Below are 144,179 nucleotides of genomic sequence, written 5' to 3' on the forward strand. Positions count from 1 at the left end.
TCCCTACATATTGAGCATGTGATTAATAGCAAGCAGCATAAAATGAAAAGATCAGTGCCTGGAAGTCAGAATTCAAGTTGTGGGGTTGGCTTTGCCACTAAAGCCTTGTGTGATTTAGATATTAGATTTGTTATATTTCCTATCTGATAACTCCACTCAATATTTGGCATATCCCAAATTTGACCTTCATAAGATAACTCACATTGTTCATCAAAATTGAGAGATCACACTCTCCAGGAAGTGTTCCCTCCTCTTCAACTAATGAAGAAGTCCCTGTCCCTGTTCTGAGCTCTTGTGTGTGCCTATATCCTATGTGGTACCTTTTATACAGTATCATAATAGTTGGTTTGACCATATGTTTTCACTAATATTCTGTAAATGGCAGGTGCATTGCATGCTCAGTTATGTCTGACTCTTTGCAACCCTATGGCCTGTAGCCTACCAGGCTTCTCTGTCTATGGGATTCTCCAGGCAAGAATACTGGAGTGGATTGTCATTTCCTTCTCCACGGGATCTTCCCCACCCAGGGATTGAACCCGGATCTCCTGCATCTCCTTGCATTGGCAGGCCACCACTGTACCTGGCACCTGCCTGCTTTAAAACTCTCATTACAATATACAGGACTAATTTACATGCTCCTGAATGATCATCTTTTGAAGGTCAGAGGAGTCTTACTCTTTTTATCAGGGTTGGTGCAAAGTAGTGAATAAATGCAAGCATTTTGGGGGGTACAAAGTACTAGAAGAGCTCGTGGTAGAGGGAGAGGTTACTGAGTTAAAACAAGAAAGAGTTTCTGGAGACAGAGGAGATGGGATAGACGCTCTTCCAGGAAACATCTGTCACCTTGGACAGCTCAACTTTTCTCTAAATCGACTTCTTTGAAATCATGTTAACAAGCGAGATTGCACATGGATAAATCCTCTTGAACATTGACTTTTTAAGACTGACCTATATCTTGTTACCCCAAACCAAATAGTTTAACAGAATTTCTAATGTGTGACATTTTAAAATGTGTCAGCATAAATGTCCTGAGTTCTGAAAAGAATAAGTGACAAGAGACTATCATTTCATTGTTATTTCACTTCCCCTAAATCCAATTTTACCAAAAAACAAAATTTGCTTTCCAAAAAGAGGTAGCTGGATCTAACAGATGACGTGTGTGTATACAGAGAAGCCATCAGCACAATCAAGACTATGAACATCCTGTACCCACTTCCTCATGCCCATACATAATCCTCCTGTCCAGCTCTTTCCTAGAGCCCACTCCCTGGCAGCCGCTGACTTGCTTTGTCTAGATTAGTCTGCAGTTTCTAACATTATGTGTAAGTGTGTGCTTTTGGTCAGCTTTTTCATTCAGAAATTCATCTATATTGTATCAATAGACCATCCCTTTTTATTGCAGAGTATTCCATTAACACAATTTATCCCTTGGTTGATGGGCATTTGGGTTCTCTGTAACTTTTGGCTTTTACAAATAGAGCTGCTATGAACATTCGTGTAGACATCTTTGTGTGGATATAGGTATGCATTTCTTCTGGGTAAATACCTCAGAAAAGAATGGCTGGGTCAGATGGTAGGTGTATGTTTATCTTTAAACTGCTCAACTGTTTTCTAAAGTGGCACAACTCCTAGCAGCTATATTTTCCATTCCTACCAGCAGTGAGTTCAGTTGCTCCACACCTGGTATGATCAGTCTCCTTAATTTTAACCATTCTGATAGATGTGCAGTGATTTCTTGCTGTGGTTTTTATTTGCGCTTCCCTAATGACTACCGATTTTGAGCATCTTTTCACATGCGTATCTGCCATTCTCATATCCCCTTTTCAGTGAAGTACCTGTTAAAAATCTTTTGCTTTTTAAAAATTTGGTTATCTTATTAGTATGAGCTCTTTACCTATTCTAGATATAAGTTCTTTGTTGTGTATATGTTTTGCAAAGTTTCCCCCAACCTGTGGCTGTATTTTCACTATCTTGTGTTTTTTTTCAATTAAAGGATAATTACTTTGCAGTATTGCATTAGTTTCTACTAAACATCAACATGACAGGTTCACATCAACAGCCACAGGTTCACTCATGTCGCCTCCCGCCTGAACATCCCTCCCACACCTCTCTAGCGGTCACTGAGCCCCGGCTTGAGTTCTGCGTCACACAGCAAGTTCCCATTGGCTGTCTATTTTACATAAGGTAATGTATGTTTCCATGTTACTATCTCCATACCTCCCTTCTCCCCCTAAGTGTCTTTTTAAAAAAAATTATTTAAAAAAAATTTTGCCACACTGCATGGCATGTGGGGTCCTAGTTCCGACTAGGTATTGAACCCATGTCTCCTGCATTTGAATCACAGAATCTTAACCACTGAACTGCTAGGAAAGTCCCTGAATAGTGTCTTTTAAAGAGCAAAAGTTTTCAATTTTGATAAAGTATGTCTTGGTTTTAAAAACTGGCTCATGCTTTAGATATATTTAAGAAATCTTTGCTAACCCCAAGGTCACTAATATTTTTGCTTATTGATTTTTAGCAAATAAAATCCTACCATCTTTTTAGAGATCCTCTGAAGCACAAGGTTTGAAAAAATTTCTGAAACGTTGGGCTATGATTAGGTGACTATTTTTTAATCACTATGTCTGTTATTGAAATAGGAGAGATTATTTCAGCACACAAAGGAGCACACTTTAAATTCTTCAGATTAAATAATGAGTGTTTTTATTTCTCTTATAATTTAAAAAATGTGAACATTCTGTAATTCAGCTGTAGCCATTATTTCCAGGTGACTTCTTCATTAGGTTTCAATTCCCTGCAAAGAAAGAAAAAAAAAGAAGCAAAAGTGTAAAGAAAACTTTTATGAAAGAATAAAAGGGAATGTCAGGAGAATATGAATTTGGTGTTTTATACTGTATTAAACTGACCCATTCAAAAATTTTTATTAGATTGAGAATATTCATTCTATTGTGATTTTAAACCTTTTACCACCTCTTCAATTTCATTTTTCCAGATTAAACAACTGTAATTTTTTTTTTAACAACTGTAATTTCTCATTAGTCTATATGAAAGCAATTATCCTCTCCGTGAGTCCATTTAATGTTTTAGACTCTTTCTAGCTCATTTTATCTTTCTCGAAATCCCCAACTATGAACCTCCTCTACACACCTCCTGTGGCTGCTGCTCGATTCTCTTGTCTGTGAGCTTCCTCCTTCCCAGCATCACCGCCAGTGGCAGATAACCTGCCATGCTAACTCTATCTCTGCTGCCAAATAAGCCACCTCCAGAGACACAATGGGACAAGGTGGCTGCCAGTTGCTATTTGATCACCCAACCATCCTGCCTAAAGCTCTTGAGGAGTGTTGGTTGAGACCAGCGCCTCAAGCCATTAGTGCTGTTGGTTTCAGCTACATCATGTACTAAGTAAGACAGTATATGATAATATATTTTAAAGCTGCATACAGAATAGGCTTTGATCAGATGGCATAAAACTGTTTCTACATTAAAATGTACCTTGAAATAAAAGACTTTCAAAGATCTGAAATAGCCTGTTCAGAAACTAAAGACTTGTTTACACTGCAAAAGTAATCATACTGCTTTATGTAAGGGCTGAACAACAAACAAGACTACAAAATAGTATCACTAAATCCTTGGAGGAGTGGGAATTACCCCTTCTCTTTATTTTTGGCACAAATGATATTAAGAACACTTCCAAAAGCTGACTGTTGGTTTAAAAAAATAAAAAAACCAACCTTTTATATAACAGACTCTTGTTCCGGAAGGCAGTTAGCTTTTCATCATTCTTCCTGTCTAGATAATATCCAAAGACAAATCCCATAGGGACAAGTACATGTACCCAGTGGTCACGCACAACCTGAAGTAAGTTCATCATGAATGCTATATAAAAAACAAAAACAAAAACAAAAAAACCCTGAAATATAGCCACTTTTGAAATATCTTTCAAATCACACCTGAAACAGGAAGATAGCTCTAAATATAGGAGATAGATCTTAAAAGCATAATAAGCCTCTTTAAAATTTGTCATCAGAATGTAGTATATTACTTAAAATCTACTTAATGAAGATTACATAGATGACAATGATGAGTATGAAAATTACACTGCACTAAAGTCAATTTATTAATTTTACTTCAAGTTCCACCAGTGATCTGATATATCACAGGAATGGACAGAGTATTAATTCTACCTGCAAAAGCTGAGCATTTTCACCCTCCTAGTATTGATTTAGAACTTTTTACACATGTAAAATATTTTTAGATTTAGCACAGCTCACAATGTTAAAACTAATATAACAATAATATTGTCAGAAGCAGAATTCTTTAAAGCTATAATTATTGAAAACTATTTTTTAAAACTAATTTAGAAAGGAAATGAAAACATGAGAAATTTTTTAAGAACCATACTGAATAATGTCACAGTAGATCTGTCTATCAATTAAATGACTCTACAAAAGATATGGAGAGAAGGGAACTTACTCTTGTAGAATGACTGCTAGGTACCAGAGTCATCACAGAGTCCAATATATAACATGAAAAATTATTACTCTTATTTTACAGATAAGAAAACAGTTTAAACCAAATAGGTATTACATATAAAGCTGGAATTCAAACACAGGTTCATACCAAAGGCCCAGATCTTTCTATTATATTGAAATGCCTCTCATAGAGACCCTTCCCCAAATTGACATTGACATTTATGGTACTTAAGACTTATTAAGTTTTTAAGTTTCCAGGGCTTCCCTGGTGGTCTAGTAGTTAAGAATCTGCTTGCCAATGCAGGGTACACGGGTTCGATCTCTGATTTGGGAAAATCCCACATGCTGCAGATCGACTAAGTCTGTGTGCCTAACTACTGAGCCCATGTGTTGCAACTACTGAAGCCTGTGTGCCAAGAGCCTGTGCTCTGTAACGAGAAGCCACCACAAGGAGCAGCCTGTATACCGCAATGAAGAGTAGCCTCTGCTTGCACAACTAGAGAAGGCCCACATGCACAACAAAGACCCAGTTTAAAAAATAGTGTTTAAAGAGTTTCCAAAAGGCAGAAAAGGATGACGTCTTTATAGAACTAGAAGTCATCACATGGAAAATGAATCTGCACTAATTCAATGGAAACACAGCTGAATCATCAATTTTCTGTAAAAATTTGGATCTAAAGATGAAATACGTATGTATGCACATGAATCTATAATGAATAAATTCTATATAATATCTGAGAAGACATGGGAACATCCCAGAAAGAGAATACATTACTGCTAATAAAAGGGCTTAGCTGTGTTTGGGAAGAAGCTGTTTCTAATCTTAGCACTCAACTGTGCAAGGACTATGTAGACTGGATTCCTGCCTCTCCTAAGAAACTGGTTATCACACACATTCTAATTATTTCTCAAAGTTTACTCACTAGAGGCACTGGGTTAGGAAACAGACACAAAGTTAAAAGTCACACAACTATTATACACTGCTTTCATAGAGTATAATATTACACACAGCAGATTCCAGTCTGAATATCAGAGATCTAGAAAACTATGATGTAAATAAATGAGATGTTTGAAATAAATTCCCCAGGTGGTTTGCTGCAAATCGTTCTTAGACATATAAATGTAAGCAACATTACCTTATTCCTAGAAGGCGGTGGTTTTCGTAGCATTGTATCTCCCCTAAGTAACATTATTTGCATTCAGATCTTTAAGACCTATTTAATAAAACACTCAGGAACCTTTTGTGATTCTGATCAAGTTAGCCGCTTGTTTTTTATAAAGTTGAGCCAGTCAAGTATGGGAATAACAATGTGTGCCTTAACCAAATTATGTAACCTGGAAAGCACTAACCTACAAAATACTAGACAATATAGATCTCTAGAGAAGTCCAGGGGTCATCTATTCTCCCACCAGTCGTAAGTTTCTTAAGAGGTGTCAATTTTAACCCTCAGCACAGCTGACTGTTATTTAACCATACCATCACTGACTGGACAGATACGAATTTGAGCAAACTCCAGGAGTTAGTGGCTTCCCTTGTGGCTCAGATGGTAAAGAATCTGCCTACAGCGTGACAGACCTGGGTTTGACCCCTGGGTTGGGAAGATCTCCTGGAGAAGGTAAAGTGAAGAGGAGCTAAAGAGCCTCTTAATGAAAGTCAAAGAGGAGAGTGAAAAAGTTGGCTTAAAACTCAGCATTCAAAAAACTTAGATCATGGCACCTGGTCTCATCACTTCATGGCAGATAGATGGGGAAACAATGGCAACAGTGACAGACTTTATTTTTGGGGGCTCCAAAATCACCGCAAATGGTGACTGCAGCCATGAAATTAAAAGATGCTTGCTCCTTGGAAGAAAAGCTATGACAAACCTAGAGAGCATATTAAAAGGCAGAGACATTACTTTGCTGACAAAAGTCTAACAAAGCTATGATTTTCCAGCAGTCATGTATGGCTGTGAGAGTTGGACCATAAAGAAGGCTGAACACCTAAGAATTGATACTTTTGAACTGTGGTGTTGGAGAGGACTCTTGAGAGTCCCTTGGACAGCAAGAAGATCCAACCAGTCAATCCTAAAGGAAATCAGTCCTGAATATTCAATGGAAGGACTCCTGCTGAAGCTGAAACTCTAATACTTTCGCCACCTGATGTGAAGAACTGACTAATTGGAAAAGACCCTGATGCTGGGAAAGATTGAGGTGGGAGAAGGGGACAACAGAGGATCAGATGGTTGGATGGCATCACCGACTCAATGGACGTGGGTTTGAGCAAGCTCCGGGAGTTGGTAATGGACAGGGAAGCCTGGTGGGTTGCAGGCCCTGGCGTCACAAAGAGTCAGACAACGACTGAGTAACTCAACAACCAGGAGATAGTGAAGGACAGGGAACCCTTGTGTGCTGCAGCCCAGGGGGTTGAAAGAGTCAGATACGACTTAGCGACTGAAGAACAACACAACACAACACTGAACCAATAAAAAAAAGTAATTGCTGACTCTCGGTCCAAGACGTTAGCCCGTGGCCAGCTGTGGGCTAATAAGCCATTACTGTTTGAACTCCCCTAACAGGGCCAGCAGGCATTTCTGTCTGTCTTTACTCTGACCAGAAAAGATGAACCTCGCCTCATGGGCTCTTGCTTAATACAAGTTCTCAAAGAGACTCTACAGATAAGGCAGTGGGAGTGACAGATAAAAGGATTCTGTACATTTAGAACCCAGAGTGGGAGTCAATCACCATGATGGACTTCCCTGATAGCTCAGTTGGTAAAGAATCCGCCTGCAATGTAGGAGACCCCGGTTTGATTCCTGGCTTGGGAAGATCCACTGGAGCAGGGATAGGCTACCCACTCTAGTATTCTTGGACTTCCCTTGTGGCTCAGCTGGTAAGAATCCATCTCCAATGCGGGAGACCTGAGTTTGATCCCTGGGTTGGGAAGATCCCCTGGAGAAGGGAAAGGCTACCCACTCCAGTATTCTGGAGAATTCCATGGACTGTAAAGTCCCTGGGGATGAAGAGTCGGACATGACTGAGAGACTTTTACTTTCAACATGATGGAAGCGATTTCCATCCCCGAGAGATAAATGGCAAATCTTAGTCCCAGAGGCATTTCATATTACTATTGCATGGTCTACTACTTAATGGGCTTTGGGACCAGTGACACTGAACATAAAATTTGTCCTGCATATGCCACTGCAAGTGGATGACCTGGAAAGACAAAGATTGATGAACATAAAAAGTGAGCTAGATGTTTGCTAGAAACCAACATAATTCTGTAAAGTAATTATCCTTCGTTAAAAAATAAACATTTTTTTAAAGAAAGTGAGCTAGAATGATCCCCTTGAGAAGGGATAGGAGGAGAAGTGTAGACAGGTTCATGGTCATAGGCCCAAGACCATAAGATGGCTCTATTTGATGGACGGAGGGCAGCGAGCATCTGGGACATTCTCTAATGAGACAAGTCTAGGTTTGGATGAAGAGTAACATCCACATGGGTGCCCTCAAGGGCACTGTACATATTATTAGTGTCTTCTTTATATGAAGACTCTCAAGAAAAATTTTGCTTCTACTTCAGAACTGAGAATAGCTATGGTATTCCTGAAAAAAAAAAATAAATAAATAAATAAATAAATGGTTTTTATCTTCTGAACTCAGGGAATTGAGTAACTGATCATGTATCCTCTGATACCAAAATGATCCAAAATTTTCTCCCTACTTTCAGAAAGACATGACTCTTAGAGCACTCTCTGTCAGGCATGGTTCTTAACTGCTTTCCATAATTTCCAGTTCATGTAATCCTTACATTACTATACATGTATTAACTAATGCCATGACCCCAGTGAAGCCAGTATACTTTTTTCAGAGGAGGAAATCCAGGGACAATCAAGTTGTCTAAGGTCACAGAAGCAGTAAGTGCCAGAACTGGGATTAATACCCGGGCAGTCTGGCTCCTTGGTCCATGCTCTTTATTCATGCTTTTCTGTCTTTTACAGTAAGTATAAAGGTTAGCATGTATATTAATCTTACTCTTAGCTTTACCTCATATTTCCTACTGAAAGCATAACTTGAGATATTACAAGTTTCATCCCAGACCACTGCAATAAAGCGAATATAGAGATAAAGTGAGTCACGAGAATTTTTTGGTTTCCCAGTGCATATAAAAGGTTGCCACCCACCTTCAGTTCGTAAAAAGTGCATTATCTGTGCAGCATGATAGAACATTTGCCTTATTACCTTTCCTTCAACCCAGTTTTTCCCGCTTAACATCTATAAAGAAAATTGTATATGGTGTGACTTTTTGTTGAGTCCTCCTAAATTCACACCGGAAAAACATAGATGGTTAGACATTAGTCCTTACAGCAATTTATGTGTATTGATCCAAAGTGTCGACTTAACATATAAAAAAATCAGTTCTGGATGCAAGGAGAAACTGAACTCTTTGAGGACCGGAACCTCGATTGAATGACATGTACACTCTAGAAATCAAAACAAATATTACTTAGTGTGTATTTTGGGGCTTGGCGGCTCAGGAGGGTTTAAGACTTTAAAGAGAGTAAGGTTAGTTTCCAATCCTGAAGAACGAGGAAGACAGAACTCTGAAACTTGGGCGAATCGGAAATGCTCGCGGAGAGGCTGCCCCTTCCAGGCTGTCTATATAGCCAGAAAGCTGTGATCCCTCAGTCTGGGAGCTTTGATTCCGGCCGGTTTCCCCTCCGGTCCCATAACATCTAAAGATGTTTTCCAGTTAGGACAACCTCAGAATACCCTTTCCCAAAAGCGCCAGGCGGGAAGCATGAGCGCAGCCGCCCACCAGAGGGTCGGCTCGTTTCCTCTCTCGGTCTCCTTCGCCCAGAAACCTCAGGAAGCCGTTCCAGCCCCGAGGAGGCCCAGACCAGCCCAACGCCGGTGCACACGCCGCCGCCGCGCGCCTTCCTAGAGGTGCCCCCTCCCCGCCTGCACAACGGCGAGTCTCCCCGCTTCGACCGCCCTGGACCCCTAACCCACCTGCGGCCTCGGAGCCAACAACGACCCCACGACAAAGGACAGCGGCGAGCGCAGTCACTCGCGCCGGCGGAAGCTGCGGCCTCGGGACCCACCATTAGCCGCGTCCGGTCCATGAGAGGGGTGGCTCCGGGAAATCATACCTCTTCTTCCTTTGACTGCTCGACTCTTCTCATATTTAATTTTAGCTTCAACACGTTAGAAATCCTTGAGAAATGAAACTTCGGCCCCAGGTGATGAGACTCGGTGTAAGCGCCACCCCCTTCTTCCAGTTTCCACCCCCACCCCCGACCCCCGAAGATGGTATCACCCTGTGTCTCCCCGCCTCCGCGGGGTCGCCTTCAGTTTCAAAATGGCGGCGGCCATTGAGGGGCTTCTCCTGGCTGATCGTCACCGGCGCTGCTGAACCAACGTCAGCTTTTCTCGCTCTTGAACGTGGATTCGATTAGGGGGTTGGGAAGGGCAGTGGACCGCGTTGGGGGAGGACTGAGAGGCAAGTGGGGGCGGAAGAAAGCTGTGCGCCTTTGGATGGGGGAGGGGGCGTCTCGGCCCTCGGGGAGAGCCGGGCTCCGACTCCGCCCGGGTCTCAGCGTGGGGACGTGCCCCCCAGGGCTTCGGGTGCGACTGTCCCGGTTGTCCCTGGCGGAAGTACTCAGAGAGGGAAAGACAGTGACTTCTCCATGGATCCAAAGCTCCCGGTCTTTCGTGGCAGTTCCTACGATTCACTCCCAAGCTCTCTTTCTCTCCTTTCTGCCGCTTTCCGCCTCCCTTTCAGTCTCTCGATGCTGGAGGAGTTAATCCGACGCCAGCTTCGGTTCCTTAGCCTTTTGGTTAACTTGTTCTCGGCCCCCTTCCTCTGGGTCTTCCCGTCATCTCGTACTGAAAGACCACGAGGCTGCTGGGCACAAAACAGGCGTTCTTTTTAGTTAATCGACTCCAGAAACCTTGAAGACGTTACCATGCTTTTGAAAACAGTCTCCGCAACCCCCCTCCCGGACCCTCCCCCGACCCCCGCATCGCCTTTGCGCGCTTCCAGCATCAGTACTCTATATACATGCTCAACGGTAAACAGGAGGTCAGAATAATTTTAACTCCGGCGGGTCAGGCTTCCTGTGACCAGGCGAATGAGCGTTATCAATTGCCCGTGCTCTGATTTTTTTTTTTTTTTTTTTTAGAACCTTAGAGCCTTTTATGAAACTAGTGCTCTCCCGGACCTGATCAAGAGGAGACTTTTCTCACTGGAGCTCCAGAGCTAACCCAGACTCTTTGGTTTTCCCTTAGATTTTGCATGGTTCCCCTTAGTTGTCATCAGCATATGCAGCCCTGATTGAGAACGAGTGGCTGTGACAGATAATTGAGGTGAAATGGTCAGCATTCCCCCCTCAGAAGGAATTTATATGGTGAGGATTCATTCCGTTCAGTACATATTTGTGTTGCTTTGAGCCCTGTGCTTGGCACTGGAGATAAAAAAGATTCATTTTACTCTTCCCCCATTCATTTAACATCCATTCAACATATATTCTTTGTGCCCACTTGTGTTAACTAAAAATGAAAAACATCGCCTGGAGACACCAAAATAGCTTTATAAAGGAGTAAATATTTGAACTGGGTCATTAAGAGTCAAAAGGAAAGTACTAAGATAAGGAAAAGGTCATCTCTGGATACAGTACAGAGATGCAAAGACTGGAGAAGTTTTGACTGACTTAAGGAGAGCAGGAGAAAGCAGGCTTGAGCATGCAGTGCAAGGGTGGTTGGTGAAGCAAGAGGGAGATTAAGGTAAACTTGTGAAGGACCTTGCTTTCCAAGGAAGGTGTTCAGACCTAGTAGTTAGCTGGAAATCACAAGAAAGGGGCGCGAGGATATTTGTTTTTTAGGATGGTCTGTCTGTCTGCTTTGTGGAGAATCAACTTGGAACAGAAAAACTAGATGAGAGGAAATTAGTCATTCAGGTAAGGTAATGGGGTGCCTCCACTGAGGCAGGAGAGTAAAGGATGTCAGAGAGACTTCTGAAATGTCAAATAGGGTTTGACTGATGGCAGCCAATTTGGTGGTCAGAGGGTGACTTAATTTTTAGTCTGGGAGATTAAGTGGTTGGTGATGCCATTAAAATCAAGTCTAAGGCGTGAACGTGAAAATAGTATGATGCTAGCTTGCACTTTAGGAGTGGCAAAGCGCAGTCCAAAGCATTGATTTTAGAGTCTAGACTTGGGCTATTACAGTAGCCACTAGCTACCTGTAGCTGTTGTGCGCTTGAAATTGTGGTTGGTTTGAATTGAGATGTGTTGTAATCATAAAATACAATGATTTAGTACCAAAACTCATTAATGTCTTAATAGTGATTACATGTTGAAATGATAATATTTTGGAAATATTGGGTTAAGTAAAATAAAATTAATTTCACATGTAAAACTTCAGTGTGACTGAAAAAATTTTAATTACGTTTGTGGCTTGCGTGATATTTTTGTTGGACAGAGCTGTTCGAGTCTAGACTAGTGATACGGGGATTAGTGAGGATGTTAGATTTGAGCTGGGCCTTAAGATGATGGTAGTGGTGATCTCAGGGCAGCTTGCTGGCGCCCTCCGTTGCCTGCTAAGGCATTAAGGTTTTGTTTTTTTAAATAGAAGCCTTCAGAGATTTTTCAGTCAGGGATCATATTCAGAGGTGTTTTGGAAGATTAATCCCGCAGCAAGGTTTGTGTTGAGGTGAAGGAAGAAAAGGCTGCAGGCCAAGAGAAACTCTGAGGTAGTGAGACCCTGTGTAAGGTAAGGGTGCTTGCAATATGAATGGAAAGAGAGTAATAAATGTACAAAAGCATTCTAAGCGGGAAATAATCAGGAGTTGCTAACAGTCTAATAGCCCAAGAAGTAAAGGAAGGAGTCCAACATGTCGAGTTTCAAGTCTTGGTTACTTAAATAACAACTAGTGAATTCTATGTCAGAGTTATAAGGTACATGTGGGGCTAAAGAAAGTTAGTCTCAAAATAGAACCAGTAAGTTTGAAAGGAGGAAGTGGGCTGCTAAATACTCTTTTTTTAATCTCCCTGTATTCTCTTATCTTCTTTATCTAATCAGTCATGTATACCAGCTAGTTTTTTAAAATACACAGAACTACCTGTATCATGACATCTTACTTGATAATTGACCTTAAAATGTCTCTGTTGCCTCTTCTCTGTTTAGCAATTATAATTAGGTCCAAAGTTTCTAAGGCCTTTCATTAGCTGACCTTTTTCTGTTCATTAAGACGTTTTCATTTTTTTGCTTCCATGAAATTGTACCAGGGTAGTATTGTTACTGGTACTCTAATAAGTTTTTATTTTGGCTTTTAATCATGTTTTTCTCTTGTTTTGAATACCTTTTCTCTTTATCTCTTTTTCCCCATGGCCTACCAGTCCTTAATGAATAATTTAAGATCCCACCTCTTTTATGATTCTCAATAACATAAATTAATGTCAGTTTTAAAAATCTTATTTCCAAGATTTTTTTTTTATAGGACCATATAGTATTCTACTTGCTGCTGTTCACTATCTTTACCTTAGGATAAGACACAGAAGTTAAACACCAAAATTAAAAACAGATGTAAATCATTATACCACATTCATGAGACTCTTATTTCTTTATTTTTTAGATATGTAAAGAAGTCTTCCTTTGAATTCATGGTGTTTCATCCCAAATACAACTGAGATACCAGTAAGTAAAGAGTGTCTAATAAAGATACAGCTTTATTATATTATAAGCAATTATAATAAAAACATCTTTTCATCTGTTGCAATCTGAGTTTGCAAAAGTTATAAATGAGCTCATTCGGTTCTATCTGTAAGATGCTTTGTATTTTCGTGTCATAATCTAAATAAAGAAAGTGGGAGAGTAAAGTAGATTTAAGTTGGAAAAGAATTTCTCTTAGGCCACTATTATAATTGTGGTACATGGAGCTTTTTGACAGGGAGATCCAAGTCCTATTTTAAACTGTATAAACACGTTTCTTCAAATAGAGAATTAGTATCTGTGTATTTCTCATCCCTTAAAAATAGGAACACACTAAGTCAATGTATTTTTAATTTCAGTTTATTTGTTTTAGCAACAGTGATTATTAAACATCCACTGTATAAGACGTGCTCATATAGTAAGGATACGAACATAGATCAGACCTGGTCCTGCATTCAGAGAGCTCTCCCAAACCAAAGGAAGTGCGTATAAATAGGTAGCTGTTCAGTGCAGTTCAGTTCAGTTGCTCAGTCGTGTCCGACTCTTGGCAGTCCCATGGATTCCAGTACGCCTGGCTTCCCTATCCATCACCAACTCCCAGAGCTTACTCAAACTCATGTCCACTGAGTCAGTGATAACATCCAACCATCTCATCCTCTGTTACCCCCAGTTTCCCCCTCAGTCAGTCTCTCCCACCAGGAAGCTTCCATAAGCCTCTTTTCCTTTTCCATCAGTGGGTAGAGAGAATGAAAACCACAATCACAGACAACTAACCAATCTGATCACATGGACCACAGCCTTTTCTAACTCAATGAAACTATGAGCCATGCCGTGTAGGGCCACCCAAGATGGACGGGTCACGGTGGAGAGTTCTGACAAAACATGGTCTGCTGGAGAAGGGAATAGCAAACCACTTCAGTATTCTTGCCTTGAGAACCCCGTGAACAGTATGAAAAGGTAGCTGTTAATGGTTTGGAAATAGCACTAAGCTCATTTAAGACTAGCCATCTTCATTTATTCATTTAAGAAGCACTTATTGACCACCAATGTGTTAGGCACTGTAGGGGTGCTAGAATATAATCAGAAGAGACAAAAGTCTCTACTTTCATGGAGTCCTTATTCTGGTGTAGGGGTTAAAAGGAGATAAGGGGTTGGGCAAAGTGATCAAATAAGCAGCAAGTACAGGTGGATACTATGTATTTTGAAGAAAATAGAAGGAAAATACACGTTATAGGATGTAACTGAGGTGGGGTGGACCTTAGGGTGGTTAGAAAATGTCTCTGAAAGAATGAATTTGAGGTAGGGAAAACAATAACTCACACTAGTTAGAGATCTTGGTGACAGTGGAGATAGAAGGAAATATATGACAAATTATTATAATTGAGAAATAGAATAGAGGTAAAAAGGAAGGATTTACTGACGGGTTAGATGTGAAAAACAAGTAAAAGATCAAGGATGATGCAGTCAGAGACCAGATGATCTTAAAGCTGAAGGACTGTAAGATTACCTCGAGAGAAAAGAGAAAGTCCTGCAGAAAAGCACTGCCTCATATAGAGGTTGGGGGAGAAGAAGGAATTAATTGAGGAGAGTGAGGAATGGCCAGTTAGATATAAGGAAAATCAGGAGATGGTTGACCCAGAGGATCAGAGGAAGGTGTTTCTGGGAGGATGGAGCTATTAATTTCATTGAATGCTGCTACGATTTCCAGTAAGTTGGGACCACAGAAATGTCCACTGGCTTCAGTTGTATAGAGGTTTGTCAGTGACCTTCATGAAAACTCTTCTGGTGATATGGTGGAGAAAGACAGATTCAGTGGTTTGAATGGGAGATGAGAAAGTAGAGACACATCTGTGGACAAATAATTCTGAGAAATTTTGCTGTGAAAGGAGAGCGTGGAAGTGATAAAGCAGTTGCAGGGGACTGTAGGATTGAGAGAGGGTTCTTTTAAGATGGGAAATTCTAGAGTATCTTTGTGTGCTAACGGGAATGGTACATCGGTGATCCATTGATGACGCAGGAGAAAGAGGGGATGACTGGAGAAGTTGTGTAGAAGATAAGCAGGAGTGGAATTCAGAGCGCACACACAGGCTTGGCCTTGAATGAGAGCTGCACTACTTGTTCTGTGTGATGGGAGACACAACAGCGTTCGTACAGATAGGTTAACGTAATAGCTATGGTATTTGGAAAATGTGGAGTTACTGTCTGATTACTTTTGTCTTCTGATTGAGGAATGAGGTGAGATTATCAACAGAGTAGGGTGGAGGGAAGGGTGTGTGATGCTTGAGCAGAGAAGAGATGTGAAATGGTGGTCTCAGATGGAAAGTCAACCTGCTAAGAAAAATCAGATTGGTAGGTAGGACATAGTGCCTGTTTGAGATCTTTGACCATGAATTTAAAGAGCAAATAGCATAGTTGTACGATTGGTTTTTTGCCCCGCTCTGGCAGCATTGAGCTGCTTGAAGAGACAAGGTGCATGATTGGAGTTAGTGAAGGTTAGGATTTTGCCAGACTTGTACAGAGAAGGACTAGAGCTGCAAAACACTTGAGTATTTGCAAAATAATCATGATGGCTTGTGGATGCATATAACATGAGTGGAGACAGGAGGTGGTCAGGGACAGTGAAAAAGTAGTCAGTGAATTAGAGATGATACAGTGAGGCCAAGGGGTTTTTGCAGTGGGAATTCTAGAGTAGTGAAGGTGGGAGTGAGACGGGGAGATAGTTGAAGGTGAAATTTTGAAAGTGCTGCAGCTTATTGGTTGTGATAAGGTCATGGTTGTGACTGTGGTGCCCGGTGGCTGAAGTGAAAGGAAGATTATTGGAGTTGAGAAAGTCAAGGGGAGAAGAGGTCAGTAATGAAGCTACTCAGAGGAAGACTGTCAGGAACTAAAGTCCTCCATTAATGAGGAAGGACAGGAAAGGCTCACAGCGAGCTGGCTGGGCAGCATGAGTTCAGCGGGACTAGAGTGTTTCCAGGAGGAAGGAGAAGACGTGGGCTGGAGGCTGCAGTGACGAATAGGGAGCACATGCTTCCTGCGTTTGAGGTCAGGGAATACAGGAGAAAAAAGGCCTTTTGAGAAGGCTGGAGGAGAAACGGTATCATTTGAGAAGAGCTAGGTTTCTGTGAAGATTTGCAGATGAGGAAAACCTTCAGAGAAAAGGGTGAAATTCTCAGTGAGTGTAATGGTTCCAGAGGGAATACCGAAAAGATTTGGAAGGCAGAAGAGGTAGTGAATTGGTCCCACTAGGTGGACTGCAGTGGTGATGGACAACCTCAGAGTCTTGGGTCTTTGGCTGTGACTGAAGTAAACAGGGATGGGAGATGTGGTGACAGTCTGTTAAGAAAGCTGGGCAGTTTACCTTAGTTTGTTGTTGTGACCTTGGGCAGATGTTGAAGGATCATCAGATGTGCAATGACCTTCTCTCTCTTTTTTTCACATAATAATAATTTTAACAATAGATGCTATAGAGTAACATTAACAGTAATGAAAAGGCGCATTAATTAGAGGGAGGTCTAAAAACTTAGAAAACTTTTGAATTTTCCAGTGTCCCCTTTTCTTCTAAGCACTCTAAGGATAAATAACTGTGAATGAATAATTCTCTTACTTGCATAGTTAACCAGAAATGGCAGATTTATTTTAAGAACCTAAGACCTGAAATCTTGCTGTGGAGTTGTGCTTTGCTAATGAATGTTTTTAATATCTATATAGTTTTTAACATTTATATAGTAGCACACAATTCTAGGTCCTAAATCCCAATAGATGTTTTCATGTTGTATCTTTTTGAAATACGTAGTAGGTATCCCAACTGTATTCCATCAGATACGTTTTGAACACCTACTATGTGTCAGATTCTCTTCAGGAAGTGCAAACTATAAGGCACTATAATTGTTTTCAGTTGCTCACATTCTGGTGCAAGGCTTCTTAACAAAATTCCCTGAAAAATATGTGAATTGCTACATGTATATGGACCTTTTTGTTTTTTTAAGGACTGAGGGGAGCAGGAAAGATCCATAGCTTTTTATCACATTGTCAAGTGGTCCTTTATTTAAGGACCACTGGTTTAGTAGTAGAAAAAGACACATAAGCTAATAACAGTGTAATGCAATGAAATCACTGCTGTCTCAGAACAAAATAAATGAGGAACAGATTCACCTTGAAGAATAAGTTCACTAGTACACTACATTTATTTATTGAGAAACTTGGTAGTCTCCATTCTAGGTAATTTATACATTATTTGAAATCTTCCAACATCCTTTTAATGTGTATGTTAATATTCATATTTTATAGGATACATAAGTGAGGGGAAATGTAACTAACCTGCTCAGAACCATATAAGCATAGATTCAAATACAGGTCAGTCTGATTCCAAAATCTACTGCTTTTCATCAAACCACATTGGGGGGCCACTGAAGAACTCGATAAACAGGAGGGTGTAAGATTATGTTTGTACCTTCACACTTAGCAGTGATGGAAATAGGTCTTTAAAATGACTGTGCTTTTATGTTTAACTATGTTTTTATTTCTGTTGAAAGAACCTTTTGGATTGTTGTTGTTGGACTGAAAAAATGACATCTATTATCAAATTAACCACCCTTTCTGGGGTCCAAGAAGAATCTGCTCTTTGCTATCTTCTCCAAGTTGACGAGTTTAGATTTTTATTGGACTGTGGCTGGGATGAGCACTTTTCTATGGATATTATAGATTCCCTGAGGAAGTAAGTTACTGTTAATATTTCTACACTTTTAGGAAATCAACTTTTCTTTTCTATGTTTTAATGCTATTTTGATGTTACACAGTGTTTGCTGTTTTGCTCTAATTTAGTTGATAGTAAAACAATTTTATTTAAATTGAAGAACTAAATAATGACTTTTTATTTGCGTAGTTTTGATCGACTTGTAAGCTGTGTTTATTGAAAGTCAGCAAAATCTTAAGTTAATTGTTACTTGGTCGATGGATCTCAGTAGAAATTTTTGCACCCTAATTTTAGAAAAGAGCAAAATTAAGTTTATAAGAATTTGAAGAGAGGAAAACTGTCCTTGTAAAAGTTCTGCAGTCAGATCAAATTAGCTTATTTTCTTTTAATCTTTTGAGGCTTAGACATTTGAGAATTGGTGCTTAGAATAAAGACCATGAGATTCAAAAGGATCTAATCCATCAAAGAAAAATTTAGTTGTGTTAGCAGTATTGTACTAATTATGGAATGAACAAGAACTTAAATAAAACTTAGAACTTATAGCAAAAAATTTTTTTCTTATTTCTTTTGTTAATTAGAATATATTATTCATTGACTCAAGTTACACTATCATGAATATGCTGTCAGTCATTATGCTAAAAAGCTGAGACAAAAATCCATAATAAATATGTGGCCTTTTAAATGTCCTTTTCTTAACAATTTCTTAAATCCTGAGTTCTTGAACTTTAATAGTATATAAGATAGACTCTTGAATCAGTTTACGTGTGGTGTCTACTGTTTTCCTTCCTTTTTTTAAAAAAATGTGTCTAGACACTATGTATTTATGTGCAACTCATACCACAGTTTTGATCTCTATGTAGGATGGGGTAGTAGTAATTGAAATTCATAGGTAATGTAATTTTAGCTCTCAGTTGCACATGGGGTCACAAAGAGTCAGACATGACTGAGCAATTTCACTTTCACTTTCTCTCTTTTAGCCCATCGTCTTCAGCTCAGAATACTGAGACAAATCAGAACTGGCAAATTAATTTTGAGTATAGTGCCTTTTCGTTTAGGAACAAGACTCAGTAATAGTCATCTTGCTTGTGTTCTAGGCATGTTCACCAGATCGACGCGGTCTTGTTGTCTCATCCCGACCCCCTCCATCTTGGCGCCCTCCCCTATGCTGTTGGAAAGTTGGGTCTGAACTGCGCCATCTATGCAACCATTCCTGTTTATAAAATGGGACAGATGTTCATGTATGACCTTTATCAGGTAATTTAAACAATTAAAGAAAAAACTGTTTTAACACCCTGGCAGTGATAATTTTTAACCTTTTATTTGTGTTTTTTTTTAAAGTCCCGACACAATACAGAAGATTTTACACTCTTTACCCTAGATGATGTGGATGCAGCCTTTGATAAGATACAACAGTTAAAATTCTCTCAGATTGTGAATTTGAAAGGTAAAACATGTTTCCAGTAGCAAATAATTGGACTAATGGTGTTTGAACTACTGAAAAGTACAAGGGAAATTTGTAGTAAAAATTCTAGGTACTATTGTCTGAAGAATAAAACATTAGCATTATTCCATAGGGAACCATGAACTTCCCCCAAATCATCTGAATTTTAAAATATTGCAGGCTAAATTCTAATAAAATGTAACAACTCAGGCCTCCTTTTCAGGTTTAATTTAGGAACACTTACTTAGTGTTTACTATATATAATGCACAAAGGTAACATAGTCAGATTCTCTTCTAAAGAGCTCACAGTGAGGTTGAGGAGGAAAAGTAGCTCAGATGGCTAAACAGAGTGATGGAAGTAAATGAAGTGCTATGGCCGCACAGAGTAGAACATGACTGAATTCTAGAATTGAACATGAAAAAAATTTGTCATTTAATTAGGACAGGAAGTCATATATATATATATATTTGTCGCTAAGTATATATTTATCTTCTGTAGAGAGGACCATTTACATATTTTCATAAATATGATACCATAAATATGAAAAAATGGTGCACAGATGGACTCTGAAGTTTAGCCAGGAAGTAACAATGGTCTCAGCAGTTTGGTACTTAGTTTTTTAAAGGATACATTCTTTACTATAATGAGATTTGAATTGTCAATTTAGAGGTTAGTGAAGATGGAAACACTTCATAATTTATGTGCACAATATGAACAATAAAGTTTATTAGTTCATACTAAGTTATTGAATAGTAGTGGCAAGCTCTAGCCTTTTATTTTTCAAGCACAAATATTATGCACAGATGCATAATAAAATTATAAGAGTGCCTCCATGAAGGTATGAGGTAGCTGGGGGACTGGAGGGTAAGACTTGCTTTTCACCGTATGCCTTTTTAGTTTTGAATTTTGTATCATTGCACATGTTACTTATTAAAGAATAGCTAATAATAAATAACCTTTCTTTAGACTTGTAATAAGAAATCTGATTATTGTCATTATCTTGTTGACCTAGGTAAAGGACATGGCTTGTCTATCACACCTCTGCCAGCTGGTCATATGATAGGTGGAACAATATGGAAAATAGTCAAAGATGGAGAAGAAGAAATTGTTTATGCAGTTGACTTCAACCACAAGAGGGAGATGTAGGTATATCAAGATAAAAGCTAATGGAAATGTAGCTGGTCTTGCTTCATTGTTTGGAGGGAAATTTAAAAACAAAGTTTTCTTTAAACTAGAAATCTAGAGCAATTTAAAAGTACCAAATAGTGAATGTTTTCAAAGTTACTTAAATTATTTGCATTGTAAGGAAAAAGGTTAAATATGAGATAAAAGATATTGTTTTGAAATTTACATGCAGATATCTACTCTATAAAATAAGTATCTCTCTGGAGATGTTGCATAGGAGATTAATTTTTATACAACAAATTATATTTTATATTTTCTTGACTTGCTATTTAGAGGAACTTTGCAGGTGGTTTTTTTTTTATTTTTGATAAAATTCATTAATACTATCTAATATAATGATTTAAAGTCAACCTCCTAAAAAAAATAAAAAAATAAAAAAATAAATAAAGTCAACCTCCTTTAGAAGAGTCGGTAGCGTATACCTTCTCCAGCAGATCTTCCTGACCCAGGAATCGAACTGGAGTCTCCTGCATTGCAGGCAGATTCTTTACCAACTAAGCTATCAGGGAAGTCAACTGAAAAGGGGACACAATAGTTTCATTTTAAAACTTCATTTTGTACTTACAGCATTTCTATAAGATTGTTTTGGTTTCTTTTGTAATTTTTTTACATTAAGTACATAACTATTTTATATTAGATTATAGTATCCTTAAGATCTTTTGTATCATATTAAGAAACATTTAAGACTAATATGTTGAATTTTAGGCTCTTGTAATTACAGGTTAATGAGAAAAAAATGGGTATTTGAGTGAATGATATTTGAATATTTTTGGAAAAACCTCAGTTTATGTCTTTTTTTTATCACTTATCACTTAATAAGATAAATTTCAGGTGGATTAGAATGAAATAGAAAAGGAAATAATACTGGTGAGTCTGATCTCTTGATTTGGAAAAGACTTTGGTAAGCAGAAAGGAAATGGACCAAATTATAAAGGAAGACTCTGCTACATTTGATTACATATATGTTCAAAATGTCTGAAACAATAAACTAAGTCAGGGCTTCCCTGGTGGCCCAGTGTAAAGAATCCGCTTGCCAGTTAGGAGACATGGGTTCAATCCCTGATGTGGGAAGATTCCACAGGCCACAGAGCAGCTAAGCCCGTGCACCATAACTATTGAGCCTGTGCTCTAGAGCCCAGGAGCTGCAACTACTGAGCCCATTTCTCGCAACTACTGAGCTTATGTGCCGTAGAGCCGTAGAGCTTATGTGCTGCTCCGCAGCAGAGAGAAGTCATAGCAATGAGAAGCCTGTGTACCACAATTAGAGAGTAACCCCCACTCCCCGCAACTAGAGGAAGAAAGCCCGTGCAACAATAAAGACCCAGCAGAGCCAAAAATAAATAAATAAAAAATTAAAAAAAGAAGTAAAAGACTATAAACTGGGGAAAATATTTCCATAAAGTTGATCAAAGACTTATTTATAAGACAAGGTATTAATCAATCAGAAAGATACCAGTTGCAAAATGGACATAAGTTATAAAGTCAAAAAAGAGAAAATTTAAATGATAATGATTTTTTAAAATTAAATACCATTAAAATTGCTTTTAAATGGTAGTGTTCTTCTGGGAATTATTTAGTGAGTTGGTCATTGTTTCTGGTTGAACCTTTCTGGAAAAGGGAGAGCTTTCTCAAAAGGGTCAAACCTTTCTGGAAAGCCATTTAGCAATATTGTATATTTTAGTAAAAACATTTCTAGGAATGTGTCCTAAAGAAACAATTAGAAATGCAACAGAAGCTTTTTGCAAAAGTTTTCTTTGAAAGATTATTTATAATGACAAAAAAAAGTAACCTAAATATCAATAAAGGGAAATGACCAAATATTTATTGTACAAATACACAGAAAGCTTTTATAATTGTTAAAAATTAGATTTGGAAAATGATTTTAATGTCATGGGAGAAAACTAGGGTATAAACTGAGTATATAATCATCTACATGAGATACCACTTTAATAAAATACATACACAGATATATGCATAGAGAAATATGTACTTAGAAGGATATACAACAAAATACTATGGTGATTATCTTTGGGTGATGGTACTTTGGAAGAGCTTAGCTTTCCTTTTTTGAATTTACTAGATTTTCTCATCAGTGAGCGTGTATACTGTTATAGTTAGAAGAGGAAAAAAGCCTTATAAAAAGAAGGGTTTTGTGTTTGGTGTTTTTTTGGTAAGAAAAGCTGTTGTTTATTTGAAGTGATACAAAGTATTCCTGTTCTTCAACTTCCTTATAGCCACTTAAATGGATGTTCCCTGGAAATGCTAAGCAGACCCTCCTTACTTATCACAGACTCATTTAATGCTACCTATGTGCAGCCCAGGAGAAAACAAAGAGACGAGCAGCTTCTGAGTATGTATTGCTTATGGTCCTTTCTACAGAGCTGTGGAGGTGCATGGTTGTATGAACGACGGCTTGACATTTTTCTTGTCATAAGAGATTGGCTAACTCTAGTGTTTTTAAAAGAATATTATGTAACCGTATCAATATTTTTACAAAAAGATGCTTTTGTTGGTTTGAATTTAACTTTTGTGGAATAGGTATAAAAGTTGGTTTCTTCCTGTTATTCAGCACATAGCTAGCTTTCCTTGGCCTCATTGAACATCAGACAACATATTTTGATGTCTAGCGAACATCACAGCATATAAAGATCTCATATAAATACTAGAAAAACATTTATACTCAGAAAAATGAAGGAGGTAAATGAGGGTGTGCCTAGTCTGCTGACTTTGGTGTTTGGGTGTTTTATACTCTAATACAGTAGTCTTGGTTCTAAAGAGATGCATCCAGGCCATCCCTGGTTGCTTCTCCTCTGGCTTGAGCCCTTTTATCTTTTATTCTGTTTTTGTAAGCTGCATTGGAATTCAACAGGGTAAATCGGATTCCAATTTCAACATGATTGAAGCTACCACCTTCATTTATGTACTTAAAAAGTATGACATATATACTATGTTACTCTAAGACGATTTTCAATTCTTGGATTTTTGTTGTTGTTTATTTTTGCTAGAGTTTGATTTGACTAAATATTTCCAAGCAGATTTTCATCTAGAAAGTCTTTTATATAAGAAGGAATGTTAATTTATTTATCTTTTATTCTATAGGCATACGTACATATAAAGCATGTATGTATTAAAGTATAAGTGTGTGTGTATAAATTTGGGAATTATGTTTTGTAATGAAATTCATGGAGTGAGAGGTGAGGTGAGGCAGGTGAGACCAGAGTGACCTGGAAATACAAAGCTGATTGTGTTTGGCTTGTTAGCCCAATTTTCCCAATATATTATACAAATGTCATTTTCTGTGTGTACTATGGGTGGAAAGGGTTAGAAGCCATGATTTATAATTTTTCAATTAAAAAAAATAGTTAATGGCATTGTTATAAACCATAGTCTTAATAGTGAAAACATGAAGATAAAAGTTATCTTTAATCTTATAGCAAGATATTGTTATGTTCTATTGGGATTTTACATTCTTATTTTCTAGCAAATGTCCTGGAAACACTTCGAGGTGATGGAAACGTATTAATAGCAGTGGACACTGCAGGCAGAGTTCTGGAGCTTGCTCAACTCCTTGATCAGATTTGGAGAACTAAAGATGCTGGACTGGGTGTTTACTCATTGGCACTCCTCAATAATGTCAGTTATAATGTGGTGGAGTTTTCTAAGTCCCAGGTTTGTTTTCATGTTATGTGTAATAAAGAAGTTTGCTACAGAAATTGGACTTATGGAAAACAGTATCTTAAATGCTCTTTGAATTTTCTTTTTCTGTCGAGGTTGATGATAATAATAATGATGATATAAACTAAAAATCAACCACTTACTGTTATGTATTCTTTACATGTATTATTTCACTTACTTCCTAAATATCCTATGAAGTAGGTTCTGTTTTTGTTCCCCTTTTACAGATTGGGTAGGTTGCTTCTCTAATGCTTAGTATCACAATCTGTAAAATAGGGATAGAAATAGAACCCACCTCTTAGGATATAAATGTTAGAATTCATTTTTCTCTTCCTTTTGAATAAGCTCATTTTCTTGAAATAGCCATGTCTGGGGTAAGATATTCATTTAGGACTTATATGCTACCTTCTGAATAAGATTTAAGGTGACATAACTGAAACGTGATGTAAAATTACAGATTTTTAGGGATGAACATTTGACTGAGAAGATTTGTTGGGGAATAGAAACAGAAAATAAGCTACTTGTCAGCATGGTACAAATTTAAGCAACCATTGGTGGAAAAAAGACTTAAGTTGGAGCTTGAACTCCTGAACTATTGTAGAATACATTCAAGTTATAATGCAGTATTTTCTAATTATTGCCATCTTTTCCTCCCATTATTAGGTAGAATGGATGAGTGATAAGTTGATGAGGTGTTTTGAAGACAAAAGAAATAATCCATTTCAGTTTCGTCATCTCTCTCTATGTCATGGTCTTTCTGACTTGGCTCGAGTACCTAGCCCTAAAGTTGTACTTGCCAGCCAACCTGACCTGGAATGTGGATTTTCAAGGGATCTCTTTATTCAGTGGTGCCAGGACCCTAAAAACTCGATCATTCTAACTTACAGAACTACTCCTGGGACTTTAGCACGTTTCCTAATTGATAATCCTTCTGAAAAAGTTACAGAAATAGAGGTAAGTGCTTGTGTGTGAACCTTATCTTGAAATTGTTTGGGGGATATGTTATGCATGATGTTTATAACAGTCAGTGACCAAAAATAAAACTTCAAGTTGTTTCAGGATTTTTATCAGGCTGATAGTAGAGGGGCTTTAACAGCACACGTTTCAGAGCTCCTTAGTTGGAAGTTCTCAGTATCGAACCCTTCCATGGTACCCTCTGGAACCATACACAGAGAGTGTGCATATATACTGTATTCTCATTCACTCTTTGAAAAATTCCTTTCACATTTTCCCCATGATTGAAATCTGGCTATTTCCTAAGATTTCTTTTTCCAGTAGCCTTCTCTTTCATGCTTTGTGTATTTGAGTGGCATAGGTGTCCTTGTTCTGCATTGTAGCTTTCAAGCTATTTCTCTTCCCTCTGTAGTTCATGCCATCAGACTTGAAAATAAGCCGACCTCGTCTTGTTTCAGACACTTACTATTCTCTTAGTCATTCTCTGTCGTTCATTGGTGACTTTAGACCCTGGTTCACAGCCTTCCTGTCCACTTATACTCAGGACTTCATTCGTGATGACTTTAGCATCCATATGTATGATTTACCCAGTTCCTTGGCCCTCTCAGTTCCTTGACATTTTATTTCTTTTCTTTTTAAAATTAGTAACAGTTTAGGGATTGGGGGCAGGAGGAGAAGGGGATGACAGAGGATGAGATGGTTGGATGGCATCACTGACTCGATGGACATGAGTTTGAGTAAACTCTGGGAGTTGGTAATGGACAGGGGGGCCTGGTGTGCTGTGATTCATGGGGTCACAAAGGGTCGGACATGACTGAGCGACTGAACTGAACTGAGCAGTTTATTATTTATATCTTTGTGATCCTATGGACTAGCCCGCCAGGCTCCTCTCTCTATGGGATTTCCCAGGCAAGAACACTAGAGTGGATTGCTGTTTCCTCCTCCAGGGGATCTTCCTGACCCAGGGATTGAACCCACATCTCCTCTGTCTCCTACATTAGTGGACGGATTCTTTACCACTGAGCCACCTGGGAAGCCCCAACACTTTATTTCTTAATTTTTTTTCTTCTACTCCATGTCAGCCATCCCTTCCCACGATCGTGCTGTCCACTCCCATGGGCATACCTTTAACCTTGTTACGATCTTCAGATCTCTCCGTCAAGCAGACCACTCTGGTTTCATAGCCGATTTTCTCTGCTACTCCCATGCCAACAATGCTTTGGTCCTGCAGGGACTTTGAATTCATGAACCTCATCACTTCTACTTAATCATCACTGCTGTATCTTCTGGTCAATGGTCCAGCATTATTTTGCAGACACCTTTCTTTTTATTTATTTATTTGAAGTATAGTGTGATTTACAATGAATGATTCAAAGTGATTCAGTTTTACATATGTATACGTATATTTTTTTCTCAGATTGTTTTCCGTTATAGATTGTTATAAGATGTTCAGACAGATATTGTTACAAGATATTTAACTCTTTTACCCTTCTTTCTGTTTATTGTACTTGCCTAGCAGACTCTAGTTAAACCATTTCCTTAGTTCGTGCCTGTACACAAGCAGTCTGATATTACTTGAGTTAAATACACTGTGTGGACAGATTTCCCTTCGCATTATTGACCTCACATCTCAGACAGGCACCCAACACCAGCACTCCACATTCTGTGGGATAGTGTTTTTCCCATTCTTCAGGAAGACGGTACCTGCTTTCTCCACAAATATCTTACAGCCCATCTCAGCCCTCACTTGTAGCACGTGACCTTGTTTCAAACTTAACTGAGAAGTAGAAGCAGTCAGGGAGGAATTCTCTTACCTTCTGATCACTAAATAGCCTAATCTGTCTTGCATCCACACTGCGGCCTTATCTCCTGGTACAGGAGCAACATTTAGCCAGATGATCCAGAAGCCGAGAGATCATTTTGCTTAGTAACCAACACATCAAATCTGCCAATTTTTCAAAACTAGTATCATTTGTTAGGCTTCCCACGTAGCTCTAGTGGTAAAGAATCCACTTACCAATGCAGGAGATGCAAGAGATGCTGATTTGATTCCTGGAGAAGGAAGTGACAACCCACTCCAGTATTCTTGCCTGGAAAATTCCATGGACAGAGGACCCTGGTGGGCTACAGTCCATGGGGCCATAAAGAGTTGGATATGACTGAAGTGAATTGATACTGAATAGTTAATAGCTGCCTTTCTTGTGCATACTTTTAGATGATTACTTTTTATTTTGTCTTCATAGCAGTGATTTTAAGGAATGTTTAGTTTGTGAAAAGCTAAATGGTAAGGGTATCTTAGTCTTTAACGCTGCTTAGCCCATGTGTGCTAAGTTGCTTCAGTTGTGTCCCTAACTCTGCTTAAAAAAATCATAAATAGTAACTAAAACCTGATATACGTTCACTATAAAAACAGGGTTGTTGAGGGAAGATTTAGAGCAGGCATATCAAAGTAAAATGCATACTATCGTTTGGGCTATTTAATAGCTTAGAAATATAAAGTTAAAATATGAAGTTCAAAACTTGAAACAGTTTCATCAGATACAAAATACTAAATTTGAAAATATGAATTACTGGAAATACAATGAAGACTGGTATGCCATTTGAGGAATTAATAAAAGACCATGAAAAGTGATTTAAGTTTGAAAAAGAAAATGACATTCTGAGCTGAAAATGTTTTAGGTTTTTAATATTTTGGTAAGTAATACTTAGGTCTAGGGTCTTTGCCCTCTCACCTTGTTAGTTATATTTCTTTTGTGGTTATCCTTTTCTCTCCGTTATCTATCACCTCTTTCCTTTGTCACATCCAAAGTAATTTTTACTGTTCCTTGTCCCCCAAACTTGTTCTTTTCTGAGTCTTCCTCATCTCATGGAATACCAGCACTTTCCACATACCTACTCAAGCTCTAAGTATAGATAATTTTAAAACATACATTGACATATAATACATACATGTAATACATACATATAATATACAGTTTGTATATTGTAAGCAAACAGCATGATAAATTTTCACAGATTGAACACACCTCTCTAGCTTATACTCAGGTCAGAAGTAAACTAATTCTCCCAGATGCCCCCTTCCTTATCCTCCCTATCTTTCCAAGGGTAACCACTTTTCAGACTTCCAATGCACAGACTATTAAAATTTATTTTCATTTCCTTACTTTTCTCTCCTTGTGTGTGTGTTAGTCACTGTGTTTGTGTGTGTGTGTGCTTCGTGGTGTCTGACTCTTTGCGACCCGTTAGACTGTAGCCTGCCAGGCTCCTCTGTTTATGAAATTTTCCAGGCAAGAATACTGGAGTGGGTTGTCATTTCCTCCTCCAATGGATCTTCTTGACCCAAGGGTGGAACCTGTGTTTCTTGAGTCTCCTGCATTGGCAGGCGGTTTCTTTACCGCTGGCGCCACCTGGGAATTTTCTCTCATTACCCATATCCAATCCAGGAGCAATTCCTATTGACTTGACTTCCAGACATATCCTAAATCTGTCTGCTTTTCTCCAGCTCCACTCCTGTCATCCTGGCCCATGGTAAGGGTCTTGCCTGCGCTGTGCAGTGGCTTCCTAATTGATTTCACTGTTTTTACTTTTATGCTCATTTAATGCTCTGGAGAAGGCAATGGCACCCCACTCCAGTACTCTTGCCTGGAAAATTGCATGGACGGAGGAGCCTGGTAGGCTGCAGTCCATGGGGTTGCGAAGAGTCGGACACGACTGAGCGACTTCACTTTCACTTTTCACTTTCATGCATTGGAGAAGGAAATGGCAACCCACTCCAGTGTTCTTGCCTGGAGAATCCCAGGGACGGCGGAGCCTGGTGGGCTGCCGTCTATGGGTTCGCACAGAGTCAGACACGACTGAAGTGACTTAGCAGAAGCAATGCTTTATTCTTGTAGCACCCAAAGACATGTCTTTTCCTTTCTCTCTGTCTCTGTCTCTCTTGTTTTATTGTTTTAAGACCATATAACATGAAATTTACCATCTGAACCATTTTTAAGAGTCCAGCACAGCAATGTTAACTGTGTGAATACTGGTGTGCAACAGACCTCTAAAACTTTTCAACTTGTAAAACCCAAGCTCTGTAATCATTGAACAACCCCCAAAGGCATCTTTAAAAAATTTATCATTTCATGTCACTCCCTTGCTTGAACCCTTTGGAGAGTTCCTTCTCTTTGAAAAAAATTCAGACTCCTTTCCCAGGGTTTCAAGGTCCCACTGACCTGATCTCCATCCACTTTTCTGACCGTATCTCATTCTGCTTTCTTTCTGCTCCACACTGCTTCACTGCGTCAGGGGCTCCTTCTGCCTCTCATGTTCCTTCACAGCTTTGCACCTGTTTACTCCTTTACTCAAGTCTTGGTCGAAAGGTCACCTCCTCAGGTAGGCCTTCTCTGACTACCAGTCTACTACTCAGTTGCAAACCCACCACATTGTTTTCCCTAGCTGTCATTACTATTGGTTATTTTTTCATGAGAAAGGGATCTTGTATTTTTGTATCCACTAGTACATGGAAGGTCCTCAATAAATGTGTAGGTTAAATTCATGAAACACCAGATGAGTGAATATGTAATAAACCTGACTTCTGATCATGTTAGATAAGAGTTTACTATGTATGGTTTTTTAAATCTACATTTGTCCTTCTCTAGAGTCAAATTTTATGCATTTAGAAAGAGCAAAAACAGTAAATGAATAAGGATTAACGGATTTGAGTAGATTTGATTAAGAAAAAGGAATAACTTGGAGACAATGCAGTGAAGAACTAGGAAGAAACAATCTGAGGGTTGGTTATCCTAGAAATCTGCTTTTGAATTTAGCCATTAATTTTAGCTATCTTATGTGAAATAAGATGGAAAGTAAAATTTAGCAATTGGCATAAGCTAAATCATGGGGTAAATGTTTTGTTCAGGTTTATTTGTGGTTAAGACAGACAACTGTATAAATTGCCAACTGTGTACTACAGAAAAATAATGGTACTTTTCTAAATTGAACTTATATTCAAGTATACTACTAGGCAAATGTGGGATGCCAGAGGTAACATGTAAATCACTCTTTCATTCTACATAGTAGAATCACTTGATTTTGGTTTAATTTTTTTGTTACTTTTTATTGTAAAATAATTTAAAAGTTAACAGAAAAGTTGTTAAAAATAGTATACCCAGATTTCCCAGTTGTCAGCATTTTATTGGCTTTGCCTTATAACTTCTTCATACACATATAGACACAGTGTGAGATATTGTCTTGAAAGTAAGCCGCAGATATTCCATCATTACCTCTAGACCCAGCAGTATGCATCACCTAGAAATGAGAACATGCTCCTGCAAGACTGTATATTTATGATACATCAGTTGAAATCAGGAAATAAGCACTGATATCATACTGTTGATATTAATACTATTTCATCCATTGACCCCACTTGACTCCTGGTGATTGCTCCAACAATGGCCTTTCCTTTTTGATTGGAATCCCATCCAGGAAGACACATTGCATTTGTTGTCAAGATTTGATATTTTTGAACCATGTATGTTCTAGATTTTTTTTTCTATTCACAAACAAATATCTATATGATTTTTTTTTTAAAGAAATGGGACCAAATTATCCATATATTTTTGAATAATGAAAGTTATTATTGATGAAATATATTATTAATGAAAGCTACAGATTTACCATATTCAATTCTTGGTATAATAAACTTTAAAATGTTTTTGAATAAGTGATTGAATTATTTCTAGTGATTCTTTAATGATACATTATGTATACGTACTTTGATCATTTAATCCAGTGGTTCCTAAAAGCATGGTGCAAGGACCCCTGGGGGCTACCTGAGACCCTTTTATGGGGTTCACCAGTTGTTTTTCATGGTGATACTAAGATGTTATTTGTCTTTTACTGTGCCTACGATATTGACAAGTGAAAGCAGTGGTGGATAAAGTGCTGGTGCCTTAGCATAAATCAAGTCTGTGGCACTAAGCTAGGTTAATCACTGCATTTTTCATCACCATACACTTGTCGTTCAAATAAAGTTGCAGTTAAGAATATCCTTGATGAAGCAGTAAAAGTTATTTACTTTTATTAAACTTACAAAGTTTTATTAAACTTTAATAAAGTTATAACTTTATTAAATCCTTTTGAAAAGAACTTTTTAAAATAATCTTGGTGTCAAGACGGGAAGTATACAGAAGCACTTGTGTTGCATACTAGGTTGGCCAAGAAGTTTATTTGAGTTTTTCCCTAACATCTTACAGAAAACCCAAATGACTTTTTTCGGCCAACCCAATACGATGTTTGTCTTGAAGAAATCACTTGGGTAATGGTTTGAGTTGTTGAGTTAAACTAGTTACTTTATTTCCTGGAACACCAGTTTTACTTGAAATGACATGGTTATTCAGACTTATGTATTTGGCAAATATTTTCCCAAAAAAGAATAATTGAGCTTGTGCTCTAAGGAAAACAATTGACAGCATTTCTTGCCTCAATCTGATAAAACTGAAACTTTCAAGTGAAAATTAGCATTTTGGAAAACTTAGCCTGTTACTGTCAGATTGACAACATGACTTTTCTGGTGAGATGGTGGTGTTATTTGCAAATGTTGATTTTTAAAAGTATTGTCAAATTTGTGTAATATTGTATAATTTATGAACTAATATTCATAAGTTAATGAACTTAACTGTGTGACTTAATGAACTAATCTGTATAAGTTAATGAACTAATATTTTCCAAATATCTAATGGATGAAGTTGCAAAGTAATGTACAAGTAAAAAATCCAGTCAAAATGTAAGATCAATCAGTAAATTTTAATGAGAAGGAAATGGCAACCCACTCTAGTATTCTTGTCTGGAGAATCCCATGGACGGAGGAGCCTGGTGGGCTACATACAGTCCACAGGGTCGCAAAGAGTCGGACACGACTGAGCGACTTCACTTCTTCACTTCACAGAAGTTGTGGGTATGATTAAAGATTCCACATTACAACTAGCCTTTAAGAAACTACCACTGTTTGAGTTTTAATGTAATATCAAAGAAGAATATTCATGAAAAGGCTATTTAAAAATTTTTCCAGCTATTCTTCTGTGTGAGGCTGGATTTTCTAAATATCCAAAATGATATATGGCAAGAAGCAGAATGTGAGAATCCAGCTGTCTTCTATTGAGCTAGATATTAAAGAGACTTGCAAAAATGTAAAATAATGCCATACTTTTTGCTATTTTTTTTTTTTTTTTGCTCTGGAAACTATAATCTTTTGTGAAAAATGATGTTAACATGATATGAGTAATTTTACTTTTAATGAACAGATAAATTTTTAAAAATCTCTCAGTTTTAATTTCTGATATGGTAAATACGAATAAATATACCTACAAAAAACAAAAGTTCTTCAGGGTTCTCAGTGATTTTTAGGAGTTTAAAAAGAGATAAGTGGAGAAGGAAATGGCAACCTACTCCAGTATTCTTGCCTGGGAAATCTCACGGTCAGAGGAGCCTAGTGGGCTACAGTCCAGGGGGTGGCAAAGAGTCAGACACAACTTAGCAACAACAGCAGCAGCAACACACAGTCAGGTAGGTTGGTGATTTGGGGAAATATCTCTTGATGGAAATGTGGCATAAAGTAGAGAGTGATACGACCTAGCAATATGGAATATGGAGTTTTATAAGAAATTAAAATATGTGTAGAATGTGCTGTGCTGTGCTTAGTCGCTCAGTTGTGTCTGACTCTTTGCGGCCCCATGGACTGTAGCCCAGCAGGCTCCTCTGTCCATTGGGGTTCTCCAGGCAAGAGTACTGGAGTGGGTTGCCATACCCCCCTCCAGGAGATCTTCCCAACCCAGGGATTGAACCCAGGTCTCCCACATTGCACATGGATTCTTTACCCTCTGAGCCACCAGGGAAGCCGATGTATAGAATGATTGTTCCAAATATTCAAATAATAAGGTCTGTGGCTAAAGAGAAAAAAAAAATAAAATGAGATCAGAAAATTTGAGAACTACTGATTAGATCATTCCATGCTGATGGATTTTAAAGTTGTGTCCAGTTTTTCACTCTTGTAAACATTGCTGCCATGTCCTTTTTTTCCCCTCACATGTGTGTGATTGTTTCAGTAGATAACTTCCTAGAAGTGCTGTGTTAAAAGGATAGGTACATCTTCAGTTTTAGATGTTGACAAATTGCTTTCTAACATAGTCGTCCTAATTTTCCCATAGTGGATGAAAGTAACCTTTCCCTATTAGTAATTATTGTAGCCAATTTCATAAATTAAAAGATGGTTTTACATTAAAATTTTTTGTATTTTTCAAATATCATTTGGGTCAAGTGGTAGAGAATCCACCTGCCAATGCAGGAGATGCAGGTTCGATCCCTGGGTCAGGAAGATCCCTTGGAAAGGAAATGGAAACCCACTGTATTGGAAACCCAAGCAGTATTCTTGCTTGGAAAATCCCATGGCCAGAGGATCCTGGTGGGCTCCAGTCCATGGGTTGCAAAGAGTCAGACATGACTTAATGACTAAACAACAACAACAAAAATTATTAGTAAAATTGGATATGTTTTCATGGCTATTAATCATGTTTCTTATTTTTATAAAGTGCTTGTATATCATTTTGTCCTGTTTTGATGTGTGGACCATCTTTTTCTTAACATATTTGCAAGAGCTCTTAGGAAAAAGTAGCTTCTGATAGTCAAATAGTGCTGCAGATAATTTTCTCAGTTTCTTTTCATTTCATGAGATTAAAATATCAGAGTTTTTTCCCCTCGTTACCATATTTATTCACCTTTTCTTTTCGGTTTTGTGTCATTTGTAGATCTCACCTACACCAAGTTATAAAAATACTTTTCTGTATTTTCTTTGCCTGATTGGTGATTTTTAACCAGTTTGATTTAAATTAAACCCATCTTGGAAATGTGACAGCTCAATTTTAGTACTAATCTAAATAGGACCTGTGATTGCACGTAATAGAAACTTGAATATTTCAGAGGAAAATTTAGTTTAAAGATGATGAATCAATTTAGAGATGTAATGTATTTCTCACACCCCACTGCCTTACCTTCTAGTACTAATACTTCCTTTTATCTGCTATTTTTCTGTAGTTGAGGAAACGTGTGAAACTTGAAGGGAAAGAACTTGAAGAATACTTGGAAAAAGAGAAACTAAAGAAAGAAGCTGCTAAAAAGCTCGAGCAGTCAAAAGAGTAAGTTGTTTTCAGGCAGATTGGAAGTTTATATAATTTGAGAACTTGTTTCTACACAAAAGTGTTTAATTGAAAATACTTAAATTTTCTTTTGACTTTATTGCTTTCAATACATCTTTCCAGTGGTGCTAGATTCTAAATTCTTTTCAGTGCTAATGTTAACATGTATTTGTTAATTGGCCTGTTATTAATTGGCAGTTTACACTGTATTTCACAAAATAGTAGTCCAATAATACTATCATTATCACTGAATTAATATTGACTGTTAATTTAAGATTAATTTTATAAATATTAACTAAAAATCATTTGGGGACTTGCTGATCTGTACCTTTTCACAAACTCCCTTAGGGCAGACATAGATTCCAGTGATGAAAGTGACGCTGAGGAAGATATTGACCAGCCCTCAGCGCATAAGACCAAGCATGACCTGATGATGAAAGGTGAAGGCAGTCGTAAAGGAAGTTTCTTCAAGCAGGCTAAAAAGTCTTATCCTATGTTTCCTGCCCCAGAAGAAAGAATTAAATGGGATGAATATGGAGAAATTATCAAGTACGTGAGCAAAACAAGCTTTTCTTGCTTCTAGATTGGAGGTAGTAACTGTGTTGTCGCTTGAGCTCAATGAATTTTGTCTTTCTGGTTATCATGTATGTAGTTTCTGAGTATCTCAGCTTGAAAGATACAGAAAACTTTTAATTTAAAATGTTAAAATAGAAAGGTTGAGGAACATCTAGAAAGCTAATATTAAAGGAGAACTGATAGTTTTATTACTTAGGTATGTGCAATGTTTTAAAAAGATGATCACTACTCTTTCCCCTCTCCCCACTTAAAAAGAGAGGTGAGGGACATGCAGGGCTTCCCAGGTGGCGCTAGTGGCAAAGAACGCCAACGCAGGAGATAGAGGAGACATGGGTTCGATCCCTGGGTGGAAGGATCCCCTGGAGGAGGGCATGGCAACTCACCGCAGTATTCTTGCCTGGAGAGTCCTATGGACAGAGGAGCCTGTCAAGCTGTGATCCACAGGGTAGCAGAGTCAGACACGACTGAAGTGACTTAGCATGTGCACAAGGGACATGCATTGGAAAAAGGTGTATGATATGAAGAACTTTTGACAGCTAGAGTTATGTTAAGTTGGGGAAATGGGTTGTGTTTCAGGTAGTATTGCACACGTGTTTTAGTTTCAAGAGGAATATGAGATACCATGAGTGGAACCGTGGAAAATCTACCTACACCCACTATTAGAGAAACAACTGAAATCATATATTCAAATCACAGACTTGAAAACACTACTGTCCTGAATAAAGATCAGTAAATGTCAGATGCCTTAGCATAGTGCATGATGTCTTTCATAGTTTGGTTTCTCCCTACTTGCCTATTATATTTCTCTATATTTCTGTTACATTAGTGTGTGTTCTCCATTCTCCTACCAGCCTTCTCTCAGTTTCCTTCTGCTCAGCCTTTTCTTTTTTTCTTAATTGGAGTATAATTGCTTTACAATGTTCTGTTAGTTTCTGCAGTACAATGAAGCGAGTCTGCTACATGTATACATGTATCCCCTCCCTCCTGGCCTCCCTCTGACTGCCCCTCAGCCCCACCCATCTTGGTCCTCATAGCTACTCAGCTTTTTCATGTCATGTGTTTACACATTTCTTTCCTTCAGCCTTGTTCCACCTTCCTACCCCAGGCTTTCAGGCTGCTGAGTCTGGCCTCACAAACTCCTGGAAAGTTTCCCTCTTCTCCCCCGCCACCCCAACACAGTTAGCTCCCTCTCCTGTACCTTCTTTGTTCTCCTTTAATGATGTCTTGAGCATATGGTCTTAGGTCATCCTTGGGTTTAATTAGGAAAATTCTACTGTTTATTTGGCCCTTTAAAGTAGTAGGGAAAAAAGCTAACAATCTAAACAGTGCTGGAGAGTTTGCTTACCGCTTCACTTAATTAGTGCCAGTCTGTTTAGCATATGGACAGGGCTCCTTAGCTTCAATTTTCTTATCTTAAAAATGGAGGTAAGAATAAAATAGGTTGTGCTTTTACGGCACTCAGCATAGCACCTGACTCGCAGTGAATGCGCATTAAGTGGTTGCTGCTTGCCATCGTTACGTGGATTACAGCTGGCCATGTGCTGCAGTGTAATATGGATTACAGGCAGAGATACTGGGCTCCTGCGGCGGTCTAGGTGCTGGTGGCAGAGGCCTGGATTGTCAGAGAGGAGTGTCAGAGGGTTTGGGGCTAGGGCAGGATAAATACCGAGATTAGAGAGAATGTTTTAAAAAAAAGTTTGCCTTTTAATTTTAACATAGAACTCTCTCTGATACTCAAAAATAAATGTGCTAGTAGTTCGTTGAAATAAAAGTGAAGGCTTTTGAGGGAGCTAATGGTTTGTATCTTGGTCTTCTCTGTAATAAGCAAAAATGGAGAGTCCTCTGCTTTCGTCAGGCAGTGAAGGAATAACGGGTGGGGGGGCATCTTAGGGAACCTAAAGGAGATCTGAGATTTGTAAGATTGAAAATTGACAAGAGAAACCACAGAAATAGAAAATGAATTACTGGAACAAAGGAAGGGCCAGGTTGCAGTAGTACTTGTAGCAACCACTAAGGTCTTTGAATGACCTGTTTGGACAGGGCCTTTTCACGCCTCACATGGTGTGTTTTAAAGTGTACTTGATGGTCACAAAGAACCTAATATATGCTGTCATTTGATTACTGAAATTGTGAAGTTGCATTGACTTTGGATCAAATGTATATTTGAATCTTGAGATATGTGAGGAGTCTAAAAATTATGCCATCTACTAATTAGTTGTATATATTAAATAATGTTAGCTTGCTTGTTACTACTTCTAATTAGAGGCTTATTATTTAGACCAGAGGATTTCTTAGTGCCAGAACTTCAAGCTACTGAAGAAGAAAAAAGCAAATTAGAGTCTGGCCTGACAAATGGAGATGAACCCATGGATCAGGATTTATCTGATGTTCCTACTAAGTGTATTTCTACAACAGAATCTATTGAAATAAAGTAAGTGCTTTTGTTGCATTTTGCAAATAGATTACAAAGTAAAATTTTCAAGTACTCGAATTACATAATTGACATTGTTTCAGAGGATATTTCTGAATATTCACTAGGAAGTTTGTGCTTAATTTTTTTTCTTCTTGTGATATATGGGAGTTTTTCCCTTTATTAATGATATTGAAATGCCAAAGTGAATTGGTGGTAAGGAGGGGGTTAAACTTCACATTGTACATTTATGTGAAGAAACATTCTTTCTGGCGTTTTTAGTAAGTCAAGTAGCAGGTGAATTTGTGTAATTCACAAGTTTAATTTTTCTAAGAGCTTGTTTAGTAAAATAAACACCTTGACTCAATTACCTCTAGGGCACTAATATCTTAAAAACACCACTGTGTCTTAAAAATACCATTTGTGAACCTTTTTTCCCCTTTTTGTTTAGTGCAGTTAACAGCAGCAAATGATCGTTTTGGAATATATTTTTTTAAAGTTATTAGAGAGCAGAGTGGCTTATTTGTCTAGTAGTATCATTTAGTATACATTCTTGAGTATAGCTAAGAGCTTAATAATACATGTTAACAATATAACACAGGTATATTCTCAAATCCTCATGCTACATGTTGATATATTTCTTTCCTGATGATAAAAGCTATTAAAAACCTAATTTTAGAATGAACTTAGCAGAAAAGGAAACTTGAATAATCATCTAATTACAGAGCCAGGGTTACTTACATAGACTATGAAGGACGCTCTGATGGGGATTCCATTAAAAAAATCATCAATCAGATGAAACCACGCCAGTTAATCATTGTCCATGGACCACCAGAAGCCAGTCAGGATCTCGCAGAGTGCTGTCGTGCATTTGGTGGGAAAGATATTAAAGTATACATGCCAAAGCTGCATGAAACAGTCGATGCCACTAGTGAAACTCACATCTACCAGGTAAGCGTGCTGGCCTTCAAGCAGCAAGTCCTAGGGGGTGAGATTATTGGTGGTTTCCAACCTCAGCTCCACATCAGGAGAGCTTTGGGGGAGTCAAGGGGCTTCACTGTTTTGGCCTTAGTCTCACCAGTTACATTAGAATCACTGGAGGTGGGACCCTGGCATCAGTAGAAAAGAAAATTTGCCATGTGGTCCCGGTGTGCAGTCGAAGTTAATAACCTTTACTTCGGAAAGTAGACAGGGGCCCTAATGATCTTATGGGTCATTGGGTCATTACCAGTTACAGTGAAGATCAGATGAGTGAAAGATTTTTAAACTTTAATACACAATACTAAAGTTAGAAAATTATAATAATAGGTCATATTTAATTGTCAAGTTATACTCTGTGGGCTTTATTTCTCTTTTTCCCCTTTGCATCATATCTAGGTGAGATTAAAAGATTCACTTGTCAGCTCCCTTCAGTTTTGTAAGGCAAAAGATGCTGAACTAGCTTGGATAGATGGTGTCTTAGACATGAGAGTTTCCAAAGTGGACACAGGAGTTATTTTAGAAGAAGGAGAACTAAAGGATGATGGAGAAGACTCTGAAATGCAGGTGGATGCGCCTTCAGATTCTAGTGTCATAGCACAGCAGAAGGCCATGAAAAGTCTGTTCGGAGATGATGAGAAAGAAACAGGTGAAGAAAGTGAGATCATTCCTACTCTGGAACCTTTACCACCTCATGAGGTAAAAAAGCATGTGCTGCTTCTCCTCTCTCCCTTAATTTACACTTTGAATTTTCCTTCTATGTTTTTAACCATTTAAAATGCGTCATATGTAGACTCATTTTGAAGTTTTAAAAAACTTACTAAAGATAATGTCCCTGTGCTTGTGCGTGTGTGTCCAATATGGCTAGAGAATAACAATAGTAGAGAACCCTTTAGCAAATCTTCTTCTAAGACACGTAATTATTTTATGATTTGTTTTTTCCAGAATAGATTTTTAAATGTTAAGTTTGATGATTGGGAGGGTCACCTATCTACTTCTGTTATAGTTAGGAGATTTATAATTCCATTTTTCTATGTTGCCTATTCAGTTGAACCCCTTTTGTTTTTGATACAGTTAGAAATGTTTTATTTAGTAGAGAGATAGTTTTAGTTTGGTATTTTGTTTACGTGTTCTTAAAAGATATCTAGTTAACTGGCAGAGCTGTAAGATAGTTTAACGTACGATAATATTAAAAGCACATCATGAGAGTCTTACACAACTGTCCAGTGATATCTTTAGCCCTTCTATGCAATAAGGAATGAAGAGATGGCTTCTTTCATCAGATCCCCTTCTAGAACAACTCTTGAAATTGCAGGAAGGAATTAGAAACTTTTCTCTCTGCGCCAAAGCTGGCACTCTCCAAAACAGCTTCAAAGTAGCAGCATTACGTTGAACCACTTGCCTTTCTGATTCTAAAACCCACGGTGTCCACCACATTCACAGTGAGGGGGGGAGAACAGTGGAAGTGGGACCAGGGAGAATTACCCTCTGAACTATATACAAAGGACTGGGATCTGGAAAATGAAATTTCAGTTCAATTCTGCCTACTGGCCCTCTCGTTGACCCCCTTCGGCAAGTGGGTGAGTGAAAAGCGTAACATTATCAAACATCTTTCTGTTATTATGAGGCATGACTAATAAACTTGATTGTGAAACATTCGGAAAATGTGAAGGGCTTTGTAATGTTAAATAAGGAGGTAAAACTCAGAATAACAACTAGGAATGTGATTTACAGACTTGAAATGATCTGTCAAAGGAATTCAGGGGATAATAGAAAATATCTTCAAGATCATGTGTTACTTCTCTTTATTCAGTACAACTCTGTGATGGTGTTCTGTTTGAAATTCTTCTTTCCCCTTTAACTTTACCTCAGGTTCCTGGACATCAGTCTGTTTTTATGAATGAACCAAGACTGTCGGACTTCAAACAAGTTCTTTTACGGGAGGGGATCCAAGCTGAATTCGTAGGAGGTGTGCTCGTTTGCAACAACCAAGTAGCAGTCCGTAGAGTAAGTGTGTTTTTAGTAAGGAAGGGCTAAGTGAACAAATACTTCTGGTATTTTGTTATTTTGAATTCTGTAATTCTTGATTGAGTTAATTTTATAAACTGGAAATCAGTAAGTTAAATTTATAATGATGACCTTGAAGACTTTCAAAAGGGACTGTCAAAGATGTGATATATAATTTTATTGTAGATTTTATTATTTGAATCCTCTGACATTTATGTGTCTATGTAAAATTCATGACTGGAATATTATGTTCATATTCTGTGAATTAGAACAATCACTTCCTAATCAATCATAAAGTAACCTAGTTAATATGTTTTGGTTATCATGTCTGCATATTAATGGATAGAAGATGTACTAAAGAACTTTTTTTTTTCCACTTGGTTTCTAGACGGAAACTGGACGCATTGGATTAGAAGGCTGCCTTTGTCAAGATTTTTATAGGATAAGAGACCTTTTATATGAACAGTATGCCATTGTGTAAAGGACATGATGTCAAAAAGTATCTGTTTGACCTTTCTAAGAAAAAAGGATTCTTATTCTAAGCTTTTGCTTTTTCGTTTTGTAACATATAAAAAGAATCTGCCAGAAAAACTTAACATACATTTGATTTTTAAAAATGTAAATAGAAACCATATTGCTAATGCTCAAATGAGCATGCTGCCTTTTGGCTTTCAGAGTGTCAGCGATCCTTACAAGTGCATAGGCCTTGGAGTTGAAGGTAACTGGCTTCCTTTACAGACCCCTTATTTTAGAAGGGCTTTTACTTGAATTAAACAATGCAACTTAGCAACCCGTTCATGGCCTTAGAGAAACATGTTTGCATGAATTCTTGCAAACAGTTTCTTATATTTTCTGGAATGAAAAGTAGGAATTTCTTTTTAAAAGATGTGCTGTAAAAAAAACAAACTGATAAAACAGTTTTTTGAGGCCTATGTATTTAAAAAACAGAAAAACCAAGAGTATGTGCTGTAACTCTTGAATTCCTATATGCAGTTTTCTTCATGTGGAGCCTCTCTTCTCCATGGCATGTTTCCCAGTGATTCATTTCTGTGAAATAGGGTACATTTGGTTTAGAAGTCAGTTTTTATTTCCCCCATTTCTTATTTTATAAAGATTTTGTTCCTGTTATTGTTGTTCAATTTGAATTATAACTGTCATTTGGATATATGTAATTGAAAAAAAGCTAGTCTTAAAGGTCTTACATATGTTTAAACACATCTTAACTCACAGCTTGGTTACTGTATTGGAGACTGTTCAGTGCTTTGCTTTCAGGGGAACAAATGTTGAACCTCACATTTTTATAAGGTAACAGTATAATTAAGAGGTGTAAATGTGTTCATCTCTTAGGCTCCCTTTCTCCTAAGGTTGCCCAAACAGTGGTTGAATTTTATACACGTTGCTACAAAAATAATACTGAAGTTGGACAAGACCATCCTTTCTATGTTCATGTCTTTCTTGGGGCCAGCAGCCTTGATACAATGTAAACCACTTGTGTTTAAGAGTAAAAACAGTACATGCAATTTGCATTGAACTTAAAAATGAAAATCATGTCACCGTGTTGTAATCTGTTGGTGCTTTTTTTAGAATGTAGCGTGATCATGACACACCTTGATGTTTACTTCTTAATTATTTAACCCTCCTCTCTCTACACTTCAGCATTTTTAGAAGAATCAGTCTTGTTTAACTTATATGGAACTATGCATAGTACAACCCAGTGAGATCAGACAAGAATTAATATTTCATTGTTTCAAATACTTACAGAGCTCTTACTGCGAGTTAGATTGCTAATGCAAAGTTTACAGCCTTCTGGTACTGAAAACCAGATGCACAAAACAGTGTTACAGGTGATGAAGATAAAGGGTATTTTTTTTTTTTGGTAGAGCTTTGAAAAAAAATCACTTCAACTCTTACTGCTGAATAGAGTAAGCCTAGAAATCTATTTATATTCCAGAGAAAAGAAAGTCTGCACTTGTTTAATGGCTTAAAGCATCAGATTATACATATTACATTGCAATACTGATATTGAAAAATCATTTCTTGCTTTGTCTTTTTATTGTCCTATGAACGGGGATTAAATTTTAAAGTACTGCTTGAAGATGGCTGTGCTAACTAATGTCAATGCAGGAGCAATGTTTTCACCTGTTTCTAGATGACAATATTACTAAAATTTCTAAAATGAAGACATTTGTTAAGTCTCAGTTGCTTAAGAAAAATGTAAATTTTAAAAAGGATTCTGAGATAAATCATGAGCTCAGAAGAACTTTCAGATTATCATTTTTCAGAAGCAAACTAAATACAATGGACCATCAATTGATATCTATAAATAATTTGGTTAAAAAGAAATTTTATTCTGAGATTCATGTCAGTGGGATTATAAATGTCAAATATTACAAATTTTTTTTTATTTTCATGAACCAGTAGGTGGCCTGAAACAGAAGTGAGGAAATCAGTTTTCTAAAGAGGGCCTTTGCCTTTAAAAATTTTTTTTAGATACAATTCACATCCTTTAAAATTCACTCTCTTAAAGTAACATTCATTGAGGTTTTTTTAGTATATTTGCAAAGTTGTGCAACCATTACCACTGTCTAATTCCAGAACACTTCATCACCCCAAAAAGAAACATCATACTCATTAGCAGTCACTCCCCATTCCTACTTCTCAACTCTGGGCAACCATTAATCTGTTTTCTGTGTTTATGAATTTACCTATTCTGGATAGTTAAAAAAAATGGAATCATACAGTGTGTGGCTTTTTGTGTCTGACTCTTCACCTGGCATTACTTTCAGAATTCATCAATGGTGTAGCATGGATCAGTAGGTTTTTTGTGGCTGAATAATACTCCGTGTGGATGCACCACATTTTGTTTAGTCCATTCATTGGTTGAGAGGCATTTGGTTTGTTTCCACTTTTTGGCTATAATGAATAATGCTGCTCTGAATGAATATTTGTGTTCAAGTTCTCGTATGGGCATATGTTTTCAAACTAGATTGGCATATACCTAAAAGTAGACTGGCTGGATCATATGGTAACTCAGTGTATCCTTTTGAAAAATTGCCAGACCATTTTCCAAAGTGGCTGCACCATTTTCCATTGCTCCCAGCAGTGTATGAGGATTCCAGTTTCTCCATGGCCTTGGCAGCACTGATGAACCATCATCTTACTTTAGCTATTTTAGTGTGTATGAAGAGGTATCTCATTGTGGTTTTGATTTCCATTTCTCTAATGACAGATGATTTTGAGCTTCTTTCTTGTACTTATTGGCTGTTTGTGTATCTTCTATGGATAAGTATCTGTTCAGATCCTTTGCCTATTTTTAAATTGGGTTATTTATGTTTTTATTGTTGAGTTAAAGAGGTTTTTTTTTTTTTTTTTTAGTGTACTCTGGATACTAAATCCTTAACGTATGTGACTTGCAAATATTTTTTCACATTTGTAGACATTTTTTTCCCTCTCTTGATGGTGTCTTTTGAAACACAAAACTTAAATTTTGATGAAGTCTAATTTATCTTTTATTTTTTAATTCCTTGTACTATTGGTGTTGTATCTTAAAAGCCCATTGCTTTATCCATTGTCACAAAAATGTATGCCTATTTCTTTCCTAAGAGTTTTGTGGTTAAATATAGTTCTTATATTTAAGTCTTTGATTCATTTTGAGTTAACTTTTATATATGATATGAGGCAAGGGTCCGATTTCATTCTTTTGCACTTGAATATCCAGTAGTGCTGGCATCATTTGTTGAAAGACTATTTCCTCATTAAATTTTCTTGCCACTTTTGTTGGAAATCAGTTGCCTGTGAATATATGACTTTCTTCTTAGAGTCTCAGTTCTGTTTCACTGATCTATCCACATCTATCTGTGGATATCTATCACACATCTATCTGTATGCCAGTACCAGATTGTTTTGAATACTAACTGCATCAAGTTTTTAAGTCAGCAAGTGTACATCCTCTAACTTTTTTCTCTTTCAAGATTATTTAGGCTATTCTGGTTCCCTAGCATTTTCATATGGATTTTAGAATTAGCTTATCAATCTCTGCAAAAAAAAGCCCTCTCACTTTTAATAGGGAAATAAGCCCTCCAAACTTTTAATAGTTGGAATTTATAACTTAAAATCTTAGAACATTAAGGCTGAATGGGACTGTAGAATTCATCTAGTTCGACACACTTATTTCAGTGTTGAATGAATGGGCCTGTGGAAGGGAAGGGATTTGCTTAAGTCAGATAGCTGGTCAGAGACAGAGGTGGAATTGGAACCTAGCCGTCATAGAGTTCATTCATTTGATACTAAATGAATCTAGAACCCTTCTAGAGTCCACTAATTCAATACTAAAATAAGTATGTTGAACTAGATTAATTGTGCAGTCTGAGGTTTTAAGCTGTAAATTTCAACTACATTTTTTTTTCCTGCACTGCTGTACTACTCTGGTTCCTTAGTTATATTCACTCTGCTTAGGGGGAATATGTTCACTTTATCTGCTGTAAGGACAGTGTGAACAATAGTTTGCTAAGAGAGGACTGCTTCCATCCTGTGTAGTGGCCAGTAAAGGTGGGCCGGGCGGGGTGGGGCAGATAGGGTGGGGACGGGAAGGGTGAGTGTCACATCCTGTACTTTTCTTTGGTTTTAAGGTTCTAGAGGTTTAGATAAAATAAGGTTATTGTCCTTTAAATATTGATGAACTCATTACCACTTAAGGGGTGTAAGTGGTGGTTGGTGATTGAGAGGTCAGCTGTTTGCTTGTTTGGGTGGTGGTTGCTCCCCACCACCCCAACCCCTTGTTTATCCAGCCGTGTGGCATCTAACAGAGTGGATGGATATGTGACGATACATGGAACTAGAGAAGGAACCTTCAGATCTGCTGCCTGGGTGAGGATCAAGGGAAGGTTTTTCTCCTTCTTGTGCTTTTTCTCTCACTCTAACCACCTTAATTATGTTTATGAGAAAATACCCCAGATTGTCAAAATAAAAATGGAGGACTTTGCTGAAAGTGAGGGTATCTTTGTTTCTCTCTCCCATCCATCTCTACGCCCACCTCCCCCACCACACACACACCCTCACAACTCTAGTTTTTGGTGCTTTTTCCTTCATTACTCAAGTCCATTTCATTTTAGTTCTTGAAGTTAAAATGTGATTTCGAGGAGCAAAGTAGTAGAAGTTTGGAGAGTTTTGCATCTCTTCCTCATTGTTGAAGAGAACCTCAAGTGTATGTGCTTCTTTTGTGACACTGTTACTGGATTCCGTGGATCCTACTCAGACTTGATACTGAGTGATAATTTCAAGTGGAGAATACACAAAGGATTCATAAGGATGTACTACATCACTTTCTGAAGTTATTTTTAATGTTCAGTATCCAGTTTTTCATATGTATTTCCTTTTTTCCTCCCTTGACACAATTGTAATTTTTTTTTGAAAGTGAAAGTCACCCAGTTGTGTCCGACTCTTTGGGACCCCGTGGATTGTAGCCCACCAGACTCCTCTGTCCATGGGATTCTCCAGGCAAGAATACTAGAGTAGGTTGCCATGCCCTCCTCCAGGGGAATCTTCCCGACCCAGGGATCGAACCTGCCATCTCTTACATCTCTCCTGCTTTGGCAGGCAGGTTCTTTACCACTAGCAAAAGACTATTAATTGTTCATTGGAAACTAGTGAAGGCTTGAAACAAATCTCTCTGGGAAGCTGTTTTTATTCTAAGTGTGCTGCTGCTGTCCTTGTTTATTTTTGGAGCTCTCATTTCTCTTCAGATTCGTGTACCAGGCTTATGAGAAACATAATTTATTTCAGAAACACATTGTGGCCTTGGCCCAACATACACCATTACCATTTGACTCTAAAGGATTCCCCCCGCCCCCACAAATATTTAAAAACTTTTCTTTTATAGACAGACATTTGCTATCATAGAAGATTTTTTATATTAAAGAGTTATCTATTAAATACCAAATTATAATTGAAATAAAAGTAGTGAAATATACCACAAATCATAAAGATAGTCATAGTTTGGGTTAAATTTCATACTTAAGTATCAAAGGATGTATGTCTGATGAGATTATGGAAATCCTGTTATAAGAAAAATACTACTTTAACCTAGATGTACAGGATTTAAATTCTCAAGGTTTCTCAATATCTCCCATATGTAATTTTTTTTTTAAGGAGACATATTGTAGGAAGAAAGATGTCTAATGAGAAAGATTCAGTTCAGTTCAGATCAGTCACTCAGTTGTGTCCAACTCTTTGGACTGCAGCAGGCCAGGCCTCCCTGTCCATCACCGACTCCTGGAGTTTACTCAAATTCATGCCCATTGAGTCGGTGATGCCATCCAGCCATCTCATCCCCTGTTGTCCCCTTCTCCTCCCGCCCTCAATCTTTCCCAGCATCAGGGTCTTTTCAGAAGAGTCAACTCTTCGCATGAGGTGGTCAAAGTATTGGAGTTTCAGCTTCAGCATCAGTCCTTCCAATGCACACCCAGGACTGATCTCCTTTAGGATGGACTGGTTGGATCTCCTTGTAATCCAAGGGACTCTCAAGAGTCTTCTCCAACACCACAGTTCAAAAGCATCAATTCTTCGGTGCTCAGCTTTCTTTATAGTCCAACTCTCACATCCATACATGACTACTGGAAAAACCATAGCTTTGACCACATGAACCTTTGTTGGCAAAGGAATGTCTCTGGTTTTTAATATGCTGTCTAGGTTGGTCATAACGTTCCTTCCAAGGAGTAAGCATCTTTTATTTTCATGGCTGCAGTCACCATCTGCAGTGATTTTGGAGCTCAGAAAAATAAAGTCTGCCACTGTTTCCACTGTTTCCCTATCTATTTTCCATGAAGTGATGGGACCAGATGCCATGAACTTTGTTCTCTGAATGTTGAGCTTTAAGCCAACTTTTTCACTCTCCTCTTTCACTGTCATCAAGGGTCTCTTTAGTTCTCCAATTTCTGCCATAAGGGTGGTATCATCTGCGTATCTGAGGTTATTGATATTTCTCCAGCAATCTTGATTCCAGCTTGTGCTTCATCCAGCCCAGCATTTCTCATGATGTACTCTGCATATAAGTTAAATAAGCAGAGTGACAATATACAGCCTTGATGTACTCCTTTTCCTATTTGGAACCAGTCTGTTGTTCAATGTCCAGTTCTAACTGTTGCTTCCTGACTTGCATACAGATTTCTCAGGAGGCAGGTCAAGTGGTCTAGTATTCCCATCTTTCAGAATATTCCACAGTTTATTGTGATCCACACAGTCAAAGGCTTTTTGGCATAGTAAATAAAGCAGGAATAGATGTTTTTGTAGAACTCTCTTGCTTTTTCAATGATCCAGAGGATGTTGGCAATTTGAAAGATTCAGAACATTGTGCATTTTTAACTATTAAGCAGAATCTTATATCTACATTATTGCCCATTAAGAAAAGCTTCCTTCACATTTATTTCAACTATTCGGCTGAGCGCTGAAAAATTGATGCTTTTGACCTGTGGTGTTGGAGAAGACTCTTGAGAGTCCCTTGGACTGCAAGGAGATCCAACCAGTCCATCCTAAAGGAGATCAGTCCTGGGTGTTCATTGGAAGGACTGATGCTGAAGCTGAAACTCCAGTGCTTTGGCCACCTCATGCGAAGAGTTGACTCATTGGAAAAGATCCTGATGCTGGGAGGGATTTGGGGGCAGGAGGAGAAGGGGACGACAGAGGATGAGATGGCTGGATGGCATCACTGACTCAATGGGCATGAGTTTGGGTAAACTCCGGGAGTTGGTGATGGACAGGGAGGCCTGGCGTGCTGCGATTCATGGGGTCTCAGAGTTGGACACGACTGAGCGACTGAACTGAATTTGTCTGATGATTCCTCATGACTAGATTCAGGTTACAGGTTTTTGACAGGAATACCAGAGAAATAAATGAGGCTGTGTTCTGTCTATTATATAAGAATGTACATAAGAGTCAATTTTCCCCATTACTGGTGATGTTAATTTTTCACAGTTGGTTATGTTTCCAAGGTTTCTCAACAGTCAGTATTTTGTGGGGAGCTACTTTGAGACTATGTCAATATCCTGTTCTTTATAAATATTTATCCTCTAGCTTTAGCATCTATGGATGATTCTTACCTGAATAAGTTCTTGCCAAAATGGTGATTTTCTAATTAAACTGTGGCTTCTGTGTTTACTTGGCATTCTAGTGTAAGCACTTTCTCTTCACCTCCATTTGTTTATTCTTTATGTCATTGTGGAACATGGATTCTGTTTTGTAATTTATAAACGATCGTGATTCATTTTGATTCTACACAGTGCTCTCACTAATTTTCAAGCTGGCTTTTGTGCTCTTTTGACATAGTCTCGGGTTCTTTTTGTTTTTAATTGTGGTGAAAAAACATTAAATTTACCATGTTAACCTTTTTTTAAGTGTTCAGGTTCAGTAGTGTTGAGTACATTCACTTGATTGTGCGGCAGATAGTGACCTTTTTCATCCTGCAACAGTGAAACTCTATACCCACTGAACACTAATTTTATTTCCTGCCTACCTCCTCCTATCCCCCAGCCTTTGGTAATCACTTCCATACTTTCTGTTTCTATAATTTTGATTGCTCTAGGTACTTAATGAGTGGAGCCATACAGTATTTGTCCTTTTGTGAGTGCCTTATTTGACTCAGCATACTGTCCTCAAGGTTCATCCATGTTGTAGCATGTGACAGGATTTCCATCCTTTTAAAGGCTGCATAGTATTTCATTGTGTGGCTTTACCACATGTTCTTTATTCATTCATTTATCTTTGAACATTTGGGTTGTTTCCACCATTGTTTCTTGTGACTCATGCTGGCATGAACGTGGGTGTACAGGTACCTCTTTTGAGATCCCGCTTTCAAGTCTTGGATATATATCCAGGGAGGTTGCTGGGTCATATGGCAATTGTGTTTCTAATTTTTTGAGGAATTTCTATACTTCCTTCCTTAATGGCTGCACAGCCCCATGGTTCTTTGAGCACTTTATTACTTTGAGTCACCACAAGATGTTTCAGGCTCCATCTTGAATTTCCGTTACTGCAGTCCTGGGATCAGCCATTTTTCTGGAGTCCTGGTTCACTCTGGTGGAGAATGTCATTTAGAACTAAGATCTGGGTGCTGTGTTGTATGCACTGTCACCGTGCCCTCACTGCTGCCGGGTCCCCTCAGTGTCCAGTTGGGAAATACCTAGCTCTCTGCTTGTTTCCTCATCATCCATCTCTGTATAAAAACCGCAGGTCCGCACTGATCTACATCCAGCTCCACTTCTACTCCGCAAGGTGCATTCTAGCTTCCCCTCTCTGTATTCCTACCTTTGTGCTTAGTCACTTTGGTTGTGTTTGACTCTTTGTGACCCCATGAACTGTAGCCTGCCAGGCTCCTCTCTCCATGGAATTCTCCAAGCAAGGATATTGGAATTATCCTTGAATCATTATTCTTGAATATTGGAATTATTCTCCCAATGGCAAGGGAATGGGTTGCCATTCCCTTCTCCAGAGGATCTTCCTGACCCAGGGATCGAACCCAGGTCTCCCGCATTGCAGAATTCTTTATCATCTGAGTCACCAGGGAAGTCCAAGAATACTGGAATGGGTAGCCTATCCCTTCTCCAGGGGATCTTCCCGACTCGGCAATCAAACCAGGGCCTCCTGCATTGCAGGTGGATTCTTTACCAGCTAAGCTACCAGGGAAGCCCTGATCTTCAGTACAGTCACTTGTTCACTTCCCTGTGATTAATCAATTTTTAACCGCATAGCTGGCTGCTTTGCTTGAAGCCCCCTGCACACGGCTGTCACAAAGATAGGGATTCTTTCCTTTCCTCAATCCGTGGCAACCCCTGCCAATTGAACCCCATTGACTCAGATGGCAGTGCTTCAACTGGTATTCTGTTCCAGTTCACATGATGGTCCAGCAGTGATGAAATGGCAGTTTCCAAAGGTTTCTACTTTGAATGGAACTCGATAGTCCTTGGGTATTTGTCTTGGTTATTTTGCTACAATGTTTTCCTCATTATTTGCTAGAGTTAAATCAAAGTAATGATCACTGTGGAGTGGGGTTAGTGGAGAATATGAAAACAAAGAAGGTGGAAACCCAGTCTCGGGAATAACAGGTATGGCGGGAGGATACACACAGTGACAATCACCTTCCAAAGTGCCGTCTGATCTAAACACAGCTGTTAAAGATCTTAAGTTCTGCGTTAATATTATTTTATAACTGTCCTTGCAAAAAACTTTGCCTGTCAGTTCATCATTTGGATCATCCACCCCCTTAACTCTTAAGCTTTAGGAGTGTCAGGACCAAGTTCACTCTCTTGAGTGCTGAGATGTTCTTTTATTAAACAGTCAGTTATTCTTCCTTCTTAACAGTTTGGAGTGGGAGGAATAATATCATGCCCCTGGACAAGTGATTTCTTAGTAAGTTCAAGATGGAGTCCAGTTACATAACAAAGGTGGGAACCTCTTTAATTCTTATGAGAACTTAATCCTACCCATGGAAAATGGAGATTATGGCCATAATTGTTTCCATTTTAGAGCTTTGGTTCACCTAATGGGAATCATTGCTCAAGTGCTGTTTCACTAAAAATAATAACTGAGCCCCTGACTAATAGCTGACACTTGGTATTTTCTTTGTACCAAGTACTGGACCAAGTATTGGGCTGGCCAAAAAGTTCATTTGGGTTTTGCCGTAAGATGTTACAGGAAAAGCCAAATGAACATTTTGGCCAACCTACTACTTTGCATGCATTGTCTCATTCAATCCTAATTATCATGGGCAGAACACATACTGTTATTAACCCTATTTTACAGATGTGGAAACCAAAGCTTATGGCCTGTTGTCAGCCTCCCAATTCTCACACATAATAGGCATTATAGTGTATACTAGTTTTGACACATCATTAGAGTTCTTTAGTTTTGGGGTACCTCTTTGTGTGGATTGGGCCTATTCCTTTAAATCTTGTTCAGTTGCTAAGTCATCTTATTCAGTTGCTAAGTCGTCTCTGACTCTTTGAAACCCCATAGACTGGTACACCAGGCTTCCCTATCCTTCACTATCTCCTGGAATTTGCTCAAACTCATGCTCATTGAGTTGGTGATGCCATCCAACCATCTAATCCTTTGTCGCCCCCTTCTCCTTCCCTCAATCTTTTCTAGCATCAGGGTGTTTTCCAATGAATCCGCTCTCTGCATCAGGTGGCCAAAGTACTGGAGCTTCAGCTTCAGCCATCAGTCCTTCTAATGAATATTCAGAGTTGATTTCCTTTAGGATTGGCTGGTTTGATCTCCTTGCTGTCCTTTAAATCTTAGCACTTCAAATATATGGGGATGGTAAAAGTACCATCACCTAGGGTTGCATGAAGATTAAATGATGTGAACCTTGAAAGCACGTGGAGTGTCTGGCACATGGTAAGCACCTCACTACGTAATTATTTAGTGCCACTTTTACATCCATCACCTCATTTAACCTTTATTACAACCCTAAAGGCTAGGTATCCCCTCATTTTCACACACACACAAAACTGACTCTCGGGGATCTAAGTGGTTTATTCAAAGCCACATGGCTGATCAATACTGAACTGGGTGCTTTTACCACTTGATCTATAAAAAGTGCTCTAATATTTATCCTTTTAGCTTCTAGATAAGGATCCTTTAAAGTAACTTCTAATGTATTACAGTTTACTTTAAATAACAGTGGAATTTTCACCATATGACCTAATGTAGAACACAGACATTTTTATCTTCAGACATTTTCTAAGAAGTTTAAATGCAGCAGATTTTCTGATTTGATCAAAGTGATAATGAATTAATCTAAATACTGAATCTTTTGTCTTTAACTGCTGCTTTATGCTATTCCCCATAGAATTACAGAAAAGTCTTCTCTTGGTCAAAATGAGAAAATTCACAGGCTTCTTGAGAATCTTGGAACATATTTTTCTAGAAATGCTTATATACTGATTTCAAAAAGCCATCTAACACTTTCCCATAAGATCTTTATGGATAAGACGGAGATGGGGGTTGGGTTAGGATTTACTCAAGTTGGGTTTATCCAAGGTCATTTCTAAAGGCTGACTGTTGGTGGACACATGGAGGTCTGAATTGGCAGGCTCTGTCCTCGTCTTACCAGATGGCCTTCCCAGGTGGCACAGTGGTAAAGAATCCACCTGTCAATGTAGGAGATGCCAGAAGCACCGGTTCAATCCCTGTGTGGGGAAGATCCCCTGAAGTAGGAAATGGCAACCCACTCCAGTATTCTTGCCTGAAAAATTCCGTGAGCAGAGGAGCCTCGGATCAAAAAAAAGTCCGCGGGGTCTCAAAGGGTCAGGTGCAACTGATCGACTAAGCACTCATGCATATACCCATCTTACCTTACATGACATTGTTATAAATTTTCTGGTTGAGGATATTGGTAGTAGGTTAAGACAATTGTAAATGACCTGCCACCCGAAGAAATAGCTCTTGAATGAGAAGACAACATTGATACCTAAAAGCATCCTGATAAGTTTGGACTATGGTAGAATCTATGCAAATGAAATTTCATCTGTCTTTCCAATCCAATGGCACAAATATATAATGGAGAGAAAAAGCCTAGCCTAGAATGCTAGGTTTATAAGAAAGCATTTCACTGGACAGTAAGCTGAGTGTAAAGATAGCTGCCAGAAAAAGTAATGGCTAAGGGCCATGCTACTAATAGACTCAAGGACTTTTTAATTACTAAGCACTCTTTGAAAGAAGTGAAAGTGGCTCAGTTGTGTCCAACTCTTTGCGACTCCATGGACTATACAGCCCATAGAATACTCCAGGCCAGCATACTGGAGTGGGTAGCCGTTCCCTTTTCCAGGGGATCTTCCCAACGCAGGGATCAAACCCAGGTGGGCGGATTCTTTACCAGCTGAGCTATAAAGATTCTGATAGGCCTGGTATGTCATTCTACTGCTGAAATCCTGCCTAAAGTTCAGTAAACATTTCCCCCCTCCCCCCTTTTAAACTTTCTCCTCTAATAAGTAATAAATGCACGTTATAGGAAATTACAGAAAAGCGTAAAGAAAAAGGCCCATACTAAATGCAGTACTTACATCATTTTGGCCCCTTTCCATCTTTCTCAACAAAATGTTTATGTAATTATGTGTACAATTTTGCATTTGTCTTTAGAGAAAAATTTCCTGTGTTTGTAAACATCTTTTCATGGCTGCAAATATTCCATCATATGGCTGTATCATTATTTACTTAGCTCTTCCCAGTTTTTGGATGGTTTCCAATTTTTGTCTATAATCTGAAATGCAAACAGATTTATTCATAAAGTAATGCTTCATGGTGATATTCATACTAGCACATAATCACAAACAGCCTAAGTATCACTTTTTAAAGACACTGATATCTGAATGAGGAGAAGAGTAGCTTTATATCCAGCTCTCTTTCTTTGGGGAAACAAAATAAGTCTTCAGCATTTAACATCTAAGTGAGCACGTCAGTGATATACCCACCACCAACCCTCAAACAGAACTGTTCCAAGAAATTTGCTGCCAGTGCCAGCATCTTCTGTGTCATTATCTGTCAGTCTTTCCTTGTCTTGCTGCTTTTTTCACCCTAAAGGTTTCTCTCTCAAAATTTATAGATCACATTTGACCTTGATCATGCTGGGGGAGACAGAACAAATTTTTTAAAAGATTTTTTAGAACTTTTATTCTCTTCATTACCTTATTATAAATTAATAATTATTAAAAATATGTTTCACAGTGGGAAAAAGCACATGAGCAATTGTACAAAACTTGCCTACAGACATCAGCCTCTAGCAGCCACTCCTAGAAGCAGCAGTGCTTTAGTCTTGGGTGAGTTCTTCATTTCATGACTTTGGTTTCCTGAAAAATGGGGTTGATATAAGTATTTAGCTCCCAAGTGCTCAGAAAGGATTAACTCCTTTTGGCAATCCTACAAATTGATGGACAACAGAAATAAATTACAAGCTATAACAATAAAGTACATAGTACACTGTTTAATACACTAGGGAAAGAAACAGTCTGTGTTTCCATTGAGCTGCTGACCCAGAATGAAGAGGACTATTATTAACTCTTACTGTGTATCACACACTTGCTCATCATTACTTTTACTTAACTCTTGCAGCAGCCGGTGTCAGATCTAAGTTACCCCACTTTGCAAATGATAAAGTGAAGACTCAGGGTAAGAATTTCCCGGGTGTCAATCACTAGTAAACAACTGCAGCCAGGATATGGATCTATATTTTCTAAGTATTCCAAAGTCCACACTTAGGATTAGAGCTTCAAAAGGTTGACTTACAATTGTAGACCTATCCCAACGTGGCAAAAAACAGGTATTTGTGAAAGAAGAAGGAAAGAGTAGTAACGGACTGAAGGGATGTGAAGATACTAATGAAACAAGGCAAGGGTATGTCTTGTCTTTCAGAGAAAGAAACCTCCATGTTTCTCTGTCCCTTGGGTTGAAACTTAAGGATCCATTTATTCCCAGGACTTCAACTGTCTTTCCTCACCACTGTTTCACAATAGAAGCAGCGGTCATCTTAAACCTGACATTTAATCCGTGATCACGTGATGGTCCCCGTGTTCTAAGTATTTCCACAGCACTTTTGAAGCATTTTTCTGCCGCTGTTAGAGTGGTTCCCGACCCCTTTAACATTTTGAGATGTCCTTTGAAATAAATTAGGGGAAGGACTAGTGTAAAATGCAAATTCAAAAGGAAGACATACCCACAAACTCAGCAAGCAAAGTTATACAAAGTGATGAGTGGGTTTTAGAGTAGTTAACTTGGACTCCCATTCTAATTCCATTTCCGGTTGCGAAGTCGCCAACAGCCAAGGAATCCAGGGAGCCTGACGTTTGGTGTGTCTCTACCGCAGGCACAAGCCTAAGCGCTCTATCACTGCATTCTTTGTGTTTTGCAATAGCAAATCTGATTAACACTGAACATCCATGAAAAGGGAGAGATTGAGTTGATTCCCATGTATCCACACTGAAATTTTTTAAAAAATTTATTTGGCTGCACTGAGTCTTAGTTTCAGTACACGGGGTCTTAGCTGTGTCATGCCGGATCTTTTGTTGTGGCTCAGAGACTCTCTAGTTGTGGCACCGGCTCCAGGACCTACAGGCTCAGCCGCTGCAGCGCAAGAGCTCAGCTGCCCTGTGGCCTGTGGAATCTTAGTTCCCAACCAGGAATCGAACCCACGTCCCCTTCTTAACCACTGGACCACCAGGAAAGTCCTCACACCATGGCATATTTTTTTTTGCTGTTGCTTAGTTGCCAAGTTGTGTCTGACTCTTTTGCAACCCCATGGACTGTAGCTGGTTAGGTTCCTCTGTCTGGGATTTTCCAGGCAATAATACTGGAGTGGGTTGCCATTTCATGCTCCATAGGATCTTTCCTGACCCAGGGATCAAACCCGACTCTCCTGCATTAGCAGGCAGGTTCTTTACCACTGAACCACCAGGGAAGCTTGTGGAATGGGGTGTGTGTGTGTGTGTGTGTGTGTCCTCCCAAAATCTCCAGGGAAGCTTGTGGAATGGTGTGTGTGTGTGTGTGTGTGTGTGTGCTCCCAAATCTCCAGGCTGCTGAGAGAGCCAGTGGGGAGCTTGTGGAATGGTGTGTGTGTGTCCTCCCAAAATCTCCAGGGAAGCTTGTGGAATGGTGTGTGTGTGTGTGTGTGTGTGTGTGTGTGTGTGTGTGTGTGTGTGTGTGTGTGTGTGTGCTCCCAACACTGTGTGTGTGTGTGTGTGCTCCCAAATCTCCAGGCTGCTGAGAGAGCCAGTGGGGAGCTTGTGGAATGGTGTGTGTGTGTGTGTCTCAGTTGTGTCCCATTCTTTGCAACCCCACGGAGTGTAGCCTGCCAGACTCTGTCCATGGAATTCTCCAGGCCAGAATACTGGAGTGGGTAGCTGTTCCCTTCTCCAGGGGATCTTCCCAACCCAGGGATCAAACCCAGGTCTCCCACATTGCAGGCGGATTCTTTACCATTTAGCCACCAGGGAATGTTTAGCGCCATTTAAAAAATAATTTTGATTGATACATTGATATCAATGTATCAGTGAAGGAGCAGGAGAAGAAAGGGGCGACAGAGGATGAGATGGTTGGACTCAATGGACATGAATTTGAGCAAACTCCGGGAGATAGTGAAGGACACAGTAGCCTGGCATGCTGCAGTCCATGGAGTCGAAAAGAGTCAGACATGACTTAGCGACTGAACAACAACATTGACATTACCTACTGATCTGGAAAGATGTTCACATTAATTAAAATGACAAAAATAAGTTTCAGAATAATATATGACTACATTTTTGTGAAACCATATATGCAGATGGCTGAGGGAAGATTTTATCCCCGGTCTGCACTGAAGATGAAAAATTTCCCAGTTCTCAGCTTATAATTTCACTAATTTGTTTCCTTTGCCTCAGTGAGTACTCAGTCTGAAAGGACAGTTTTGTAGATGTCACAGGAAAATCCCCACCTCCCCTTTCCTCAGCAATCCTCTGTGCGCTATACACAGGAGCTGCAGAGGCAGTAGGGGAGGTGAGCGGGGAGAGGGGAGGAGAAGGAAAGAGCAGGAAGGAGAAAGGCTGCATGCAAGCGTTTCTCCTGAAACATCACTGCCCTTGGCTTTCATTGCCCTTCCTTTGTCTCCTTTTGCAGTGCACGGACCCCTGTCCATCCATCGAGGCCCACCTCATTTCCACCATATGAGTCATTGCCCTTGAACGATGCTACAGTCTGGACTAGTTCTGATGGTAAGTGTGGTTTCAGGCTCATGTTTGAGAACAGGTACATTTGGTTTGGTCTGAGTATTTTGGGTCTTGTCCTCAGCTTGACCACCCAAAATGGATGACAAAGCATGATGAGTGAGGACCAACGAGTCTCAGCACAGGAAGAACACTGACTAGAGATGTGGAAAGATGGATATTGTCACTTTCTCGGGGACCCTGACCAAGGCTCTGGTCCTCTGTGATCCTCAGTTTACTTATCTGTAAAATGGACCTGGGGTGGGATTAGTCAGGATAATTTACATGACCCTGCCTACATGATGGTTTTACCACTCAAGTAAGCATAGTATGGTGCTTAGGGTGTGACATTCTGGTTTTTTTTTTTTTTTAGATCCAGGGCACTGTGGGGAAGAGGTAATAAAAGCAAACGAAGCCTTTCTGATCCCTGTAGCTCTCATCTTCCACCGGCCCCCCATCCCCCACTCATTCTCATTAACATTAGAACCCAGTGGGTAGAAAACAAATATCACATTAATTCAGCCCATTGCTCTCAGCAAAGGGGAAAACTGCTCATGTAATTTTAGTACTTCCAACCGACATCCCTTTGTTGAAAGGATTTACTGTAGATCTCCTCAAATCTGAATTGCAGAAAATCTTGTACAAATGGCTGTCCCCTGGAGGTATGTTCATATTGAAACCACATTTTGTTCATAATAAATTGGTTTTATTAGTAGTTTTCAATGGAGGGAAACCTAAAAACTTCTACCTAACATCTAATCTTAAAAAGGGTAATTAGTTGGAGTTATTAAAAACTCACCATCCAACAGATTTTTGAAAACTCATGCAGAGCTTCAGAAAACATTAATTCCTTTTTCGTTTGCAAAATAACCTAAGCAAATGAGATATTCCTTAGAAATAAGAGAAGTCCCATAAAGAACGATGGAGGTGATAAATCTTTAATGCTCTGGATATTCTAACTTCCTATTCTCAGCCTGAACTAGGGGATAGAATCTAAAGGAGACACATTAAAATTTGAGGGAAATGAAATATATTTAATTCATCTGTATCTATCTATAGAAAAAAATGAGGACCTCAAAGAATGGAAAGAAATATGAAAGAGGGGCTTTTTATTGGGAGGAATTAGACTAAGAAAGGACATGATTTGGAGAAATTATTTTCTAAAAAATACACTATAATGCAACTGAAAGATGCTTTGATTAGAAAAATAACCCTAAGAGCAATTCATACCCCATATAATGCTTATGAAATTGTTCCCATCCACTCTGGAGCAATCTGTGGCTTCTGGAAAAATCTGTGGTCAGAAAATTTAGAGAAATGAGTAATGCCTACCATTACTTCTTCTCTTAGTCTATTGACTGTTCATCCTTAAGATACCCCCAAAATAGGGCTAGTGCAAGTCAGAATCACTTATCAAAAGCCAACCACATGCAGGGTGCTGAACTAGTCACTCAAGGGGAAAAAAGAAATAAGGTGCCATCACTGGCATTAAATTGCTGTTGTTCCATTGCTAAGTCGTGTCCAACTCTTTGTGACCCCATGGACTGCAGCACACCAGGCTTCCCTGTCCTCCACTGTCTCCTGGAGTTGGCCCAAATTCATGTCCATTGGGTCGGTAATGCCATCCAATCAGGTCATCCTCTGCTGCCCCCTTCTCCTTTTGCCTTCTGTCTTTCCCAGCATCAGGGTCTTTTGCCAACAGTTGGCTCTTCCCATTAGGTGAACCAAAGTTTTGGAGCTTCACCTTCAGCATCAGTCCTTCCAATGAATATTCAGGGTTGATTTCCTTTAGGATTGACTGGTTTGATCTTGCAGCCCAAGGGACTCTCAAGAGTCTTCTCCAGCACCACAATTTGAAAGCATCAATTCTCTGGCACTCATTAAATGGTTATATGTTTAAGACCACATGCACAACAGTCCCTTAAATAGATCAGAGATGTATTGAATAGATCTGGGCTCCCCAGGTGGCACTAGTGGTAAAGAACTCACCTGCATGCTGATGCAAGAGACATCAGAGATACTGGTTCGATCCCTGGGTCAGGAAGATCCCCAGGAGGAGGGCAAAGCAACCTACTCCAGTATTCTTACCTGGAGAATCCCTTGCCTGGTGGGTTACAATCCATAGGGTCACAAAGAGTCGTGACTGAAGCAACTTAGCACACACACTTATTGATTAGACACCCACGAGCAGAGTGATGGAGACAAGGAGATAAGCAGGAGGACAGGATAAACACTGAGCTCCTCCTACTAGCTGGGGAGCAGGGCCAACTTCAGGATGAAATGGAGGCTGGGGCCTGGCTGGCTTTCCTGTTGTCACCTAGCAGATCTAAGGGAAGAGCATGAAGAAGCTTGACCATTAACTTAGTCTGGGCCTGAGAATATATTCTCTCTAAATGACTGGTTGCTTTACTGCGGTGGTAGAAGATGAGCTAGCAACGTGAAGCATAGTAGGATGGATATAAGCTCGTATTTCTGGCAGTGAACATGAGCTTTGAGCCAAACAGCAGATGGCTCCAGTATCAGTTCACCCACTTAAGGCATGTTGATGGATTTGTCTCCACCAATGTGCAAAGAGGTCGTGGCATCTGGAGTCTGGGATCCGGCTACAAGTCAGAACAATGCCTCTGTACTTGAGTTTTCTCAACCAAATGATGAGACTGGCGAATGGAATAGACTTCTGTAGGCTCTTGTCTACCCAGCAACCATCCTGCCTCCTGCTGGTTACAGCACCTGGTTAGCCTGTAAGAGACTTATCCTCCCCTTGGCTCCTGTCATGTGACTGGAAGGGGGATGAGCACACCCCAGGAGCAACTGGTGCAAGGCAGAGCCCCAGTGATTGGTTCAGGGTTAGAAATGGGACTTGGCCAAGCGGAAGAGGTCCAGCACCAGACTTTTATTGAAACAGTGATGGGAAAGGACCTTGCTTTCCAGTGGACTGCTAAACTGGCAACATTTGACCCTGGGGGTGGTCTTCTCTGCTCCTTGGGGAACAGCCTGCCTGCAAATGAAGCCAATAACAAAAGAATGATAAAGTTGGAAACAGAAGGAGTGAGGGGGTTGGAGAGAGAGAGAGAGAGAAACAAAAAATGGAGTCTGGCTTCTGGCCGCTCTAAAGCCAACAAAGAGGCAAGGTTGGTGGAAAGAAAAATTTGCTTTATTTCAGAGGCCAGTAACCTGGTGTGTGTGTGTGTGTCCTGTCCAAAGGCCAACTCCCCGCCACTGACAATTGGTGGGCAAGAGCTTTTATATAGACCGAGGGAGGAGGCTATATGCAGAAAGAACACATTCAGCTCTGACGGTCATCTTGAAATTAGTTACGTGGTGGGCTAGTCAGCATTATCTTGATTGTTTTAAGTAGAGTTAACCTTTAGTTCCAGGGTTGGTTTGTTCCAGTTGCTTCGAGGCCGGTTCTTAGAATTGTGACAGCTTATGTCATGGATATTAGTGAAGGATAGGGAGGCCTGGCGTGCTCAAAGAGTTGGACACAACTTAGCAATAGAACATGTCGTGGCTATAGTCTGGGCATCATGTAGCTAATTTCTTCCACTGGTGGGGGTTTCAGTATCTATAAGACAGCTCACAGGATGTGGCTCAGAATATCATCTATAGCCTTTGAGGAGGAACTGAATGTCCTAGACTTACTTTGCTTTAATGACTAAACTATCATCATTATACTTCGGCTTATTTGACTGTTTTCCTTTATTTCTGCATTTTCTCACTTCTCTGATTAAACTTATTGTTTGCCTAAAGTTTTTCCACAGACAAAAGGCAGACAGAGGACATGGAGGAAAGAGACCACAGGGTCTGAGCAGGTTCAAGTGCGGGTAGGGAGGGAGAGAGATGAATTCACCCCTTGAACTTCTTATATGAAGCAATGAATTCCCTTTTTTGGTTTTGTTCATTTGTTTAAACTGGTTTGAGCTGGATTTTCTGAAACTTGCATGAGAAGGGTTTTGATTAAAGAGGGCACACCCCATAGGACCAAACGACTGTGAGAACTGCACGAATACTTGTTAGTTCTCATTTTTCTCTAAACCTAAATCTTCTCTGATCTCCAAACTGGAGATAATACTTGCCCTGCTTACCTCGAAGGGGCTGGGGGATCAAAGAAAATCACAACACTACACAACTGTGCCTCTAAATAATTTTTAGTCAACTCTTCCCTTGAATCAAGATTCTTTAGGGAATTCTGAGTGGAAATGTTGCTAAGTCTGAGATTTTCCTTAATTTTTCTTATTTTAGTTTTTCAAAACAGGGCCACAAATTCCCTTCAAATTTTTTTTTCTTTTTTGCTTCTTGTCATCCAGAGAAGCACTAACCAGTCCCTGTGGAGAGGAAAGCAAGTTGGGTTTAGATTTCTAAAAGTTCCTTAATGATAAGGAAAAAATGATGAATTGCTGGAAAGAGGTAAGGGGTAGCTTGGATTAGAATTTGCTAATGCTTGATCTGAAAAATTCTTTAGACATTGAACCGAAAGGGGTAAATGGTCATTAGTTACATCTTTGAAGGCAAATGGGGAACTCAGGCCTCCACTGGAGGGGGTCATTCCTCTCTACTTTCTGCTCTGTCCCACTCTTCTCTGAGGAACTCTGGGAAAGCCAGGGCTTTCATGTCACAGCTGGGACATTTTCTTTTTAGAATCAATCTCTGATGAGGGAACCCTGCTACATTGTTGGTGGGAACGTACACTGGTACAGCCATCATGGACAACAGTATGGCAGTTCCCTAGAAAACAAAAAATAGAGCTCCCATATGATCCAACAATCCTGGTTTCTCTGGTGGCTCATTCGGTAAAGAATCTGCCTGCAATGCAGGAGACCACATGCAATGTAGGAGACCCAGTTTTGATCCCTGGGTTGGAAAGATCCCCTGAAGAAGGAAATGCAACCCACTCCAGTATTCTTGCTTGGGAAATCCCCTGGACAGAGGAACCTGCGGGCTACAGTCCATGGAGTTGCATGAGTTGAACATGACTCAGCAACTAAACCAAACCAGCAATCCAACAATCCTACTCCTAATATCTGAAAAGATACATGCACCCTGATGTTCACTGCAGCACTGTTTATGATAGCCAAGACGTGGACGCAACCTAAATATCCATCAGCAGATGAATGGATAAAGAAGATAGAGCATATATACACAATGGAGTTATTACTCAGCCGTAGAAAAGAGTGAAATAATGCCACCTACAGCAACATGGATGGACCTAGAGACTGTCAGACTGAGTGAAGTAAGTCAGACAGAGAAAGACAAATATCAGAGATGCTGCTTATGTGTGAAATCTAAAATACAAGTACAAGTGACCTCATCTGCAAAACAGAAATGGAGTTACAGATACAGAAGACAAACCATTGTTACCAAGGTATAGGTAGGGGAGGGATAAATTGGAAGATTGGGATTGAAGCATACATACTACTGTACATAAAATAGAGAATTAATAAGGACCTACTGTATAGCCCAAGGAACCCTACTCAGTACTCTGTAATGGCCTATATGGGAAAAGAATCTTAAAAAAGAGTAGATATACGTTGTGTATAACTGATTCACTTTGCTCTACACCTGAAACTAACGCAACGTTGTAAATCAACTCTATTCCAATAAAATTTTTAAAAAGGGTCTTGGTTACTAATACCTGCAAATACCTAGAACTCTTCCAAGTATTAAGCAATAACAACATTCTTATTAAAAACAAAAAAAGACCTGATGAAAAGAGAACACTAGTTGAATTTACCTTTCCCTCCCCCTCCAATAAAGTCTTCTGTAGGTCTTGCAAATAGAAGGAATTCCCAGCCTCATGCTTCCACTGACAATGGTAAGAGGCTCACCTGGCCCTTCGGTGTCTCAAATGTTTCAACGACTGCTCTTCAAGTCACAAATATGGAGCCGTTATCCTGAAACTGCAGGTAAGTGCAGGTTTTAGTTCCCTTCACACTAAAATAGAGTCTCTAGGCTCATTCATTCTGTTCCTTATTATGCCCATATATGCCCAATTCACATATGCAACTCTAAATAGAAAGCAATTTCCCATTTTCCTAGTGAAAATATTTAAAACATCTTCAAAGAAAACCAGTCAACCAACCAACCAAAGAAATGAACAAAGGCCAATCTTTTTGACCAACTTGAATATGTAAACTTTTAGAGAAAGAAATAAAATAGTTGAGTATAAGATTCAACATTTTAATGTAACCTCCTATCTAAAAGTCACTCATTATATAAAAGGATGTATTAATTTAGAAATTGGCTCTTTTCCACTCTCATGTTTCGTGGAGCAATTTCATCCAAGCTCTGCTGGAGGTTGGTTGGCATCTGGATCTCTGTCCTCATTCATTTGAGTCCTCTGACAGTTTACCACCTCAGCCCATGTCAGTAGAGATGCAACCTTTTTTGAAACTATATGTGATGCTGTCATTGGAAACACAGGAGACAATTCCTCCTATGGACACATATTCATAACCTCTGCATCATAAGTACTAAATGCATTGCCTTTTCCCCCCTTCAAATAACAAGTTTATTATTTTAGTGTTCTAGAGGTCAAAATCTGACAGGGTCTCTCTCACTGTCAAGGAGCTGGCAGGGCTGTATTCCTTCTAGAGGCTTGAGGGGGGAAGTCTGTTTCCTTGTCTTTCCCGGCTTCTAGAGGTTGCTGCATTCTGGGCCCATGGTCTACAGCTACGTTGCATCACACCAACCTCAGTTTTGCTATTGCTTCTTCTCTTCCTGCCTCTCCCTTATAAGACCCCTTATGATGACATTGGGTCCACTTGGAAAATCTCCCCATCTCAGAACCCTTCATCACACCTGCAATGACCCTTTTGCCACGTCAGGTACCATATTTATAGATTCTGGGGATTAGGAGGTGGACATCTCAAAGCTGTTGTTCTGTCCACCCCCACCCCCCCAGAGAGGGAGTGCAGAGACTGCCAGACGTCAGCGGATGGGACTTCTCTAGCAGACCAGTGGTTAAGACTTCACCTTCTAATGCCGAGGGTGCAGGTTCCATCCCTGGTCAGAGAGCTAAGATCCTACATGCCTAGTGGTCAAAAAACCAAAACATAAAACTGAATAAATAATACATTCAATATAGACTTTAAAAATGGTCCGCATCAAAAATATCTTTAAAAAAAGACCTCAGGGGAGGCTCTCTGGGTGAGCTCATTCCCCCAGCACGATGTTGAGTTAGGTGTGAAAACCCAAGAGGAATGCAGAGAGCATCCAGGATGCCTGACACTGGGAGGGACCTGGCTGGTGCCCAGCCCTGCTAAATGCATTACTCTTTAGCAGTTTTTAAAAAGCTTTTTTAAGAACCACATTTCACATAACTGTAAGGCCCTTCCCCGTACAAATCTGTGTTAAGTGTCTGTCTCCTTTTTTATTGTTTCTATCAGGTGATTAGAAGGTGTTTCTATCAGGATCTTTAGAAGCATCCCTAATTAGCTTTGACTGATTTTTTATTTTTCCAGACGAATATGTCTTCTCAAAACAGTATTTTAATGTTTTAAAGAAGAGAGCTTCCTGTAACATGCTAGATTTTGTAAGGACCTAAGGCAATTCCTTTTTTTGAGGGATAATTTTGAGGGGAGGGGGAATCTTGACATATATTTGTGTGTATATAGTAATATTTAGTCATCAGGAGAACTTATCCTTTGCATTATATTTACTTGCCAATCATGAATCCAATAGCTGCTATGTGATAGGTGAAGAGGTCACACGTCACTGCAGTCGTGTCTAACTCTTTGTGACCCCATGGACTGTAGCCCACCAGGCTCCTCTGTCCATGGGATTCTCCCAGGCAAGAATACTGGAGTGGGTTGTCATGTCCTCCTCCAGCAGATGTTCCTAACCCAGGGATCAGGGATCGAACCCATGTCTCCTGAGGCTCCTGCATTGCAGGTGGATTCTGTACCGCTGAGCCACGATGGAAGCTCCAAAGAGGTCATTGATGGTTATTTATATGCTAGAAAAAATATTACCATGCTCCTTATACACTCACCCACAAGAGGAACCCATCCTTCGCTATATGGGCAGCTTCCGGGTCTGGGGGAGTTGGTGTGCTAATGACGATGGGGTGCAGAATTTTGAAGGGCAAAGAAAATGTAGACTGAGTTATTTCCAAACAGGCATACAAGAGAAAAGGGGTAGATACTGAAATATGGGGCTTCCCTTGTAGCTCAGTTGGTAAAGAATCTCTTCGCAATGCAGGAGACCTGGGTTCAATTCCTGGGTCAGAAAGATCCCCTGGAGAAGGAAATGGCACTCCAGTATTCTTGCCTGGAGAATCCCATGGACAGAGGAGCCTGGCAGGGTATAGTCCATGGGGTCGCAAGAGTCGGACACGACTTAGCGACTAAACCACCACCACTGAAATAGGAGGAATTGAAGAAAAGAGAAAGGCCATTGTGGGCTAGGATTTCTCTCTCTCTGTCCCCTTCTCCCCACGCCTCTCTCCATCCCCTTTGTTTTGGGAATTCACAAAGAGGAAAAAGGGAGGGAGGAAGACAGACTGAATTTGAAGCCTGAATTCCGTTTCCAGGCAGCTACTAAGGTGATGCTATAAGAGATTCACATTGTATCACACAGAATAAGCAAGAGAGACAATTGAATCTCTTTTCAGAATTTTACCAGGGACTAGCATAAATGAAGATTTAAATTGCTTTCCAGTTCCTACTGAGGTTTCTTTTGAAGGTAGGACGCTGAGATGAGACTGCCCAGCAGCCTGGGTGTATGTATTTTAACTTGTAGTATTAGGAAATTCAATTCATAGAGTGCTTCACAATTTTCAAAGTGCGATTGTTACTCAACACCTATTTTGTTGACAATCTGCCTCAGAAATGGTTTCCTCTTCTGTTAATGGGTTCAGGGCAGCGACCACCCAGGTGATGAGCAGGAGGGCTGAAATTCGGGGGTCTCCACCCTCGTTCTTCGCTCCCCTCGCTGGGGCTTACCTGGCCCTTTCAGTGTCCCTGCCCTGCCCTGCGCTCTGCACAGGGACAGACCTTCCCGTGACCTCCTGCGTTCACTGCAGTGAGAGCATCCCTAAGGGGCATGAGGCTAAGTTCGATCCCATAAGCAATCTGACGCTGATCCATGTGCGTCTCTCTCCGCAGGGCTGGTCCTCTCACTTTCTCTCCTTCCACGACCTCTCGGGGAGGTGGGTCACGTAGTGGATCGGAAACAAGTAGGATCTGTTGTCAGAACAGGTCTTGAAAACCACACGTCCTCATTTTCCATGTGACCTTGAATGCATAACCAACCAAGGTCCTGATTTTTTAATCTATTAAATGAGGATTATATCATATTTCATCGATTCCAAGAAGCACGTTTTCCCACATTTTGTGTGTGCTAAGTCACTTCAGTTGTGTCTGACTATTTGAGACCCTATGGACTGTAACCCACCAGGCCCCTCCATTCATGGGATTCTCCAGGCAAGAATACTGGAGTGGGTTGCCATGCCCTCCTCCAGGGCATCTTCCTGACCCAGGGATCGAACTGCCTCCTGCAGCTGCCTGCTGCATCTCCTGCATTACAAGCGGATTCTGTAATGAACCACCTGGAAGCCCTATTTTAATTCCACATTTTAATACCTCTGATATTGGGAGGAGTCTTAAAATTGTTTGCATGTCAAAATTTCCCTACTAGGGGGACTTCCCTGGTGGTCCAGTGGCAAAGGCTCTTTGCTCTCAATGCAGGGGGCCTGGTTTGATCCCTGGTTAGGGAACTAGATCCCACATAGCTGCAACTAAGAGTTGTCATGCCACAGCTGAAGGTCTTGCATGCTGCGACTAAGATGTGGGGCAGCCCCCCAAATTTTCCTTAGTAGCATTTTCCCTTTCTCTCAGTGGTTTATAAGATAACGGTGTGGCTTAGAGTTGACGAAAAATGGTGTATTTACCTCCGTGGCCCATTGTGTGGGCTGGAAGTCACATGTCTGTGACTGAAAAAGAATTAATCTGATATTCCAGCCCTCTGCTGCCAACCAGGAGGGAACCAGTAAAGGCCGTGATCTGCTTGAGGTCAATTTTTTTTTTTTTTGGTGGGGATCTGTAATGTTTTTATTTTTTATTTTTTCATTTATTTTTATTAGTTGGAGGCTAATTACTTTACATTATTGTAGTGGTTTTTGTCATACATTGACATGAATCAGCCATGGATTTACATGTATTCCCCATCCCGATCCCCCCTCCCACCTCCCTCTCCACCTGATTCCTCTGGGTCTTCCCAGTGCACCAGGCCCGAGCACTTGTCGCATGCATCCAGCCTGGGCTGGTGATCTGTTTCACCCTAGATAATATACATGTTTCGATGCTGTTCTCTCGAAACATCCCACCCTCGCCTTCTCCCACAGAGTCCAAAAGTCTGTTCTGTACATCTGTGTCTCTTTTTCTGTTTTGCATATAGGGTTATTGTTACCATCTTTCTAAATTCCATATATATGTGTTAGTATACTGTATTGGTCTTTATCTTTCTGGCTTACTTCACTCTGTATAATGGGCTCCAGTTTCATCCGTCTCATTAGAACTGATTCAAAAGAATTCTTTTTAATGGCTAAGTAATATTCCATGGTGTATATGTACCACAGCTTCCTTATCCATTCATCTGCTGATGGGCATCTAGGTTGCTTCCATGTCCTGGCTATTATAAACAGTGCTGCGATGAACATTGGGGTGCACGTGTCTCTTTCAGATCTGGTTTCCTCAGTGTGTATGCCGAGGAGTGGGATTGCTGGGTCATATGGCAGTTCTAATTCCAGTTTTTTAAGAAATCTCCACACTGTTCTCCATAGCGGCTGTACTAGTTTGCATTCCCACCAACAGTGTAAGAGGGTTCCCTTTTCTCCATACCCTGCTTGAGGTCAGTTTTAAGCAGTGAAACTAGCCTGAGAACCCGAGCTCCCCACAAACTCTTTCCCAAACTTCTAGGCCCCTACATTGTACCGGATTTGGGGTCAATGCCATCATCTGGTAGGAAGTCTGGAACCTGTTCCTGGGTCTTCATCTTGAGGAAATGTTCTGCAGGAGGTGGCGTAAGGATCCTTGTGTAAGTCCAGGCCTGCGTGTGGCCCAGGCCAGGAAGGGTCGGGGAAGGGAGGGGGAGGCCGCCCTACCCCACAGCCCTGATCCGTTGGTGACTGGGAGGGAGCACCGTGGCCTGGGTTCCAGGCAGCGAGCAGTTGGATTATGAACCTGGTGCCTGGCAGAGCCGGTGCGGGACACGGGGGAACCCAAGGGTTTCTAACTGGACAAGCTGGGGAGTCCAAAGCTTAGCCCTTCTGTCCCACTCAGTGTGGAGAACTCTTGCCCCAGAAGGGGTGACTGGGGTGGGTCTCAGGTAAACAGTACATAGCTCAGGGGTGTGTGGCCAAGGCTTGCTCTGACCTAAGAGCCCTTCTGGCTGCTACGAGGTGAACCTGGGGAATGTTAGCCCATGCGCTCTGAAGCAAGACATCTGGGCTAGCCTTGGACATTTCTGTGCCTCAGTTTCCCCAGCTGTAAATTGTGGAGTTATGATATTATCTACTTTGTATTGGTGGGAGGATTAAATGAGGTTATAGTTGTAACACAGAGAGAGCAATGTCTGGTAATTGCTCACTAAAGGCTGCTGTTCATATTTAGTATGTGAATAGTTCTGATTGTATTTATTTTATGGGGATAATTGGCCTGCAGAAGCAAATTGAGTCATATCATTTCCACATCCTTCGGAGCAAACAGTTGCCCTTACAGTTGTCCTATATATTAATCACATTTACTGCTTCATTCATTCATCCCTTACTCATTCATTCCACATTGAATTCTGTCTCCCTGTCCGTGTCAGTTTCCCCTTCTCTGCTGTTGTTGCCTTCCAACCCACTGGGAGCCCCTAGTTGATTTTTGCTCCTCAAACCTCCTCTCTTCCAATCTGAATGGTTTCTCAAACATTAGAGGCAGGTGGAGACCACCTGTATCAGTTCTGCAGAGGATGGGCAGGCGGCGGCTGAGGATAAGGACAGCTGAGTGGCTGTAGGCGCCTCACCCTCATCTGGTGTGCACGTGGGCTCAGACGCTTCAGTGGTGGGTGACTCTGTGTGACCCCGTGAACTGTAGCCCACCAGGCTCCTCGTCCAGGCACGAACAGTGGAGTGGATTGCGATGCCCTCCTCTAGGGGATCTTCCTGACCCAGGGATCGAACCTGCATCTCCTGCATCGCAGGCAGATTCTTTACCGCTGAGCCCCCGGGGAAGCCCACTCTCATCTTACAGTTGAGGAAACAGAGGCCCAGAAAGGCAAGCTGGCTCACCTGGGTCACACGCTGAGTGACAGGACAGGCATCTACTCAGTGTCCTTGTTCCCAGCCACCCGCTGCAGAACTGGTGCGGCGGGTCCCCTGTGAGGGGGAGTGAGAGGAGGGCATCACCCCCAAAGGCTGAGGTGCTTCCCCAAGCTGCTTCTCCAGCTCATAGGAGACCCTTCGCCCATCAGTGCCGGCTCTCAGCTAAAGGTGGCACCAGCCCATTGCAGATGGCGGCGAAAGATGAGCCATTGGTCAGAAGTGTGTCCTAATCCTGCTCTCTCCTGCTCTAATTCCCCCCAGATAATCTTCCCAGGCTGGCGTTAGCCTACTTAGCCCAGGCTGGAAAGCACACGAGGTAAGCCACCCGGCTTAACCACGGAGTGGCCGGCTTCAGGAACACAGCATGTCATGAGTCCTGGAAGGCAGGGGGTGCTGGTACCTCGGTTCACAGGCTGGGACGCTGAGGCCCATGAGTGTAGTAGGGGCCTGTCACAGGCCACACAGTGGCCATGGAGGACGAAGAGGGCTAAGTGCATACTCAGAGGCCTTCCCAGCACTGAGCTAAGGAGTGAGAGAGCTGCCCCTGAGGGGAGCGTCTGCTTGGGTGTCCTGAAGCGCCAGGACCTCTCACCACCACTACTGTGTGTGAACAAACACCGTGGAGCCTGGGCCTCTGCAGGTGGGCGAGCGGCTGAACCAGCTGCAGCAGAAGAGCAGCCTCAGAGGCCTGAGATGTCCGTTCGTGCAACATATGCTGATAAAGCACCTACTATGTGCCACTGTTTTGCGAGGCTCTCAAGTGTTAGTCCTTACAGCAACTCTAGGAAGTAGGCTCCATTCCTGCCCCTGTTTCCTCAGTTTAGTGATGTACATGACAGAGGACAGAGAAATTCAGTTATTTGCTGAGGACACACAGTGAGAAAGTTGGTAGAGGTGAGAGCTGAACCCACAACACCCAGCTCCAAAGCCCCCACATTTTTAACCACCTGCTGCATAGTCACTTTTGAATGTTGCTCCACACACATCCCTCAGAGATGGTTAAGATGGAAACCCTTCACTGTAACAGTAACACCTAGAACCTCCCTGGTGACCCAGTGGCTAATGCTCCACATTCCCAACACAGGGGGCCTGGGTTTGATCCCTACTCAGGGAACTAAGATCCCACATGCCGCAACTAAAGAGTTCATGTGCTGCAGCTAAGACCTGGTGCAGTTGGTTAAACAAATAAATATTAAAAACAAAAGTAACACCTGAAACCCAAGGCACAAAGGCAAGTACAGGGAAAGAGCAAATTAGTCAAGATGGGGTGGTCAGGCTCTCTTGCCCCACGCCCTCTCACCCTCGCCTCAAGTTTTTTGTGAATAATGATTATGTAACAGCTGAGAATATTCAGTTCTGAATATTCATTGGAAGGACTGATGCTGAAGTTGAAGCTCCAATACTTTGGCCACCTGATACGAAGAACTGACTCGTTAGAAAAGACCCTGATGCTGGGAAATATTGAAGGCAGGAGGAGAAGGGGATGACAGAGGATGAGATGGTTGGATGGCATCACTGACTCAAAGGACATGAGTTTGACAAAGCTCCAGGAGTTGGTGATGGACAGGGAAGCCTGGCATGCTGCAGTCCATGGGGTTGCAGAGAGTTGGACACAAATGAGTGATGTAACAGCTGAGAATCACTAGCACTGTGTTTGTGCCTCACGAGGTACTTGCTTGGCCACGGGCTACTTTTGTTTTGTAAGCATATATAAACTCCACCTGGAAAGCCCTTGAGAGGAGGTTATGTTAGGTCAGGTCAGGTCAGGTCAGGTCAGGTCAGGTCAGGTCGGTCAGGTCTGCTGTTGCGCCAGCCAGGAGAGAATAAATGCATCTGCAGTTTCTATGGCTCCTTGAGTTTTCTCCCAGCCTCTTAGCTCATGCCTTGCCTACCATGGGTTCAGCGAACAGTATACGCAGTGAGGTACAATGAGACAGCAAGTGTGTCCAAAGCAAAGGACTGATAAAACTCCTAAGACTTTAGAGAAAGAGGACTATCATTTACTGTATTGATGCAATTAATTTGAATATTTTTTGTTTAGCTTTATTTATTTGATGGCTTGTCTATTGTCTGTGTCCCCACACTAGAAAGTAAGTTTCAGAAGAACAAGAGCTTTGTCTCATCCCTTCTGTATCCCCAGTACTTACTGTAGCACTTGGCTGGTAGTAGGTGCTCAATATATATTTATTGTTTAATAAAGGTGGTAAATTAAAAACGGTGGCCATAAATTCTTTGCTAATCCTCCCATTGAAATAGAGTGAGAGGGTCTATTTCTCCTCACTTTGAATCTGGGCTGTGTTTAATGATGTGCTAGAATATGGCAGAGTGATGCCCTGGGAACTTTGTAGCTCAGCTGTAAGAAGCTTTACAGGTTTAACCTGGGGTTTTGGAACTGCTCGTGGAGTGCTTTTTTCGGAGCCTGTTCTTGCTTTGAGAACTCCGAGGCACATGATGAAGCCACGTGTAGGTGCCCTAGTCAGTAGCCCCAGCTGAGCTCCTAGCTGACAGACCGCATCCACTGCAGGTCACAGTGGTGAGCCGGTGTGGACATCCAGCCCAGAGGACCATTCAGATGGCCTCAGCTCCAGTGACCAAATGTGTAATTGCAGCTAGACAAGAGGCCCTGTGAAAGGCGAGAACAGGCCAGCTGAGCCCCGTCAACCCAGGTGCCACGAGAGATGGTGAAGAGGAGAAGGGTGGTTCTGGTGGTCTGGAGCACACCCATGCCCATGATAAAACAGCATGTATGTTCTGGTCTTGTTTATGTAGTGTCATGAATAATGGTGGTTTTCTCAGAACGGTGACTTCCATGTCACCTTGATTCTGTATTTGAATGAGTTGCTCAGGTTCTTTACAATGAGTATATGTTATTTATATCACTTCATATAATAAGCAAGGTTATTGAGGGTGGAGTTAGAGAAAAACAGTAACTTAACCTCAAGGTTTTTCTACAACACAATAGATAGCCTTGAAGATTATCATGGCTATTTTCTTTAGGAGGTAAAGTTAAAAAGACTTAAGTTTTCATCACCAGGATTTTATTAAAATTCTGGGTCAGATGATGTTAAGGAATTTGCCCAATGTTTCACGGCCAGTATATGTCGGGGCTCCTATTTGTAGCAGAAAGCAATGCAAGCTGATTTAAGCAGAAAAGAAATTTATTAAAAGGTCATTGGGCACCTGTTCTTCATAAAAACTTCAGCGAACTAGGAATAAATGGGACCTTTCTCACCTTAACAAAAAGCATCTACAAAAAACCTACAGCTAACATTATATTTAATGGTGAGAGACTGAACACTTTCCCCCAAAGTCTAGGGGAAAAGTCAAGGATATCTGCTCTCATCACTCCTAGTCAACATCTTAGTCAGCACAACAAGGCCAGGAAAAGAAATAAAAGGCCTAAGGGTAAAGAAGAAATAAAACTGTAGGCAGTATGGCCCACATGAAAAGCCCAAAGAATTTATAAAGACACTGTTAGATCTAGCAAGTGAGTTTAGCAAGAAAGCAGGCTACAAGGTCAATATACTATCAATTATTTATTTATTTATTGCATCTTTGTATGATAGGAAGGCCCAAAGGGAAATGAAAATTAATTTTTTAAATACAGTAGCACCAAAACCATGGAATACTTAGGGATAAGTAACATGTAAGGTTTCTAAGCTGAAAACTATAAAAAGTTGATGAGAGAAATCTAAGAAAACTTAGACAAATGAGAGATATTTTGTTCCTGGATCAAAAGACTCAACATTGTCAAGATGCCTGTTCTCCCTAAATTGATCTCCAGATTCAGTGCAATCCCAATCAAGCTCCCAGCAGGCTCCTTTGAGAAACTGACAAGCTGATTCTAATATTTATATGGAAAAATAAAGGACTTAAATTGGTCAAAACAATTTTGGTAAAGAATAATACTGTAGGGCTCATACTAACTGATTTCAAGCTTTATTATAGTAATCAATACAGTGTGCTATTGGTGAAAGGATCATAGATAGATTAAGAGGACAGAAAACAGAATGCATATATAGGCCCATACATAAATCAATTGATTTTTTTATACAGATGCCATAGCAATTCATTGGAGAAAGAATTGTCTTTTAAACAAATAGGGTTATTGGATATCTATATACAAAAAAAAAAAAAAAACACCCTCCCCAAAACCCTCAATCTATAGCATATACAAAAAGTAATTTGACATGAGTTGTAGCCCTAAATGTAAAAGCTAATATAAAACTTCTAGAAGAAAACAGAAGAAAGTCTTGACTACTTTGGGTTAGGCAAATATTTTATAGGACGCAAAAGTATGAATTGTAAAGAAAAAATGATAACATGAACTTCATCCAAGTTAAAAACTTCTGCTTTTTGAAAGACACTTAAGAAAATCAAAAGACAAGTCACAGACTGGGAGAAAATATTTGCAGAACATAAATCTAATAAAGGACTAGAAACCAGACTACATTTTAAAAACTCTCAAAACACCATAAGAAAATAAGCCAATTTTAAAAATTAGCAAATTATTTGAACACAACACTTTACCAAAGAAATATATGAATGACAAATAATCACACTGAAAGATGTTTAACAGCAGTTATAATTGGCTTCCCAGTGGTGCTAACAGTAAAGAACCTGCCTGCCAAGGTAGGAAACATAAGACACATGGATTTGATCCCTGGGTTGGAAAGATATCCCCTGGAGGAGGGCATGGCAACCCACTCCAGTATTCTTGACTGGAGAATCACATGAACATAGGAGCCTGGCGGGCCATAGTCCATGGGTGACAAAGAGTCGGGCATGACTGAAGTGACTTAGCATGCACTTCAGTTCAGTTCAGCACTCAGTCATGTCTGACTCTTTGTGACCCATGGACTGCAGCACGCCAGGCTTCCCTGTCCATCACCAACTCCCAGAGCTTGCTCAAACTCATGTCCATCGAATCAGTGATGCCATCCAGCCATCTCATCCTCTGTCATCCCCTTCTCCTCCTACCTTCAATCTTCCCCAGAATCAGGGTCTTTTCCAAGGAGTCAGTTCTTTGCCTCAAGTGGCCAAAGTATTGGAGTTTCAGCTTCAGCTTCAATCCTTCCAATGAATATTCAGGACTGATTTCCTTGAGGATTGACTGGTTTGATCGCCTTGCAGTCCAAGGGACATGCAAGAGTCTTCTCCAACACCATGGTTCAAGAGTATCAATTCTTCAGCGCTCAGCTTTCTTTATAGTCCAACTTTCACATCCATACATGACTACTGGAAAACCATAGCTTTGACTAGACAAACCTTTGTTGGCAAAGTAATGTCTCTGCCTTTTAATATGCTGTCTAGGTTGGTCATAGCTTTTCTTCCAAGGAGCAAGCGTCTTTTAATTTCATGGGTGCAGTCACCATCTGCAGTGATTTTGGAGACCCTGAAAAGAAAGCTTCTCACTGTTTCCATTGTTTCCCCATCTATGCCATGATCTTAGTTTTTTGAATGTTGAGTTTTAAGCCAAATTTTTCACTCTCCTCTTCACTTTTATCAAGAGGCTCTTTAGTTCTTTACTTTCTGCCAAAAGGGTGGTGTTATCTGCATATCTGAAGTTATTGGTATTTCTCCTGGCAATCTTGATTCCAGCTTGTGTTTCACCCAGCCTGGCACTTTTCATCATGTACTCTGCATATAAGTTAAATAAGCAGGGTGACAATATACAGCCTAGAAGTATTCCTTTCCCAACTTGGAACCGGTCTGTTGTTCCATGTCCAGTTCTAACTGCTGCTTCCTGACCTGCATACAGATTTCTCAGGAGGCAGGTCAGGTGGTCTGGTATTCCCATCTCTCTAAGTATTTTCCACAGTTTGTTGTGATCCACACAAAGTCTTTGGCATAGTCAATAACCAGAAGTAGGTGTTTTTCTGGAACACTCTTGCTTTTTCAATGATCTAACAGATGTTGGCAATTTGATCTCTGGTTCCTCTGCCTTTCCTAAATCCAGCTTGAACATCTGGAAGTTCATGGTTCACCTCCTGCTGAAGTCTGGCTTGGAGAATTTTTAGCATTATTTTAGTAGTGTGTGAGATGAGTGCAATTGTGCAGTAATTTGAACATTCTTTGGCATTGCCCTTCTTTGGGATTGGAATGAAAACTGACCTTTTCCAGCCCTGTGGCCACTGCTGAGTTTTCCAAATTTGCTGGAATATTGAGTGCAGCACTTTCACAGCATTATCTTTTAGGATTTGAAATAGCTCAACTGGAATTCCATCACCTCCACTAGCTTTGTTTGTGGTGATGCTTCCTAAGGCTCACTTGACTCCACACTCCAGGATGTCTGGCTCTAGGTGAGTGATCACAACATCGTGGTTGTCTGGGTCACTATCTTTTTTGTGCAGTTCTTCTTTGTATTCTTGCCACCTGTTCTTAATATCTTCTGCTTCTGTTAGGTCCATACCATTTCTGTCCTTTATTGTGTCCATCTCTGCATGAAATATTCCCTTGGTATCTCTGATTTTCTTGAAGAGATCTCTAGTCTTTCCCACTCTATTGTTTTCCTCTTTTTTTTTTTTTTTTGCATTGATCATAGAGGAAGGCTTTCTTATCTCTCCTTGCTATTCTTTGGAACTCTGCATTCAGATGGGAATTTCTTTCATTTTCTCCTTTGCCTTTAGCTTCTCTTCTTTTCTCAGCTATTTGTAAGGCCTCCTCAGACAACCATTTTGCCTTTTTGCATTTCTTTTTCTTGGGGATGGCCTTGATCACTGCCTCCTGTGCAATGTCATGAACCTCTGTCCATAGTTCTTCAGGCACTCTATCAGATCTAATGCCTTGAATCTATTTGTCACTTCCACTGTATAATTGTAAGGGATTTAATTTAGATCATACCTGAATGGCCTAGTGGTTTTCCCTACTTTCTTCAATTTAAGTCTGGATTTGGCAATAAGGAGTTCATGATCTGAGCCTCAGTCAGCTCCCGGTCTTGTTTTTGCTGACTGTATGGAGCTTCTCCATCTTTGGCTGCAAAGAATATAATCAATCTGATTTCAATACTGACCATCTGGTGATGTCCATGTGTATAGTCTTGTGTTGTTGGAAGAGGGTGTTTGCTATGACAAGTGCATTCTCTTGGCAAAACTCTATTAGCCTTTGTCCTGCCTCATTCTGTACTCCGAGGTCAAATTTGCCTGTTACTTCAGGTGTGTCTTGATTTCCTAATTTTGCACTCCAGTCCCCTATAATGAAAAGGACATCTTTTTTGGGTGTCAGTTGTAGAAGGTACTATAGGTCTTCATAGAACTGTTCAGCTTCCTCAGCATTACTGGTTGGGGCATAGACTCGGATTACTGTGATATTGAGTGGTTTGCCTTGGAAACGAACAGAGATCATTCTGCAGTTTTTGCGATTGCATCCAAGTACTGCATTTCAGACTCTTTTGTTGACTATGATGGCCTCTCCATTTCTTCTAAGGGATTCTTGCCCACAGTAGTAGATATAATGGTCATCTGAGTTAAATTCGCCCATTCCAGTCCATTTTAGTTCCCTGATTCCTAAAATGTCGATGGTCACTTTTGCCACCTCCTGTTTGACCACTTCTAATTTACCTTGATTCATGGACCTAACATACCAGGTTCTTATGCAATATTGCTCTTTACAGCATCAGACCTTACTTTTATCAGCAGTACATCCACAACAGGGCATTGTTTTCGCTTTGGTGCCATCTCTTCCTTCTTTCTGGAGTTATTTCTCCACTCTTCTCCAGGAGCATACTGGGCACCTACCAACCTGGAAAGTTCATCTCTCAGCGTCATATCTTTTTGCCTTTTCACACTGTTCGTACTTTTCCTCCACTGGAGAAGGCAATGGTAAACCCCTTCAGGATTCTTGCCTTGAGAACCCCATGAACCGTATGAACAAGCACACACTTATAATTAAACAAATGGAAATTCAAACCACAACTAGATACCACTAAACACCGATTGAAATGTCTCAAGTTTGAAAACCCTGACAATATCAAATGCTGGTGAGGATGTGGAGCAACTAGAACTCTTATACATTGCCGGTGGAAGCTGCTGGTAATGCAAATTGGTACTGTCACTTCGTAAAGTAGTTTTGGCAGTCTTTTATAAAATGAAACAAATAGGTACCATATGACTCAGCAATTCAGCTCCTTTGTGTTTATCCAAAGGAAATGAAGATAAGTCCACACAAAAATCTTTATGTGAAAGTTTATAGCAGCTTGAATCATAACCACCCCAAACAGAAAACAGCCCAAATGTCTGTTAACTGGTGAATCAGTTAACAACTTCTGATGTATCCATAAAATAGAATATGATCCTTGTGGCTCAGATGGTAAAGAATCTGCCTGCAATGCAGGAAACCTGGGTTTAATCCCTGGGTCAGGAAGATCCGCTGGAGAAGGGAATGGCAACCCACTCTAGTATTCTTGTCTGGGGAATTTCATGGACAAAAGAGCCTGGCAGGCTAAAGTCCACGGGGTTGAAAGAGTCAGACATGACTGAGCGACTAACACTTTTTTTTTTTTTCACAGCAATAGAAAGCAACAAACTCCTTTATATGCAGCAACATGGATGATTTATGCTCAGTAAAAGAAGCCAGATTTAAAAGGCAGCATACGCTAGGATTCCATTTATATGACATTCTAGAAATGGCCAAACAACAGGGAAAATAAATCAGGTCAGTCACTGCCAGGGTATGAAGGTAGGCAAGGGGACTGGCCAAACAGGGGGGCACATGTGAATTTTGGAGCAAAAAGGAAATATTCTCTATCTTGATTAAGGAAATGGTTATGCAAATGTATACTTTTGCCAAAATTCATAGAACTGTACACTTAAAAAGGTGAATAAGGAATATGAAATATACCCCAATATAAACTGCCAACAAGCACATGAAAAGGTACAACATTACTAATTATTAAGGAAATGCAAACCAAAACCACAGTGAGATATCACCCCACACACGTTACAGTGGCTATTTTCAAAAAGGTGAGTGAGAACAAATGCTGGCAAGGATGTGGAGAAAAGAGAACCCTTGTACAGAGTTGGTGGGAAGGTAACTTGGTGCAACCACTGTGGAAAACAGTATGGAGGGTCCTCAGAAAATTAAAAATAGAACTACCATATGGTCCGTGGTACCCAACCCTCTTCTGGGTATATAGCTGAAGAAAATAAAATCACTATCTCCAAGAGAGATCTGTACCTTCCTGTTCGCAGCAGCATTATTTATAATAATCAAGACCTGGGTACAACCTAAATGTCCACAGATGGATGACTAGATAAAGAACACACACACACACACAGTGGTGTATTATTTAGCCATAAAAAGGAAGGAAATTCTGCTATTTATGACAACATGGATGGAACTTGCCTGCATTTTGCTAAGTGGAATTAGAGAAAGACAAATACTGTATGATCTTATTTATATGTGGAATTTTAAAACATCAGCCTATAGAAACAGAGAGTAAGAAGGGGGTTGCTGGCCACTGAGGGGAAAATGAGGAGATGTAGGTCACAAGGTACAAACTTCCAGGTGTATGATGAACAAATTCTGGGGATCTAAAGTGCAGTGTGGTGATTACGTTAATAATACTATACTGTGTACTTCAAAACTGCTATGAGAGTAAAGCTTTAATGTTCCCACCATAACAACAACAATGGCAAAAAATGGTAATTATGTGAGGTGAAGGATTAGTTAACCTTATTGTGGTAAATGTTTTGCAATATATTCGTGTGTATCAAATCATCACATTGTACACTTGAAGCTTATACACTGATAGACGTCAATTGATGTCTCAATAAAGCTGCAAAAAATGTCCTGCAATAAATCTGATAAAAGTGGGGGGGGGGGGGGGCATTGGGAGGGCCAGAGGATCTAGTTTGGAGAATACATGCCACGAGGAGTGCCCAGATTCAGACTGGACTCTGAGCTTAGCCCCAGTGAGTGTCCAGTTAAAAAAAAAACAGAAAGCATCTTAGGCTTTCAAGAAAAACAAGGCTTAATCCATAAGCTGAATGGATGGAACACATGGGGCCCAGGTCATGTGCCTGTATCTTGGCAGCAAGGGAGGTGGGGGTGTGTGTCTGGGAATCTCTGGCACGTTCAACATTTCGGGTGACGGATTCACCATCAACTGAGGGAGTCCAGATGCTCGAGGCCAAAAAGAATGACCACCGTAGTTAGTAAATATGAAAATAGGGTCTGGAGCCCTGATCAACCAGGGACAAAGTCTTCACCACGACATGGCAGCTCTTGAGGTGGTGCCTGAACGCTGCCTCCAGGATCCAGAGCCAGGTGGTCTGAGGTGGGTCAGTAACTGCACCCCACAACCGTGTTCTCTCCACCGTGAAAGAGAGGAGCTCTGGGTCTCCCCTTGGCTCCAGCCATTCCTCTCAGTCCTGCCCACACTGAGATGCCATCTGGGCCCTCGGGCACCATGAGCGACTTCAGCCAGGAATGTCTCTTTTGGCTAAGGAGCAGCCAGGTCCCAGAGAACCGGAGGAGGGGCGTGGGGAACACCCCCGTCCTGGGCACACAGGTGGGAAGGCTGGAGTTTTGAGTAGCATCAGTGTCCGGACAGAACAGGAAGGAGGAGAGGGGGGTCAGGGTGGGTTGAGGAGGAAGAGTAGAGGTCAGGTTGAGGTTTTGAAATGTAAGCCCTTGCTTCTCCTCTCCCCTCTTGCCCTGTTTCCAGAGAAGGTCTGGCTCCAGGCAGCCCTGGCTCTCACCCACCTCTGGTCTCAGCCTTTACTGACCCTCCCAGGCTACTCAGCACCTCACCTTCTTCCCCCTTCCAGCGATCTCTGGATATCTTTCAATCTACCTCTTACTAACTCTCAGCACATCCAGGATCTCTGCCTCAAAACAGCCACTCACCTAAAAACACCACCTGCCGGCCATTCTTTTCAAACAGGGGGTAACACAGCTGAGAGAAAGGTATGGCCTCCCTAAATCAAAACCACCAAGCCTGGGAGGGCACCTTGGGAAAAGGAAACACCTGCAGAGCCGAGAGGAAAGAGAAGGGAGGGACAGGAGCTCTCTGGGGTGCACTCCAGCCCACCAACCGCTCTCCACGCCTGCCTCCTCTCCTCCCGCAGAGAGGCGGAGATGGCCAGACATGTGAGAGTGGGCAGGAAGTCTGCTCCGGTTCTGGCCAACAGGACCACCAAGAGGAGGAGTTTGTTGGTGTTTTCTAAGGTATTCTTTCCTAGTGAAAGGAGATTCATGGATGGGAGTGCCCTTCTCCTCTAGCCAGGTGTTGTCACATCTACATGTGATGTTGGAAGTGTGGCAGCCATGTTGTGACCATAAGGCCAAGCTTAGGGCCAAGCTATATGCTGAGGGAAGATGAAAAAGGGGTCTGGATCCTTGATGACGTCAGTGAGAACCAACACTGAACCTTCCCTCAAGTAGGTGAATTATTGAAATAATGAAACCCCTACTGTTGACAGGCTTCCCCGGTGGCTCAGATGGTAAAGAATCTGCCTGCAGTTCAGGAGACCTGGGTTTGATCCCTGGGTTGGGAAGATCCCGTGGAGAAGGAAATGGCAGTATTCCATTTTCCAGGCAGTATTCTTGCCTGGAAAATCCCTTGGACAGAGGAGCTTGGTGGGCTACAATCCATGGGGTTGCAAAGAGTCAGATACAACTGAGTGACTAACACTTTTCACCTTCCTTTCCTGCTGTTTACTCCTCTCGTAGTTGGAACTTCTGCTCTGTACCACTGAAAGCATTCTGGTGGAAACAAATATACCAGCATTTTCCAAATTCCCCAGGGTGTAAGCCTGTGTTGGGAGCCTTTTAAAGGTCATTACTATTTTGTCTCCAACATATATTTGAGGAAACTGAAGCTTTTTGTTTTTGTTGGTGGTGGGGTTCAGTCACAAAGTCGGACACGACTTAGCATGGACTGCAGCATGCCAGGCTTCCCTGTCCTTCACTCTCAGAGTTTGCTCAGCCTATGCAGTATTGTTCTTAACAGCATCAGACTTTCACCACCAGACACATTCACAGCTGAGTGTCATTTCTGCTTTGGCCCAGGCACTTCATTCATTCTGGAGCTATTAGTAATTGCCCTCCCCTCTTCCCCAGTAGCATACCGGACACCTACCAACCTGGGGGCTTATCTTCTGGTGTCATATCTTTTTGCCTTTTCATACTGTTGTTGGGGTTCTCATGGCAAGAATACTGGAATGGTTTGCCATTCCCCACTCCAGCGGCCCATGTTCTGTCAGAACTCTTCACTATGACCCATCCATCTTGGGTGGCCCTGCACGGCATAGCTCATAGCTTCACTGAGTAATGCAAACCCCTTTGCCACAACAAGGCTGTGATCTATAAAGAGGAACTGAGGCTTAGAAGGTTACGTAACCTGCACAAAGTCACATACTAAGTAGCAGAGGCAGAAGTCTAGTCTGTTGTGACTTCAAAAAATTAATAGAACATTTGCTACATGTTAGGCTCTCTCCAGGGGCTGGGAAGGCAGTGCAAAGGAGACAGACAAATCTGGGCTTTCATGGAAGTTCTATTCCAGTCGGGGAGGCTGGCCTTAAAGAAGTGAATCAATAAGCAAGGTTATTTTATTTTGAAAATTTGTTTATTTCTTTTGTTTGTGGTGAATCTTAGTTGTGCCTTGTGGGATTTTCACTGTGGCATGTGGACTTCAATGCGGCATGCAGACTCTTAGTTGTGGCACTGGGATCTAGTTCCCCAACCAGGGGTCGGATCCCAGGCCCACTGCATTGGGAGCAGAGAGTCTTACCTACTGGACCATCAGGGAAGTCCCAAGGAATGTTATTTTGTACTAGTAACAATTACTAAAAAGGTCATAAACAGGGTGATATGGTAGAAAGTAATTGGGTTCTCAGTGTGTGTTGGAGGAGGAGTGAACATTTGAGATATGGTAACTGGGGAGGGCTTCGTAGAGGAGTCATATTTGAACTAAACCTTGACAGACAGGAAAGAGTTGCCATTGCCATGTGCGTACCCAGGGAAGGGCCTTCCAGGCAGAGGGAGCAACATGTGCAAAGGCCCTGAGGCAGCAAAGAGGTGGGGATATTTGAGAAGCTGAAAGGAGATCACTGTGACTGGAGCTCTGGAAGGAATGGAGGAGGCTAACTTTAGACAGAGGCAGGAGTCAGCTACTGTAGGGTCTCGTAGGGCCTTATAAAAAGTTTGGATATTATTGATTGAGATGACAAGTCACTGAAAGAGTTTAAGCGAGGGAAAGTGTTAATTGATTTACATTAAAAAAATTTTTTTGGCCACACCCCGAGGCATGTGGGACCCTAGTTTCCTGACCAGCGATTGAACCCATGCCCCCTGTATTGGAAGGCAGAGTCTTAACCACTGGGAGGTCCCTTTGATTTACATTTTTGCTACATCTCTCTGGATGCTGTCTGAGAACTGGATAGTAAGCGGTAGCAGTGGGGGCAGCAAGACAAGTTGGGAGGCCATTGGTGCAGCCTTAGAGCGAGGTAATGGTGGCTTAGAATTAGTGGGTGGCCTGGAGAGGGGTGAACAGATTCCAACCAGGTTCCCAAGCCACAAGCAACAGGACTTACTAATAGATTATTTGTGCAGGGTGTGGAAAAGGGATAAATCAGGGTTGGCCTCAGGGCTGGGGCTTGGGCTACTGGGGGAGTGGTGACATTTGGAGTTCTGTTCTGGAGTCCAGAGCTGGTATTCTTTCTATCCTACTCCACCGCCTCCTTAAAGTTAGTAAAATACAAACTTTACCTGAAGATTTATTACTGCCTGTGGGCACATCTGAATGGTGAGTGATGGGAAGCAGGAAAGGACTCCAGGAGACAGCAGAAGCTCTAAGAGAGCATTTTCTTGCTTCCTCCAAAGTGCTTCTAAAGCACATTTGTTTCCTGGGATTATTAACTTAGCACGGTGTCTCCTAAGGCTCCCGCAGAAGCAGATCCTGAGACAAGAATGTGAGGGCATGTAGTTAACTGGAAGGTGATCTCAGGCAGCACTGCATGCAGAATTTGGATGGGGGAGAAGGAGGGGAAGGAGACAAGATGCAGTTTGTAACCAGCAGGTTACCACCATGGGCAACTGGAGTGTAGTCTGGTTGGGGACCTCCGAGAGTACAGAGCATGCAACAGAATTGTCCCATTCAAGGGACAAAAAGCTGGTTTCTTTTACTCCAAATCCCTTTCACTGACCCAGGGTCGCTCCCAGGGGCATCAGCTCTCAGCACCTGTCTTCCCCTCACGCTTGCCCTCAGAGAAGGCCCTCAGGTGGAACATCACAAGTGCTCACAGGAAGGAATCGTCAGCATGGCTTCTAGAATGGCCCTGCCGGGGGATGGGGAGGGACACCCACAGCTCTGCCATCGCTAAACCAGCAGCGTGTTTTCACTGCTGCTTACCTTTTAGAGTGAGTCTTGAAACCACTAGACAGTCGTGTTGAAGGTGTAGCCAATGAATCAGTGTCACAAACCATTACCATTCACAATGAAGAATTTGTAAATCAACCCCCAGCTTCCTTCACTGAGAACGTCTTACTATAAAAAAAGTCAGCTGATCTAGGTAGTGTGCCTAATGATGAAAATCGATTTCCATTAGGGTACAAGCTCTCTCTCTTGCAGACTGGTAACCGTTTGCCATGCATCTTCTGCAGTGGTGTGCTAGACTGTGAGATCCTTGAGGACAGATGCTGTGACATGTTCATCTGTATCCCCAGGGCCCGGCGCAGTGCTCAGGGTGGAGGAGGACCCAGTGGACCTGCACCATGCCATTTTACAGACGAGGAAACAGGAACGCAGGGAGGTTGCCTCCCAGTTCTACTCCTTGAACCTTCTAAACCCCAGCACTGCCTCCTGGCCTGACAGATCCAGTTGGGATGACCTCTCTCCTAACAGGGTGACACCAAGTGGAATCAAGCCCAGTGTCATCGTCCCCCTTTAAGAGTTGTGTATTGGCTGTGTCCAGCCCTAGGACCAGCATGCATGCAGCCAAAGCTCTCTTCCGCCTGAACCAGGCTGCTCTCTATTCCTCGGACCATGAGTAACTAGGCGGCCACCACTGAATGCTGTCTTGATGAGGCTAATGGTGACTGTATGATTCCTCGATGAAGTGAGGGCTTTCCCTGGTGGCTCAGATGGTAAAGAATCTGCCTGCAATTCAGGAGACCCGGGTTCGATCCCTGGGTCAGGAAGATCCCCTGGAGAAGGGAATGGCTACCTACCCCAGTATTCTTGCCTGGAGAATCCCATGGACAGAGGTGCCTGCTGGGCAACATAGGCTATGGGGTCACAAAGAGTCAGACACGACTGAACGACTAACGCTTTCACTTTCTCTTCAATGATGTGGGAAAACTCAGGCATGGGGAGTTGCTTTTTGGTGGTTCTTCTTTTAACTACATAAGGCTGGCAAAGGACTCAGAAATTCTTGGAATTCTGAGGGGAATTTCAAAATTCCCTTGCTGCTGAGGGAGAACTCTTTGGTCATTGCCACACTGATTCACGCACAGAAGTGTCCAGTGGGTGGGCTAGGTTACGTTGTACTGGAGTAGCACCCCCCAAATCTGAGTGGTTTAACACAGATGAAGTTTATTTCTGCTCATTTGTCAGCAGAGGGTTCTGCTTATATGTCTACTCAGGGACTCAGGCTGGCAGAGGCACCGTCTTGACATGTGCTGACAGGACACTGCAGCCGTGAAGGGAAGAGGGTGGAGTGAACAGCGCACCCATTCTTAAAGCTTCCTCCTGGAAGGACACATGCCCTGTGTGTGGGTTTCATTGGCATGAGCAACCCACACGACTCTCCTGACTCCAGAGGAGGTGGGGACATGAAATCCTACCAAGTGTCTGGAAAACAGGTCAGCACCAATGGAGAATAACTCTAAGGATGACCACAGATGTGCCCTCTACGGTAGGCATGATCTTCACCTATCTATCCTCTAACATTTGCAGGCAGATTATTTACCAGCTGAAGCACCAAGGAAGCCCAAGAATAATGGAGTGGGCAGCCTATCCCTTCTCCAGCAGATCTTCCCAACCCAGGAATCGAACCAGAGTCTCCTACACTGCAGGCAGATTCTTTACCAGCTGAGCTACCAGGGAAGCCCATGCATTTATGTTAATTGTTGTTGTTCAGTTGCTAAGTTGTGTCTGACTCTTTGCAACCCCATGGACTGCAGCATGCCAGGGCTCCCTGTCCTTCACTGTCTCCCAGAATTTGCTGAAACTCATGTCCATTGAGTCGGTGATGCCTAGTCTGTTTCAAAAGGCATTTAATTTTGCTGACCTTTGAGCAGGAGAACTTGAAGCATCCCATGCCCAACTTGGTGAATCCCATTGTGTGTGTGTTAGTTGCTCAGTCTGGTCCAGTTCTTTGTGGCTTCGTGGACTGTAGCCCCCCTGGTTTCTCTGTCTATGGAATTCTCCAGGCAAGAATACTGGAGTGGGTTGCTGTTTCCTTCTCCAGGAAACCCACCGTACCTTAACTCAATCTCAGCCTTTAGGTGTGATCACCAGATTATACCACCCACCCCACCTGCTGGGCTGTTAGCTATCCCCTGCACCTGGATTTCCCCATTAACATCACACTGATCCTTCCACCCTCTCTTTATCTGGACTACTATTGGCAGCTAATCACTGTTCCCATCAAGTATCATTGGCTTTGTTGAGTATAAGAGAGCTTTTTTTTTTCTAATACTCACTACAGAGTCCTTCCCCTAGCCTAGCCCCAGTCTTTGTTCTCACCATCCCACCATGGGCAGGTCTAGACCCAGCCCTTATCCCCGCCCAGTCCATTCATCCAATTAAACTGGACCATGAACATCTCTCCTGAGATGTTTGCATTCCAGAGTACATTAAAGCCTCCCTGTTGCTCAGATGGTAAAGAATCTGCCTGCGGTGTGAGAGACCTGGGTTTGATCCCTGAATTGGAAAGATCCCCTGGAGAAGGGAATGGCAACCCACTCCAGTACTCTTGCCTGGAGAATTCCACGGACAGAGGAGCCTGGCGGGCTACGGGCCATGTAATCGCAGAGTCAGACATGACTGAGCGACTAACACTTACTTACTTACTTATGAACATCTCTCCTGAGACGTTTGCATTCTAGATTACAATAAAGCTACATCCATATAAACCATGCATCCACCCATTTTTTTTTCCCCCTTCCATACCTTTCTGCCCCAGGAGATGTAGCTAAGATTTACATAACACCTGCCTCAGTTCTTCCCCTTCTGCTGAGCCCAGGTTGCTAAGTTTAAGAACATTTTCGTTTCCTACTTGTGGTGCCCAGCCTGAGCACCACCCACAGCAAGTGAAGGGTGGAGGAATTAGAGGGTGTTGGGACCAGGCTGAGCTGGGAGGGGCATCTGCTGAAGACAGCACACCCGCAGTGTGTTGGGTGGAAGCCAGAAAACCCTCAAGGGGAAGCCAAGGTCAAAGCCAGAAAGGCAGTGCCAAGGACAAGAGACAAAGAGGATGGGAACACAGGACACATACCCCAGGGCCGTTAGCCAGGATCACAAGGGCAGGCCAGAGTGAGCAGGCGGACAGGACACAGCCCAAGGCCATGCATAGGCCGAGAGCTCTGGGCCACCTCCCTCGCCTCTCAGCTCCCCACACCTTGCAAGCACTTCCAACCCAATGACAGAACGATTGACTTAAGAGACCAAGAAACAAACAGAAGCTGAAAATCTGTGTGCCTGTGGCTGTGGCTAAGCTACCTCTCAGCTAGAGCGGTGAACCAGTGGGCGGAATCAAGAATGACAAATACGAAGCTTTGCAGCTGGAGGAGTTTTTGCACGGGGCTCCAGAGCAGAAAAGGACACAGGGTTGGAGTCTCTCGGAGGGACTCCTTGGCCTCACCCCACGGGGCTGAGAGCTAGAGGAACCCGCAGAGCGGCAGAGCGGTACTAGATAGATGCCCGCGTTGAGCCTAGAGGAGGGCAGCACGATGCCCCCTGCTGGTGGATCCCGGCAGGGCTCTGCTCCGCGAGGAAGCCCTGCACTCCTTCCTCCTGCCGTCAGAGGGCGCTGTGGGGCGGCACCCTCCCGCTGCGTGCCGATAAGCATGGTTTCACAGGCCCCAGAGGGAGCTCAGTTCAGTTCAGTTCAGTTCAGTCGCTCAGTCGTGTCCGAGTCTCTGTGACCCCATGGGCTGCAGCACGCCAGGCCTCACTGTCCATCACCAACTCCCGGAACTTACTCAAACTCCTGTCCATAGGGTCAGTGATGCCATCCAACCAACCCATCCTCTGTCGTCCCCTTCTCCTCCTGCCTTCAATCTTTCCCAGCATCAGGGTCTTTTCCAATGAGTCAGTTCTTCGCATCAGGTGGCCAAAGTATTGGAGTTTCAGCTTCAGCAGAGGGACCTGGGAGTGGCCAAACCCTAGAAGAGGGCTCATGAGAGGGCAGGTGCCTTTGAGTGGGGAGAGTGGGGGAGGGCCCTTACTTGAGCTGTATTCTAACTGGCTGAGGAAACCTCAGATACCATTAGTCTGAAGCCTGAAGTTTGCAGCTGACTCCAGACAGGCAAACCTCCACCTGTCAAGGGTCCTTCCACATCATATTTGTGGCGGTTAAAAGCGAGGGGCCTTGGAGAGATTTCTGTCACAAACTATCATGTCGACTGAAAAAAAGATGCACCACTTGAAAGTTGAGGGTTGAGTTTTATTTGGGGGCAAAATGAGGTCATTGGAAGGGCTGATGCTGAAGCTGAGGCTCCAGTACTTTGGCCACCTGATGCGAAGAACTGACTCATTTGAAAAGACCCTGATTCTGGGAAAGATTGAAGGCGGGAGGAGAAGGGGACGACAGAGGATGAGATGCTTGGATGACATCACTGACTCGATGGACATGAGTTTGAGCAAGGTCCGGGAGTTGGTGAAGGACAGGGAGGCCTGGTGTGCTGCAGTCCACGCGGTCGCAAAGAGTCGACACGACTGAGCAACTGAACTGAGGACTGTAGCCTGGGAGGCAGAATCTCAGATAACTCTGAGAGAGAGAGTGCTCCAAAGAGGCAGTGAGGGGAGGTCAATATACAAGATTTTGGTGAAGGGGGAATTCAGTGCAGTCAAGCCCTTACTTTACAAGAGGTTCCCTCCTAGTCAGGAGGATCTGATGTCACCATGAAGGGATTTAGTGCTTTTCTAGATATGAGGAGATGCAAAGATTTGGACCATAAAATCTGTCCTCCAAAATATCCAACTAGCTCAAGAGCTGTCTCCCAGATTCCCTGGGGCACAGAGTGCCTCACTCCACCCTGAACTCGTTCAGGGATTGTTGAAGGTCAACACCTGCAGCAGCGCGGGGTTTGATCTCCATAGAGACGGACGGCAAAATGCCCTTGTTGTTCAGTTGTTGGCAATGCCCTTGGCAAGTGCCACTTTGTAGTTGACAATAGCAACAGTTGCCTTGCACCCACCATTGGGGGCTGCACTCCCAGATCCCAGCAGCTCCCCCAGGCTCTGTCTCTTGCTCTCTGAGGTCCTATGGAGGACACATCATCAACACGGGGGTGCCTCAGGGGGGGCCCTTTGTACTCTGAGGGCAGCGGGCGGCACCCCACACCCCCTCATTCTCTCCAGCCACACCTTTCCTTTTGTCTTCTTGCCTCCTAACTAAGGAGAACCCCAAACCTCTGTGTGCTAATTGAAGCAGTATCTTTCATCCATAGATGCAATGGAGCCTCCTAGAATACCCTGTGCCATTGTACTTCCCTCTGGGTCTTGGAAGCAGAGAAGAGTAAGGATATCATAACTTCGGGGTCTTGTCCCACCCAGAAAGGCACCAGAAATGCCCACAACTCATGATATTTTAAACACCTGTGCTGTACTGACCCACAGGTTTTCCAACTCACTTCAATAAAGCTTCAGATGAGACAAGGCCCAAAACCCATTATCTCAGTCCCCTTTGGGAGTGCTTGCTGCCTTCAGGGGTTTAGCAAACACAAGCCCCGCATCTCCACGAGCAGCTCCCCTGCTTTTAAAAAGTGACAGATGCAACATGCCTGCTAGAACCAGGGTAGTTTACATGCAGAGATTTTTTTTTCTTTTTGGTTTATGTCCAGCTACATTTCCAGGAGCCCTGAGGGAAAGTTACAGGAGACTCTCTGGTCAACTCCATAATTCATTGTGCCTGAGAGATAATGCAGAGAAACTCTCTCGAATGTCTGCCGTCACGGTCTCCGTCACGTTCTGATGAAGTGTGTCTCCAAGGTGAGATTTGCCTAAGTTCTTGCTGAACCGAAAGAGGTTGTTGGCTCAGAAGTTGATTTATCAGGGAGAGCTGGAAGGAAGCTGGCTGGACTAGCTGCCCAGGGCCCCGTGCAGAAGTGCTGAATGTGTAAACCGTATCATTGTTTAAAAATGAGCCAACCCGCAAACTCTGGCTTCAAAGAGCTCAGCCTCAAACAGCAGCGGGAAGCAGTCAGGAGAGGCTCCTCTGTGATTGTGCCACACGCAAGGGGTTCACCGGCCCTCATTGTCATTCTGGTCACAGTAAAGAGCAGAACTCCCGCCAGGGCTGGAAGGCTGGTGCTCTGGGATGGCAGTGCAGGGCGCCCAGAGGCCAGAGGGCTGGGGCAGCTGTGGACCAGAGGCCAGGTAAGGGAGAGGGAAAAAAGGCAAGGAGTGTGGATGAAGCGTGTGCGGTGCCAGTGCCTGACAACATTGTAGACACACAGTACCTTTTTGTCGAATGAATGAATGACTAACACCGGTCAGGAACTGTTCTAGGTATGGGGATATATTCATATGTGTGTGTGCTGTATGCTCAGTCGTGTCTGACTCTTTGAGACCTGCCAGCCTCCTCTGTCCATGGAATTTTCCAAGCAAGAATACTGGAGTGGGTTGCCACTTCCTACTCCAGGGGGATCTTCCTGACCCAGGGATTGAAACTGTGTCTCTTGCACCTCCTGCATTGGCAGGCGGATTCTTTATCACTGTACCACATGGGAAGCCCCGTATATCCATGAACAAAAACCAAAATAGACATTCCCTGTGGAATCTCCATTTTACAGGCAGGGGAAGCAGACAATAAAATACCAAATATAGACACCATAGAGCATCCTAGAAGGAGTTATGTACCTGAAAAAAAAACAAAGCTAAGAGGTTTGGAAGTGCTGGGGGGTGGGGGTGGGGGTGGGGGGGTGTTGGAACTATAAGGAGGAGGATTCAGGGTGGGTCTCCCTTACCATGTCATTGTTGAGCAAAGACTTGAAAAGAGATAAGAGAACCGGTTGAGTAGGTATCTGGGAAAGAGAACTCTAGGTTAAAGGGAAAAAGCCTGTGCATTGAAGACTTAAGTCCACACAAAACCTGTATGTGGAGATTTAGGCAGCTTTGTTTATAGTTGCCAAAAGTTAGAAGCAACCAAGATGTCCTTCAGTAGGTAAATGGATGAATAAACTCTGGTACATCCAGACAATGGAATATTATTCAGTGCTGAAAAGAAATGATCTGTCAAGCCATGAAAAAACCTGGAGGATCCTTACATGCATAATTACTGAGTGAAGGAAGCTGACCTGCAAAGGCTACATGCTCTGTGATTCCTGTCATATAACATTCTGGAAAGGCAAAACTATGGAGACAGTAAAAAGTTCAGAGGTTGCCAGAGTCAGGGATAGGAAGGATGAATAGGTGGAGCACAGAGAATTTTTAGGGTAATGAAACTGCTCTAATACCGTAATGAAGAACAGATGTCATTATGCATTTGTCTAAACCCATAGAATGTACAACACCTAGAGGGGACCCCAGTGAAAACTGCGGACTTTGGGTGATGCATCAAAGATGAGGATTATCACTGCGTTGTAGAATCTGGAGTCGCAAGACACTCCTCGAAGGACACTCAAGACAGTGGAGTTCAGTTTATTATGCTAGAGGGTCCAAGGGGTGTCAGTTCACAATAGGGACCCCAGTGATTTCTGAGGACTCAGTTTTATACCCCCTCAGGTTTATACATGACTGGTTACACATTAGTAATTAGTTTTACAACATGCAGGTGCGGAAGAATTAATAATTACAACAAGCAGGTGCAGGGGCTATCGTTAGTCGAACTGAGACACCTGACCTTTACTTCCAGTCTTTGTTTGCCATCTGTGAGGAGGGGGTTCCCTGGTTTTTCTTTAACAATGGATAACAGGGTTCAAGCCCAGTTCACATCCTGCCTTAAGGTAACGGACAGTCTTCAAGATGGATTCCCTCTTGCTCTTCTGCCAGCGGCCCCAACAAGAGTAGGTTCAGAACTGTAGCACAGACGCCACGCTGGCAGAGCTGTTGATAGTAGGGTGAAAGCGTGAGTGTGTGCTAAGTCGCTTCAGTTGTGTCCGACTCTTTGTGACCCCGCAGTCTGTAGCCCACCAGGCTTCTCTGTCCATGGGATCCTCCAGGCAAGAATACTGGAGTGGGTTGCCATGCCCTCCTCCAGGGGATCTTCCCGGCCCAGGGATCAAACCCATGTCTCTTATGTCTCCTGCACTGGCAGATGGGTTCTTTACCACTAATACCACCTGGGAAACCCCATTGATAGTGGGGAGATTATGCCTGTTGAAAGGAGGAGATATATGAGAAATGTCCATACCTTCCACTCAATTTTGCTGTGAACCTAGAACTGCTTTAAAAAGATAAAGTGACAGTTTTTAAAAATGCAAAATAGAATTAGAAAGCCTGTATAATGGTGAGCGTGAGCCTGGGGAGCCCGAGGCACAGTGGGGTGGCCGGTGGGTGAAGCGGTGCGGTGTGGTGTGGCTCTGTGGTTGGAGCGAGGGGAGAAAGGCAGGCAGACAGGAAGGGGCGCATCATCAAGGTCGTGCCTGGGGACAGAGGGTCTGTGCGCACTGGGTGTTTGGAGGAGAGTTTAAAGAAAGGACTACTTGCAGAGTAGACAGGATTCCGGGGCACCCCAAGGGATAGTTCAGTAACCCATGGGTGCCATGACTAGTTCTAAAGCTGAAGGGGCAGGAAAAGAGAAGCTACTCGAACCTGGGCAGAGAGGAGATGGCTGCGTGCTGGGTGAGTGATACTGGGAGCCATGTAGAACCCTGCAGGGAGGAAGCGGGGGCAGGGGGGAATGAGCACCCCAGCTCTCCTCTCCTCTCTGCCTTGGCTGCCTGCCCAGGGTCCCCTATTGTCTGAACCCTGCTGGAAGCCAGAGAACCACTGCAGGTCGGCCTTGGGCGCTGAGAGCAGGCTGAAGGGTGGAGAATGGGGGAACGTGGTGAAGGGTGGAGAACCGATGCCCAGGACAGTCTGTGCAGGGCCCTGGGAACACCTAAGGACTTTTTTTGGGAATATAATTGCTTTACAATGTTGTATTAGTTTCTGCTATACAACAGTGTGAATCAGCCATGTGTCCACATATACCCCTTCCCTCTTAAGTCTCCCTCCCTCCCTCCCCCATCCCACCTCTCTAGGTCATCACAGGGCACCATACAGCAGCTTCCCACTGGCTGTTTCACACATGGTCGTGTATGTTTGTAAGGACTTTTACTCTGAGCAAGAGGGACTTCCCTGGTGGTCTAGTGGTTAAGACTCCACGCTTCTACTGCAGGGGGCACGGTTTAGATCCCTGGACAGGAGCTAAGATCCTGAGCAGCACCAAAAAAGAAAAAAAAGGAATACTCTGATCGAGACAGAAGCCCTTTGGGCTGTTGGACAGAGGAGCGACGTGATCTGTCTTCTGTCGTGAATGAATATATCAATGTCGTAAATAAACACCAAGTACAATCTTCGGTGCTGTCAGTAGTGACCAGGAGCTGACAGGAGAGCAGGAGCCTTGCGGTCACTGGAGAGATGCACGAAATCAGTAACCATGGTTCGTACATCATCGTATACCGGAGGGAAGCAGGACGGGAGGGGAGGGGAGGGCATAAACACTAGCACCTCCAGACCAGGCAGCCGGGACTTGCTGGGGCTGCTGTATCCTCCTGGCCCCCGAGAGCAGTGTTCCAGATCAGTGGTTCCCTCTAAGATATTCTCCCCCACCTGGCAAGTGGGGCCCTGGAGGACTGCCTCAGAGACACCAGGCTTGTGGGTGTGGTCCCGAGCCATCCCAGGGGGCTTGATCAAGCCCCAGGTGCCAGCCTGCATTTGCTACACATAGCGCTTTGCTTTTAATTTCATGACTGCAGCCATGAAATTAAAATATGCCTGCTTCTTGGAAGGAAACTTATGATAAATCTAAATAGTGTATTAAAAAGCAGAAACTCCCCTTTGCTGACAAAGTTCTGTATAGTCAGAGCTATGGTTTTTCCAGTAGTCATATGTGGATGTGAGAGTTGGACCATAAAGAAGGCTGAGCTTCGAAGAACTGATGCTTTCGAATTGTGGTGCTGGAGAAGACTCTTGAGAGTCCCTTGGATTGAAGGGGATCAAACCAGTCCATCCTAAAGAAAATCAGTCCTGAATATTCACCAGAGGGACTGATGCTGAAGCTGAAGCTCTAATACTTTGGCCACCTGATATGAAGAGCTGATTCATTAGAGAAGATCCTGATGCTGGGAAAGATTGAAGGCAGGAGAAGGGGACAACAGAGGACAAGACGGTTGGATGGCACCACTGACTCAATGAACATGGGTCTGAGCAAACTCTGGAAGATAGTGAAGGACAGGGAAGCCTGGCATGCTACAGTCCATGGGGTCTCAAAGAGTCAGACACGACTTAGGACTTAACAAGAGCAGCAAATTTTGCTCACTGTTAATGGGCTGAATTGTGTCCCCTCAAAATATATGTCGAAGTCCTAACCCTAGGACCTCAGAATGTGACCTTTTTTGGAAATAGGGTGGTTGCAGATGCAATTAAGATGAGGTGGTAACTAAGCCAGTCCAGTATGACAAGTGTGCTTATAAGAAGAGGAAGATGACGTGGGGACAGGCACACAAGGAGAAGGTCATGTGACCACAGAGGCAGAGACCAGAGTGGTGCTGCTGGGACCTCAAGAATCACAACCAGAAACTAGGAAGAGACGGGAAGATTCTCCATGAGAACAATAAGAGGGAGCACCCACTGCTGACACTCCGATTCCAGTCTTTTAGTCTCCAGAGCTGTGAAAGAATACAATTCTGTTTATTCTGGTTTTAAATACAATTCTAAATTCTGGCTTTAAACCATCCAGTTGGTGGCTGTCAGGGCAGCCCCAGCCAATGAATGCCCTTCAATAACAGATCAAAAGCCTATGTAGGTGCTTCCAGGGTGCTGTGCCCACGATCAGTTCACAGCAAGGCTGAGCAGGAAAAAGGGACCCTTTGCTTGTCAGCCCGGGTCCTCCCTGGCTTGCTGGGGACAATGGCTGTCCGGCCAGGTGAAGACTGTGAGATGAGATTGGAAGAGTTCCCTGAGAAACTGCGGGACCACAGGTAGGGAGTGTTGTAAAGGAGACCCCGCTCCACAGAGCCTGGCATGGAGCTGGCATTCAATAAATCCTTCAAGAGCAAACTTTTCAAGACTTTTAAATTAGTTGGTATAGGGGCTTCAATGGTGACCTCCAAAAAGATAGGTCCTGGGAGCCTGGGAAAGTGACCTTTCTGGGAAAAAGGTATTTGGATCTTAGAGATGACAGGTGAACCATCCTGGATTAACCCTGTGGGACTCCACTTTTAATGACACATGGCCTTACAAAGAAAGGAGAGGAGACACAGACACCCATAGCAGAGACGATGTGAAGATGGAAGTGGAAATTGGAGGGATGTGGCCATGAGCCAGGGAAGCCAGGGAATGCTGGCTTCCTGCTGAGGCTGGGAAAGAAAAGGACAGAGCTTCTCTGGAGCCATCAGAGGGGGCTGGCCCTGCCGACACCCTGTTTTCAGACTTCCAGCCTGTAGAACCGGGAGGTAATAAATTCCTGACATGCTCAGCACCCGGTTGGTGGTTATGGGTTGTGGCAGTCTCCGGAAACTAATAAAGCTGATAAGCTTAACTAAGGAAAAACTGACCCTGATGGGGACAGAAACCACTAACAACTAACGAAAGCCTCTGGGTGGCATCGAGTCATCTGCCAGACTTGGGAGGATTCAGCTCTAAGAAGGGCCAAGGTGAGTTAGATCTGCTGAACAGAGAGACGGAACTCAGACGGAGGAGTTATCAGCCAAGGCTGGGTGTTTGCATGCCTCTTGGTCTGACTTTCATTTGTCCTCCTATTTTGTTTGTCCCATCCTAGTTAGCATCCCTGATGAAAACTTGCTCTCTTTAATGAATGGGTCCCCGTTGAGACAAATTGCCTAGTTAGATGCCTGCCTTGGGAGATGTTCTTGTTACAGACAATCCTTTGTCTTCCTGGGGTCCTGTAGGCAGTGGTGCGGTCTCTCCAGCCCCCAGGAAGGTGGTTTACTTTGGTTTCCTGGACAGCTGGCATGGTGTGGGCGGCGGGAGCTGATTCCTCACCGCTTTGCCCAGCGACTCTTCCTGGAGACAGCAGGGCGCAGCACCATCTGGCTTCTGAGATGAAGCCTCACTTGGAACGAGACGGTTCAGACCGAGGCCAGGCCTTCTGCCCCACGGCCACCTTGCCAGCCGTCTAAACACTCAGGGCCCAAGTCAGAAGATGAGGATCGAGCTTCCTGCCCCTACCTTCCTCCCTCTCATCTGTTCTTTTGGATGGAGGGTTCTTCCGACCAGATGAAAATACAAGGACGCTAAGAAGAAAAGATGGAGAAATCGAGGGTGTTGATTTAGTCCAGAAAGGAGAAGAAACGAGGGCCTGTGAGCGTGGCCTTGGAAAGGTATGCCACAGAAGATTGACTGGCCCTGGTCTGGAAGGTTCCTGACTGGTAAGGGGCAGATTTAAGAGATGAGTCTTAGCCTCAAAGGAAAACACAAACATAATGTACTACCAGAATGTGGTGCTTGTGTGTGGGGTGTTTTTGCTCTGAGAACGACCCAGCTCAGTCAGCCAGCTGAAGCTGAAGGAGCCAGTCAGGATGCCTTCCCAGACCCTGACCACCCAGCCTTGGATGAGGGGAGGGAGGGCCACCATGTGACCCAATACCAACCAGCCCATTGGCTGGACAGTGACCAATCAGGTGCTCTCCCTTGAGAATTTGCACTGAGACACAGATTCCTCTGCAGGGGTGGGTGCATGCAGAGGAGATGCTTCCAGGCCACCGCCCCCACCCGCCTCAACTACATGTCCCCTCTACCCTCCTGTCTGCTCACCCAGGGCAGCTAGGAGCCACACCTGTGCTCTCCACTTGAGGACTTCTGTCTGGCAGTGGGAGCATGCATAGCACCAGGCCAGACAGAAATGCCAGAGAGTTAACGCCCTGAGAATCAGCCCTCATCCTGATGAGTAGATCCAGGGGATAAATAGCCAGCTTCCTCAGCCCCTAGTTGGGATGACTCTGTTTTCCAGGGTTTCCCAGCAGGACTGAGGTTCATTGCATGTGGTGATAATTTGCTCAGTGAAATCTTTTATATCGACTTCCTTCTTCTGTTACTTCCTCAGTCTCCACAGTGTTTGTGGGGTACCTGCCAGACAAACTACATCCCTAGATTCCTTTCGCCAGGGTCTGCTCCTAGAACAACCCAAACGAAGACAGGGCTGGGTCTACTGGGTTGTGTAGACTGGAAGCACAAGGCCGTGTGGGGAGGGACATTAGGTGAAGGCAACAGAAATGTGGGTCTGAGAGAAGCAGACTGTGTGGGTCAACAAGGCCTCTTGGAGACAAGAAAACAAAAATCCCACCCCCACAAAAAAAGAAAATAGAAGTCACCTGAGAAATAGAGGGAACAGCACTGTGCCCCCCCACCTCCACAGTCCCCTTTCTCTGTGCTGAAATGTTCCCCTCAACCCCAAAGCTTTAACAACAGCAAAAGTATACACTACTGTGTGTAATACAAACAGCTGATGAGAACTCACAGCACAAGAAAAAGGAAAAAGAAGGTAGAGTCTGTTTGTAGGACACATATTGTTTAGTCGCTAAGTTGTGTTGAACTCTCTGCAACTCCACGGGATCCTCTGTCCATGAGATTTCCCAGGCAAGAATACTGGAGTGGGTTGCCATGCCCTCCTCCAGGGGATCTTCCTCACCCAGGGATTGAATCCAGGTCTCCTGCATTGCTGGTGGATTCTTTACTGCTAAGCCACCAGGGAAGCCCAGGATATATATTAAGTTAACTTTAAAAATGCATTCCAAAAAAAAATGCATTCCAATATACATTGGACAAATACTGTTTGATTCTCTTTATATGAGATACCTAGAATACTCAAATTCACAGAGTCGGAAAATATCTTAGTAGATGCCAGGGGCCAGGAAGGGGGTGGTGGGTGGTGGGGAGGGAGGATGGGAAGTTAGTGTTTAATGGGGACAGAGTCTCAGCTTAGGGAGATGGATGATAAGAAATCAGTCCTAAATATTCATTGGAAGGACTGATGCTGAAGCTGAAACTAGAATACTTTGGCCACTTGATGCAAAGAACTGACTCCTTGGAAAAGACCCTGATGCTGGAAAGAGTGAAGGCAGGAGGAGAAGAGGATGACAGAGGATGAAATGGTTGGATGGCATCACCGACTCAATGGATGTGAGTTTGAGCAAGCTTCGGGAGTTGGTGAAGGACAGGGAAGCCTGGTGTGCTGCAGTCCACGGGGTTGCAAAGAGTCAGCTGTGACTGAGCGATTGAACTAAATTGAACTGATGGTGAGGGCTGCACAACAATGTGAATGTACTTAGTTCCACTGAAATGTACAGTTAAATATGGTTAAAAAATACATTTTATATCATGTGACTCTTACAACAATAAAAACATTATAATAAATAAAACAAAATTAAATAAAACAATATCTAACTCTATGTAGCTTACTTTATGCCAGGCACTTTCCTAATGGCTACACCAATTCAGATTGTCAGATTTCAGCAATGAAAAATTCAGGCTGCCCTAATACATTTGGAACATACATTTCCAAAACATTTATTTGTTATCTGAAATTCAGAGTTAGTGGGGTGTTGCCTTGAATCTGGCAATTCAATGTACCATAAGGCGAGTACTCATGATTATTTCATAGATGAGGGACCACAGTATTAACTGCTCCTGGTCTTTGCCATTAATTCGGGTTCACATAGCAGCCAAGCAGTAGGACCGGGATGTGTACCCGGATGATTTCAAAGCAGTGCATTCTCTGTTGCTTATTCTTTGTGGTCAAGTAGTTGGGGACATAGTGGGTTGGTGTTTGAGTCCTGCCTCAGTTCAGTTGCTCAGTTGTGTCCAACTCTTTGCAACCCCATGGACTGCAGCACCCCAGGCCTCCCTGTCCATTACCAACTCTCGGAGTTTGCTCAAACTCATATCCATTGAGTCAGTGATGCCATCCAAACATCTCATCCTCTGTCTCCCCCTTCTCCTCCTGCCTTCAATCTTTTGCAATATTCGGGTCTTTCAAATGAATCAGTTCTTCACATCAGGTGGCCAAAGTATTGGAGTTTCAGCTTTAGCATCAGTCCTTCCAATGAATATTCAGGACTGATTTCCTTTAGGATAGACTGGTCTCCTTGCAGTCCAGGAGTCTTCTCCAACACCACAGTTCAAAGGCATCAATTCTTTGGTGCTCAGCTTTCTTTATAGTCCAACGCTCCCATCCATAGAGGACTACTGGAAAAACCATAGCTTTGACTAGACTGACCTGTATTGGCAAAGTAATGTCTCTGCTTTTTAATATGCTGTCCAGTTTGGTCATAGCTTTTCTTCCAAGGAGCAAGTGTCTTTTAATTTCATGGCTGCAGTCACCATCTGTAGTGATTTTGGAGCCCCCAGAATAAAGTCTGTCACTGTTTCCATTGTTTCCCCATCTATTTGCCCTAAAGTGATGGGACTGGATGCCATGATCTTAGTTTTCTGAGTCCTGGCTAGGAAGTCTTTAAGACAAGAAAGATGAGCTTGTAAGTTACTTTGTTGGAGAAGCAAAGAGGGTTTGCTGCTGTGTGTGCATCAGAGCTTGTCCAGACAAGAATGTGTGAGGTTTTGCACGGACCTACTGGGGCCATCGATAAACAACCACCTGCCCTAATTTGTGGAGGCAGTTCTAGTTTAGATCAGTTGTCTTGGGGTCTCATTCTGTTCAGTGTGTTGCTCATAAACAAAGTCTGTTTTTTATATTTATTGGATTTGCTCTCCAGACTATGGGTTGCCCACCCAGCAGGTATGGGATTTGACTTTATCATGTTTGCACCCCTCTGACCATCTCACTGCAGCTTCTTCTTTGTCTCTGGACATAGGGTATCTTTTTTTTTTTTTTTGGATGGGTTCCAGTGTCCTCCTATCGATGGTTGTTCAACAGCTAGTTGCAATTTTGGTGCTCTCACAGGAGAAGATGAGCACACGTCTTTCTACCAGAAGCCTATATTTATTTTATTTATTATTTATTTATTTGGCTGTGCTGTATCTTAATTGTAGCACATGGGATCTAGTTCCTTAACCAGGGATCGAACCCAAACCCCCTGCCACTGGACCACAGAGACGTCCCCACCGAAGTCTGTTATTAATAGTTCCATTCAAATAGATTGCATGGGTTTAGTGGACCTCCCTTGACACTTGTAGCTGCCAATATGACCTCATCTAGTTGTGTGTGACATGTGTGGCTCAAGCCAGATGTTTCCTAGCAATGTCTGTCTTTTCCAGGTGCACAACTTAACCAACACCTTTCTTTGAAGGATAGCACGCAGGGTGCTCACAGAGCAATAAAGTGCACAGTGACATGGGTGACCAGGGAAAGCCAACTGCTGCCAGTCTCATCTGATAGTAGGAGAAAGTGTTTGATACGGATGATCTGGTGACCATTTGTTGGGCCAGCCAGTCATGCCAATGAGGCTGTGATGCTCGAAGCCACCAGGGTGCCCATTGACGGTGTCAACGGGAGATATGGAGGCTCTCGATCAGGTGTCCGGCACGTGTGTGGGATAGAAGCAGAGCAGTTCTGTCCTGCAGCACAGAGAGGAGTCCACGTGCTCTCGAGTAGGGGTACCGTCCCTTACCCCGTGGTGGAGCTCTGTTTGTTCATTGCAGCGGTTTGTAACACTGTTTGCACTTTCAATAAACCCTTCTGGTCATAATGAAGCTCAAAAACATCCATGTGCATATTTAATGAAAGCTTAAGTACTATTTTTCTGTTTCTCAAGAAAGTCGATGATGAGCATGTATCTAGCACAAAGCAATGTTTACGCAGACACCACGAGAGCTATGGTCACCGACCACAGTGAAACCAGAAGACATGAAGCTACTGAAGAAGCATCAACATCCACTGCAAAAGGCAACCATTATTTTTAGGATGTGATGCCCTGACTTTAACATGCGCAGCTCCAAAAAAGTCCATTGACACATCTCTCTGTGAACCAGGACTTCTCATTCCTATCAAATGATTGCTCCTAAAAATTAATCTTGCTTATCTTGGGGCAAAGAACTTAAACAGACATGTCTCCAAAGAAGATATATAAATAGCTGAAAAGTATGAAAAGATGCTTGATGTCCCTAACCCTTAGAGAAATGGAAATTAACATCACAATGAGAGACCAACTCATGTCCATCAGAATGACTGTTACTAAAAAGCAGAAAATAACAAGTGTTGGTGATGATGTGGGGAAAGTGGGTCTCATGTGTATTGCTGTTGGGAATGTAAAATGGAACAGTCTCAATGGAAAATGGGATACCAGTTACTCAAAATAGTAAACATAGAACTGCCATTTGATCTAGCAATTCTACTTCTAATAATAAGCCTGAAAAAGTTGAAATGAGGGACTGGAACAGGTCTTTATAGTTCCATGTTCATAGAAGCATTATTTGTGATAGCCAAGAGGTGGAAACAACCAAAATGTCCATCAACAGATGAGTGGATAAACAGAAGGTGATAGATACAGACAATGGAATATTATTCAGCTTAAAAAAGGATATTTGAATACGTGCTACAATATGGATGAAGCTTGTGGACATTATGCTAAGTGAAATTGTGTGCATGCTAATTTGCTTCAGTTGTGTCTGACTCTGTTAGACTCAGTGTGCCCCTATAGACTGCAGCTTGCCAGGTTCCTCTGACCATGGGATTCTCCAGGCAGGAATACTGGAGTGGATTGCCATGCCCTCCTCCAGGGGACCTTCCTGGGGACCCAGGGATCAAACCTGTGTCTCTTAGGTCTAACCTGCATTGGCGGGGGTTCTTTACCACTGGCGCCACCTAGATACAAAAAGATGAATATTCTATGCTTCTGCTTGAAACGTTCAGAATAGTTTAATTCATAGGGAAAGAAAGTAGAATAGTGGTTGCAAGAAGCTAGAGGGAGAGAGAAATGAGCATAATTTTTTAACAGGTACAGAGTTTCAGTGTGGGATGATAAAAAGGTTCCGGGGCTAGTTGCACAACAATGTGAATGTACTAAATGCCACTGAACTATACCCTTAACATGGTAAATTTTGTTATGTATATTTTACTGTGATAAAAATCAATCATATTTATTTTTTATTCCCAGTTTCCTTGTACATATACAAAGAGAAGTGATAACTGTTAGTGTGTGGGCTCCACTGGTAAAAAAAAAAAAAACAACTTTGCAAACAGTTAAATGATGGCAATTTGATATCAGTGTCATCCAATGTTTTAAGTATATCAGTTGACTAGTGAACTGAAGCGAACTGACTCTAGTGGGGATTTGATTTTTTCAATCAATTAGTGAAATCAAAATAAAGCTTTAAGCAGTTCATTCTGCCAAGGATAAAACTTCAGAAATTAATGTAAACATAATTGTAAATCTAGTTAAAATATCCAACACTGAAGATAAAATTGTTTATGTGTTCTCAATACACGTATATACTCTGGTGAATCACAGCTTCATGATAAAAGTGATGTCTTTACTAAATCAGCAATGACTTTGGTTGTGATATACATGTAGTTTTTAATTCATTTAAACTAACTGTGATATTCACCAACGGAAATAAAAACTGCAGTTGTTAAACATTACGAATATTTTTATACATACTCAGAGTAACTGATATTGCTGAAGCAGCATTAAAAAATACTTTCTTTTTGTGCTGGCGAGTCATTAATCAAATGTTAGAAATGCTTGAGCTGTGGAAGAACTACTTTGTTCATCAGCCTGAGAGTCTTACCCAGCTTTTTCTTTTCTTAAAGGGAGTTGCAACATTTTTGTCAAAAATTAGTTGGAAATATTTAATCAAAGTGCTCAATGAATGGAGCACTAAAATAAAACTTTAGCTTTTTAGCAAAATGCAATGACTGAAGACAAAGCTTGCAAATAGGAAACCATGAAAATGAAAAAGAGGAACTGAAAAATTCTAGGATATGCTTTGGGAAATCTTAACTTGAGGGGAGAATCTTTGGATGGAACTTCTGTTTTTAAATGTATACATTTATATTCAATACCAGATGGAATAACATTAAGAAAGGCCTACAATCCAAGTCTGACAGAACATTCAAGAGTCATAAATGGAGATCTATTAGTTGATGCCTTTTTATCTTATAATGACACTTACTAAGGAAAAGTAATCTCAAAGGAGGCAAAAAAGCAGTGTGTAAAAATACCTTGGCTGAGATGTTATACATTTTGATATGAAATAAATTAGAAATGAGAATCTCCTTCATCTAGCAAAATTTCCTTTGAGCTTACCAGGCACCTCAGCACCTGTAAAGAATATTTTCTCAATTAAAAATATCATGGTCTGCCTGTGGCTGCTGCAGGGGCAGGGGATGTGGGAGGGATGGATTGGGAGTTTGGGACTAGCAGATGCAAACTATTATATATAGAATGGATAAGCAACAAGGTCCAACTGTGTAGCATAGGGAACTATATTCAATAACCAGTGATAAACCATAATGGAAAAGAATATGAAAAAGAATATATATATATATATGTTTAACTGAATTACTTTGCTATAACAACATTGTAAATCAACTATACTTCAATAAAATAAATTAAAAAATGAAAATAAAATAAGTCATGGTCTGTAGAGGAGTCTTTTGAAGATCTCAGTAATTTCAAATTAAATGCAACTTTGAAGATAATTTCAGGTTATGTTATAAAAACCTAAAAATACTGAGCCCAAGTTGAAAAAACAAAACATATTTTTCAGAAGAGTATGTATGATACAATATTAGACTTAGATATAGCTACAAAACAAAGTACTTGATTGTGAATCTAAAGTAATGATTCTTCTAGTTTTTTTTTTAATGTTCATGCAATTAGTATAAATACCTTAAAAATTTTGTTCAGGCATATACAGATATGTTATTTTTACTTTGAGAATTTTATTTTTAAATATAGTTTTTGAATAAAATTATTTTATGGGTTCACCAATGTCATAAAACCAGTTTGTTGATCAATATATAAATATATTTAATACAACTTTCCAGATGGCACATGCGGTAAAGAACCCACCTGCCAATGCAGCAGATGTAAGAGACACAGATTGAATCCTGGGTCAGAAAGATCCCCTGGAGGAGGGCATGGCAACCCACTCCAGTAGTCTTGCCTGGAGGATCCCAGGGACAGAGGAGCCTAGCCGGCTACAGTCTGTTGGGTCGCAAAGAGTTGGACACAACTGAAGCGACTTAGCGTAGCACACAATACAACTTAAATGGCTTTTAGTATCTTCTAACCTCATGGAAGAGAGACCAGTCCAAGACTTTAAAATCCTGCTCAGAAGACTATGTGGAAAGGCTGGGATGCCATAGTGACCAAGCAGAGTGAGTGGGCCAGAGGAAAAGAAAAGAATGCATTGCCCACGTGAAGGTGTTACAACCGCAGTGCCCCAGCTGGAGCCCCAGGAAGATCCACAGTAATGTAAGCGAGGGGACTCAGGTGAGCCATTTACTGTAGAATCAGTCAGGTGGCAAATCTTGTGCCCCTTTTCCCTGCTTCCCTCCTCCACAGTCCAACCCACAGAAACCAGACCCAAACCAGAAACTGAAGTTAGCCAGAGAGGGAGGGAAAGGGAGCGAAGGACCACAGCCCAGTGCCAGAGCAGGAGGGCTGGAGGTGGGACAGGAGTCTTGGGTGTTGTCTCATCTGAGTCAAGACTTGGGTGTTGATTGGACTGGAGAGTTGAATTTCTGAATTAAGACGATGGTTGCAAAGAAAATTACCCAAAGGGCTTTTCATTTTAAAAAATATTTATTTATTCAGCTCTTTTGTTTTCGACTGTGCCAGGTAGCAGGCGGGATCTTAGTCCCCTGACCAAAGATCAAACCCCTGCATTGGAACCACAGAGCCTTAACCACAAAAGAAAAATTGAGGGGCTAATAAGGAGTGAAACACTGATGTTACCATGTGGATGGACCTCAAGAACGTTATCCACAGCAAAAGAAGTCAGACACAAAGGTCACATATTGTATGATTCCATTTATATGAAACCCCCAGAACAGGTAAATCCATGGAGGAAGAAAGTGGACTGACTCTAGAGGTAGCTGGGCTTGGGGTTTGGGGGCTGTGGGCGTGGTTAGGGGGAGAAGGGAATAGGATGGGGAGTGGTACAAGGTCTCGTTTTAGGGGGGAGGAAGATATCTTGGAACTTGATAGAGTTGACAGTTGTACAGTTCTGTGGATGTATTAATACTAAAAGCCATTGAATTGTTCACTTTAAATGGTTAATTTAATGTTATGTGAATTTTATCCTCATTTAAGAAAAAATCAACGGGCTGGCTGGCCCAAATGTTCATCCAGGGACTGGAAAAGGATGCCCCCCACTGGGATGGTTTAAAGGTCAGTGTCAGGAAAAGAAAGTTTTTTGTAAGGACTCTTATCTCACACATTCTGCATGTAATACTACTAAATAGGGCTGGATGCAACAAACCATGTCAACTGTACTCTGGGGGATTTAAGGAATTTTCGAGGACTTCCCTGGTGGTCCAGTGGTTAAGACTCCAAGCTTCCACTGCAAGGGCATGGGTTTGATCCTGGTCTTGGAGATTAGATCCCACATGCTGTGTGATATGACCAAAAAAAAAAGAATTTTTGAGGGTAAATTTGGTCTCTGCTGGAATTTCACCTACTGCGCTGACTTTAAAGCATTACCTCCACATATTCTGAGCAGCAGTAAAGCATAAGACAAGTAAAGACAACAGGGATAAACAGCCTGACAATCTCTCTGGGAACTGAGTCTCATTAACAGGAACATTCCAGGCAGGGGTGAAATTCTACAAACTTTGCTGCCACCGACTCTGGGTCACCTGGTTCGGACCAGAACCAGCCATCCCCTCCTTGTCATTCTGAGATTCAGCTCTTTGTCATGTCCTAAGTTCCCCTGCTTCTGGATTCTGACCATAAATCCCCCAATTCCTGAGAAAACAGTTCTGTGCCAAGCCACCAAGGAGCCCAGACAGCTTGGAGTCCAAGAAACCTGCTAATTCGGAAAAAGGCTCTTGCTCCAGAAGAGAAGTGACTGGCAGCTGGCAGGCATCCTGGGTGTCGGCTTTGGCTGTTGCGTGCCCCAGGGAAGGTGGGCAGACCGTTTAAAAAACTAGCAGAACACGACTGAGCTTTGAACTTATAAACGTGCATTAAAATCGGAAATTATTAACCAGAGAAGTAGGGAAGTAATTAGGGCCCAAACAACGTTATTAATTCAAGCAAGCAGATCAAATTGACCTCTCCACATTTCAGTCTTCTCTTCTGCAAAATGGAAATCGTTCTGATTTAACCAGACAGTTGTGAGACTAGAATGGTATAGATGTATGTTGAAATGCTTTGAGAAGTACAAAATGTAACACAAAATTCACGGGTTTTACACATAGGAACTTAGTAAAAAACACACCTAGTGGCAAAACCAAGGACTTTCAGTATTTAGGGATGAGGTGGGCCAGTGGATGCATCTCTAGCCAGACTTTGCTGTCTCATGAAGGGTTGGAATATCTGTTTGAGTTGTGTGCAGTCATCTTGTTCTCAAATTTGTCTTTTATTAGAAAGAAAAAACTGGCCAGAAGGGGTAGACCCAAATGAGAAAAATTAATCATCAACCTCTCATTATAATTGCCTTTGTTTTTCAACAGTAATAAATCTTAGGTCATAAAAATAATACAAAGGTTTCAGAGTTTAAAATTGGGAGCATTAATTAGTATAAGGAACAAATTTCAAGTGTTTCTTCTTTGTTTACCTGGCTGGGAAGATGACGGAGATGAAGGATGTGTGTTTAAGTTGGCTTATTTGGAACTTAAAGAGTTTGATCTGGATGTTCCATTCTCTACCACACAGGAAGACATTCAGTTCAACTCAATAGATATTTGCTGTTTCCATTTTGCTCCCAAGCTGGGGATACTGGGGTGAATAGGATAGCTTTTCCCTCTTTTAATTTGCATATAAGCCTTGGAGATGAGCCCCAGGCTTAGCCCTGGGTTTGAAGGAGACGAGGGGACAAAACCCGTAGACCCACACACTGGACACACTTCAGACTGTACTCTGACCAGGGATTTCCATGGAGTGAGAGCCAGCAGAGGGGGACAACTGGGTTAGAAACCATTCCTTTGAATAGCTACCAGACTCTCTGGTTCCTTAAGCACATCCTGAATTAAGAGTCTGATATTTAAACTGACAGCCACTCATCACATTTGAAGGGCAGACATCTGAAATTAGAATGTCCAAAGGTCAGGAAAGTGGAAGATGGTATTTGGCGTGTTTTCACAAGGCGGTATGTTTTAAGATACTAGTCATCTACATGGTGGTTGAAGGCTTTTTTGTTTGTTTGTTTTTAAGACCACCTCTAAAACTCCAGACCCATTTTCAGCCTGAGTACTCCCCATAATTTTGCTCCAAATACTGAACAGATAGGCACTGAGTTAAGTTTTCCTGAATCTAAGCACCAGCAGTGTTGCTCAGCTCAGAAATACAATAAGTAAGACTTATCCCAAAGTACATTGATTTTTTTTAAAAAAAGAATTTCATCCTTCCAAGGATCACAAAATATTTACCGTGAGCTGCCTGCAAGTGCAAATTTCTTCAGAGGCTTCCAATTTCCCCTCAGTTGTCTAGACCAGCCAAACCCACAGACTCATCCAGTGTCTGTCTCCCAAACAGGTCTGGGAAGTGCTGAGAAAGGGGCTGAGGATTCTGTTTTGCCCTTTGGTGATGGAAAGGAGGAATCTCCTCTTATGCTGTGTTGGCACCAAGAGACTTAGAATTTCAGAGCTGATGACACTTTAGATTTGGTCCAATGACTGCTCTTCCTTTTCCATCTCCAGAACTTTTTGTCTTTCCCAAACTGAAACTCAGTACAGTAAGTCTCCTGCATGTGAATGAGTTCTGCTCTGAAAGCGTGTGTGTAAGTCCAACGAAGTCAGCCTAGGTACCCAGTAAACACAGTCGCTATTCTGTACTTTACTGGAATAGGTTTATAATACTTTTTGCACAAATAACACATAAAAAACATGAAAAATAAAACAATCTTACAGTGCATGCATGCATGCTAAGTTGTTTCAGTCATGTCCAGCTTTCTGATACCCTATGGACTGTAGCCTGCCAGACTCCTCTGTCCATAGGTCTCTCCAGCAAGAATACTGGAGTAGGTAGCTATTTCCTCCTCCAGGAGATCTTCCCAACCCAGGGGTCAAACCTGTGTCTCCTGCACTGGCAGGTGGGTTCTTTACCACTAGCACCCCCTGGTACAGGCTTGAAAAGTACAGTAGTACACTGCGAGAGTTGGCATCCAGAGGCTGGCCTTGGGTGAACAGGCAAGAAGAGTTAGTGACTGAGGAGGGAGAGGAGGAGGGAGATGGCAGAGCTGAAGGGTCATCAGTAGTAAGAGATGGAGGGCAAGCTGCAATTTCACTCACGCCTGGCATTTGAATCCATGAAAGTTCGCTACTTGAAGGTTCGTGTGTGGGGGCATGTACTGTACTCTTTAAACAATAACAAACAATGCATTAGACAATAACTTTCCAATCTCCCCTCCCCGAACCCCCAGCAACTACCATTCTACTTTTGTTCTCTATGATTTTGACTACTCTACTCTAGGAGCCTCAGATAAGTGGAATCACACAGTATTTGTCCTTTTATGACTGTTATTTAACTTAGCATAGTGTCTTCAAAGTCATCTGTATTGTTGCATGTGTTAGAATTTCCTTTCTTTTTAAGGCTATGTAATATCCATTTTTATTGGTATTAATTGACAATATTAATATCCATTAATGCCACTTTTTATCCATTCGTCCATCAATGGTTGTTTCTACTTTTTAGCAAATGCTACTATGAACATTAGTGTACAAGTGTATGCTTGACTCTGCTTTCAGTTCTTTTGAGTATATACTCCGAGGCAGGATTGCTGGACCATATGGTAATTCTATATTTACTTTTTTTTTATGGATTTTCATAATGTTTTCCACACCAGCCGCACTATTTTACATAACCACTAACAAGGGTTCTGATTTCTCTGTATCTTCACCAACATCTGTTATTGTCAGTTTTTGATTGTGGCCATCCTAATGGGTGTACGGTGGTATTTCACTGTGGTTTTTTTTTAAGATTCATTTCTTCCTGTGCTGGGTCTTCATGGCCGTGCACATGCTTTCTTTAGTTGTAGCGAGTGGGGGCTGCTCTTTGTGGTGCGCGGGCTTCTCATCGCGGTGGCTCCTCGTGTTGCGGAGCACAGGCACTGGGACACGTGGGCTTCAGCAGTTGCAAATGTCAGCTCAGTAGTTGTGGTACCCAGGCTTAGTTGCCCTTCAGCATGTGGGATCTTCCAGGGTCAGGGAACAAACTGGTGTCCCCTGTATTAGCAGGTGAATTATTTTTTTTCATTATCTATTTATTTATTTATTTTTGGCAGGTGAATTCTTAACAACTAGACCACCAGAGAAGCCCCTTGCTGTAATTTTAATTTGCATTTCTCTAATGATTAGTGATATTGAGCATCTTTTCATGTACTTGGCTTTCCCAATAGCTCAGTCGGTAAAGAGTCTGCCTGCAATGCAGGAGACCCCGGTTCGATTCCAGGGTTGGGAAGATCTACTGGAGAAGGGATAGGCTACCCACTCCAGTATTCTTGGGCTTCCCTGGTGGCTCAGCTGGTAAAGAATCTGCCTGCAATGCAGGAGACCTGGGTTGGATCCTTGGGTTTGTAAGATTTGCTGGAGAAGGGAAAGACTACCCGCTCCAGTATTCTGGCCTGGAGAAGTCCATGGATTGTATAGTCTATGGGGTTGCAAAGAGTTGGACATGACTGAGTGACTTTCACTTCACTTCACTTCACTTTCATGTACTTATTGTCCATCAGCATATCTTCTTTGGAGAAACGTCTATTCAAGTCCTTTGCCCACTTTAAAATTGTTTCTTTTTGTGATTGTTGTTAACACCTCATATTATATATGTTATTAAATGGGTCACAGGAAGGTTGCACTCATCCAAAGACCCTCAGTCAGATGGTGGCAGAGCCAGAATCAGAATTTAGGGGTCCCAGTAACACAACAGGGCTTTGTCCCACTTCATTCCTTCAGTTCAGTTCAGTTCAGTTACTCAGTCATGTCTGACTCTTTGTGAACCCATGGATTGTAGCACACCAGGCCTCTCTGTCCACCACCAACTCCTGGAGTTTACTCAAACTCATGTCCATTGAGTCAGTGATGTCATCCAAACATCTCATCCTGTGTCGTCCCCTTCTCCTCCTGCCTTCAATCTTTCCCAGCATCAGGGTATTTTCAAATGAGTCAGTTCTTCACATCAGATGGCCAAAGTATAGGAGTTTCAGCTTCAACATCAGTCTTTCCAATGAACACTCAAGACTGGTCTCCTTTAGGATGGACTGGTTGGATTCATTCCTTATAGAGGAGGAAACACTGGTGGAGAGGTGAGGACATGCTCTTCTACTATTTTGGGCTGTGGCCTCCAGGCTCCACTTGCTGCATCTTGCTGAGTGATTGGGGCTCAGATTCTCAACCCTGGTGCTATGGTCTCAATTGTGTCTCCTGTCCCCAAATCCACATGTTGAAGCTTCAAGTCCCAATGTGCCTGCATTTGGAGATAGGGCCTTGAAGGAGGTTCTTACAGTAAAATGAGTTCATGAGGATGGGGCCCTAATCCAATAGGCCTGGTGCACATATAGGAAGAGGAAGAGATGCCAGAGCTCTCTCTTTCTCCTCTCCCTGTATGCACAGAGGAAAGACCACTTGTGGACATGGTAAGAAGTGACTGTCTACAAGCCAGGCCACGAGGCCTCACCAGAAATCAACCCTGCCAGCACCTTGTTTTGGTCTTCTAGCCTCCAGAATTGTGAGAAAATGAAATTCTATTGTCGAATCCACCTAATCTATAATGGCAGCCTGAGCTTACTAAAACCCGAGGATTCAGAGTTACCAGTTGGAGAAGAACCTGGAGAGAAGTGCCAGGGTGGGTGTGGGAGTCAAGTTAGCCAACTGGGTCTCACAATGAGTGTGGCCATGTTAAGTTTTTCTGGAATCTTAGAGGCTTCAATCTGATACCCAGTAATCTTCTCCTGGCAAAACACAATTTCCTGATGTTGAAAATAGAGCTTAATAAAGCCTATTGAAGTAATTCCAAAGGCTTCCTGGATATCAAATAGCTCTCACCAGGAAGTATTCTGATGATTTAAAAAGTCTCAGACACGTGCATATTAGGTTTCCCTCAAAATATACATGGTTTCACCACTGGTACTGAATTTCTTCTGTTTTCTTCTCTGTGATCCCTGGTTTGGGTGGATTTTCCTGGCTATTTCTGATGTATTTGTTATCCTTCCTTCCCTCCCCATCCATCAGATTAACTGCCAAATCTCTCCTAGGCTCCTTATTTCTGTAAGATCTAGTTATACTTCAGGTGGTCTGGACTGTAAGGCAAAGAGGATCCAGCAAGCAAGGGCTGATGGGAAGAGGAGGAAGCTAAGAGCATTTGTGGGTGGGGCACTGGTGTGGTGGGAGATGTCAACATCACACGGCCTGCCCTGCATACTTCTTGGGGATGGAGAAGGAAACAGAGGTGCCTCCAAGTGCTACTTCTACCACTTCTGGGCCATGCTGGGAAAATAATTTCACTTTTAGTTAGTTCTTTGGAAATAATCTGCTCATTTGTAAAACAGGAAAAGTAATATCTGTCCTTAGAAACTGTCATTGTGAGTCTGGAATATCCGCTGGGTCCAGAAGCACTTTGGAAATTGTAAATTTGCAAATGCAAAGGATTATCTTAACCACAGAAAAGTTCAGGGCAAAAATTCCTGTGTCAACTTATGAAAAACTAATTTTACCTGGGTTGTGGCCATAGGTACAGTGGGTGAAGGCAGAGCACAATGAAGGCAGTAAAATATTTTCCTGTTTTTCCTAACTTAATCCAAGTACAAGTCTTCCAAGCCTTTGGATTTTGACCAACTCCAAAGGAAGCCAGTTGGGTATGACTGTTGTTGTTTAGTCGCTAAGTCATGTCTGACTCTGCGACCCCATGGACTGCAGCATGCCAGACTTCCCTGTCCTTCACTATCTCCCAGAGTTTGCTCAGATCCATGTCCAGTGAGTTGGTGATGCTATCTAACTATCTCACCCCACTTCCCCTTTTGCCTTCAATCCTTCCCAGCATCAGGGTCTTTTCCAGTGAGTTGGCGCTTCGCGTCAAGTAGCCAAAGTATTGGAGCCTCAGCTTCAGCGTCAGTCCTTCCAATGAGTATTCAGGGTTGATTTCCTTTAGGCTTGATTGGCTTGACTATCTCTCCATTAAAAGTTGTTTAAATTGTCAAGTGTACATTAGCACAAGCAACAGCTGGAGAGTAATACAAAATAGCACTGATCTCCATTTAGGAGTCAGTAGGGTTTCAAAAGCAAGTGAATTGTTTGGCACTGACTTCATTTCAACATAGCCAATGTTGTGAATATCATTTCTGAGTGAGCCCCAAACACATTAAGACCTCTCAACATAGCTAAAACTTAATAAAACTAGCAGCAATGATGTGTAAAGAGCATTATGATTTTGAAGTATTTGTATATTCACTAATTTTTACTTTCTTTCCCTTTTAAAGCTTTGAAAACCAAGGCCTGGAGAGATTAAGGGAGTAAAGATTATAGAATCAGTCCCAGGCTGAGAGCTTGAATCTGGTCTGCTGATGTCACATTTGTGGTCTTCTAGAGCCAGTCCCAGGGAACAGGGTTTGAAGCAATCTGTCTTGGATCATCCTGTACATACCTATTCCTGTAACCACATTCCTGGACATTCTCCTTCACCTGCCTAGTCTCCCACCTGCTGGTGGGGGATTCAGTAGGCCATGGCCAAAGGCAGATGTATTAGTCAGGAGAGACAAATGACTTTAGTAGTTTTTGAGGGATATGTTTTGCCCCTTGGGCTCTCAGTTAGACTTTCTTTAATTTTAAGGGGTCTGTCTCATTTCTAATTGGAAGCAAAGTTACTGTCTCTGACTTTAGCAAGAAAATGGGTGCATTGCTTAGAATTTATTCTGGTTGCTAATGACCGAGACTTGAAATAATGTCAGCACACATAATCTGAAGATTTGTTTCTTTTCTCACCTCAAGTCTGAAGATAGGTAAGTATAGGGCTTCCCTCATAGCTCAGTCAATAAAGAATCTGCCTGCAGTGCAAGAGACCCGGGTTCGATTCCTGGGTCTGGAAGATCCCCTGGAGGAAGGCATGGCAACCCACTCCAGTATTCCTGCTTGGAGAATCCCATAGTCAGAGAAGCCTGGGGGGCTACAGTCCATAGGGTCACAAAGAGTCAGACACAACTGGAGCAAATTAGCATGCACGCATGGTAGTTTCACAAATTCCTCAGGGACTCAGGCTCTTTCTGCCTTTCTTGTCACCATCCTTTGGGCTGGTTTCCACCCTCAAGTTCACTTTATGGCTGTGATATATAGTCATTGTAACTCCAGCCATCAGGCTTCCCAGGTGGCGCAGGGCAATGTAAGGAGATGTGGAGAGGCAGGTTCAGTCCCTGGGTGGGGAAGATCCCCTGGAGCAGGAAATGGCAATGTACTCCAGTACTCTTGCCTGGAAAATTCCAAGGACAGAAGAGCCTGCTGGGCTTCAGTCCATGGGTTTGCAAAGACTTGGACATGACTGAGTAACTGAGCAGACACACAGCACAACTCTAGCCATCACACCAGCACTTCAGAGGAAGAAGGGATAAAAAAAGTGCATCTTCCAAATGAGTTAGTGCTTTTAAAGCTGGGTATATTTACACGCCCAATAAACTCCATGTTTTGTTTTTAGGGAAGAAGGAAGAATAGTTATTGGCACCTATCCTTTGGTCTTTTCTTTTTCTTTCTTCCTTCTTCTTTTTTTGGCCATGTTGTGCAGCTAACTGGATTTTTAGTTCTCTGACCAGGGACCGAACCTGAGCCCCTGCAGTGGAAGCATGGAGTTATAATCGCTAGACCGCCAGGGACGTCCCAGGCTTAGTTGATTTTGGGTAGCTCATGGAACTGAAGGTCAGGGACTCAAACATCTCAGGAACCCATGGAAAGTCTCTTTAGAAAGCTGTTGTGGGATTATTTTGCTCTGCTGCCTTCAGCCTCTGTGACCCTGCTCAAGGAGAAAGAGTCTAAATTTAAGTTTGCCTGAGCTGCTGATTGGGGGATAGGGGAAGTGGACCTGCATAGGACCCCACACTATAAGGACTGGAACAAGATCCTTGCTCAAAAGAAGGGATTCTAGACAGAAAAATGTCACAGGTGTCTCTCAGGCTTCATGTGTTGTACCATCTCATTCTCTCTTCCAGCCCCAGACTCTTCTTAGCAGAGAGAAGGCGTGGTAGGGTGTGGAGTGGAAAAAGGACTTTTGAGATCCGCACACCTGGATTTACTTACGGTTCTGCCGTGGCACGGGTGTATGACGGTGGACCCATGTTACTTTACTTCTCTGAGCCTCAGTTTCATCAGCTGTTGGAAAGGGGATAATCCTACATGCCTTAAAGTGGCTGTGAGGATTTCCTACTCATATGATTCCACTTTAAAACAGAAGAGAGACCCTCTTAAATTTGTCATGTTTTAAGGAATAAATAACTTCATTGCCTTAAAAAAGTTGGCTGTGAGGATTAATATAGTGGGATTGTCACAGTCTCACTGGTCTTGAGGATCAATAGTGTCACTTTGACAGTAGTAGCCCAAGTTTCACTGGTTCTCCATGACCTGTGAACCCTGCCTCCCCTGCTTCAAGTATTGGTGAGGACATTTAGAACATGGCCTACCGCTGTGCCAGCTTCCCAGGTGGTGCTAGTGGTGAAGAACTCACCTGCCCAATTCAGGTAGATGTAAGAGAAGCAGGTTCAACCCCTGGGTCAGGAAGATCCCCTGGATGGGGGCATGGCAACCCACTCCAGTATTTTTGTCGGGATAATCCTGTGGACAGAGGAACCCGGCAGGCTATCATCCACAGGGTCACAAACAGTTGGACACGGCTGAAGTGACTTAGCACTCACACTACATATGTGCTCACCAACACATCGGATACCCCCATGCATGGGTGCTACCCCATCAGGCACCTTAACCTTTGTCCTTCACTCAGCCCAGGGGAATCTCTATCAAAGATGAGCTATGGTTTGGGAACACTGCTGGAAAAAAGCTCTTCTATCTTATTTGCTGTTACTCTGAGTGGGAGGGATCCCATTTAGCACTCCTTAGGCCCAAGCCTCAGCTTTCATGCAGCCTGCCCCCTCTCTGAGACTCAGACACGCAGCCATGGGGCTTCCCGTCTGGATTCCAATGAATGAAGTTTGTCGTTGCCTATACAGAAATCCATCTTCTCCTTTCTCCTTAGGCTGTAAACACTGATTTCCAGCTAAGTCCCTTGCTACCTAAAGTAAAAGACAAGTTTTCTTTGCTTCCCTTGGAACTTATTATGTCCATTTGACTAAGTTCTGGCCAACAGGACATAAGCAGAAGTGTGGTATGTAAGAAAGGCTGATCACAGAATTTCTCAGCTGTCGTTCTGTCCCTTTTTGCCCTTTTCCCTCTATCCTCCAGCTGACAGCCTGAGGTGTGATGACTGGAGCTCCAACAGCCATTTTGGAGCCTGAGGAGAGCTTGTAGATGGAAGCTATGTCCTTAAACAGTGGAACAGAAAGATTGAAGTCTGTGTCCCTAATGAAACTGTGGAATCTCCTGGACTATTGGTTCTGGATCTCTTTTCTATCAAAGAAAAATAAGCTTCACTCTTAGTTTTCAGATAGTTATTTTGAGGGCTTCCTTTTGAGGAAATAATCAGCTGAAATTATAAACAGCTGAAACTGATCCTAATGGATGATACCACACTCACTCACACTAGGTAATTTCCTTGGGGTGCATTCTTGCCAGGTGATCTCTCAGTTTTCATGAAAATAGATTTCTGAAGAGATCTTCTCCACTGGTATTACAGATGTGTCCAGGCACACCAAAATCCCACCTAGAATCAAATGGCATCCCTCATAACCTATGCTAAGTACTTGGCACAGAGTCTGTATTCATCACATTGTAGCTGTTCTTTTATTTAAAAAAAATGTTTTTGGAGTACAATTGCTCTATAGTGTTGTGTTATTTTCTGCTGTACTGCTAAGTGAATTAGTCATATGTACACATAAATCCTCCCTGTTTTGGATTTCCTTCCCTTTTAGGTGACGGCAGAGTATTGAGTAGAGTTCCCTGGGCTATACAGTAGATCCTCATTAGTTATCTATTTTATACATAGTCATGTATATACATCAGTCCCAACCTCCTAATTCACCCCTTTCCTCCTCTCTGCCTTGGTGACCATGTGTTTGTTCTCTATGTCTGAGTCTCAATTTCTGCTTTGCAAATTAATAATACATGGTCTGGAACAGTTCTGAGCACAAGAGCTCAATAAAAAATTAGTCGGCATTCTCTCCATTCTTTATACATGTAGATGGTTGACTCCTTCCACCTCCTAGTTCTGGGCTGTAACACAGAGGGCAGCACCAGGTAGGGAATCCTACATAAGCAGCTAAAAACTGATTTTCCCCCAGAGGTCCCTTTCCACTTTCCACCCTTGCCTCCATTTCAGGACATTGCTGGGCAAGACCCTGAGCTCAGAGGGGCAGCCACCATCAGTCAATAACACTTCCCCCTGAGCCATGGTTGTGGGGGTGGGGGTTGTCCCAAAGGGAGAAGATGAAGCTTCTGTCCTCAGAGGTATCTCTACCCAACAGGAATTAATAATGCTGAATGATTTCAGTTGAGACCAGACTCAGGAACACCAGGCCAGCTTGACGCATCTTCTCCAACAATCCATTATGGCCCTCTGAGGTCTGCCTCATCCCAAATACCCGCTGGATTTCCTGGGTTACCTTTTCCCCTCCCCTACCTCACACTGACCTGAATCTAGGCTATTGTGGATGCAGAGATTCTCTTGATTATGAGAGACACAGGTAGTTGAATGACTTTTGTTATTTTAATGATTTGTCTTGAAGCAGGAAATCAGATCTAAGCCAATTCTAGAAATTCAGCTTGTTAAACGAATTGAGCTAAAGAAAGGGAGAATAAAAAGCATTCCTAAACAATGGAATGAACGGGCCAAGTCAAGAGACAGTTTCACTGCACGTCTCTGTGAAATATGGGAAGCATGCTTCTCTAGTCCAAGACTGTGGGGGCTGGAGTCATCATCCTCCTGTTCCCCTACCTCACTTTTCCTTCTTAGCCCAGCCTGGGATGAGGAGTCTGGGCTTTATTTTCCACCAAAGACACATGAGGAATCCAGGGGTCAGTCTGAGGCTGGTGACCCGGCGTGTGTCACAGTGTTTAAAATGTGCAGCCCTCCTTCCTTCCTGGAGTCTCCAGTTAAAATCTGGGAGGTCTTCGCCCTGTGGAGACGCTGAGACAGCAGAAGACCAAGGCTGAGGTGTGGACAGTGAGACCCAGAGGAGGTTCAGGAAAGTTCCTCAAGCCAGCATTCCTAGGAAAATGCTCCTCAGAGTGGAGGTTCCTTCCCTTCACATGGTCCTCACTCAACCATGGATTCCCCTCTGCAGCTCAACAGAAGGAGACTCAGTTCCCCATGTTCTGTAAAGCCAGGCTCCTTCCTTTGAGTATGTGGGAAGGAGTTCAAGGCCCTGAGGGAGCAAGTTTTCCTGCCAGTAATCCAAATTTTATGGAGTAAATCCACTCCTCTTCCCTTGGAAAATTCTAGCAAGCTATCATATTTTGCTCTATGCACACATTTTCTATAGAAGCAAAAATTAAATGGTGCTTCGGGAAACAGGGCCTTGGGGTGTCTTGCACAGGCCTAGAAGAGCTTAGAGGTTCCCTTTATTATACCTAGTCCTCATCAAGCAAGATTTATTTTTGCTGTGCCTAGCTCTCCACTCAACTGATCAGTACAAATCCAGTTACAAATGGCAATATTCTTTGAAACAGTGACAATGACAGAATCTTAAGTTTCTAGTATGCAAGGGGTGGCAAATGGAATATAATATAAGGTAGTCTTTTTTTTAAACCAAATTATAATGTGTAAACTTTGGCCACCAGATGAGAAGAGCCAACTCTTTGGAAAAGACCCTGATGCTGGGAAAGATTGAAGTCAGGAGGAGAGGCGGGTGAAGGAGGATGAGATGGTTGGATGGCATCATAAACTCAATGGACACGAGTTTGAGTAAAATCTGGGAGATAGTGAAGGAGAGGGAAGCCTGGCGTGCTGCGGTCCATGCGGTTGCAAAGAGTCAGACACGAGTGAGCAACTGAACAACAATGTGTAAAGTGTCACTGATAGTCTAATTTGTGTCTTAGTTATCTATTGCTGTATAACACATTACCTGGAAACAGCAGCATAAAGCAGCATTTATTATTTCAAAGCTCCGGTGGGTCAGAAATCAGGAGAGGCTTAGCTCAGGGTTTTTGGCTCAAGATCTCCCAGGAGGCTGCAGTCAAGCTGTCGGCCAGGGCTACAGACTCATCTGAAGCCCCGACAGAGGTGGAGGATCAGCTTCTGAGCTCATGCCCCTGCTGTTGGCAGTCCTGGGTCCCTTGTCATTTGAGCTTCACCTCAGTGCTTGTGACATGATGAGGGGCTTCCCCAGAGTGAGTAATGTGAGAAAGCATGAAGCCCAAGACAGACACCACAGTCTTTTTATAGCTAATCTTGAAAACAGGTTCCCATTACTTGTGCCACATTCTGCTTGTTAGAAGCAAGTTATTTGCTCCACCCATACTCAAGGAAAGGGATGAAACAAGGATGTGAAAATAGGAGGTAGTGATCATTGAGGGTGGGGAGGGAGCCTGCATCTCAAAAGCTGACTTCCACAGTTTCTGCCTTTTCTTACAGTCCATGGGGTCCCAAAGAGTTGGACATGACTGAGCAACTAACACACAAGCGTCACAAATACAGGGATTTCTGTGACTTAATTATTATCCTGGTGTCCCTACTGTGTTTTTCTATAAGGTTAGGCGTTCCTGAATCACGAACATTCCTGCAAAGGAGTTTTCAGGAATCTCGATCTTAGCACTGGAGAGGAAATTCTATCCTGGGGTTACAAAGTCTTTATCTTCTGTGGTTTGAGCATAAATGTTCCACAAAGTGGATTTTCCAGACAACCGAGGTCTTTTCCTTTTGAACACACAAGTTCTTTCCACACTGTACAGAAGACCTGTGTAATTCTGGAATCTAATTCCTGAGACCATTGAGAATACTTAGATTATAAAAGAAAAGTTGTGTATGTATGATTGGATTTCTCAGGAATCAAAATTCCATGATGCTTCCTTTCTTGTAAACATATGTTAAATAAACAACTAAGTTTTCCTGAAATCTCTCACTTGATTAAAAGCTTTTGTGCAGGTTGAAGCAATTGCTAAAATAGCTTTGAGAATCAGTTTTTCTTGTTTCTAGGGGACTTGATTATGTCCTATATATGAGCCACCACTGAATTAAACCCTTCATTCTTTCTTTAAAAAATGAGTATTATCTTTTATTCCAAGCTGAGCTGTCATTCAAGTACATAGGCAACTAAGAATTCCTGTATGCTTGAATCACATGATCTATTAGAGGATAAACTTAGATCCCTTGAGAGATGACAGAAAAATCTTCAACAAAAGAACAGGCAGAGGGCATTGAATTTATACCACTGTAGACTAAGACAAAACACATGCAATGACTATGAGGAAGAATAGAGTCTAAATGATCTAGAAATGATATAACTGACAAACATTCAGATGCAAAGGGCAAACAAAGGTATTTATGGTATAAACACATTGTGGTATAGATGAGACACTTTATTCTGTGTGTTACTCTAAACATCTATTTCCCGCAAAAGAAGCACCGATTTCTTAGTCCTCCTCACTTTCTCTTCACTCCTGTTACAGCTCTAAAATCTGTTTTCTTGTGCTCTTTCCCATGCCCCAGCTTCCTCTTTGAGGCAGCGGGGCACCGTGATTAGAATGGGATGCTCTGTAGCTACGCAGTCTTGGCTCCACTGCTTACTGGATGTATGAATTTAGGCAAGTCACTTGACTTCTTTGGCTTTAGTTTCCTCATCTGTAAAATGGTTCCTACATAATGGTTTCTACTTATTATGGTTCCTACACATAGGGATGTTGTGAGGATCAAATAGGACAATCCACGTAAAGCTCTTAAGAAAGTGTCAGGGACATAGTAGGTGCTCAATAAATGTTAGAGGTGATGGCTGCTGGTCGTGGGAATAATAGACAACATCAAGGTCTGAGGGCAGGTGCTGGCCATTGACAGGTGTACTTACATGCCCAAATTCTTGTCCTGTTTCAAGGCAAATCACATCTAACCTTCAGGGTTGCTGGTGAGTAGACCAGATGCCTACTTTACTGGGCCCTTCCCTGCTGCTGCAAAGAGAGACAGAATGCTGAAGTGACCCTTCTCCTAATCAGCAGCCAGGGCTGATATGCCGGTGAGTCCTCCCATATGTCAGAGGTGTGTGTCTGGGCTGTTAGCCCTTGAACAAAATGGCCCAGACACTAGTGTGTTCTAAATGTAAATGTCTGCATCTCACACTTTTCTGCCTCCTCTTTCACCTCCAGCTGCTGCTGTGGGCATTGCCAGTGTACCCACTTCCAGCAGCTCCCTTCCTTCTTCTAATTCTTACTTCCATGGGCTGGGAAACTTGAGAGTGAACTTTATTGCAATTTTCTGTGAAAGACTAGGCTTTGAGTGAGGGTCCGAGGACTGTGCTGTGAACAAAGCTTGGAGACTGTGCAGGCTGCATACTCTGGTAGAGGCAGCGTGGGCAAGGAGTTGACCTGGTCTCAAATCACCAACTTTTTAAAGTTTTATTTAAAAAATGACCATCCAGTAAAATGATCTTTTTTTCCCTTTTCATTAAGTTTAACACATGTGTAAATGTATGTGACCACCACAACAATTGGGATATAGAATAGTTCTATGACCCCAAAAGGCTCCTTTATAGCCATGTTCTCCCCGACCCAGAAACTCTGGCAAATTCTGATGTGCTCTGCATCATGATGGTTTTGTCCTTTCCGGAATATTATGTAGATGAAACCATATGTGATTCTGAGACTGGCTTCTCTCACTCAATATAAAATCTCTGATATTCATCCAAGTTGTCATCTATCAATAGCTCATTTCTTTTTACGGCTGAGTGATATTCCATTGTATTGCTTATTCACCTCTGATGAGGGACACCTGGGGTTTCCCAGCTTTGGCTATCATAAGGAAAACTACTATTAACATTTGTGTACAGGTTTTGTGTGAATATAAGTTTTCATTTCTCTAAGGTAAATATTCAGGACTGCGACTGTTAGGTTATGTGGAAAGTATATATTTAACTTTATAAGAAGCCACTAAACCATTTCCAGAGTGACTGTACCATTTTTGCATTCCCACCAGAAGTGTTTCAGTAATTCTGTGTCCTTGTCAGCCCTTGGTATTGTCTGTCTTTTGTATTACAGTTATTCCAGTGGGGATGAAGTGATATTTCACTATAGTTTTGACTTGCATTTTCCTAATGGCTAATGATGATGAACATCTTTTCATATGTTTATTTGCCGGTCTTACATCCTCTTTGGTGAAGGTCTATTCAAGACCTTTGTCATTTTTAAAAGTGTGTTGCTGGTTTCCTTACCATTGAGTTTTAAGAGTTCTTTATGTATTTTGGATACAAGTCCTTTGTCAGATGGGAGACAAGATTTAAACAAATACTTAAGTACCTGGGCCTTCCTCTTCATTAAATGAGGATAATGTATGTAGTTTTCTCTGCCTGTTTCCAAAGGTTGCTCTGAAGATCAAATGATAAAGGCAAGTAAAACATTGGTAGTTGGGAAGGAACCGCCATTGCTATTTGGGTTACCCAGGTTCTTGTGTAAATGGTCTGTGACCAGCAGGTATTTCTTTATTTGCATAATATTATGTTCCTTCTAAGCAGGTACTTGACAAATAAAAAGTTTCAAGACAAAAGGAAATTGTGTGGAGAAATGACAACTGCTGACATCTATACCTGTGTGTTACCACTTGAGCACAATTTCCCCCCCAAGAGCCCAGGAGACTTGGCCAGGAGGGGGTTAGAGGTTGATGGTGGCTGAGTAGCTGATGTCAGGAGTTCCTCGGCACATCACCTGCCCCAGCTTCAGGATGCAACTCTTGCTGGCCCAGGCAGAGCCCAGTACTCTTATTGAGAGAGGATCACACGTCACAACTGAGGGCTGAAGAAAGACATGCTAGAGAGGATGTGTGCCAATCACAAGTGAAGGGAGGACAGTTGGACTCCATCTTCCAGCTCCCATTACTTTGCTGGGTTGCATGTGAGTGAGCCAGACTTGAGGGTGGCTAAGAGGAGGCAGCAGTGGCAACATATAGAGGACATATGTCCTTGTAGTGCTCAGCTGTGTCTTCGTAGTGCTCACCTGCAATCTAGTAGTGTGTGTGTGTGTGTGTGTGTGTGTGCATGCACTCAGTCGCTCAGTCATGTCCAACTTTTTGTGACCCCATGGACAGTAGCCCACCAGACTCCTCTGTCCATGCAATTTTCCGAGCAAAAATACTGGAGCACGTTGCCATTTCCTACTCCAGGGGATCTTCCTGACCCAGGGATCAAACCTGCATCTTTTCCATCTTCCACATTGGCAGGCATATTCTTTACCTCTGAGCCACCCAGGATGCCCAATCTATTAGAGTTCACTTGTAAGCTAGTAGTGCTAACCTGTATTCTGGCAGTGCTCATAATAGTGGGTACAGTGGTGGTCTCCCCACTGTCCATTCCACCCCTCCCATTAAGCGCAGGAAAACTTCAGTTTGAAGAATTAACTTCAGCTCACGGGGTGACCCTGAGGCATTGGAGGACAACCCATTCATCCTGCTACTGACTGGTTCTGGAATGCACATAACCTGATTCTGCCAATGGGACACAAGGAGTGGTTTGCTGAAGGTCTCTGAGAAGTAGTTCTGCCTTCTGTGGGGGGATGAGAAGCCAGATCCAGTCCCTGTGTCTCACCCTGTTGGTCTGTGTGTCTCTCTGTCTCTGACTTTCTCCCCCTCTGCTGGGGTGCTGGCAGCTAAGACCACAGGGGCTCAGACTTGGAAGGAGCCGGTGCTGAGGCTGGTTGAGCAGAGATGTGAAAAGGACCTGCGTCCTTGGTTCCTCCCTCAGCCTGAAGTCCATCCGGCCTGGAAGTCTTTGCTGAAGCTCACCATTTTCTCTAGAGTTCAATTCGGCTTGAGTCCAGTCTCTTTTTATTTGCAACCCGAACACAGCAGCTGTTATACGCTATCCCCTCATTAAGCTTAGCTCACCAATCGGACTTCAAAGGTACAGAGCGACTCTGGGAGTGAGGACAAAGGAAAAAGGAGGAAAAGACAATGACCTCTTCTCTCTTTAATGGTGCAACATCAAGACAGTTTCATGGGCCTAGTGTCATTTTTTTCTCTTTTATCATGAAAGCATTAAACATCACCTACACCTTATTAACTTGGATTTAAAGGAGGGGAAGGTCTGAATTACAGCCTCTGTTCAAAGGAAGGCAGTTGGTTTTTACTCCAGTTTGAAGTGCACAGTAACTGGACCAACACAGGGTAGCGGTCCTGCGGGCCTGCTCCCAGGAAGACGCTATTAACATATTGTTGCCATGCCAACGCGAATCGCGTCTTTGGGGGAGTTTCTGCCTCAGGTCTACAGGCAAGGATGGCTGAGTCAGCAGTGTGCACCCGGGAACAGGGGCGGTGGAGGAGCGTTTAACCTATTTCAGGGAACAGACCGCTTGCGAGGAGCCTGTAGCCCCTGGCAGAACTACACGGTGCTAACTACGCATGTATTACAGCAGGTACTGCCCAAATGCTCACGGTTTTAAACCCGAGGAACCCTGACGGACGAGGCTCCGGGGCACATGCACCGGAAGCTATGCACACGCCTGGACTCACGTTCACGGGCCGTGACAACGCAACACACACGAGATCGGGCGGAAGAAACTTGCTTGGGCCTCGTGTACTGGCAGAGGATTTTTTCTGGGAAAGTGGCTACGTTTGCGTTTTTTTTTTTAGTAACCGCGGGTTACCAAGGCAGCGTGTGCGTGCATGTATGTGTGTCTGTGCGTGTATGCGTGTGAGGGAGAGATTGAGCACCAACTGGCAAGTGCTTCACTTGAATTGTAGAGATTTTTCCACAAGCCCTCAGATCCCGGAGAGAGATGCAAGTCCTTGGTGGAGACCCCAGTTCAGTTCTGCTTGTTGGCCTCCCAGATTGTCACTGAAATCTTAAAGGCTAGAGAAAATCAGACTATTGTTTTCCTAAGCAGATAAAAACTCATTCATTTTAGGAAAAGCAGCCATCTAATACTGGTGTGTATTTGGGAGGCAGTTTGTGACCCTATGGACTGCAGTCCACCAGGCTCCTCTGTCCATGGAGACTCTCCAGGCAAGAATACTGGAGTGGGTTGCCATGCCCTCCTCCAGGGGATCTTCCCAACCCAGGGACTGAACTCAGGTCTCCAGCATTGCAGGCGGATTCTTTACCATCTGAACCATCAGGAAAGCCACAGCTGGGGGGAAGGCCCCTTTTTAAAATAGGAAGCGCTCATGGACGAGAGGGCATCCCTCGGCACCTGCCAGGTGTTGAGCTACCTGGGAGCCAGGTCGCCCTCCTCCCTTCTCCATCAGGTGTGATTTGAGCACCTGAAAATGTCAGGCACTGTGTGGTGCGGATGCAGAGATGAGTGAAACACAGAACCTGACCTTGAGGGGCTCACAGTATAAGGGGAGGTGAGTGCGTGCACAGACACACAGACACACACACAGACACACAAGCAAACATGCAGCTCTAATGTGTGTGAAGATGTACGAGGAACACCGTGGAGCATTTAGGCTGGAATTTGAGGTACAAGGAGGCTTTCCAAGTGCAGGAGGAAGAGTCAAAAGCACATGCAGAGGCAGCAGGGAGAGCGGAGAGGTGGCTTGTTGGGGGTCCTGGGTTTCCCCCAGCCTGGCCACGTGGTACAGGGCTGAAGAGTCTGGGCATGGTAGGCAGTTAGGTGGGATGCTATCAATACCACAGGATGAGGGGCCCTTCATCCACTCTCTTGAAGCTGTTCTCTTGTCTGTGAAAGGAGAGTAGTAATCAAGATTGTAGAGGGCGACTGTGATTAAATGAGATGATGCAGGTAAAGTGCTTAGGACCCTCCGGGCAGGGTGTAAGCTTGTCACCCGTTCAGAGTGTTTCACAGGCATCACTGTCAGAGGAGTTTGTGCGCTAGTCCTTTCTGAAGCCAGCACTCCCCCAGTTCTTCCAAGGCACTTTGGTCCTGCCAGGTAAGGGATGATCTTAAAAACTATATACTGTTTTCTAAAAGTGGGATTCCACAAGACATTATGTTGGATTGGAACTGTTGATATAAATCCATAGTCTCACAAAGAAATGTTTCCAACTGTGGCCAGATTTTGGCTTTTAACATTTGTTCTCCACTAATGGAATCAGGTCTCCTGGGAAGGTAGGTGATCATGTCTTGAATGGGGGAGGGGAGAAGACAAATCAAGCTGGAAAGTTCTGGATCATCTTATTATTGTCAGAAAGGAAAGCATGCTATCAAGGAGGTCAAGGGCATCCTGAAGGTGCTCACATGGACAAGTTTGACAATTTGACCTTCTAATCATGTGGTATATTGAGAGAACTCGTGAAAGGCCATGGGTTTTTTATGATATGCAAATAAGAATGGTTAGTTTGACGTCGAACAAAAGGGTAATTGAATGATTTGAGGTGGATGACTAGTAGGGTACAGTATTCACTTTTTATTCCAAGATTAAGTGATTGTTAATGTGTGTGTATTTTATTTCTTCTCTAAGTCATGTGACTGGTTGTAATAACTAGGGATGAGTGTGAGAGCCTTAGGTTCACTCCTGGCCTCTTTCCTCTGCGGCTTATCACATCGGCACTGGCTCCCACAGGCTGTGTTTCCCAGGCTTCTGGCTGGGCATGGCCAATTGGGAGGGAGGCTGGAGAGTGAGAAGGAAGGACAAGCCAGGCTGTTTCTCCCCACGCTTCTGTCTCCAGCGTCGGCTGCCTCACCTCCTAGCACTGCTTTCCATAGCTCCGGCTGCTGTCCTGTTGGAGGCTCCACACTGCCAGGTTCTTTTGAGGGGCCCCCAGTCCCAGCCCCAGGGCTGTACTAGCACCTTCTCCTTTGTCCCACCAGCCCAAAGGTGCTAGCAATTTCCTTGAATCACTAATCTCATTGTCCTCTGTCTTCCCAGCTGTATAGTCAATTCTCTTCAATGAATCCCTTCCATGTAAATTACTGAAATGACCTGTTTCCCAGTTAGTGTCTAATAGAATATGTCATTATTTCTATCCACACAGGCAGGAAAGAGTAAACAGCAGGAACTGTGAGTAAACCAAATAATCCCAGAATAAACGGACACAGTGGCAAGGGTGAGAAGGGTCAGTGAGCACTTCCATTGGCATAAAATCCAGGCAGGGGACTCAAAGCCGAGAGGCAGTCCATGCAAAAATCGAGGCGGGAGAGGGTTCTGCAGGACGTTCCTGGTGACATATTCAGCACGTCTCCTAAGGAGGGGGCTCACTTTGCACATTCAATCCCAGGAGATGCAATTTTTAGATGAATTATAATAAAATGCAAATAAAAGAACAATAAATTTCAAATAATATTGTTGGACCAAGTCAGTACATCCTAATAAGATGATGGGTTAGATGCTGTCAGCCAAGAGACGTCTAAAAGTGAAATCAATTCTGGGAAAACTGCCAAGAGAGGCAGGTGTCATCTGTGTCCTGTCCGGCTCCCTTTGGTAACCATCCTTTCCTTACCTGACACTGGACAGCTTTGGACCACCAGCCCTGCCACTCTTTGCCTGAGGTCTGTCTCTGGCCACTGGAACCTACATGGTCCACATGAGCAGCCTAGAAGTGTCTATCTCCAGGGCAGCCCTCAACCAATATCTGAGGAGAAGGGTGAATAAATATTCCAGCACCCCTGCCTACCACTTGGGGTAACTGAGGTGCCGATCTACCCCATCTCCCATGTTTCTGGGCAGGACTGCTCCTGGTCACCCACCGTGGTCACCTGCTTGCTGACACAGCCTCTCTGGATTCCTTCTTTCCTGGTCTCACGTCCCTGAGTCCTGCTGGGTGATTCCAGGAATCGCCTTCTAAAAAAACAACTTCCACTTATATTCTTGTCTCAGTGTCTGCTTCTGGGGGAGAGGAGACTAAGGCACCATTTAAAAGATAAAACTCATTTGGAATGATTTTAGATTTGGAGAAAAGTTGCAAAGATAATACAGAGACTTCTCACTCAGTTCCTTCCAAAGTTAATTCTTAAAAAAAAAAACACTCCAACTTTATTGAGGTGTAATCTATATACCAAGAACTGCACATATTTAACCTGTACAGTTGGATGTGTTTGGAAATATGCACACATCAGAATACCATCACCTCAATCAAGGTAATAGACATACTCAACACCTCCCAAAGTATCTTTGTATCCTGTTCCTTTTTTTTGGGGGGGGGAGCTGATAAGGACACTTAACATAAGATTTGCCCTCAACAAATTTTGAAGTTCACCATACATAGTGGTAATCATATGTACTATGTTATGCAGCAGATCTCTAGAACTTATCCATCTTGCATAACTGAAACTTCATATCCACACATTATCATTTGCCATTTGTTAAACCTAAGAGGTTAACCCTGAGCATTACTGTTGACTAAACTCCAGGATTTCATCAGATTTTATCAATTGCTAATGTCCTCTTCCTGGTCAGGATCCCATAGGATCTGTGAGACTGTCTCAGTCTTTCCTTATTTTTTATGACCTTGACAGTTCTGAGGAGTACTGCTCAGGCATTTTGTAGAATGTCCTTTGATTTGGGTTGATATTTTTCTGATATTTTTCTCAAGGTTAGACAAAAATGATGGGTTTAGAGGAAAAGTATTTCACAACTTAAGTGCCCCTCTCAGTGGACCATCTCAGGGAAGACACCAAATTTAAAAACTTTAAAAAAAAAAATACTTAATAGGGACTTCCCTGGTGGTCCAGTGGCTAAGACTTTATGCTCCCAATGCAGCAGGCATGAGCCTGATCTCTGGTCAGAGAATTAGATGCTGCAACTAAGAGATCGAATGCCACAACTAAAGATCACACATGCCTCAACTAATAGCCGGCACAGCTAAATAAATTTTTTTAAAAATCCATAATAAAAACCAGATGCTTAAAATTCTCAAGTCATCACAAGTAAAAAAAAATTTTTTTTATAAAACAGGATCCAGCTTGGAGTCCAGGGACTCATGTTTGCATCACCTTACATTGGACATCCTGGTCCTATGTCCCGGCCAAGAACCAATTAGCCAATTGCCCAATTCTATGTCCTCAGCTTGTTTGAGAAATTGTCCTCTGTCTTTTGGCTCTAGTAGGACTCCTCAGGAAGGAGTAAATATTACTGAAACCCTAGGATGATAGAAGAAATGCAGTAAAGAATAAATGTAGCAATAATCCTGGGAAGGTAATATATCAGGTGCAGAATAATGAATTAAGGCCGTGGTGTGTATGTGTTCTAGGCTGGACATGAGTAGGTTCAGTAATAAGTTGTGTAACCATTGCATTTCTGAATGTTTTGTCTGCTATTTGAGATCTTTGAAAGAATTCTTTTGATCTTCAAAAGAATCAAATGGAGTGTTTGAAATGGAGCATTTCAAATTAAGAACATATCATTCATTATATTTGTAACTGAGAAAAATAGGCTTTCTGAGTTCTCTTAATTAAAGGTAATTGTAACAAATTAAGAATTAAGAAAAGCTTCTTTTCCTCCATAAAAAAGCCCCTTAGGCATTAAAACATCTACCAGTGGGTTACAATAGGACTAATAGTCCCTCCCCATTACCATCAGTAAAGCTGTTAGATTTCAGGCCACTGAAATACTAAGCCTCTCATGGATGTTTTAGGCATTTTCTCATCTTTCATCTCATTTTATCCTCATAAGAACCCGGTGGTATTATCTTCATTTGAGAAATGAAGAAAACTAAATGTGTAATTTAGGATGCATTTGATCCTGAGAAACAGAACACTGGACCAAAATGACTTAAAAGCAATAGGTTTATTATTTCCTTGAGAAGTAGTCCTGGTAGCTGCAGGGCTGGTTAATTCAGGGACTCGGTAACACCAATTCCCAGCTTCTCTGTGTGTGTCTTGACTACTCTTCATGGTCACAAGCTGGCTGCAGCAGTTCTAAGCACTCACACAGCCCTCGAGGAAAGCAGACTCTCCCAGGGGTCTTGTGCCGTTAAGGAGGGAATCCTCTCCCAGCTCTGCCTTGGTGACTTCTCCTCATTGGTCAGGATTGAGTCCGGTATTTAGGTCTAAGCCAATCACCAACTGAGGGGCGGAGTTATGACTGACTTGGACCAGTCAACCCTGATCCCCCGAGGCTGGGAGCAGGAATGGGCACCAGCACCAGCAGGGGAGATGGTAGGCATGGCTTGCCTCAGTTCACCCTTTCAAACCAGGACTGGATTCTTCGGTTCCAACTTACAGTTTGGCCTTTCCTAGTAGTCCTTGGAATTCCCTCCAAGTCCTTGGAATGAGCTCATAACTTTAAATGGTCTTCAACTTGGAAGGAGCCTCCAGGGACTTTTGGCCAGTCTCTTTCTGACCAGTTGGCATAGATGGGTTTAAACTCTGCAGAACAGAGTTGTCTTGCTTCTTCCCAAAGACTGTCACAGCTTCTGAGGCTCAGGGTCCATGTAGTGCTTTTTATAGCACAAATGGGAGCACTGGGGTGGGTGTGGGGTGGGGAGAAGGGGCTTATGGTCACAACATGAAGGGACTGGAATCTGCGCCTTCAACTCCTCATTCTCTTTTTTTTCTTTAAATTAATTTTTTTTTTTTTTTAGCTGTACTGTACATCATGAGCTTTCCAGGTGGCTCAGTAGTAAAGAATACACCTGCCAATGCAGGAGCTGCAGGAGACATGAGTTTGATCCCTGGGTGGGGAAGATCCCCTAGAGGAGGAAATGGCAACCCACTCCAGTATTCTTGCCAGGATAGTCCCGTGGACAGAGGAGCCTGGCAGGCTACCATCCATGGGGTCACAAAGAGTCAGGCATGAGTGAGCATGCACTAGTGCACGTGCAGCATGTGGGACCTTAGTTTCCCAACCAGGGATCAAACTTGCACCCCCTGCATTGGAAGCATGGAGTCTTAACCACTGGACCAATAGGGAAGTCCCTCAGCTCCTGCTTCTTGCTGTGTTGCCCTTTCTTCTCCACCTGGCTGTTTTGTAGGTGAATACTAGTAAAAGTCAGCGGGTATTGAAATCACTTTAGAGCAGCATTTGAAATCATAGACAGTGGAGCTTGACTTCTGGCTTTGTATCCTTAGGTAAGTTTTATAATCTTTCTATTCCTAAGTTTCCTCATCTGAAAAAGTGGGTATAATAACTGGACTGCTTCCTCCAGTTATTGTAAGGAATAAATGAGTGAAGGCATGTAAGTTTAAAAGTAAGCCTTTACAATTATTATTTAAAAAGTAAAATTATTATAGTGCTCCTGCTATGTGCCCAGCACCATGCTCTGTGTTTGCACTTATCTAGTCCTTGTGTGCTGTGTACTAAGTTGCTTTAGTCGTGTCCAACTGTGTGAACCTATGGACTGTAGCCCGCCCGGCTCCTCTGCCCAAGGGATTCTCCAGGCAAGAATACTGGAGTGGGTTGCCATGCCCTCCTTCAGGGGATCTTCCTGACCCAGGGATTGAACCCGAATCTCCTGCCCTGCAGGCGGGGTCTTTACTGCTGAGCCACCAGGGAAGCCCTCCATAGTCCTTATAGCACCTTTATTGTTAGCAGATTTGTCTTACAGATGAAGAAATTAAAGCCCAGAAGTGTCAGGTGACTCAGAGGGTCCCGTAGCTGAGGCCACACTGAATGTCAGACTACATCTGGCTCCTGTTAATCACTTTGCTCTCCTGCCTTCTTTCCCTGGTGTTTGGCCTCTTGGGTTCTCTACTGCAGATAAAAGAACTGAGGCCAGTCAGGAGAAGCCCCCTCATTCATGGTCACCTTGTTAGTCAATAAAAGAGCTAGGATACAGGGACCTTTCACCAGCCCACCCTCCCCTGTAGGGATAGAGGCTCCTCAGATTGTCAGCAAGATTTGTCTCAGCAGCTACTTCATCAGGCGTTCTTCCTCATGTCAGACCCAAATCTTTCCTGCTTTAATTTATGTTCATCTTTTGCTGCATCTCTACAGAGGCCTTTTTCTAGTCTATTTGGATTGTTAGTTTATGAGTCAATGAGCCTTCCCACCTGCCACTCAGCCCGCTGTGTGAGTCCCACGTCCACTTCAGCGCCTCTCCCTGAGGGTGTGGCCCAGGCCTTCTCATGCCACCTTCAGGGACAAGAGGACCAGGGGTCTCTAGGGAATGTCCACTCCTGCCACGGTCTCAGCTCAGCCTCAGCGGGATCCTGTTTCTCCCCAGGCCTGGCAATGAAGTGTCTCTTTCTGAACATCTCATGTCCTTGTACTTCTCCTGACTTCCCACCTTCCACCTGGTTAGGGAGTGATTATTTCTAATATGTGAAGTAGGGGTGGGAGACACTGTCCTCTAGACCTGCACTGTCAACCGCTTGTCACACCTGGATATTTAAACTGATGAAAAGTCAATAAAATTTAAAAATCCAGTTCCTCCACTGCGCTAGCCATGTTTCAAATGCTTGAGAGAGCCACACATGACTGGTGGCTTCTATACTGGACAGGGCAGACATAAACACTTGCACCACTGCGGAAAGTTTTATTGCATGGCGATAGAGCTGTGGTTCTCAAGCTCAGAATCATCTGGAGGAATTGTTAAAACATCTAATACTGCCCATGCTCTCCCCCAGCCAACCCCAGAGTTTCTATCTCAGTGGGTCTGGGACAGGTTGGAGGATTTTCACCTCTGATGATTTCCTAGGTGATACTATAGTGGTTCCTCCAGGGCCCCTAATTTGAGAACCGCTGCTCTGTTCACCAACCACTGGAGAGCCTGGTTGGAAGGCCCTGTGTGCTGATCCTGAGTTGATGGTGCAAAAGAAGAACTGGTGGACACAGCTCCCTGAGCCAAGCTTCCAGATGGAAACTGGGACCAGTTTTCTAAAAGCAAACATTGGTGGGACAGTGGGGTGTGTTTTTTAATTTGCCCAAGAAACCCCCACCCCAACCCAACAGAACATTCCTGCACCCCATAGACTGGCTGGGCTTCATTTCCACTTGTCTGTATGTTCTCAGAAGGAGCCACTTCGTTCCAACCCTGATCACTGTTCTTCTCCAAATTCATTAAAAAAAAAAAAAAATGAAGACTACAAAACAAGGACTCAGGGCTTCCCTGGTGGCTCAGTGGATAAGAATCAGCCTGCCAGTGCAGGAATCATGGGTTAGATCCCTGATCTGGGAAGATCCCACATGCTGCGGAGGAACATGCACCACAACGCTTGAACCTGTGCTCGAGAGCCCAGGAGCCACGACTGCTGGAGTCCAAGCACCCTCGGCCTGTGCTCCACAACCAGAGAAACCACCACGATGAAAACACACTCATCACAACCAGAGAAAACCCAGTGCAGCAGCGCAGACCCAGGACAACCAAAAATAAAAAAGTAAATAAAAATGTTAAAAGATTAACAACAAAAAACGAGGAGCCACTCCAATGTCCCCAAGGATACTGGCCTTGGTTGCAGTTTTCTTTTTACCTTGATCTTTTCAAGACTCACAGGCACTTGTTAGCTTCTCTTTCTGAGAGGCCATTGAGGGACAGGAAAGCACTGGATTTGGAGTTGAAAGGTTTGGATTCAAGTTGTTGTATGATCTTGGACATTGCTCCTCTGAGTTCAATAATGGGGTAACATGGTCATGTTACTTACTTTGCAAAGCAGTTTTATGCTCAAGTGATACAGGATGTGATTTTAAGTCACAGAGTACTGTCCAGACCTCAGGTCCTATAGCTTGGTGTGTAACTATCAGAGCACAGACTCTATATGATTTAGAGTTATTTGTTTATATGCACATCTCTCGACAGCCTGAGAGCTCCTTGAGGCAGGGCTCTGTCTTAGTCATCTATTAATCTTTGAGCCCCCTAGTGCTTGACTTGTGGTCCAGGGAACAGTTATACTACTAGTGATCATTATACTAAAACATACATCCATGTATCATGTGTCAGACTCCAAACTAATATATTAATTCATTTCAGTCTTCCTGCTTCCTAACAAGGTATGTGTTACTGTTATGAGATTATACATAACAGATGCCAAGTAAATATCTACTGAAGCGTCTAGGACCGCCCTTCTCCAACTTTAACACAAACAGGAATCATCCGGGGATCTTGATCCTGTTAAAGTACATCCTGATTCAGTGGGGCTGGGGTGGGGCCTGGGATCCTGAATTTCCAAGAGGCTCTCAGCTGCCGGGTGATGCTGCCAGTCCACAGACCACACTGTGGGTTCAAAGATCTAGATCATTTAGCAAGTCATCAGCTAGAAAACATCCAGTTCCTTGCAGGGTGGATGCAGAGGTGGAAAACAGTCAGAAAAAAATAACTCATGTCTTACTTTGGTGGTAAGAGGATTACAGATCCTCAGGATAGACATTCTTTGAGGGGATGATGAAGTGAGTCAATCAAAGGCCACTTTTTAAAGTCTCATTGGAACAGTGTATTCTCACAGTTTCCAGGAAAGGTGCAGGGTAAATACTTTCCAACATTAGGAACAGAGCTTAGGTCTGGGGCTACATATCTGAACTTAGCAGGGAGCCCAGCACTTGCTGCCAAATTGCCTGGAGTCTACTCTCCAGGGAGGGCTGTGAGACCTTCTCATGGCAGCCATGGTACAGGTGGGACCCAGGCCGATTCCCCCAGCAGGTGGAAGGATGTTCGAGGGCAGTGGGAGGAAGTGCGTGGCAGAATCAGACAGAGCCAGATTCCAATCCATTGCCACTTGCAGGCTGTTCAACCCATGGCAAATACCTTATACCTGTGGTTCTGTTTCTTTAGGATAGCATACAGATGATGACAGGTTTGATCAAAAAAAAAAAAAAAAAAAATCAAAACTCCTGGAGGATTTAAAATAGAGTGATGTAATGTAGGGAACTGGTTACAGAGGAGAAGGCAGACTTGGGAAGCCATGTGGGGGAATGAGTGGCAATCAGAGATTAGAAGGGAGACAGCTGTGGGCTGGAGGCCCGGGGAGGAGGCGGTGTTTCTGCAGCCCAGGGGTCAGGTCATGGAGGGGGAGCCGGAGCCACAGAGAACACAGCCTTGCCAGGACGCTACCTGAACCAGGACTAAGCAGGAGGAATATCCCTGTTTTCCCCTCCACCACCCTCCAGTCTCTGCCATTGCTTCCCTTGGCTGAAAGGAGCTGGACGCTGGGAAACGGTCTGCTGGTGTCAGCCGTGCTGCAACCCCAGGGCAGAGCAAGAAACGGGAGGACCGGCTCCGAGGATGAACGCGTTCAGGACCTGAATCACAGGGTCAATGACTGGGCGGGGAAGCCTGTGTAAACGTCCCGGCACAGTGCCAGCCACATCAATGAAGCGCATGTCCTTCCTGCCCCTGGCAACAGCCAGCCAGGTTAAACAGGGGTTAACCATGTCTTCTGGGATGCCATCTTGACTGCCAGCGGTTTCCCTTGTCACCCCTGTCTATGTGGGACTGCAGGCTCTGTAACTCAAGAGAATCCATCTCCACTGGCCTGTCCTGATCCTAGGACAGGTGGGGAAGGGTTCTTCAGACCAAAGGACCAGGGAAGTACCTAAGGCTGGATGCGGGGACACTGGCCAGCGGGGAGGGCCTGGGCAGGCCTGTCGTTGTGCTGTCTATTCGTTCATTCATCTGTTCTTCTCTTACTCTTGCTTAGTTGCTAAGAACTGTCTGACTCTTTGAGACCCCATGGACCATAGCCCACCAGGCTCCTCTGTCCATGGAATTTCCAGGCAAGAATACTAGAGTGGATAGCCATTTCCTTCTCCAAGGGGATCTTCCCGACCCAGGGACTGAACCCATGTCTCCTGAATTGGCAGGCGGATTCTTTACCACTGAGCCGCCAGGGATGCCCATTCTTCTTTTAACAGGCAGTTATTTAGCCAGAATCACATCAGGTGCTAGAAATGCAGACGGTGTCTGGTGGGCAATACAGACCTGCAAATTAATGTTTCAGTCAAGGCTGTCTTGCTTGTAAGAAACAAAAACCCATTAAAAAAACTCAAGGAGTCTTATTGAAAGGGATAAGGGAATGTGATGGAATCAAAGTTCAGGAAATACAACTAGATCTCAGGGATCTGGCCTCATCTTGCTCTCTGCCTCTCTGAGCATCTGCAAACCACATCACATGTGGTTCCTGCTGCCCCAGAACATCTGCCTGTGGGGCAACGCTGGCTTCCCTGCAGTCCGCCGACTCAGGCCCTGACTTCCTGAGATTGTACAAGTCCAGCACAGTCTCACCAACCAAGATCACTGGTCTCTCTGATTACATTATGGAGAGTGTGCCTGGCCTTGCCCAGCTCTCTAGAGTCAGATCGCACATCCCATCAGGATGGCCTGGACAGGACAGACAGTGGGGAGGCAGGAGAAGGGCTGTGTGGGCTGTTCTTGGGAGGGGCAGGTTCTGACAAGGGGGTTGAGGGCGGGCAATGAAACATGCTTCCTGCAAGAAATAATTACAAATCTGGCTTAAGAAGTATACTAAATACAGAAGAGCATTTAAAGTGATAATAGTGACCATTTATCAATTTATCAAACTTTTATGTGTCAGGCATTATATAAGTGCTTTTTATACGTTCACCTCTTTTAAGTCTCACTGTCAGTCTCAGAAGTCAGCTTGATTATTTCCCCGCTTTGACAGATGAGGAAACAGGCAAGAATACTAGAGTCGATAGCCATTCCCTTCTCCAGGTGATCTTCCCAACCCAGGGACTGAACCCATGGCTCCTGGAATGGCAGGTGGATTCTTTACCACTGAGCCACCAGGGATGCCCATTCTTGGGCATGTAGGAGGGATATAGGAGGTTGAATACATTGCCTGAGATCAGGTGGTAACAGCAGACTTGTTCCATGTAGCTGAGCCACATGCCTGCGTCTTGTGTTTCTCTGCTTCCACCACGCACAACCTCCCAGAATGCTGCCTCTAAACCAAAACTTTCTTTTGTTAAGGAATTTCAGATGCACAGACTTGGGACATTATTGTCCCATTTTATGACTCACCATCACCATCCACCTGTGCCCAGATCCTCTTTTATCTTGATCATCTTTTCTCCTTCACACAGGTCCCCATCCTAGGCCCTTCCCCCTAGAGCTGTCCACTCTGCAGTCAGTAAGATGATGAGTCACTTTAGTCGTGTCTGACTCTTTGCAGCCCTAGAGACAATAGCCCACCAGGTTCCTCTGTTCGTGGAATTCTCCACGCAAGAATACTGGAGTGGGTTGCCATGTCCTCCTCAGTGGATAACACATGCTTCCAACTTACCTCTTGTAGGTTTAATTGATATATGTTATCCTTTGAAAGTGTATATGTGTTTGGGGGCTTATTTTTCAGGGAGTGTTTATTTTTTATTTCTTTTTTAAGATCATAATAAATAAATTTCCCTCTAAGCCCTGTTTTTGCTGCATTCCACAAATTTGTTGTGTTCTTATTTTCATGCAGTTCAAAATATTTTTAAATTTCTCTTGAGATTTATTCTTGGACCCATGTATTATTTAGAAATAGGTTGTTTAATCTCCAGATATGTGGGGATGGAAGTAGTCCATAGATGTCCTTTATACACAGCTGAATGATGGTGTTGATTTCATTCATGTCCTTACTGATTTTCTGCCTGCTGAATCTGTCAATTTCTGGTAGAGGAGGACTGAAGTTTCTGATCGTGGATTCGTGTATTTCTCCCTGCAGTTCTATCAGTTCTGTCCTATGTATTTTGTTGCTCTGTTGTTAGGCACATACACATTTAGAATAATTTTGTCTTCATGGAAATTGACCCCTTAACATTATGGAATGCCCTTATTCAGCCTTGATAGCTTTCCTTGCTCTGAAGTCTGCTCTAATATTACTATAGCTACTCCTCCTTTCTTTTGATATCTTAGCAATGTATGTCTTTCTCTATCCATTTTCCTTTAATACATATGTGTCTTTATATTTAAATTACATTTCTTGTAGACAATGTATCATCGTGTTTTGTTTTTTGGATCTCTTCTGATGGTCTCTTTTAATTGGGTGTTTAGACCACTGATTTAGTCAAAGTGATCACTGATACAGTTTGTGATACCACACTTATTTTTTTCTGTAAGTTGTCCTTGTTCTTTGCTTATATTTTTCTCTTTTTCTTTTTTTGTGGTTTTAACTGAGCATTAAAAAATTTTTTTTAGTGGTTTTCCCTCAGTGGTAAAGAATCCGCCTGCCAATGCAGGATCAGCCAGAGATGCAGGTTCGATCCCTGGGTCGGGAAAATCCTCTGGAGGTGGAAATGGCAACCCACTCCAGTATTCTTGCCAGGATAATCCCATGGACTGAGGAGATTGGTGGGCTACAGTGCATGGGGTCACAAAGATTCGGACACAGTTGAGCAACTTAGCATATACATACACACTAGAGTTTGCAATATACATTTACAACCAATCTAGGTCCACTTTCAAATAATACTATACAGCTTCACGGGTAGCGCAAGTACAAAACAATAACAATAAGACTAATTTTGCCGGTTTGTCCCTCTTATCATTGCTGTCATTTATTTCATTTATACCTAAGCCATATATATAGGTAACAAATACATTGTTAATGTTATTACTTTGCACATACCATTGTCTGTTAGATCAATTGAGTTTTTTTAAAGGTTTTTATTTTACTTTCAATTATTCTTTCTCCAGTGCTCTTTATTTCTTTATGTAGATCTGAGTTTCTTTCCTATATAATTTTCTTTCTTTCTAAGGAACTTTTAACATTACTTCCGTAGAAGCCTACTGGCAACAAATTCTCTTAATTTTTGTTTGTCTGAGAAAGTCTTTATTTCTCCTTTATTTCTGATAGATTATTTTGCAGAGTACAGAATTCTAGTTTGGTGCTTTTTTCTGTCAGCACTTTAAATATTTCACTTTACTCTCTTCTTGCTTGCACGGTTTCTGAGGAGCAGTTGGATGTAATTTTTATCTTTGTTCCTCTGCAGGTAATATTTTTTCTCTCTCTTTTTTTCAGGATTTTTTCTTTACCTTTGATTTTCTATGGCTTGAAAATGATATGCCTAAGTGTCGGGGTTTTTTTTGTTTGTTTGTTTTCTATGTGTGTGTTTAATTTATCTGGCATGTTCTAAGTAAGAGCTTCCTGGATCTGTGGTTTGGTGTCTGGCATTAATGCAGGGGAAATTCTCAATCATTTTTTTATTCATTTCTTCTGTCCCTTTCATCTCTTTCCTCTCCTTCTGATATTCCCATGATGTGTATCTTACAACTTTTGTAGCTGTCTCACAATCTGGATATTCTGTTCTGATTCTCAGTCTTTGTTCTCTTTGCTTTTCAGTTTTGGAAGTTTCTATTGCTGTATCCTCAAGCTTAGAGATTCTTTCCTCAACTGAGTCTGGTCTACTAATAAGCCCATTACAGGCATTCTTCACTTCTGTTACTGGTTTTTATTTCCAGCATTTCTTTTGGTTCGTTCTTAGAATTTTCATTTCTCATCTGTTTCATTTCCCATCTGTTCTTGCTTACTGTCTACATTATCAGTTAGCACCCTTAGCATATTTGGAGAAGGCAATGGCAACCCACTCCACTGTTCTTGCCTGGAGAATCCCAGGGACGGAGAGGCCTGGCGGGCTGCCGTCTATGGGGTCGCACAGAGTCGGACACGACTGAAGGGCCTTAGCAGCAGCAGCAGCAGCCCTTAGCATGTTAATCCTAGTTGTTTTAAATTCCTGGTCTGATAATTCCAACATGACTGCCATATCTGAGTCTGGTTTTGATGTCTGCTCTGTCTCTACAGACTATGTTTTTTTTTTTGTTTTTGTTATTGCCTTTTAGCATGTCTGGTAATGTTTTCTTGATAACTGGACATGATATACTGGGTGAAATGAGCTGCTGTAGACAGACCTTTAGTGATGTAATGATGAAGTGTGTGTTTGTGGTTGGGGAAGCATTCTGTAGTCCTGTGACGAGGTATTGGCCTTTCCATGAGCCTGTACCTCTGGATTGTGAACTTTACTCATGCTTTTCAGTTTTCTTCTTCCCTTAGGTGAGACAGGATGGCTAGAAGTTGAGTATTTCCCTTTTTCCATTTGGAAGGCTAACGCTACACAAAAGTCTAGGGGCCTCCTGATGATGGGGTCACCCTGGAGTGTTTTTTATTCCCAGACTTGATCACACTGAGCCTCCAGCAATTTGTTAATTACAGGTCATGTTTAGAGGTTGCAGCTTGTGGGTTTCTGCTCCAATAAGTTGTGATTCTCTATGTTTATCTATTGGCCTCTACAATTTGGGGGGCAGTGGTTTGTTTGCTGCGTGACCTCACTTCTTTTACAGATCTAAGGAGAGGTGTTGATTTTCCCGTTTATTTGACATTTTGCTTGTTGTTAGGATAGTTTGGTGACTTCCAAGAGCTTCTTATATGGTGAAACAGAAACCAGAAGTCTCCTATCTCTGGTTATAATTGAACATTTTCTATTATTTCATTTAACCTCTCCTCTTAACTTATCAATTATAACTCCTTTGTTTTGGTGGGAGCTTACAAAACACATTTTTAACCGATGTTAGTCTACTTTTTTTTTTTAAGTTTATGTATTTATTTGGCTGCTCTGGGTCTTAGTTGCAGCATCTGGGATCTTTGATCTTTTTATCTGAGGAATGCAAGATCTTTAGTTGTGGCATGTGAACTCTTAGTTTCAGCATGTGGGATATAGTTCCCTGACCAGGGATTGAATCCCACCGCCTGTATTGGGAGCATGGAGTCTTAGCCACAGGTCCACCAGGGAAGTCCCAATGTAAGTCTACTTTCAAATAACACTATACCACTTCACATGTGGTGCAGGTACTTTCCCCCCAATTTCTCCTTCTATTCCTTTTGACATTGCTGTTATGCATTTCACTTAGCATATGCTGTAATAATATATTTTATTCTTGTTGCTTTAAACAAATTTATTTTTTAGATCAATTAAGAATAAGAAAAGTAAAATATTTTCCCTCTCTGATGCTTTCCTTTTCTTTATATCATTTTCTTGCTGCCTACAGAACTTCTTATATCTTTTTTTTTTTTTTTTGCAGGGCAGGTATGCTGGTGTTACATTCTCTCAATGTTTGTTTGCCTGAGAATTTCTTTATATCTCCTTTACTGTGGAAGAGTAATTTCTCTGGGTATAGAATTCTAGGTTAGTGGGCTTTTTCTTCCAACATTTAAAATATTCCATGCCATTCTCTTCTTGTTGGGAAGTCTACTGTAACTATTCTCTTTATTTCTCCTCTATAGATTTGTCCCCCCTCCCCCCCCAGCTTCTTTGAAGATTTTCTCTTTGACTTGGGTTTTCTGTCATTTAAACATGATGTGTCTAGGTGTAAAGTTATTTTGCTTGTTTGCTTGCTTGTTTGTTTTGGTGTTTATTCTGCATAGTGTTCTTTGATCTTCCTAGATCTGTGATTTGGAAAGGTTTTGGCCATTATTACTTCAAGTGTTTCTTCTGCTCTATTTTCTCTTTCTTGTCCTTCCAGCATTCCAACTATGCATATGCTATACCTTTTGATAGTGTCCCACAATTTCTGGATTTTCTGTTTTTATTCATGCTTTTTTCTCTTTGTGTTTCAGTTCAGGAAATTTCTATTAATCTGTCTCCCAGTTTCACCGATTCTTTCCTTGGCTGTGTTTAGTCTCCTGATGAGCTCATCCAAGGTATTCTTCATTCTCTGATGGTGTTTTTGACTTTCAGCATTTCTCTTTTGATTCTTTCTTAGAGCTTCCATCTTTCTGGTTATATTATTCATATGTTCTTCTATGTTGTCTACTCTTTCCACTAGAGCCCTCAACACATTAACCACATTTATTTCAGTACTCTCTGATATCCAACAGGTGTAGCATGTCCGAGTCTGGCTCTTATGACCGCTTTGTTTCTTTGGACTGTTCTCACTTGCCTTTTGTCAGACTTTGTTATTTCTTCTTGAAAGCAGACATGCTTTCATTGGGCATTACCATGCTCATTGGGCAATGAGGCATGGGGTAAATGGCCTTTAGTGTGAGAGTCTATGTTCATCTGTCTAGGAGTTGGACTGTGTTTAATGTTTGCTGCAGCCCTGTGTTCCAGAGGCTTCAACTTCCTCTAGTTTCCTTATTTTTGTTCCTGTTTGACTTTGGGCATTCAGTAGAAGATATCAAGAAAAGATGGCAAGAATATACAGAAGAACTATACAAAAAAGATCTCAGTGACCCAGATAGCTGTGATGGTGTGATCACTCAGCTGGAGCCAGACATCCTGGAGTGCGAGGTCAGGTGGGCCTTGGGAAGCATCACTATGAACAAAGCTAGTGGTAGTGATGAAATTCCAGTTGAGCTATTTCAAATCCTAAAAGACAATGCTGTGAAAGTGCTCCCCTCAATATGCCAGCAAATTTGGAAAACTCAGTGTGGCCACAGGACTGGAAAAGGTCAGTTTTCATTCCAATCTCAAAGAAAGGCAATGTCAAAGAATGTTCAAACTACCACACAATTGCACTCATCTCACACGCTAGTAAAGTAATACTCAAAATTCTCCAAGCCAGGCTTCGACAGTACGTGAACTAAGAACTTCCAGATGTTCAAGCTGGTTTTAGAAAAGGCAGAGGAACCAGAGATCAAATTGCCAACATCTGTTGGATCATAGGAAAAGAAAGAGAATTCCAGAAAAACATCTACTTTGCTTCATTGACTATGCTAAAGACTTTGACTGTGTGGATCACAACAAACTGTGGAAAATTCTTAAAGAGATGGGAATACCAGATCACCTTACCTGCCTCCTGATAAACCAGTATGCAGGTCAAGAAGCAATAGTTAAAACTGGACATGGAACAAAGGACTGGTTCCAAATTGGAAAAGGAGTACATCAAGGCTGTATGTTGTCACCCTGCTTATTTAACTTTTATGCAGAGTGCTGCTGCTGCTAAGTCGCTTCAGTTGTGCCCAACTCTGTGCGACCCCATAGACGGCAGCCCACCAGGCTCCTCTGTCCCTGGGATTCTCCAGGCAAGAATACTGGAGTGGGTTGCCCTTTCCTTCTCCAATGCATGAAAGGGAAAGGTGAAAGTGAAGTCACTCTGTCGTGTCTGACTCTTTATGACCCCATGGACTGTAGCCTACCAGGCTCCTCCGTCCATGGGATTTTCCAGGCAAGAGTACTGGAGTGGGTTGCCATTACCTTCTCCTTCGTGCAGAGTACATCATGCAAAATGCTGGGCTAGATGAAGCACAAGCTGGAATCAAGATTGTAGGGAGAAATATCAGTAACCTCAGATATGCAGATGACACCACTCTTATGGCAGAAAGCAAAGAGGAACTGAAGAGCCTCTTGACGAAAGTGAAAGAGGAGAGTGAAAAAGATGGCTTAAAACTCAACACACGAAAAACGAAAATCATGGCATCTGGCCCCATCACTTCATGGCAAAATAGATGGGGAAACAGTGGAAACAGTGACAGATTTTATTTTATGGGGCTCCTAAATCACTGCAGATGGTGACTGCAACCATGATATTAAAAGACACTGCTCCTTGGAAGAAAAGCTATGACCAACCTAGACAGCATATTAAAAAGCAGAGACATTACTTTGCTGACAAAGGTCCATCTAGTCAAAGCTATGGTTTTTTCCAGTGGTCGTGTATGGATGTGAGAGTTGGACCATAAAGAAATCTGAGTGCTGAAGAATAGATGCTTTGAACAGTGGCGTTGAAGAAGACTCTTGAGAGTCCCTTGGATAGCAAGGAGATCCAACCAGTCAATCTTAAAGGAAATCAGTCTTGAATTTCATTGAAAGAAATGATGCTGAAGATGACACTCCTATGCTTGGCCACCTGATGTGAAGAACTTATTCACTGGAAAAGATCCTGATGCTGGGCAAGATTGAAGGCAAGAGGGGATGACAGAGGATGAGATGGTTGGATAGCATCACTGATTTGATAGAAATGAGTTTGAGCAAGCTCTGAGAATTGGTGAAGGACAGGGAAGCCTGGCATGCTGCAGTCCATGGGGTCAAAAAGAGCTGGACACAACTAAGCAACTGAACTGACTGAAGTACTCTTCCTTAGAAAGAGTCTGTGTCTGGCATCCCTTTCAGCTATAATCCAGTATTATCATATTGGGGCACCCTTGGTGTGGCTTTGTGATTCACTAACTTTGGGCATGTTTCTTCACTGAGCTCATGTCCTAACCTCTAAAATAAGAATAGTGATATACCAAGATATGGAAGCAACCTAAGTGTCTATCAACAGATGAATAGATAAAGAGGATGTGGTACATATACAATGGAATACTACTTGGAATACTACTCAGTCATAAAAAAGAACAAAATTTTGCCATTTTCAGCAACATGGACTTGGAGAGTATTATGCTAAATGAAATAAGTCAGGCAGAGAAAGACAAATACTATATGGTATCACTTCTATGTAGAATTTTAAAATTACAACAAACAAGCAAATATAACAACAACAAAAAAGCAGACTCACCAATATAGAGAACAAACTAGTAGTTACTAGTTGGGGAGTAGTTTAGGGGTAGGATGGTAGAAGGTACATACTATTGAGTATATGATGTATTTTCAGGGGTGTATTGTATAACATGGGGAACATAGCCAATATTTTGTAGTAACTGTAAAGGGAATGTAAACTCTAAAGATTGTATCAATATTTTTTTTTGGTCATGCCAAATGGCTTATGGGGTCTCAGTTCCCCAACCAGGGATTGAACCTGTGTCCTTGGCAGTGAAATCATAGAGTCTTCCACTGGACCACCAGGGAATTCCTAAATTTTTTTAAGTGGAAAAAATTCAATGTGGAGTGTTCTTCCCTGAAAAAGAAGAAGAGCTCCTTGTAGGGTTGTGCTGAGGATCAAATGAATTTCTAAATGAAGCACTGAGCACCATAGCCAGTATAGATTTGATTCTTGGCTGAATCAATGGGCCTATTTAGTTTTACATCGTTCATTGCTACTGGTTTAGTTGAATGGTAACCCCAGAGTATGGCTTTGCCTCCCTCAACTGCATAGTTAGAACCATCATCTGTCTCTCCTCATCCCAGTGGCTCAGCGGTATGAATGTTGCAATAGGTGAGTTTCTTAAAAATAAATAAAGGGTGACTTCTAGGTACCCCAGATGCTTTAAGCATCTAATGACATATTTAAATACAGAACCTGCCGGAACCACCTCTCTCTCCTGAGAAAATAACAGCCTCCTTAATTGCACACTGATCCAAGATACATTCTCCCAAGTAAATAGTACTCTGTTCAGAAGCATCCTAATTAGGTATTTATCTAAGAGATTGCAACGGCTTCACCTAACTCCCCAGGGAAGTATTAAGCATCATATCAGGGCCGACAGGACTGAAAAACAAGCCAGCATCAAGAAAATAAACCCTGTCATTGATTTTCCATGAGAAGCCAGAGGGCTGGTGCTCTGGGGAGAGGAGTCGTTGTCCAGCTGT

At 42.3% G+C, this 144,179-nt stretch overlaps 2 protein-coding genes and 1 long non-coding RNA gene across 4 annotated transcripts; 2 read left to right on the top strand and 1 right to left on the bottom strand.

Moving 5' to 3' along the window:
- Positions 1–2,680: 2,680 nt before the first annotated feature.
- NDUFB1 (NADH:ubiquinone oxidoreductase subunit B1) lies at positions 2,681–9,621 on the bottom strand. The gene is made up of 3 exons (XM_043921711.1): positions 9,465–9,621; positions 3,732–3,876; positions 2,681–2,794 (listed from the first exon to the last, which is right to left on the bottom strand). The coding sequence occupies exons 2-3, from the start codon at positions 3,869–3,871 to the stop codon at positions 2,758–2,760; spliced, it is 177 nt and encodes a 58-aa protein (XP_043777646.1). The 5' UTR covers positions 3,872–3,876; positions 9,465–9,621; the 3' UTR covers positions 2,681–2,757.
- Positions 9,622–9,800: 179 nt separating this feature from the next.
- On the top strand, positions 9,801–45,243 carry CPSF2 (cleavage and polyadenylation specific factor 2). Of its 2 annotated transcripts, none has more exons than XM_043921709.1 (16): positions 9,801–9,954; positions 13,087–13,148; positions 17,696–17,877; positions 18,951–19,110; positions 19,195–19,300; positions 20,311–20,440; positions 22,718–22,833; positions 23,965–24,152; positions 24,822–25,112; positions 34,185–34,285; positions 34,634–34,834; positions 37,140–37,292; positions 37,997–38,222; positions 38,649–38,948; positions 40,122–40,256; positions 40,645–45,243. In XM_043921709.1, exons 3-16 carry the CDS (start codon positions 17,729–17,731, stop codon positions 40,735–40,737), a joined length of 2,349 nt encoding a protein of 782 aa, XP_043777644.1. In that variant the 5' UTR covers positions 9,801–9,954; positions 13,087–13,148; positions 17,696–17,728; the 3' UTR covers positions 40,738–45,243. The 2 variants fall into 2 exon arrangements, with proteins under 2 accessions (XP_043777644.1, XP_043777645.1); XM_043921710.1 differs by lacking the exon at positions 9,801–9,954 and adding an exon at positions 10,738–10,861.
- A 6,960-nt stretch (positions 45,244–52,203) lies between these two features.
- LOC122707046 lies at positions 52,204–78,148 on the top strand. The gene is made up of 4 exons (XR_006344558.1): positions 52,204–54,064; positions 56,892–56,986; positions 62,732–62,880; positions 77,788–78,148. It is a non-coding gene; the product is annotated as an uncharacterized LOC122707046 (long non-coding RNA).
- The last annotated feature ends 66,031 nt before the right edge of the window (positions 78,149–144,179 follow it).

The sequence above is a fragment of the Cervus elaphus genome, chromosome 13 (assembly GCF_910594005.1).
Source record: "Cervus elaphus chromosome 13, mCerEla1.1, whole genome shotgun sequence".
NCBI lineage: Eukaryota > Metazoa > Chordata > Mammalia > Artiodactyla > Cervidae > Cervus > Cervus elaphus.

What these genes read in the sequence shown, in the direction of transcription:
- NDUFB1 (XM_043921711.1), bottom strand. Translation starts at nt 3,871, where the DNA reads ATGATGAACTTACTTCAGGTTGTGCGTGACCACTGGGTACATGTACTT. An exon ending in AAGAGTCTGTTATATAAAAG is followed by an intron (nt 2,795 to 3,731) that starts GTTGGTTTTTTT and finishes CTTTCTTTGCAG; the next exon opens with GGAATTGAAACCTAATGAAG.
- CPSF2 (XM_043921709.1), top strand. Translation starts at nt 17,729, where the DNA reads ATGACATCTATTATCAAATTAACCACCCTTTCTGGGGTCCAAGAAGAA. An exon ending in TGGAGTTTTCTAAGTCCCAG is followed by an intron (nt 24,153 to 24,821) that starts GTTTGTTTTCAT and finishes TCCCATTATTAG; the next exon opens with GTAGAATGGATGAGTGATAA. An exon ending in AACCTTTACCACCTCATGAG is followed by an intron (nt 38,949 to 40,121) that starts GTAAAAAAGCAT and finishes ACTTTACCTCAG; the next exon opens with GTTCCTGGACATCAGTCTGT.